General features: G+C 44.6%; 6 protein-coding genes and 3 pseudogenes across 20 annotated transcripts in view; all 9 read left to right on the top strand.

The window, feature by feature from the left end:
• The window catches only part of HPN (hepsin), a 29,460-nt gene extending 14,515 nt beyond the window's left edge, over window positions 1-14,945 (top strand). Inside the window, exons 7-13 of the mRNA XM_081920769.1 lie at window positions 1,574-1,614; window positions 3,982-4,147; window positions 5,734-5,924; window positions 6,764-6,859; window positions 7,866-8,008; window positions 10,265-10,429; window positions 11,785-14,945. Of these exons, the coding sequence (XP_081776895.1) occupies window positions 1,574-1,614; window positions 3,982-4,147; window positions 5,734-5,924; window positions 6,764-6,859; window positions 7,866-8,008; window positions 10,265-10,429; window positions 11,785-11,823 (841 nt within the window). The 3' untranslated portion in view covers window positions 11,824-14,945. The remainder of the gene's footprint in view (window positions 1-1,573; window positions 1,615-3,981; window positions 4,148-5,733; window positions 5,925-6,763; window positions 6,860-7,865; window positions 8,009-10,264; window positions 10,430-11,784) is intronic.
• Window positions 14,946-19,116: 4,171 nt separating this feature from the next.
• LOC309375249 (sulfotransferase 2B1-like) lies at window positions 19,117-28,266 on the top strand. Its single transcript, XM_081920857.1, has 6 exons — window positions 19,117-19,647; window positions 21,378-21,586; window positions 23,170-23,296; window positions 24,412-24,506; window positions 26,358-26,538; window positions 27,253-28,266. The coding sequence occupies exons 1-6, from the start codon at window positions 19,518-19,520 to the stop codon at window positions 27,387-27,389; spliced, it is 879 nt and encodes a 292-aa protein (XP_081776983.1). The 5' UTR covers window positions 19,117-19,517; the 3' UTR covers window positions 27,390-28,266.
• A 539-nt stretch (window positions 28,267-28,805) lies between these two features.
• On the top strand, window positions 28,806-40,422 carry LOC309375248 (sulfotransferase 2B1-like). Its single transcript, XM_081920856.1, has 6 exons — window positions 28,806-28,971; window positions 29,901-30,109; window positions 30,460-30,586; window positions 37,164-37,258; window positions 39,532-39,712; window positions 40,272-40,422. The coding sequence occupies exons 1-6, from the start codon at window positions 28,842-28,844 to the stop codon at window positions 40,406-40,408; spliced, it is 879 nt and encodes a 292-aa protein (XP_081776982.1). The 5' UTR covers window positions 28,806-28,841; the 3' UTR covers window positions 40,409-40,422.
• Window positions 40,423-42,331: 1,909 nt separating this feature from the next.
• LOC309375255 (sulfotransferase 2B1-like) lies at window positions 42,332-61,113 on the top strand. 8 transcript variants are annotated; one of them, XM_081920887.1, is made up of 8 exons: window positions 42,337-42,489; window positions 43,557-43,702; window positions 45,108-45,316; window positions 45,668-45,794; window positions 46,402-46,496; window positions 47,480-47,660; window positions 50,190-50,341; window positions 59,753-59,962. In XM_081920887.1, the coding sequence occupies exons 2-7, from the start codon at window positions 43,573-43,575 to the stop codon at window positions 50,297-50,299; spliced, it is 852 nt and encodes a 283-aa protein (XP_081777013.1). In that variant the 5' UTR covers window positions 42,337-42,489; window positions 43,557-43,572; the 3' UTR covers window positions 50,300-50,341; window positions 59,753-59,962. The 8 variants fall into 8 exon arrangements, with proteins under 8 accessions (XP_081777014.1, XP_081777013.1, XP_081777012.1 ...); XM_081920884.1 differs by lacking the exons at window positions 42,337-42,489; window positions 43,557-43,702; window positions 45,108-45,316; ... (2 more) ...; window positions 47,480-47,660; window positions 50,190-50,341 and adding exons at window positions 52,226-52,377; window positions 54,238-54,383; window positions 56,982-57,190; ... (2 more) ...; window positions 58,792-58,972; window positions 61,035-61,113 and having other exon boundaries at window positions 59,753-59,876; XM_081920888.1 differs by lacking the exon at window positions 50,190-50,341 and having other exon boundaries at window positions 42,332-42,489.
• Window positions 61,114-71,152: 10,039 nt separating this feature from the next.
• Window positions 71,153-91,136, top strand: LOC309375240 (sulfotransferase 2B1-like). Of its 3 annotated transcripts, none has more exons than XM_081920840.1 (7): window positions 71,153-71,411; window positions 73,622-73,759; window positions 76,105-76,313; window positions 77,723-77,849; window positions 78,479-78,573; window positions 90,245-90,425; window positions 90,924-91,136. In XM_081920840.1, the coding sequence occupies exons 1-7, from the start codon at window positions 71,315-71,317 to the stop codon at window positions 91,031-91,033; spliced, it is 957 nt and encodes a 318-aa protein (XP_081776966.1). In that variant the 5' UTR covers window positions 71,153-71,314; the 3' UTR covers window positions 91,034-91,136. The 3 variants fall into 3 exon arrangements, with proteins under 3 accessions (XP_081776966.1, XP_081776968.1, XP_081776967.1); XM_081920841.1 differs by having other exon boundaries at window positions 71,155-71,411; window positions 73,614-73,759; XM_081920842.1 differs by lacking the exon at window positions 73,622-73,759 and having other exon boundaries at window positions 71,154-71,411.
• A 2,302-nt stretch (window positions 91,137-93,438) lies between these two features.
• On the top strand, window positions 93,439-98,556 carry LOC309375269 (sulfotransferase 2B1-like; annotated as a pseudogene). The gene is made up of 5 exons (XR_014173510.1): window positions 93,439-93,665; window positions 94,017-94,143; window positions 94,767-94,861; window positions 96,212-96,380; window positions 98,346-98,556. The product of XR_014173510.1 is annotated as a sulfotransferase 2B1-like (transcript).
• Window positions 98,557-104,589: 6,033 nt separating this feature from the next.
• On the top strand, window positions 104,590-110,891 carry LOC309375259 (sulfotransferase 2B1-like; annotated as a pseudogene). Its single transcript, XR_014173509.1, has 7 exons — window positions 104,590-104,755; window positions 105,637-105,785; window positions 106,956-107,164; window positions 107,573-107,699; window positions 108,190-108,284; window positions 109,125-109,273; window positions 110,689-110,891. The product of XR_014173509.1 is annotated as a sulfotransferase 2B1-like (transcript).
• Window positions 110,892-112,156: 1,265 nt separating this feature from the next.
• On the top strand, window positions 112,157-120,910 carry LOC309375227 (sulfotransferase 2A1-like; annotated as a pseudogene). The gene is made up of 7 exons (XR_014173508.1): window positions 112,157-112,349; window positions 114,087-114,231; window positions 114,612-114,808; window positions 116,971-117,088; window positions 118,494-118,588; window positions 119,973-120,153; window positions 120,344-120,910. The product of XR_014173508.1 is annotated as a sulfotransferase 2A1-like (transcript).
• LOC309375210 (alpha-tectorin-like) lies at window positions 120,464-140,951 on the top strand (the record flags this gene model as incomplete). 3 transcript variants are annotated; one of them, XM_081920791.1, is made up of 8 exons in its annotated part: window positions 120,464-120,608; window positions 134,665-134,712; window positions 134,978-135,043; window positions 135,761-135,891; window positions 136,762-137,043; window positions 138,107-138,244; window positions 139,892-140,202; window positions 140,805-140,951. In XM_081920791.1, coding segments are annotated over 8 exons (1,122 nt in total). In that variant the 3' UTR covers window positions 140,806-140,951. The 3 variants fall into 3 exon arrangements, with proteins under 3 accessions (XP_081776917.1, XP_081776918.1, XP_081776919.1); XM_081920792.1 differs by lacking the exon at window positions 120,464-120,608 and adding an exon at window positions 131,098-131,674; XM_081920793.1 differs by lacking the exon at window positions 120,464-120,608 and adding an exon at window positions 131,727-131,749.
• Window positions 140,952-141,634: the final 683 nt, after the last annotated feature.

Genomic DNA, 141,634 nt, shown 5'->3' with positions numbered 1-141,634 from the left:
CAACAGTTCCCTCTGCCCTGACCTAGGCCTTGTAGGACGACCTAGACTTGGACCTGTTAGGGCAGGCATGGGGACACTCCCCAGGGCCATTCTTGACTCACCAAGGGTTCCATATTTGCCTGCAAGACCGTTTTTGTGGAGCCATGCCCTGCTGTCAACCAGGTGACATCACCTTGATGGGCAGGTTTGATGGACGCAGGGGATTGCAGCGGAAAGCAGGGTTGAAACCCTCCTGCTCCACCCATCAGCAGATGGGGAGTTCAATCCTGCTTGGTCACTGTCTCCCCTCGCTCACCAACTTTGACAGGTGGGCGGAACAACCCACATGCCAATAACCTGATGTTAGACAGATGGAGGTCCCCGCCCACTTGTCAAAACTGACCCATGTTGGTGGGGCCAATAAATGTTCCCCATCTGCTGTTCTAAGGCATTTGGCAGTCCCATATGGTGGATCTCACAGACTTAATCCCAACACTTGGTGACTGGATTATATTCTGTCCGCTTATGCTGCTCTCAGCTGCTAAATACTTGCCCTATTACCCTAACAGTTGGTACTGGGACAGACCCAGGTGTGGGTGACATTGATGGCAGATCACATGGCACATGGTTAAACTACAGTTCCCAGGATTCTTTAGGTGGAAGTTGTGCTTTAGATGTGTCTTGGATGAGCTGTAACTGTACTCAAGAGTGAGCACAGATATACTAGGAAAAGCACATCCAGCACCAGAATGCTCACTCTTTCTCTGAAGCTTCATCACCATATGCGTATACCAACAAACTGAATGTTGGCTCAGCCTTACCCCACCCTCTGCTGTTTGGGCAGCCTGCCTGTCTCTTTGTTCATTTTTAAAAGCATCTCATGAATGCTCATGGGTGCATACATTCATCTGTTGCCTACAGCTGGCTTCTGGTGCAAACTTGCAGAAGTGTGAGTTATTGGGGTTTTGCTTAGAGTTTGACCCTGGAGAGAAAGAGGTACCGTTGCAATAAACCCAATAAGGGCTTAAAGCAGGCTTCCTTAACCTCAGCCCTCCAGATGTTTTGAGACTACAATTCCCATCATCCCTGACCACTGGTCCTGCTAGCTAGGGATCATGGGAGTTGCAGGCCTAAAACATCTGCCTGGCTTAAAGTCACCGTAAGTGTGTGACATTGACATGGCCAAGGTCATTGAGTTCATAATGATACTGGTGGCTGTGTGTAAGCTAGGCTTTTGAAAACAACAGCTTCCCCACCCAGCTCTGCACTGGGAAAAGGCACACCCTGTGTGAATTAAAATAAGTGAAAATATCCTTAATGTGCCTATTTTACATCATTCCCCTGCTAGCCACAGGGAACACAAGGGACTTTTAGGGCCATTATAAACCCTACTCAATGTGAATTCCAGCTTTCAAGTTAGCGAGAAACTGCACCATTGGAAATCAAATGCAGGTGGAGATGTTCAGGAACATGAACTCCCCACCTGGCAGAAAGCTCAACTTGCAATGAACCTGGAATACACACGTTCCTGTTGAAGGTTCGCTCTCCTTCCTTTCTGCAGCTGAGCCCTCTCCTCTTTCTCTTTCTCTCACAGCGAATGCCCGACAGGCCGATTCCTGGCAACGCTATGCCAAGGTATGGATACCCCGAACCCTCCCAAGGGCACCGTCTTGATCCACCTGCCTACGTACAGGTCTCTCTCTTTCTCTCTCTCTCTCTGCCTGCTATCTTGAAGTTCCTCTAACTCTTTCCCAAGTCTCCTTCTGTTGTTCAAATGCCATTAACAGCTTTTCATTTTCTTCTTCTGACCTGCTCACACCTAAACACCCCTTGGGACAGTGGAGGCTGGTCTGTTAGGGCAAATACAGTACGCACTGCCAGCCTCAGCAAGCCCCCACCTGCCTGCCTTCTTATTTCCAACCAAACCGGGAAGTCCAGAAGGTGGCCCTGACTGCCAGCGGCCAGCATCCTCCTCCTCAGTCTCATTGCTGCCCTTGTAGAAATCATCAGGGAGGACAGGGGCAAAACCACAACTGACATTGGCTCTCTGGCTCCACCTACTGTTGGACTCCCTGCCTTCCACCCTACCAGCCCCAATTAGCACCAGCCATCACTGCCTTTTTAGTTTACTGGCCTTGGTGCTAATGCGAATGTGATCTCATGAAAGCAGACAGAAACTTGCCTCAGAACAAGGAAAGAAAGGCAAGGTCAGCTCTAGCTTTGAGGAAGCCATCCGCAGGGTGCCCTCTGGTGGGTTCCTCTGTTGCCAGCAGGTTTACCCATTAGGAGTGGGTCAATGCCTGGCAGCCGCCATTTAAATTTCCCACTATGCCCCTGACGGCTCTGATGACCTTGTGTGAAATGGAAATCGTGAGTGCCAGTCAGTGTGTGTGTGAAATTAAAGGGAGCTCAGGGAAGGTTGTGACACTCAGCCCAGCCAGGAACCCCAGTAACTGCCCCCCAAAAGCTGTGTGGTGAAGCTGGGACCGGACAAAGGTTGTAGAAATCTACGGACTCATTAGTTGCCAGTAAATGTTAGCAACCCACATTGCCTCTTACCGAGGAATGGCTAAGGAAATACTGTGTGAAGCTTAGGGATGGCAGTCAACACCCTGAGATGGCGGAGAAAACATGGCCTCTGTTTATTGGTCCACCCAATAAACGTGGCCATTTGGCATTTCGTTTTTAAGCTTGCTTGCCTTTTGTGTGGTAACTCTGCCAAGCAGTGCTACAGTTCCCAATGTTCCCTGAGAAGAGGGCTTGATGGTTAAACTATTCTGGGAGCTGTAGTTCTCTGAGGGGGAATGCAGGTCTCCTAATTACTCTTTGGCACCCTCAACAAACGACAGGGCCTAGAATTCTCTGTGGGAAACCATGACTTAGGACAGGGCGTGCCGTGGGGCTCAGCTGCCCTACAGCTGGGGGGGAGGCAGTGGGCGGACAGTGCGAAGCCTGCGGGTGCCTGAGATGTGAGGTCTGCCCGCCATTTTGCCACCTCCCTCAGGGTGACACCCAGGGTAGCCCGCACCCCCACACTCCCCTTCCTATGCCCCTGTGTGGCCCATGGCTCGCTCTTCATGCAGCAGAATGAGGTGGCAGGATTCTGAGGCAGGGGTTTGCATTGTACTATTTCAGGCAGGAGGAGGTGGATACCACTTAAGAATGCTCCCTTAAATAAAAACTTGAGATGGCAAGTTGAAAACAAAAACACAGGCCTATCCCATCAGGGAGAAAACTTCTAACCCAGCTGCTCCCTGTTGCACTAGTTTTCTATTTGTGGGGATGTTGTGGTTTTTTATGTGCTTAGCATTTAAAAAAAAAGCCCCCCCAAACCCCAACAACACCTGACATGGTACAGGCCATATCCAGATAACTCTGGTCTCTGCCACTAATATGTTGGCGTATACTGAGGTAAGGGCAAGGAGGAGCCTGGTCCAAACAGGGTCTGCTCCCTTGGCACATGTGGAGATGGCTGAAACAGTTGAATAATACCAAACCCCTGAACATCCACACCACTGAAACACTTGAATAATAAGGAAACGTCTCATTTGTGGGCAGCAGAGGCTGTGCCTGGGGCAGGTCTGTGAATTATTTTGATGGCATGCAAGGGTTGTGTGAACCTCCCCTCTGCATTATGTAGCATACAGGAGGTAGCGATGACCACCAACTAGGATTATTTTAAGAGAGGATTAGACGAAGTTGGGGATGTTTACAAGGCTTTCATTAGCTACTAGGCCATTGGAACCAAAGTTGGTGTGCATGTTCAAGACAGTATTCTGCAGGTCAGGTATGAAACTCAGCTCAAACCCATAGATCTGATTTTGTTCGTTACTCTGTAGCAATTGTGGGAATGGGTTAGACTATTTAAAAAAAATGTATCTCAAATCCTAGAGGGTAGCCAGGAAATGGCCCCCAGTTATAAGTGACGTTACCTGATCACCTGAGGTGTTTTTAGCCAGATCCTGCCCCTTGAAGAACTCATGCCTGTTGTGTTCTTTGCAGACTGTGGACGTAGAAAGTTGTCCGTGGACCGCATTGTGGGAGGACAGGACGCCAGCTTGGGCAAATGGCCATGGCAAGTCAGCCTGCGCTATGATGGGACGCACCTTTGCGGTGGCTCCATCATCTCCAATGAGTGGGTTATCACGGCTGCACACTGCTTCCCAGAGTAAGTCCCTGCCATATTTGTGTTTGCTATTGTGATGGCTCCCAACTTGGTAAGGTTGCTCCTCTCAGGGCTTGCCTTGATGTTTTAGAGTGTTTACTAGGATGTGTGAGCCCATCTGAAGGTAGCCCTGTTCAGGGAAGTTTCTAATGGTTGTTGTCTTACTGTGTTTTTAATATTTTGTTGGGAGCTGCCCAGAGTGCTTGGGGCAACCCAGTCAGATGGGTGATATATTATTAATATTAAAAACAACAGCAACATGAAAAATTGAACTGAATGGCCTCAGTTGGCTTCAGTTTTAATTTGTTCCAAAACAGATGTGATTAGAAATTAACGAATCATGGAATTGAAGAGTAGGAAGGGACTACAAGAGTCATCAAGTCCAACCCTCTGCAATGCAGGAATCTCAACTAGATCATACATTACAGATGGCCACCCAACATCTGCTTAAAAACCTCCAATGCCCAAGAGGCCACCACCTTCAGAGAGAGTCTATTCCATGGCTGAACAGCTCTTATTGTCAGAACGTTCTTCCCGGTGTTTAGTCAGAGTCTTCTTTCTTGTACAGTGGACGCTCGGGTTGCGAACATGATCCGTGCAGGAGGCAAGTTCGCAACCCGCAGTGCCGCGTCTGCGCATGCGCGGGTTGCGATTCAGTGCTTCTGCACATGTGCAAAGCACGATTTTACACTTCTGTGCATGTGAGACTGCTGAAACCCGGAAGTAACCCGTTCTGGTATTTCTGGGTTTTGGCACGTCCGTAACCCGAAAAAATGCAACCTGAAGTGTCTGTGACCTGAGGTATGACAGTAACTTGAATCCTAGCCTTCAGAGCAGGACAAAACAAGTTTGCTGCATCTACCATGTGGCAGCACTTGAGATATTTAGCTCTTTACCAGGCTAAACATACCCAACTCCCTCAACCGTTCCTCATAAGGCTTGGTTTCCAGACCCTTGATCATGTTGGTTGCCCTCCTCTGCACCTGTTCCAGCTTGCCATTATCCTTGAATTGTGGTACCCAGAACTGGATACAGCCTTCCAGATGTGGTCTGAGCAAGGTGGAAGAGAGTGGGACTATTATTTCCCCTGATTGGGATACCAGAATAGCATTGGCTTTTTTTTTGCTGCTGCTGCTGCTGCACCACGCTGTTGACTCACGTTAAGCTTGTGATCTACTAAGACCCCTAGATCCCTTTCACATGTACTACTGTCAATCCAGGTGTACAAATGTGTTCGTTCTGTTGGAGGTTTTCCCATCGGCATCTGGTAGGCCTCTGTGAGACAGGATGCTGGACTAGATGGGCCACTGGCCTGATCCAGCAACCTCTTCTCATTCACACCCACCCACAAGCCACCAACAACCCTGGCAATGTTGTATAGCTGTCCTCCTCCAATCTCTTTCTGATAGCTGATAGCTCAGTTGGTAGAGCATGAGACTCTTAATCTCAGGGCCATGGGTTCGAGGCCCCACGTTGGGCAAAATATTCCAGCATTGCAGGGGATTGGCCTAGATGGCCCTTGCATTCCCTTCCACCTCTATGATTAATTTCGATTTTGATTTCAACAAGTCTCCCCCATCTCTCTGCAGGAGGAATCGAGCACCAAGCAGGTGGCGGGTGTTTGTGGGAGCCGTTTCCCAGCGCTCTGCTAAGGGGCTGCAGGTGGGTGTGACAAGTGTCGTGTACCACGGTGGCTACCAGCCCTTCCTGGATCCCAACAGCGAGGAGAACAGCAACGACATCGCCCTGATGCACTTGGCAACGCCCCTTTCCTTTAACGGTGAGAATGTGGTGTCAGGAAGGTGGTTTGGGGAAAGAGTTATTAAGAGCCTGTGGGGCAGGGGTGGGGAATCTGTGAGCCCTGGTTGTTGGACTCCTCCTCCCCCTGGGCCTCCCCAAAATCCACCCAGGGAGGAGGGGAGAGGGAAGTTGGGCGGGAAGAAATGTGCTGATGGAGCGATCATAATAGCACAGTGTTGAGATCCATCCATACGATTCCCAAGCCATGCCAGTTATGAGGTTGCTAGCATGATTATATAGCATGTCACCTGCCTTGCAACCTTATGATGAAGGGCAAGGGAGAAATCGGAGGAAGGAAGGAATGTACGCTTGCATGTCCTATGGGGCTGCGATGTACCGCAATGCAGAACTTGCCTTTCAAATTAAGGTGAAGGTTGCGCCCAAGCTTCAACTTGGGGCAACCACAGCAGAAAAAAGGTAACTCTGCATTCAAACCAGTGCTGGGGTTCAACATCTAATGGGTGATGGGCCTGGGCACCTGCACACTGGCAGTGCCAAGCAGCCAACTGAGTTTTTTGGCTTTCAGGAGAGTAAATGGGTGACAGTGTGAGCAACCACAGCTGTCAGAAGAGGCAATAGCCACCATCACCTGCTCTCTCTTCTGCAGCATGTCTGTTTGTGGGAGACTGATTGTGCTTTCCCCAAACTCCCTTTCCCCCTCTGGAAAAAACGAGGAGTCAGCCCAGTGCATAATATTCATGTTTCTGAGTGTGTATGTGAGAGACAGAAAAGAAAAACCCATGGATGTGAGTGACCCAGAAGCTAGGAGGCAGGATGAAAAAATTCATTTGCCTTTCGACAATACTTTTCTCCCCACAGAATATATCCAGCCCATCTGCCTGCCAGCTTTGGGCCAGCCTTTGGTGGACGGCAAGATCTGTATCGTTACTGGCTGGGGCAACACCCAGTACTATGGTAAGTACCTCTTGCCACTGCTAAGATGGCAGCAGCTCTTGCAAGCTGTGTTGTGTATCCTTCCCACTTCTTATGCAAGTACAGAAATGGCTGTGGGCTGCATCATTCACCTGATAACCTCAGAATTCTGTCGGTTCATTTTTAAAAGCTGCGAGGCTTCAAGGCAGGTTTAATTGATGTGGGCCATTCCTTAAAAAAAATAACAACCCAGGAGCCAAAGGGAGAACTGATGTAAGGGCCAATAAAAGCAGAATACAAAGCAAGTAGATGTGGGCTTGCTTGCTTGCCCTCCAGTGTCTTTTAGGTTGCGGAACTTAGCCTGCCATGATACAGAATCCCTGTAATTTTGACTATTTCCCCTGCTTATATGCAGACGACATACAGCTCTGGTTACAGGGAGGTGAGATGAAAAGTGGTGTTTCAGTTGCAGCCCCTTGCATCACTCTGAGCTGCCCATTTTGGCAGCTGTTGCTGCTTCTACTGGGAGTTAATCCCATAGTGCTAACAATGCCCTGTATTCCAGTACAGAAACTGTTCTTAACCTGAGGTACCACTTTAGCTAATGGGGCCTCCTGCTGCCGCCACGCCGCCACCACGTGATTTCTGTTCTCATCCTGAAGCAAAGTTCTTAACCTGAGGTACTATTTCTGGGTTAGCAGAGTCTGTAACCTGAAGCATCTGTAACCTGAAGCACCACTGTATTGTGAGGAAGAGAGATAAACTCCTCTCGGCCTACGTTCTCCACATTGACCCCTTTGCTCATTGCACTTCCTTGTGGAAGCGAGCATCGCTCTGTGGTGGAGCACACTTTCCGGGTGCAGAAGGCCTCGGCTTCAAACCCTGGCATCTCCAAGGATCAAGGGAGCAGGCAATACGAAAGACCTCTGCCAGAAGTACCGGAGACCTGTTGCCAGCCAGAGCTGACTGCACTGGGTCAATGGACAGATAAGTCCAACCTGTTTACTAAGCCTGCTTTCCTATGGCACTCGGTTCTTCCACTTTGTAGGGCAACAGTCTGACGTGCTGCAAGAAGCCAGCGTGCCCATCATCAGCACCAGTGTCTGCAACAGCCCCGACTACTATGGAAGCCAGATCAGGCCCAGGATGTTCTGCGCTGGCTTTGCTGCCGGCGGAACAGATGCCTGCCAGGTAGGTTGTGCTGGGCAGTGGGCAAGGGCAGGGCTGGGGAGGCAAGGGAATATAAGTTATTGAAGGTGGGCGAGGTGTGGTGGACTGCATTTAGAAAGAGAGAGCAAGGTGTGGGTGTTTGGCAGAGGTGGAGAACATTTGGTCATCCAGATTTGGCTGGTCTGCATCATTCATCATCCGTGACCATAAACCATTCTGGCTGGAGCTGATGGGAATCCGGGGGGTTGGGGTGGTACAAATTCCCTCATCTTTAGTGTTTAGTAGACTATTTGCCAAACAGCAAAGCAGAGCAGGATGCATGGTGAATTTGTTCAGACACAAAGTGACCCAGGCAAAAAATATCATGGCCAACAACTCACATTTCTTCCCTACAAGGTTTATCCCTTAAATTATCTTAGATGCTTTTTCTAATGTGTGTGTGTGTTTTATGAGCAAGAGGTAAAGGACAACCAGCGTTGGTTCAGCCAGTTGGCTTCTCTGCCCGCTAGAATGGAGGGCAAAAGGCTTTTAAACCTCTTCTTCCTGTGAAGAGAGACAGAGGCTCAGTCAGAATTTCTCCCCTTGTGTGCCCTAGCTGTTGAACTTTGGCCTGCACGGGATAACATGTATGCTATGGGAATGTTTTTCTTCTGTTTGAAAAAAAACACACCAAAAACCATAATGGCAGCCACGAGGGTTTCAGATTAGGATCATGGGGTTGTGACAGGGCATTAAAATTAGAGATTAGGTTTAAAAAATGTAGCACATGTACAAGTTGATCAGACCTGCACACATAGGTAGTAGGAGATTATTAAATAGCTTTATTGGTTACAAATGCCTGATTGGAGCTGGAATGAGGCATATAACATCTCTGGGGAACATGAATGATGGGGGGAAAGGGGCTTACTCTTTCCCTGTGCCTTTCCCTGCTGAAAATTGTCCCTCCAGAACTTACCGTATTTTTCGCACCATAGGACGCACTTTTTCCCCTCAAAAAATGAAGGGGAAATGTGTGTGCGTCCTATGGTGCGAATGCAGGCTTTCGCTGAAGCCTGGAGAGTGAGAGGGGTCGGTGCGCACCGACCCCTCACGCTCTCCAGGCTTCGCGGACCTCTTCGCAAGGAGCGGGACCACTCCGGCTCCTTGCGGAGAGTTGCCAGCATGCCGAAGCCTGCGCGCGCTGAGCTCAGCGCGCCCAGGCTTCGCGGACCTCTCTGCAAGGAGCCGGAGCGCTCCGGCTCCTTGCGGCCAGTTGCCAGCATGGCGAAGCCTGCGCGCGCTGAGCTCAGCGCGCCCAGGCTTCGCGGACCTCTCCGCAAGGAGCCGGAGCGCTCCCACGGCTTGCAGAGAGCTGCCTGTTTGCGGGCTGGGGTCGGGGGAAGCTCGAGCTTCCCCCGCCCCAGCCCCGCGCCTGGGGGGGGAAAATAATTTTTTCCCCTTTATTCCCCCCCCCAAAATGGGTGCGCCCTATGGTCCGGTGCGCCCTATGGTGCGAAAAATACGGTAATTCTTGCCCTCAAAGGCACCACTGCAGTTCCAACCCACAGCTGTGGGCTTTGATTGGCCTGTGTTTCTGCTTCAGCACCCTGGCCTTACCTGGTCCACATTTCTAGTTAGAGTGCTATACTATAATTATAATAAGAGTAAGATTAAGAATAAAAAATTATTTATATCCCACCCATCTGGCTGGGTTTCCCCAGCCACTCTGGGCGGCTCACAACAGAATATTACGAATACGACAAAACATCAAACATTAATAACTTCCCAATACAAGGCTGCCTTCAGATGTCTTCTAAAAGTCAGATTGTTGTTTATTTCCTTGACATCTGATGGGAGGGTGTTCCACAGGGAGGGCACCACTACTGAGAAGGCCCTCTGCCTGGTTCCCTATAACCTCACTTCTCGCAGTGAGGGAACCACCAGGAGGCCCTCGGAGCCGGACGTCAGTGTCTGGGCTGGGATGATGGAGGTGGAGATGCTCCTTCAGGTATACTGAGCCGAGGCCATTTTGGGCTTTAAAGGTCAACACCAAGTCTTTTGACTTGTGCTTGGAAACGTACTGGGAGCCAATGTAGGTCTTTCAGGACCGGTGTTACATGGTCTTGGCAGCCACTCCCAGTCACCAGTCTTGCCGCTGCATTCTGGATTAGTTGCAGTTTCCGGGTCACCTTCAAAGGTAGCCCCACGTAGAGCGTGTTGCAGTAGTCTAAGCGGGAGATAACCAGAGCCTGGTGGAATGAGCAAGGGTTGTAACTCCTGCTTTCTTCTGCCTGGCAGGGTGACAGCGGCGGTCCCTTTGTGTGTGAGGATGGCATCTCCCGGACTTCCCGCTGGAGGCTCTGTGGCATTGTGAGCTGGGGCACCGGCTGCGCCCTGGCCAATAAACCAGGGGTCTACACAAAGGTCAACGACTTTCAAGGGTGGATCTATCGTGCCATGAAGGTAAAGGGCACCCGGGGCAGTTGGGTGAATCAGTTGCAGGAAAAGCAACAGGGAGAGGCTTGCGGCACCCTAAAAGTTAATGCAGCGGTTGGCAGCCTTTTGGGGATGGTGCTTGTGCGATGGGAACGGAGGCAATTGGCTGGCAGGCAGTGACTCCAAGCCTCCTTTCCGCAGGAATCAGTTGCACTAGTGAGTAGGAAGTCAGGTCATGCAGCCAGTTCAGCAAGATTGAAGGTGATGACTTTCGCGATGCCCTGCTTTAGGCAGGTGTCAGCTGTGATATCGAGTTTCTGATAGGTATCTCGGCAGCTTAGCCGACCCCAGAAGGCTGATCTCAATCAGCTGACTGCCTCCCTTGCCATTGCACAATTGGGGATGCGCTTTAAGGCTCCTGGTTGTGCCTGGGAAGACCTGTCTATCTGCCAAACAACCAACATCATCACCATCGTATATTTATATGCCACCTATTTGTCTGCGTTGCCCGCGCCACTCTGAGCAGAATTGAACAAATTATGAAACCATGGTAAAACATCAAACATTAAAAACTTCCCTATACAGGGCTGCCTTCAGATACTTTCTAAAAGTCAGATAATTGTTTATTTCTGATGGGAAGGGGTTCCACAGGGTGCCTGGTTCCCTGTAACTTCAGGGAAGAGCCAATGTGGTATAGTGGTTAAGAGCGGTAGACTCGTAATCTGGTGAACCGGGTTTGTGTCTCGTCTCCTCCACATGCAGCTGCTGGGTGACTTGGTCTAGTCGCACTTCTCTGAAGTCTCTCAGCCCCACTCACCTCTCAGAGTGTTTGTTGTGGGGGAGGAAGGGAAAGGAGAATGTTAGCTGCTTTGAGACTCCTTCGGGTAGCGATAAAGCAGGATATCAAACCCAAGCTCTTTTTCTTGCAATGCGGGAACTGCTAGAAGGCCCTTGGAGGTGGTTGTCAGTGTCTGGGCTGAACGATGGGGGTGGAGATGCTCCTTCAGGTATACAAGGCTGAAACCATTTAGGGCTTTAAAGGTCAGCACCAACACTTTGAACTGTGCTTGGAAACGTACTGGGATGTCACATAAAATGTCAAGCGTAGGGCAGGTTGGTGTGGTTTGAGGGGAAATGGCCTTGTGGGCCAAACTGAGACCCACACTGGGCCTGATTAGGCCAGTCGGAGGTTCCAAACCCCTGTGTTACAACATCCACTGGTTAACTGGTGTCCAATGTAAAAGATCTCAAGTGAGCACATAACCAGTGCATTGCTGTGGAAAGGCAAGGGAACACCTCTCCTGTCCTCCCAGCACATCTGTCTGTCTGAAGGCCCCAGAAAGATGCACAGCCTGCCTCTCCTTTTGTTTCCCCTCCTGCAGACTCACTCCCATGCCAGTGGAATGGTGATCCAGGACTGAAGCCCCGGAAGAGCAATGCTGAGCCGTCTCCGCCTCGCCAACCTCCCCCCTTCCAGTGTGAGACTGCTGCATTAAACAAAATGGGGTGGGGTGGGGCAAAAATGAGATTTTTCAGAGAACAAACATTGTCCCATCCAACTGTGTGCTCTGGCATAGCCTCATGGAATAGGGCAGGGGAGCCCTTCTACACTGTGAAGTCACCGCTCCTCGCTGGCCCTTTAAACATCTGCCAATATGATGCCTTTGCTTTGCCAGCCTATCAAAGGGGTGCTTCTGGTTCTTTAATGGCCCATCTAGGAATGAGGGTTGGCCTTGCTTCCCAGGACACCTGCGACTGGCTAATCTGTGGTTGCTTTGGTGTGGCTCATTACCCAGATCACACGAATGTGAGACCCTTAAAGTATTGAATTCTGGCAGGTCAAGAATTTCAAAAGCAAAGGCCCAATCCTTGGAAGTTTTTCCCAGCTATAAAGAAGGGCAGAAGCTGCATTTAAAGGGAACCCCCACAGCAACTTCTCACACTGCCCCAGGTTACACTCAGGATGGATGAAACCATCATGATTTCTGACTTGAAACTGGGGTTTCCTGATTGTCCTGATTTCAAGGCTTGGTCCCCCCCCAGTTCCGCCCCAGCAGCGGATCCTGCCTCCCTGCCCCTTGCAGCATGGCAGCCAACTACGAGCTTGGCAGTGCGGCTTGATGATGTCATTTCCCAGGATGCCGCTGGAAGCTGAGACACACACAGAGAGACAGAGAGGCGGAGCATGGGCTTAAAAGGGCTGTGGTGCAGATTGGAGCCAGCAGCGGTGGGGGAGAGTATTGAGCTGCTAGCAGGGTGGGGAAGAGGTCGGTGGGAAAAGGAATGGAGGGCTTGGTGCCCGGGGCTAGGGTCCCGCCCAGTCACCTGCAAGGTGGCAGCAGTGCCTCTGAGCATGTACAGAATGCACACATGCATATTTCTACTCCTCCTCCCACTCCCCCCCAGCCAGAAACGCCTTGCATTCCTCAGATGAAAATGCCCTGATTTCCATCTTAGGAATATCGAAGGGTATGCCCCAAGCCTTGTTCTGTGGACCTTTGGCTCTCAGGTGATTTTGTCAGGTGATTTCTCTAGGTCATTGGTCTCCAAATGGTAGGTTGCACCCTAAGATGAGATTGGTTGTACAAGTGATACCACCACCATTTTCGTATATTTTTTTAAAAAATTGTTCAGGGGTTTTAAAGAGCAAATGTCGTAAGACAGACTTGGAGAGCATATGTGTTGTGTTATAGCATGAATAACAGAACTTACCACAGGGGGCTCAGATCTAGAAGGGGAAACAGTTGAACTGACGACAGGAAGTCTTGAGGAGGAGATACTCCCTTACTACAGTTTGCTAAGGGCAAATTTGGAACACAATAGAAGCAGACCCATGCAGAGGGGGCCGGGCGTTGGGTTCCCTTGCCCTCAGAGGGCTAAGCCAGCCAGTACCACCCCTCTCTCCCTGCCAGGGACCGGCTGCTGTTTTGTTTGAGTTGATGACTTCCGCCCCAGGCCTCAGACATGGGCCTGAGTAAAAGAGTTTACTTCCACTTACCTGAAGTTTGCAAGCATTTTTAGGGAAACTGACAGGACCAATAGAAAGCGGGCCCACGTTTTATACGAGGGCAAAATATCAATATCTGACCCAAAGAGCCTCATTTGGAGTCCAGGGAGGATATTACTGAGGGTTGGATACCCTCCGCCAGTCTCCCGTTTCCCTTCTGGATGGGAAGATGTCAGGAAGGATTGACCAGCTGTTCTGTGCATTTTCCATCTGTCCTTTTAACAAGATTGAGTACATTTTGGGGAGGGCTTTATTAGGGTACTTTTAGCCCTCCAGTACAGACTTAAGAGCTATGTTTGTATATTCCATTGAGGATCTGTTGCTGCCCCCACTCTAGCATTTTCCACAGGTGAAAATAGCCGCCAATAATGTTGAATCTGTCGGTTTTCCTCCATCACACGCACATTGCAGACTTGGAAAAAAAGCCTAGCACAGATATTAATCTTCAGGTATTAATCTGTTATTGTCTGCATACAGAATGGGTGTACTCTATCTCTGCATCCCCATGATAAAAAGATCCGTTGTATGCACTGGGAAATTAAGAACCAGAAACTGCTTCAGTTTCGTATTAGAAATTCCATTAAGGATTATTTTGGGTCTGCACACAAGTGATACACCGGCCTTCCCAAACCTGATAACCTCCATAAGCTTTGGACTACATTTCCCACCATGCCTGAGCCCAATGCCCCTGGTGGCTGATGGGAGTTGTAGTCTAGTCCAATGCATCTGCAGAGCACCAGCATGAGGAAGGCTGTTGGAATCAAAGGGTAACTTCTCACTTTCTTGACATTCCGATGAATGTACAAGCACCCAGCTGTCCAAAAGCAACTGTAATCTTTAGCATAGCCATGCACACACTCACACTTATTGATTTGGTGGTAATTTGTAAGTTAGTGGCTGGGCTGATCAGATACATTTGATGCCGTGACCAAAAAAGAAGAAGCTGAAATAAAAACATGTGGTTCGCCTATCATAGAATCGTAGCAATGCAGAGTTGGAAGGGACCCTGAGTGTCACCTGATTCAACTCCCTGCAATGCAGGAATCCACAGCCAGCTCTGGGTGGGCTTGAACCACCAACCTTCTGGTTGACAGCCAGGTGCACTAACCCATTGTGCCACTGGAGCATATGAATAAGCCCTGCTGGCTCAGGTCAAGGGCCAATCTCATCCAGCCTTTCTCTCTCTCACGGTGGCCACACAGCTGCCTGTGGGAAGCCCATGTGCAAGGCCTGAGGGCAATGGTGCTCTCCACACTTGTGATTTTCAGTAGCTGTTATTCAGAGGCATGCTGCTGTCTTCAGCATTGGAGGCACACAGCCATTGTGGCCTTATCCACAGAGTTGCCTACATACAGTAATAACCCATCTGGGGCCAGGAAGTATCCCAGAACAGTCCTCTATTATGTCTTCTGATACTGTAAATAGATAACTATGTTGGGTCCCCTCTGTCCTTTGGGACCATGGATCAGTTCACTTAGCTTGTATATATTTGTGTAATTATGACAATTACAGTAAATAAAACCTGTTTTGATTATAGATGGCTCTTGGATTATCTCGCAGACATTTTAGGATCCCCCTCCAAGGCCTAAACAAGGAGCTTCCTGCCTTGCACATCAGTATTGTGTCCCTTGTTTTGGGGAGTGCAGAATGAGGGCCACAGTCCCCCCCCAGCAAAATACACCATTTTGAATACCTGCAAAATTCAATGTTGCTCTAGTATCCTGCAAGGAAGGATGGGCAGCAAGTGTTAATTCACAGTAGTGGGAGGGAAGCTTTTGCAGTTAATGGGGCCTTCCTCTGCCACCGCGCGATTTCTGTTCTCATCCTGAAGCAAAGTTCTTAACCCGAGGTACTATTTCTGCGTTAGCGGAGTCTGTAACCTGAAGCGTCTGTAACCACAGGTACCACTGTATAGAGGGAGAAAATCCCCCATTCTGCACCAGAAAACAAATCACAACTGAACACCATTGCATGGGATCAGGGCCCTAGCTAGGGGGTGGTGAGGTGGGCCCCTGCCAGGGGCGCACATGAGGGGGAGGGCACAAAATCTGCTTAAAATATGTCCATAAATATGTCTATAAATAAAAATATTGGTTATTGCCTCATAAGAAAAGGTTTTTAATAGAGGGTGAATTGAATGAGTGGGGGGTGGGTGGGTTGGAGGAGAGGCAGAAAGAAGAGCTAATCTGTCCATGGATAAGGGGCGCAATCTGGACGGTTCTGCCAGGGTTGCAAGATCACCTAGCTATGGCTCTGCATGGGATGCCAATAATTTGTTTGCCAATGGCAGGAGCTGGGCGGATAGATGATGGAGAAAGGTTTTGTGAGGCCCACAGATAGCTGTGAAGATGTACAGGCTAACACCAGGCCCCTGCCCCCTTGTAGAAGCAACTGTCTTTAAAAGACTGCTTTGGGAGGTACTTTCCTTACAGACTAGGCCCCACCAGGGCTATAGATCACCTGCTTTTCACTGGTGCTGGAGAAGGGAGGGTTAAAAGGCCAGTCTGCCTGCCTGGGATGGCACAAAGGGGATGGACTGGGTGGCTCTGTGCCAGCACAGCTGTGCTCACCAGTGGACTTTCTGAAGCACCATTCCAGGTCAGAGACTGTTTGTGTTTGTGAGTGTTAAGCCAGAGAGACAGAACAGAGATGTAGCTAGCAGGGCCAGTTCACCCATGAAGTGATGTCATGTGCCCCCCCCGGGATCCATGGGGGACAGCAAATGTGGCCCCCACGGCTGCTGTGTTTGTTGCAGCTGCAGCCACTGTATCTCCAGCTGTTGCTGCTTTCCCACACTGGTGAGTATTGAAGTGTATATCGAATGAGAGAGGCACTACATACATCAGCAGGACAGTTTATGCAGTGGCCTTTGCAAACTAGGATTGTCGGTGGCACAATTTTCTAATTTGTTTCAGGTGCCAAAATGTCTTGGGTGAGCCCTGGTTGCTAGTACTCTATCCATCCTGCTGTTCCCCAGAGGCTCTTGAAAGCGTCAGTGTAGAGATCCCACCAGAACAGAACAAAACAACCAACCAACCAACCAACAGAAAAACACCTATTCAAGTGGGCGGAGAAGAACATTCTGTCGATCAAATCCAAACACGTCGCCAGGATGGAAAACGAGGAGGCAAATTGGCTCAGCTAGCAAACCATCTCAGAGGTGGAATGCAAACTCCACCCCCGCCGACTTCCAACAGATAGTGGAAGACTTCGGAGAACCAGTCGTGGATCTGTTTGTCACCCCACTGAACACTCAGATGTACAGATTTGTGTCTCGCTTCCACTCACAAGAAGTGCAGGGAATGAACATGGGAACAACCGATTGGCTACCGGGGATGATATATGGTCCCCGCCCCACATTCAGCCTTCTGGCAAGGACAATACAAAATATAATATAAAATAAAATAAATTAAAATAAAATAAAATAAAACAAGCCAGGGATGACTCTTCCCTCTCACTGGTCTGCAATGTCACATGACAAAAAAGTCCTTGCTGGGCTTACCTGCAAAGAACAGGGCTGCAGTGGAGCAATTTCAGTAAAAAGGTGACTTTTTTAGTTAAGGAAGATGTGACAAGTCTCTTACTGCTGATGTGCTACCGTGCACAGCAACTACACTGTGGCAATTTAGTTTGTGCAACAAAGGGAGAAACTTTCCTCCTTAGCTTGGTTGGGGAAAGGTGAGGATTAAAGGGCTGTTTTGGAGGTTGTAAAAGGTTAAAGTTCCCCAAGAGCTCGATCCTCTAGGGTAGTGGCCTGATAAAATGGAGGGGGAAAGAAGAAAGGGACATCTAGAGTGGGAGTTTGGGAAACTGTCACCAAGAAGCACTCCAAGATAAAGAAAACATAGAAAAATAAGTTGCAGCCAAATCCAATTCAATCCAAAGTAAAAGCAAGGAAATCCAGAAAGGAAAAAAGTAAGAGAGCTTCAGCACACGAGGACCTTCCTTTCCAGCTGGTAGGCAGGCAGTCTTGGATGTGGTGAATCCTTTCATGGGGTAATGTTGTGGGACATCAATATCAGTGCCAAGGCTTCCTCAAATGGACCAGCTGGGGACTTCATGGCCTCCATGACAACCATGGTGTTGTCTAGGTACATCTGTGGTCTAATCAGAACTCCCCCTCATGCAAAAAGCTGGTTCTGGGTCATGATCAGGACCACAGCAGGTGTCTGGGAGGGATGAAACTCCTCTACCCACCCTCTCGGCCTGAAATTTGCAAAAGCAAAATATTGCGTAAAGCAGATTATTAAAGTAGCCTTCTGTTCGGTCCCGACAGATTTATCCAAAGTCTCCTTGATCAGCTACATCATGCACTGATAGCTCCCATTAGCAGCAGGCAGGGGTAAGAAATCAAATCCTTTCCTGATTTAAAGGTGAGCCTACAAAATTCGCACTTTTCGCAAACAGGCACTTTCCTGAATTTTGCAACGCAGTTCTGAATCCAAGTAATGTAGACAAAAATGCCTTCACTAGGGTAAAGAGTGCATCTTGTGAGTCTTGTAGAACCTGCCTAGCAGTCAGGCCTCTTCCCCCTCACCTAGGAGGGTGGGGCCCTGACTGACCAAAGCTAGAAAAGGTGGAGGCTGTTCAGCATCTTGAATACCATCTTGTCTGTGGGTCCTGACTGACTGACTGACTGTAGCTTTGGAAGCTGAGCTGGCTAAAAAGACCTTTGGGTTGGGGTATGCTGGTTTCGGTGTTGTTATCATGGCCCCAGCTATCTAAAGTTTTTAACTGCTTTAATTAATTTTAATTGTTTTAACTGGGTTTTAACTTGCATGCATTTAAGTACAGGTAGAATTCTATGGCATGCGGTGGCGGTGGATCTTTGGGGTCCTCCATAACGGTGGGAGATTGTGGATGCCCCAAAGAACCAAATGTGTGCCCTCTAGTGTACAAAGCCCCTTCTTATTTGGAGGTCCTGATGCAGATTCTAAGCCTGCTGTGTTGTATGTAGACAAAAAGTTAATGTATGTCTTTGCTGCATATTGCATATCGGCTAATAGTCTTCTAAAAAGGACCTTTTCAACACTGGCTCCAGCCTGGTGGAACGCTCTGCCTCATGAGACCAGGGCCCTGCAGGATCTGATTTCTTTCCACAGGGCCTGTAAGACAGAGTTGTTCTGCCTGGCCTTTGGCTTGGAGCCAATTTGATTCCCTCCCCCTCTTTCTTTTCCCTTTTCCCTTTCTCCTCCTGTGATGAGGCTGCATTTTAATGTTTCAATATTTTAATTGTTGTATTTTAATCTTGTTTTTAAGTTGTGTTCATTCAACTTGTTTTTATTATTGCTTGTTAGCCTCCCTGAGCCTGGCCTTGGCTGGGGAGAGCGGGGTATAGATAAAGATTATTATTATTATTATTATTATTATTATTATTATTATTATTATTATTAAATTCTTAATTCCAAAGCCACAGTGTGTGAGTAGGTTCACAAGCAGTTATGCATGTGTGTGGATGGGGTGTGTGTGTGCGCCTTGCTTTGGGCAGGTGTGACTATGGTGCTGCATTCTCTTCTTTGTTTAAAGCGATTTTCCTTCAGTTGATGCATAGTAATCTAAGGCAGGCACATCCAACTCCCAAGAGACTGCAATCTATAAAAAAAACTGGCAGTGATCTTCCCATTGAATTGACGAAAGTTGGAGGAAGACCCAAAGCTGTTGATGAGCTTTTTTGGGGGAGCAAAAGTTGTTGAGCCGAACTTGCTGAGCTTCTTTGGGGAAACCAAAAACTGATCGACCAGTAGATCGCAGTTGACCAGTTGGACAGCATGCCTGATTTAGAGGATGTGAATGGGGCCTATTTCCTAATGGAGGTGATGGAGATTTGAGTTAATTGTGCATCTAATTTGTGCCCATGAGCTTATTGAGATTTGAAAGGCTAATATGATATGTATTCAGAACTGAGTTCCTTGGATTTTCCCCCCACCCAGCCTGGTGGCACCACTTGAACATCCATTCTTGACCCATTGCCACCTCCTGAACTCATCCCTTCCTCCTGCTTCCCAGCTATCCCCAGAGTTGGGCTCTAAAACTGTCGCTACCTGAAAATTACTAAGGATGTAGCATTATAACCTTCTTTCTCTCATCTTCAGTTTTTCAGTGTCATTGATGGCTTTTTTCAAATACAAGGAAATCCTTTTTACTCCACTGGTCCACTCAGTGGAAACACTCAGCTATGTAGAAAACGAATTCCAACTGCTGGATGATGATACTGTGGTCGTAGCTTACCCCAAGTCAGGTCAGTTGTGCGATTAAGTAAATAGACTCTGGATTTAGTTGGCTTAGTGAGGTACCACTTTGGATGATAATATTTAATACATCACTAACTTTAAATATGAAGCTAACAAAGAATATCCCCTCCCCACACTCTTTTGATACTTTACAACTGTGATGCTCCATGAATGTCAGGACAAAGAAAAGTTATCTCAGAATAAGAAAAGAACAGGGGTGGGGATGGGGAATAAAAAAAATACAGAACTATACATGACACATTTGTGCCTGGAAATTTCACTGCAAAAGATAATTAAACTTGAGCTTCAAAGAGAGAAATTTTCTAGCCAGATTTATCACTGCAGTGAGATTCAGCCACACATTAAACTCAGAGAGATATGTAGGTAGATCCCTCTTCACTCTAAATTAAGGTTACCAGATTTGAATCCGGGGGCACTTTTAAAATTCAGTGGATTTTCTATGGGGACTGATTTGTAAATCCGGGGACTGTCCCCAGGAAACGGGGACGTCTGGTAACCTTACTCTAGGTGTCAAACTTTCAGTTCTGAGGGTTCCCCCCCACTGTGTAGGCATCTAAATGCCATGGAATGTAACTCTAAGCAACTAAACAAAACATGAAGGCGCATCTCCACCCCCATCATTCAGGCTGGACATTGAGGTCCAGCTCCAAGGGCCTTCTGACAGTTCCCGCACTGCAAGAAGCAAAGTTACAGGGAACTAGGCAGAGGGCCTTCTTGGCAGTAGCACCCACTCTGTGGAACACCCTCCCATCAGATGTCAAGGAGATAAATAACGACACAACTTTTAGAAGACATCTCAAGGTAGCCCTGTATCGGAAGGTTTTGAATGCTTGTTTTCATTAAATGTTTAGATAAAGCTGCCCAGAGTGGTTGGGGAAACTCAGCCAGATGGGTGGAGTATAAATAATAAAATGATGATGATGTGTGCACACTTGTACAAAAAGGACAGGTGTGTTGGAGCAGCTCATGCTTTGTACTCAAAAATCACAGTTTGTCTTTAAAACAGCCCTGATTCCTAGGTAGCTGCCTACGAAAATGGAGGTCACCATGACAAACTTGCATTCTTGGGATACCTTAACAATGAAGGTAGAAGAGACCTATGTCAAAGGGAACTGGAATGTTCAAACTTATTTAATAGAAATATACTTGTTTAAATTGTCCAAAATTATTTGTGGGTTTTTCAGAAAACATCACATAGTCCCACTGACAAAGGCCAATAGTCTGGAAACGGATCACAGTCTACCTTGTGCCCACCCCTCTTTCTCACAGTTATCTGGGCAACTTAAATCAGCACTTGCCTTCCAGAACATCGCCCACCTTCTCTTTGCACAGTTGTTCTTAGGACAAAATTGTTTGGACTCCTTGCTGGAAACCAAAGGAGAGGAGAAGGCTCTTGTGCTCATGTTTTGCTTCCTGGTTTCCCACTTGCATCTGGGAGAAACAGGATGCCAGACTCGATGGGCCATTGGTCTGATCCAGCAGGCTGCTCTTCTGTTCTCATTTGCACCACACTCAGCAAAATAATATCATCAACTTCAGCATGTTATACCATTCCTGATTTTGGGGAATCTTGTTGCACAGGAAGGTGCTAAGTAGCTAGCTGTGGACAAAGATCCATTCCATTTCTTGTGATCGTCTAATTGATTTCACAAGGGAGAGACATTAATGCACAAGTGGTTTTACAGAAGAAGACTGTGACTGGTGGATTTCCTCTTAGGTACTCATTGGATGGTGGAGATCTTGGGCTTAATCCAGAGTCAAGGGGACCCCTCATGGGTTCAGAAAGTACCACTGTGGGAAAGGGCACCCTGGATTGAGATGGATGATCATTTGCAGATTGCCTTGAAAAATCCTTCCCCCAGGATCCTGACTACTCACCTGCCATTCCAGCTTTTCCCCAAGTCCTTCCTCCACTCCAAGGCCAAGGTGAGAGAGGAACAGCAGACACATCAAGACTGTCTTTGACTCCTGTCTTTTTGAGACACAGATGTGGGCGATTCTGGAACACTTGGCACAACCTGTTTACAGGAGGATGCCATATTTTGTACTAGAGAATGGGGAGGAATATTGGAAAGCTCCTTAGCAGTTGCCCGATTGCGGGAGAACTTGAATTGGTCATGGTCCACATGCATGGTCAGCCCAGGTCCTCACTGCAGGCTTCTCCTGTTTCCATGTCAGGCTTTATTATGCGACACTTTATGGATTATATATCTCACAAATTAAAAGTATTTAAAGGGCGAAGCTTGAATGACCATTTTTAAAAAAATGGCATGATTTTATTTCTTTTTTAAAAAAACATTTTTATTAAAGATTTTCTTGGGTTACAAAAGTACATGCATTGTTTCTTTTTTCAGGTTCTATAGTCTTTCTTACAAATCAGTTACAGATATTAGTGTTGAGTACTGTATAAGGTTGGGGAAGAAGAGGGGGGAGAGGAGGGGTGGTGTGGTGAGGCTTATATTTTTTGTATAGTGTACGTGTACAGTTTGTGTCAGCATTAACTGGGAAGGTTCTCTTTCTATTCATTTATTGCACTTCCTTGGTAGTGAGAGGTATGGGGTTGGTTTTCTGTGGGTGGCTGCAGTGCGGTTTGTTTGATTTATGAGGGGAGGGGGAGTGCTTGTTGGGTTAGGTAAACCAGAGTGATTCTTATGCTGTTGGTGGATTGTTGTTGTTATCTTGTTGGGCTGTGTTTGTGATAAAGGGGAGCCACACTGGGGTGAAGGTATCCTCTTCTATTGATTCCCGTGTCAGTTTCAGTTTATTGGTTAACTTTTCTAGTAAGGCTGTTACAGTTTTTAGTGACACAGTGTATTCTAGTTTTGAGGGATTTTTTTCCTGTTTGCTAATAGTCTGGAGTCCTTCCCTCCATATTTGTAAAATGGTTGTTTTATCATTGATTTCTAGACAGTCAATTCCCCTTCTTTTTTGTTCCATGAATTTAAGATGGGGGGAGGGTTTGGCTCCTGTTAGTTTGTAGTGTGATGAGAGAGTCATAATGTCTTGTTCTAATTTACCAATTTATGCAGGCTCCTCTGGTGACCGCTTTCATTGTGTCCCAAAGGAAGGGGGTTGTTATTTTGCCCACCTCATTGTCCTTAAAGAAGTTTTGGAGAGTTTTCAAGAGACTAATCCCCCTTTTTGAGGAGGAAAGCACTGTTTTTTGGGCTAGAATGTTAAAATGTTGAGCTTTTTTTAGGGGAGCCAAAGTTCTTGAGCTTCTTTGGGGGTTGCCAGTGATCTAACGGTGATCTACCACAGACATCCAGTGATCTACCTGTTGCACGTGCCTGGAGTAGACCATTTGAAATTAATGGTCCTATGTTAGTTATGCCCATTATTTTCCGTGGCTCCGCTCTGAGTAGATGTCACACTGGATACATTCAGTAACAGTAAATTAAATAACAATTTGTTACCTTTTCATGGGGCAGTAGTCAGCTGCCACACTCTGCCTAATGTTAGGGCTGAGATGGCTGCTCTCCCTAAATGTGGTCCTGTATCTGTTACAGATAGTCTGTACACAGCGTAACCCCAGAGATGTGATGGTTTCAACCTACTACTTCAGGAAAGGCCATAAAGATTGCAATGATCGAGAAACTGTTGAAGAGTTCATGGAGAGTTTCCTGAGTGGGGAAGGTATGGAAGGAGGCAAATCAGCCAGTCTCCTTTGCTGTGATTCAGCACAATGTCCGCTACCAGAAAGGCTCTCTTCTTAGCTCATGGAACAGCCTTGACAGAGAAGTATAATTTGCAGTTGGATACATGGAGAAGAGAAGAAATGGGTGAAAGTCCTATTTTAGTCATATTTTTTAAAGCAAATCAATAAACGTCCTTAACAAATGAGTAAGACTGGCACCAACATGAGAATAGATTGGAACCTCACATTCAGTGTTGTGGATGATAACAGACATTCACTGGTGGCAGAGACAAAAACAAACAAACCTTAACAGAGAAAGCTGCATTCAAACCTTTACTTCTCCCCTGTGTGGATAATGTCACTACACAGATCAGTCACTAGGTGGCGCTGGACATACGCCACAGTCAATGTTTTCTGTTACTTATTTTGTTTTTGAGGGACAATGCAGTCATTCTAAGTCCCTGACAGGCCAACTTGAATAAACCCCACCTAGCTATTCTATGCTGCATCAACAGAGGTATAGTGCCCAGATCAAGAGAAGTCATAGTCCCACTGTCTTCTGCCTTGGTCAGACCACACCTGGAATACTGTGTCCAGTTCTGGGCACCACAATTTAAGAAGGATATTGACAAGCTGGGATGTGTGTAGAGGATCTTGACCAGCATGATCAAGGGTCTGGAAACCAAACCTTATGAGGAAGAGTTGAGGGAGTTGGGTATGTTTAGCCTTGAAAAGGGCCCCCAGCCCCCAGGAGCTGGCACCTATGCTGACTGGTGTTTTTTCTACGTCTACAATGGCATTCTCTCCCTTCCCAGTGAAAGCCAGTGTGGTGTAGTGGTTAAGAGCGGTAGTCTTGTAATCTGGTGAACTGGGTTCGCGTCTCCGCTCCTCCACATGCAGCTGCTGGGTGACCTTGGGCAAGTCACTCTTCTCTGAAGTCTCTCAGCCTCACTCACCTCACAGAGTGTTTGTTGTGGGGAAGGAAGGGAAAGGAGACTGTTAGCCGCTTTGAGACTCCTTAGGGTAGTGATAAAATGGGATATCAAATCCAAACTCTTCTTCTTCCCCGCACAACTCTTTACATTTCACCATTGCTTCCTCTTTGCTCTTCCAGTGTGTTATGGTTCCTGGTTTGACCATGTGAAAGGCTGGGTGGAGATGAAGGAGAGAGCCAACATCATCTTCATCACCTATGAAGAACTGCAGCAGGTACAGGTTCAAGCTTGCCTGTGTTCATGCACTACCAGGTTACGGGCCCAACTCTGACATTATTCATGCATGAAGTTGCCAATTTTTTGTTTGGAAAGATTCTGGTACTATTGGCCAGACGACTCTGAGGAAGTGCAAAATTCCTTGCTACCCCTACAAGAATTATGAAGAAAATAAGAATAGGAATAAGAATAATATTGTACCCATTCAAATGGGTAGCTTGCTTCAGCCACTCTGGCCAGCACATATAAAGACATAAGAAAACATTAGCATTAAAAAGCTTCCCTATACAGGGCTGCCTTCAGATGTCTTCTAAAGTTTACATAGTTACTCATCTCCTCAATATCCGATGGGAGGGTGTTCCACAGGGTGAGGCCACTACCAAGAATGTCCTCTGCCTGGTTCCCTGTAGTTTCACTTGCGTGCCAAGGCCCCGTGACTTGCAGTTCCCTAGTGGGTAATAAACACACGGACAAAAGTATTTAGGCTTATGAGTTCAAATAGGCCACAACTTTATTGGTTACAGATGTGAGCGGTTTGGCTTAGGCACAGGGTGACACTCAACTCCCACCCATCTGCAGGGAGTCCAGCTAAGGGCAAACCACCAATAGGGCAAGACGTATGACTTACATCAAATAGGGGCACCCCAACTGTTCCCCGTTGGGGTCGTGGCATGGCCCTAGCCCATGTCCGGGCATCGGATAGGATCCACCCCCCCCCGGATCCCTTTAACAGGATACCCTTAATGAGGAGGAGCAGACAGAGGCTACAACTTCCCCTCCATCCAAACAAAGGGTTACCCAATGCCTAACCTCACAAAGTTGTGACAATTGCTACAAGGTAGGCAAAAACCAAATGGCTGGTGCCAATTTGCCAAGTGAAAAAAAAACCCTACCCGACCCCAACAATATGGCAGCTGACATTTGTCCATAGCAAGGTCATGTCATAGCAAAGCATAAAAAAGAAGGCAGGTGGGTTGGGAGATCTGGCAAAGGACGAGAGAGGAGGACCACCTGGCTGTGCCACAGATTAAATTACCCATGGCCACACCCCCAACTGGCACTGATTGGACAGCGGGGCAACCCTGGGCATGGCCCCACCCAACGCCGGTGACGCAGCCAGGATGACACTAGGGGGTTGTCAATCTCTGCCCCCGCCAGATCACTGCAGTGGTCAGGATGCCTGGCTGCAAATGTGCCCACCGGAAAAGGTGAGTGGTCTTCTCACAGTGAGGGAACCTCCAGAAGGCCCTTGGTGTTAGATCTCAGTGTCTGGGCTGAACAATTGGGGTGAAGGTGCTCCTTCAGGATTTAAAGGCAAAGAGCCCCATATCATGCACAGTGCCCTTCCTTTCTTCTGCATTGGAGCAGGTATGTCAATAGTTTGTGTCATTTCAGGGATGTGAAAACTAATTTTTTGCAAATTTATTCAGTGAGGTGCCTTAAAAGCAGTTTTTTGGGTGTGAGGATTTCAAATCTATCATTTTTGTGATTGGACAACATTTAGTTTGATAAGACCACAGAGGAATGAGGAAAGTCATGTTACAACTTTTTAGCAGCCCTCTTTTTTAGGAAATGGAATGCTGAAGAATTCAACACCATTTAGTATGACAATAACCTGCTTTTCTGCCTTGAATGCAATGCCTCTTGCTGACTCTGATGCCTCCTGGGTGCTGTGATGGCTGAGGAGCAGCTGGAGACAGGATGGGTTCGGCACAGTGATAGCAGTGAATTCCATACCTCATGGCATCCATCTTGCCCAAATCACATACACCTCTGTGTGCCTCTTGATCAAGGGCAAGCTCTCTACATCACATGAGGATTCACAGCCATTTGCTTTTGCTTTCTGCAGGACCTTCGAGGCAGCGTGCAGAAGATCTGTCATTTTCTTGGCAAGGAGCTGAACAGCCAACAAATTGAGTCTGTGGTGGAAAACGCCTCCTTCCAGAAGATGAAGGAGAACAAGATGTCCAACTTTTCTTTAATACCAGAGAGAATTTTTGATCAAACAAAAGCAAAGTTCATGAGGAAAGGTAAAAACATTGGACGCCAAGGAATAAGGCCATAATGCTGCATGCCAGGGGTGAAGAACCTTTTTCTTTTTCTGTGGATGTCTATTGCTTCACAGAAAAAGCCAATCCCCAACTAGGCCAGAAAGTGGGGACAGTTTGCCTGATATCGTGTTCTCTCTGTGCAACATCTCACCTATGTCTAGCTTTGTTGCATGGATGCCCCAATCAAAACAAGAAATGTTCTGAGAACAAGGGTATGCCTGTAAGATTTTGAGGCCTGGATAATTCTGGGGGTGCCTGAAAGTAGGTTGCAGATTCTCCAGGCCATCAAGACACAGTAGTTGCCTCAGGGTTGTCAATGCAAGATTTGGCAGATTCTGTGCCTTTCACACCGATTTGGAAAGCAAGCAGAAATTCAGCAGGCAGAGCAACAGACACACAGTTCATGGAGATCTCTGAGGTGCAATAAGAAAGCATGGCTGGATGAGACACCCAGCTGGTCCAGGTACCCAACATGCATGCATTAGTGCTGCTGGAAAGCCAGATCAGGAGGGAGGGAATGGCTGGGGATGGGCTCAGAGCAAACGGCTAGGGAGCATGTGTTTACTTCCATAACATCAGCCATCTGAGGGAGCTGCCACATTTCTGAGCATGAGAAAGAAAAGTCATAATTTGAGCTGAAGTAATTTCATGCAAACTTCTTTGTGGTTTCCACTTGCTCTTGTGTTGTTCCAGGGATCTCCGGGGACTGGAAGAACCACCTGACAGTGGCGCAGAGTGAACGCTTTGATGATGCCTATCAGGAGAACATGCGTGGCGTGAATATGACCTTCCCATGGGACCAAAGAGTCCCAGATTGTTGCTCCTGCTAAGAACCTCTCCTCCTCCTAAGAACCACATTCTTATGTATCATATGGTTTGGCTATTTTCTGCTACCACTGCGCTAAATAAACATACCTGATTAGGAATGGAACAGTTGTTCTTTATTTTTTGACCAAATCACAAAGTGTCTTTAGAGCTTGGAGGTCTCACTGCAGCAGCTCCAGGAGAAATGCTGAGACCAAGACGCCCCTTGAACATCGCCTTCATAGACCTGATGAAGGCCTCCAACCTTGTCAGCCAAAAAGGACTCTTCACACTGCTCAAAATAGGATGTCCACAGAAGCTTCACGAGATGATTGTGTTCTTCCATGATAACATGCCCGGCACCTTCCAACATGACGGCACATCCTCAGATGCCTTCCCTGTTTGTGTTCTTTTCTTAAATTCACGAACTGCTCTTATAAAAGTTCCTCTTTGAATGTTAAAGAGCAGGGTAAAATGAATAAATTTACCCTTAATGGCCTGCACTGGCCTGGAACAAAAGAGAAGTTTTCAACAAGTGTTTAAAAGGTGGCAGAGATATCTCCTACTGAATCCCTGTTGTCAGGGTGTTCCACAGGGCAAGGCCAATGATACTGAAAACTTGGTTTCTTGTTGTCAAATGAGACACACCAACATGGGGGACAACTGAAGATATTCCTGCAGATGATTTCACTGATCGTGGTGGACCATAAGGGTTCAGGTGATACCTGGCAAATCTTGGACCAGGTTGTTCAGGGCTTTGTAAATCAATGCAAGAACCTTGAACCTGTCTCAGTAGCAGATGAGCAGCCAGTGCAGCTGTTTTAACAGTGGGGCCACATGTTCTTGACCAGAAGCTCCCGTTAGCAATATGGCTGCAGCATTCTGCAGCAGCTGGAGTTGCCTTTATCCTGCAGTGTGAGAAAGATGGTAAGCTTCCTTCACGTATGAACTGACAGAAACAACGGCTACATGTCACTAGACACATATATGTTATCCACTCCATAGTCTGGTACCCATTTCCTGAACCTCTAAGTTTCTTCAGTGAAAGTGCTGGGGAAGCAGATCTGAGCAGAGTCGAATTTTTGCATAATAGCTGGTGAGCAGCAGATTTGGTCTGGAGGGCTGCAAAATGCTCCTTCGCAAGTGACTCTCCTAGCAGGATTGAACCCCCTCCCCATCTATAAAAGTGGGACGTGTGTGTGTGTGTGTGGGGGGGAGAACATGCCAGTTGATGCATAGTGGCAGTGATCCAGAGGAGGTGAATGGGGCCTATTTCCACATGGAAGTGAAGGTGATTGGAGTTCATTGTGTGACTATTTTGTGTCCAAGATCTTACTGAGATTTGAAAGCCTGATATGATGTGCACTCAAAACCGAGTTCATTGGATGTGACATAATGTCTCTCTCTCTCTCTCTCTCTCTCTCTCTCTCTCTCTCTCTCTCTCTCTCTCTCTCATCTTCAGTTTTTCAGTGTCTTCAATGGCTTATTTCAAATACAAGGGGTTCCTATTTGCTCCCCTTTTTATGTCTGTGGAAACACTCAGCTACGTGGAAAATGAACTCCAACTGTTGGATGATGATATAGTGAATGTCACTTACCCCAAGTCAGGTCAGTAGTGCAATTAGGTAAACAGACTTTTGATTTAGAATTAAAGTATCCACTAAGCCTGCCAGGTATGTTTGTTTTTGACATAAGTCATAAACAGCCACCATGTAGCTGCATATTAAATAAATAAATATTTAAACCCCGCCCATCTGGCTGGGCTTCCCCAGCCACTCTGGGCGGGTTCCAACCACATATTAAAATACATCAAACATTAAAAGCTTCCCTAAACAAGGCTGCCTTCAGATGTCTTGTAAAAGTTTGGGAGTTGTTGTTCTCCTTGACATCTGGTGGGAGGGCATTCCCCAGGGTGGGTGCCACTACCGAGAAGGCCCTCTGCCTGGTTCCCTGTAATTTGGCTTCTCACAGTGAGGGAACCGCCAGAAGGCCCTTGGCGCTGGACCTCAGTGTCTGGGTAGAACAATGGGGGTGGAGACGCTCCTTCAGACACACTGGACCGAGGCCATTTAGGGCTTTAAAGGTCAGCACCAAAACTTTGAATTGTGCTCGGAAATGAACTGGGAGCCAATGTAGGTCTTTCAAGACCGATATTATGTGGTCTTTGCGGCCGCTCCCAGTCATCAGTCTAGCTGCTGGGGATCTCTAGGAACGGAATGAAAACAAAACTGCTGCTAACAGGATGCTGCTCTCTACCTTCCCGTAGGCCTCTGGGAGAAACAGGATGCCAGACTCAATGGGTCATTGGCGTCATCCAGAAGGCTATTCTTCTGTTCTCAGTTGTGCCACACTCAACAAAAAAATATAGTCAGTTTCTCCACAGGAAACCGTTCCAGAATTTTGGGGTCTTGCCCCATAGGAAGGTGCTGAATAGCTAGAAGAGGAAGAAGATTCATTGAAATTCTTATGTTCCTCTAATTGCTTTTGCAAGGGCCAAGGATTAACACACAATGACTGACTGGTGGATTTCCTCCTAGGTACTCATTGGATGTCAGAGATCTTGAGCTTAATCCAGAGTCAAGGGGACCCTTCATGGGTTCAGAAGGTACCACTGTGGGAAAGGGCACCCTGGATTGAGTTGGATGAACATTTGAAGATTGCCTTGAAAAATCCTTCCCCAAGGATCCTGAATACTCACCTGCCATTCCAGCTTTTCCCTAAGTCCTTCCTCCGCTCTAAGGCCAAGGTAAGAGAGGAACAATGGACACATCAAGACTGCCTCTGACTCCTGTCTTTTTGACACACAGATGTGGGGGATTTGGGAACACTTGACACAGCCTCTTTACAGGCGGATGACATTTTCTGTACTAGAGAATGTGGGGGAATATTGGGAATCTCCTTAGCAGTTTCCTGATTGTGGAAGAACTTGAATTAGACATGGTCCACATGCATAGTCAGTCCAGGTCCTCACTGGAGGCTTCCCTTGTTTCCATGTCAGGTTTTATTTATCATGCCTTCAGTTGCTCCCACACTCTGCCTAATGTTAGTGTTGGGTTGCCTGGGCCCTCCCTAAATGTGGCCCTGCCTTTGTTACAGGTCATCTATACTCTGCGTAACCCTAGAGATGTGATGGTTTCAAGCTACCACTTCATCAAAGGCTTTAAAGAATGGAAGGATGCTGGGACTTTGGAAGAGTTCATGGAGAGATTCCTGAGTGGGGAAGGTATGGAAGGTGGCAAATCAGCCACTCGTGTTTGGTGTGACCCAGCACCAGTGATACGGAATATCAGAATGTATATATTTTTAGCTAACGCAACAGTCCTATCAGAGAACTATAATTCCCAGTTGGATACATGGAGAAGGGGAGAAATGGGGAGGGGTCCTAAATTTGTTATTTGCTTTCAAAGAAAATCAACAAATGCCCGTTCAAATGGGCGAGAAAGGCACTAAAATGAGAATAGGGTGAAACTTAAGGAAAGTCCTTAACACCAACAAGACAATAGATCAGAATCGATGATAGCAGACATTCTCACTGGTGGCAGAAAGAAAAAGAAACCTTAATGGAGAAAGCCCATTGAAGTGTAAGATTGTTGACTTCCGGTTCGCGCCAGCGCTTAATGGCGGTCCTCCCTTCGAGCTCCGGAGGAGGACTGCTTCACGAGTTCGGGTCTGACCGCTACGGCGAAGCGGGGACCCTCAGAAATCACAAGCGCGGAAGCCTGTGAGCAAGGAGACTCGGTGGGCACCATTTGCGCCCCCCTTTACTGCAAAAGAGCCTTTTTAAAGGCTCCGGAGCGGCATCGGGTGTGCGCGCGGTGCTGAGAGTCGCTAGCCAGCCCGTGGAGTGAAGCCGCGTCGCCATGAGCGGAGAGCGCCAATTCCTTCCTGAAATTTGGAATTGAATTTGAACACCCGTAAGTAGGATTGAAAGGCTTACTGGGACTTTTAAAACTTTGTTTGAAAATTTGGCCGAAAATGGGAAAGGTAAAAATTAAGGAAGTCTGCCTTCCCCGGACTGCATGACAGCTAAAGCAACGAAACTACAAAGCTGCAATTGGATGAAAAATAATTTGAAAATTGTTTAACCTGGACATTGACTTTGAACCTCCCCCTAGCAAGCAGGAGCAAGGGGAAAGATAGGTGGATTTTGTTTAACCTGCATGGAAAAAGTAAAGGGAAAAAAGTTTTCTACCGTTTTAGACTCTTGGAACGGACTGCCTGAGTAGGGCACCGAGACGGTGAACTGTCATTTGAGATTTGCTACAAAGTTGGGACTTTATTTGTTACAAGTTTGAGACTTTACTGAAACTATTAACAGACAGTTTTGATACATTGGAAGTCTGTTGCTAAAAACTTTTTTGGGGGGACTTTCTGTTTCTTTGTTCTTTTGCCTAATGGATACTTTGAATTACCCCCTCTAGAGGGCTGAGGGGTAATAGTTGCAAAACAGACTGTGAAAAACAAGTCAGTGGATTTTTCCATTTAAAAGCTGCTCCTGTGGGAATGACCTTGGGACATGAGTGGCCCAGCAGAAGAGATAATAACAAGAGCTAAAAGCAAAGTTGGACAAAAGAAAAGAGGCTCAATATCTAGTGTACTGCCAGCAGGTGCAGCTGGGCAGGAAAAAGTGACAAATATATCTATGGATCCAGTGACACAAGCATTACTTAAAATAAATGAATCTTTAGAAGTCTTGACAAAGCAGAGTACAGAAAATACCAAACAGCTGACAGAACTTTCAACAAAACTAGATCTGAACACTAAAAGTATTACATCTAATACAGAAACTATAAATAAATTGATTGAAGAGAACTCCATAACTCGAAAAATTGCTGAAGAAGCTAAAACTACTGCTGAAACTACACAGGAAAAATTAGTACCAGTCTGCAAAAAGCTGGATGAACATGAGGCGGCCTTGTCTTTGTGGGAACTACAGAGGAAGGAGAGAAATCTGAGATTAAGATTAGTCCCTGAAAGTGAAAAAGATAACTTGGTGGACTTTCTCACAAAAGAGTTTTCGGAATTTTGGCAGGTAAACTTGGAGGAAGAAGAATTTAAGATAACAGCTGCCTTCAGACTGGGTAGGAGACAAAACAGAAAGAGTCCAAGGGACTGTCTGATAACCTTAAGATCCAAAGAGGAAAGAGATAAAATATTAAATTTACACTATCAAAAAACCTTAGAGATCGAAGACGCTTATGTGCAAATTTACAAGGACATCCCTAAATACATTTTGGAGGCGAGAAATCACTACAAGGACCTGGTTTACCTGCTGAAAAAGAACAATCTACTTTTCAGGTGGGAATTTCCACAAGGTTTGTCTTTCAAGTACAAAGGAAAGAAAGTAAAAATAAGAACAGTGCAAGACAAAGAACAATTCCTGGAAAGAAACGAGGAGGACCTTCAGAAGGGAGTGGTGGAACCAACTTCAGAAGCAGATATTTTGAATTTAACATTTGGACTTAAACCACCGACAGAGGAAGAACAGAGGCAGGTAGCAGCTGGAGGAGGAACTAATTAAAATAACAAGATGGCTCTGCAATTTCTAAGTTGGAATTGTAATGGATTGAACCTTCCCAGAAAAAGGCGTGAGGTTTTTCACATTTTGAAAAGAGAACAATTGGACTTGATTTGCTTACAAGAAACCCACGTGACTAGGGCACACAGAAAATTGCTTATAAATAAAAGATTAGGACAGGAATTTATTTCATCAGACAAAGTCAAGAAAAGAGGAGTGGTGATTTATGCAAAGGAAAAGTTGGCCCCAAAGCTGATTTTTAAAGATGAACAAGGAAGATTTCTGGCAATACAAGTCCAAGGAGAAAAATTTTTGACAGTTGGAATTTATGCACCAAATGAAGGGAAGGCAGAATTTTTTAAGAAGTTGCATGAGATTTTATTGGATTATCTGGATTACAATGTAATCATGATGGGAGATATGAATGGCGTGGTCTCCACAAACATGGACAAATCACAAAGACAGGTGGTCTCTAAGGACGGGAGATTACCAAAGACTTTCTTTGAAATGACTGAAAATATGGACTTGATTGATATTTGGAGAACAAGGAACCCTCTGGAGAGAGAGGGAACCTTTTTCTCTGAAGCAAAAATGACATGGACAAGAATTGACCAAATATGGGTTACTAGTGGGATGGCTCCAAAGATAAAAAAAGTAGAAATCTGCCCAAAGACTTGCTCCGACCATAACGCCGTAAAGATGGAGATGAAATTAACAACAGCTGGCTCCTTCAGATGGAGAATGAATGACACCCTATTTAGAGATGATGAAATCTACAAAAAGGCCCAAAAAACTTTGAAAGACTACTTTGAGATAAATCTGAGGACAGATGTCGAGAAAAGAGTAATTTGGGACGCAAGTAAAGCCGTGATGCGAGGTTTCCTAATACAACAGAATTCTCTAAAGAGGAAGAAACAAAATGAGAAGAAAGATAAGATCTTGGAAAAGATGAAAGAAGGAGAAAAGAAACTGAGGTCAAAACCAAAGTCTCATGAGATTTTGAGAGAAATTAAGTTTTACCAGATGCAGTATATGGAACTGATGAATCAAGAGATAGAATGGAAAATTAGGCAAATGAGACAAAGGACATTTGAATCAGCAGACAAATGTGGGAAACTTCTAGCATGGCAATTGAAGAAGAGACAAAAATTGAACACAGTTACAAGTTTGGAGGTGGAAGGAAAGAACATTTATAAACCAAATGAGATCAGTAATTGTTTTCAGAGTTATTTCAGAAGACTATATGCAAGAGGGCCGGAGAATGAAGGAGAAATAGATGATTTTCTTAAGAAATATGGATTACAAAAGATTTCACAACAAAGTACGATGGCTTTGAATGAGAAAATAACAGAACAAGAAATAGAGGGTGCCATTCAAAATATGCAATTAGGGAAATCTCCAGGACCAGATGGGTTGACCTCCAGATACTACAAAGCTTTGAAGGAATGGTTAGTACAACCGTTGAAGGAGGTCTGTAATGAAATTTTAGAGGGGGAAAAGGCACCCGAATCGTGGAAAGAAGCATTTATTACACTTATACCAAAAACTGAGACTGAAAAGAATCAGATAAAGAACTACCGCCCTATATCATTACTTAATGTGGACTACAAAATTTTTGCTGACATTTTGGCAAAAAGACTGAAGAAGGTGTTGGTGGAAGAGATTCACAAGGAACAGGCTGGCTTTCTCCCAGGGAGACATTTGTCAGACAACGTGAGAAATATAATTGACATTATGGAATTGTTAGAAGTCAACATCAACACGAAGGCTGTATTAATATTTGTGGATGCAGAGAAAGCTTTTGACAACATTTCTTGGAGTTTTATGAAGAAGAATTTCCATGGGATGGGGGTAGGTCAAAGGTTTGAAAATGGTATAGGTGCAATATACTCTGAACAAAAAGCAAAGTTAATTGTAAACAATGTGGTTACTGAAGAACTTCCTATAGAAAAAGGGACACGACAGGGGTGCCCAATATCCCCATTACTTTTTATATCTGTCTTGGAGGTTTTGTTAAATATGATCAGGGGGGACCAGCTGGTTAAAGGGATTCAGGTCGGAGCTAAACAATATAAACTGAGGGCTTTCGCAGATGACTTAGTATTAACTTTACAACAGCCAGACACTAGTACGAAAAGAGTTTTAGAACTAATTCCAGTTTTTGGTCAGGTAGCAGGATTTAAACTGAATAAGCAAAAAACTAAAGTCTTGGAGAAAAACTTAACAAATGCTGAAAAAGAGAGGTTTCAAAGTGAAACTGGATTAATGGTGGTAAAGAAAGTGAAATATTTGGGGATTAACATGACATCTAAGAACGCGAACCTATTTAAAGATAACTATGATAAATGTTGGACAGAGGTAAAGAAAGATCTAGAAATATGGTCAAATTTGAGACTTTCCTTGTTAGGCCGAATTGCTGTAATTAAGATGAATGTATTGCCTAGAATGTTATTTTTGTTCCAGACATTACAGATTGTGGATAGAATGGACTGTTTCAAGAAGTGGCAGAAAGATATATCTAAATTTGTCTGGCAGGGCAAAAAGCCCAGAATAAAATTTAAGATATTAACCGATGCAAAAGACAGAGGGGGGTTTGCCCTGCCGGACTTGAGACTGTACTATGAATTGGCAGCTTTCTGCTGGTTGAAAGACTGGCTACTTCTTGAGAATACAGACATTCTGGATTTGGAAGGGTTTGATAATAGATTCGGTTGGCATGCATATATATGGTATGACAAGGTAAAAACTCATAAAGGATTTAAAAACCATATTGTCGGGAAAGCACTTTATAATGTTTGGATTCGATATAAGGATTTGTTGGAAAATAAAACCCCTAGGTGGTTGTCACCAATGGAAGCTAAGGAGGTGAAAAAACTTAATATGGAATCCAAATGGCCAAAATATTGTGAAATTTTGGAGCAAGAGAGTGGAAAAATTAAATTACAGAATTATGAAAAAATGAAGTCTAAAGTCCGAGATTGGCTTCACTACCATCAAATAATGGAAGTGTTTAAACAAGACAGGAAAATTGGCTTCCAGGTGGAGAGATCAAAACTAGAAACAGATCTGTTAGAACCCAATACTAAGAATTTGTCAAGAATGTATAACCTGCTGTTGAAATGGAACACACTAGATGAGACAGTAAAATCAGCCATGATTAAGTGGGCACAAGACATTGGTCATGATATTATGTTTGCTGACTGGGAACAGTTATGGACCACCGGTATAAAATTTACGGCATGTAATGCCCTAAGAGAAAATATTATGAAAATGATTTACAGGTGGTACATGACCACAGTCAAGCTTGCAAAAATTTATCATTTGCCCAATAATAAATGTTGGAAATGTAATGAGACTGAAGGTACTTTCTACCACCTTTGGTGGACTTGCCCGAGGATTAAGGCCTTCTGGGAAATGATTTATAACAAAATTAAGAAGGTACTTAAATGTACGTTTCATAAGAAACCAGAGGCATTTCTCCTGGGCATGGTCGGCCAATTGGTGTCTAAGAAGGATAGGACGTTTTTTATGTATGCACCACAGCAGCAAGGATTCTTTTAGCAAAGTATTGGAAGACGCAAGAACTACCCACTCTGGAAGAATGGCAGACGAAGGTGATTGACTACATGGGACTTGCGGAGATGACCGGCAGAATACGTGACCAAGAAAAAGAGACGGTGGAAGAAGATTGGAAGAAATTCAAAGTATATCTTAAGAACTGTTGTAAAATTAATGAATGCTAAAATGTCAAGGGAACGGAAAATATAGAATTACAGCTGTAATTGATTAAGTATGAGAAGAAGCTAAAAAAGAAAATAAGTAATTAGTTAATTGGTGCGAGGGGTTGTTGAAGAAATTTTAAAACAGGGATGCAGAAAAGGGGAGGTAAGGGGAAGTCTGGGAAGCAAGGTTAATGAAAAAGAGGTTTTGAAATTATACATGTTTATATGTTTTGTTTGTTTATGTGTGTGTGTTGTTTTGTTTTTAAACTGTGTTGGAAAATCAATAAAAATTAATTTAAAAAAAATAAAGTGTAAGATTGTTGACTCATTCAAACATTTACTACTTCTGTACGTGGATTATGTCAGTAGATAGATCAGTCAGCAGGTGGCATTGGACTCAGGGTAGCATAGAAGTCTCCTGTTACTGATTTTGTTTTTAAGGGATAACGCAGTCATTTTCCAAGTTCCTGACTGGTGTTTCCTCTACATCTACAATAGCATCCTCTACTCCCTCCCACAACTCCTTACATTTCACCATTGTTTCCTCTTTGCTCTTCCAGTGGGTTATGGTTCCTGGTTTGACCATGTGAAAGGCTGGGTGGAGATGAAGGAGAGAGCCAACATCATCTTCATCACCTATGAAGAACTGCAGCAGGTACAGGTCCAAGCTTGCCTGTGTTCATGCACTACCAGGTTACGGGCCCAACTCTGACATTATTCATGCATGAAGTTGCCAATTTTTTGTTTGGAAAGATTCTGGTACTATTGGCCAGACGACTCTGAGGAAGTGCAAAATTTCTTGCTACCCCTACAAGAATTATGAAGAAAATAAGAATAGGAATAAGAATAATATTGTACCCATTCAAATGGGTAGCTTGCTTCAGCCACTCTGGCCAGCACATATAAAGACATAAGAAAACATTAGCATTAAAAAGCTTCCCTATACAGGGCTGCCTTCAGATGTCTTCTAAAGTTTACATAGTTACTCATCTCCTCAATATCTGATGGGAGGGTGTTCCACAGGGTGAGGCCACTACCAAGAATGTCCTCTGCCTGGTTCCCTGTAGTTTCACTTGCGTGCCAAGGCCCCGTGACTTGCAGTTCCCTAGTGGGTAATAAACACACGGACAAAAGTATTTAGGCTTATGAGTTCAAATAGGCCACAACTTTATTGGTTACAGATGTGAGCAGTTTGGCTTAGGCACAGGGTGACACTCAACTCCCACCCATCTGCAGGGAGTCCAGCTAAGGGCAAACCACCAATAGGGCAAGACGTATGACTTACATCAAATAGGGGCACCCCAACAGTTCCCCGTTGGGGTCGTGGCATGGCCCTAGCCCATGTCTGGGCATCGGATAGGATCCACACCCCCGGATCCCTTTAACAGGATACCCTTAATGAGGAGGAGCAGGCGGAGGCTACAACTTCCCCTCCATCCAAACAAAGGCTTACCCAATGCCTAACCTCACAAAGTTGTGATGATTGCTACAAGGTAGGCAAAAACCAAATGGCTGGTGCCAATTTGCCAAGTGAAAAAACCCCCCTACCCGACCCCAACAATATGGCAACTGACATTTGTCCATAGCAAGGTCATGTCATAGCAAAGCATAAAAAAGAAGGCAGGTGGGTTGGGAGATCTGGCAAAGATGAGAGAGGAGGGCCACCTGGCTGTGCCACAGATTAAATTACCCATGGCCACACCCCCAACTGGCACTGAGTGGACAGCGGGGCAACTCTGGGCATGGCCCCACCCAATGCCGGTGACGCAGCCAGGATGACACTAGGGGGTTGTCAATCTCTGCCCCCGCCAGATCACTTCAGTGGTCAGGATGCCTGGTTGCAAATCCGCCCACCGGAAAAGGTGAGTGGACTTCTCACAGTGAGGGAACCTCCAGAAGGCCCTTGGTGTTAGATCTCAGTGTCTGGGCTGAACAATTGGGGTGAAGGTGCTCCTTCAGGATTTAAAAGGATTTAAAGGCAAAGGATTTAAAGGCAAAGAGCCTCATATCATGCACAGAGTGCCCTTCCTTTCTTCTGGATTGGAGCAGGTATGTCAATAGGTTGTGTCATTTCAGGGATGTGAAAACTAATTTTTTGCAAATTTATTCAGTGAGGTGCCTTAAAAACAGGTTTTTGGGTGTGAGGATTTCAAATCTACTATTTTCATGATTGGACAACATTTAGTTTGGTAAGACCACATAGGAATGAGGAAACACATAAATTGCTTTCAGAATTTTATCTTCTGAAAATTTTAGGTAATACAGTGATACCTCTGGTTGCAAACCGGATCTGTTCTGGAGGTCCGGCCATATCCTGAAGTTTTTGCAACTGGAGAACTGCTTCTGCGCACTCGCGTGGCATGGTTTACAGCTTCTGCACATGCGCATGAGGCAAAAACCTGGAAATATACTTCCGGGTTTGCTGCTTACATATCCCAATGTTTACGTAACCAGAGGTACAACTGTACTTTATCATAATCATAATAAAAAAATATAATAGCAAGTAATTGGCAATCATTTTTAATGACTCATATGCAATTCTACACACATTTTGTTTACCAAGCAAAACAAAACTATATTAATTTAACCAATATATGTTTGCATTTTCAAGTCATGTTACAACTTTTTAGCAGCCCTCTTTTTTTGGGAAACGGAATGCTGAAAAATTCAACACCCCCTAGTAAGACAATAAGCTGCTTTTCTGCCCTGAATGCAATGTCTCTTGCTGACTCTGATGCCTCCTGGGTGCTGTGATGGCTGAGGAGCAGATGGAGACAGGAGGGGTTCTGCACAGTGATAGCAGTGAATTCCATATCCTCATGGCATCCATCTTGCCCAAATCACATACACCTCTGTGTGCCTCCTGATGAAGGGCAAGCTCTCTACATCACATGAGGATTCACAGCCATTTGCTTTTGCTTTCTGCAGGACCTTCGAGGCAGCGTGCAGAAGATCTGTCATTTTCTTGGCAAGGAGCTGAACAGCCAACAAATTGAGTCTGTGGTGGAAAACACCTCCTTCCAGAAGATGAAGGACAACAAGATGTCCAACTTTTCTTTAATACCAGAGAGCATTTTTGACCACACAAAAGCAAAGTTCATGAGGAAAGGTAAAAACATTGGAAGCCAAGAAATAAGGTCATAATGCTGCATGCCAGGGGTGAAGAACCTTTTTCTTTTTCTGTGGATGTCTATTGCCTCACAGAAAAAGCCAATCCCCAACTAGGCCAGAAAGTGGGGACAGTTTGCCTGATATCGTGTTCTCTCTGTGCAACATCTCACCTATGTCTAGCTTTGTTGCATGGATGCCCCAATCAAAACAAGAAATGTTCTGAGAACAAGGGTATGCCTGTAAGATTTTGAGGCCTGGATAATTCTGGGGGTGCCTGAAAGTAGGTTGCAGATTCTCCAGGCCATCAAGACACAGTAGTTGCCTCAGGGTTGTCAATGCAAGATTTGGCAGATTCTGTGCCTTTCACATCGATTTGGAAAGCAAGCAGAAATTCAGCAGGCAGAGCAACAGACACACAGTTCATGGAGATCTCTGAGGTGCAATAAGAAAGCATGGCTGCCACATGTCTGAGCATGAGAAAGAAAAGTGATAATTTGAGCTGAAGTAATTTCATGCAAACTTCTTTGTGGTTTCCACTTGTTCTTGTGTTGTTCCAGGGATCTCCGGGGACTGGAAGAACCAACTGACAGTGGCGCAGAGTGAACGCTTTGATGATGCCTATCAGGAGAACATGCGTGGCGTGAATATGACCTTCCCATGGGACCAAAGAGTCCCAGATTGTTGCTCTTGCTAGGAACCTCTCCTCCTCCTAAGAACCACATTCTTATATATCATATGGTTTGGCTATTTTCTGCTACCACTGCGCTAAATAAACATACCTAATCAGGAATGGAACAGTTGTTCTTTATTTTTTGACCAAATCACAAAGTGTCTTTAGAGCTTGGAGGTCTCACTGCAGCAGCTCCAGGAGAAATGCTGAGACCAAGACGCCCCTTGAACATCGCCTTCATAGACCTGATGAAGGCCTCCAACCTTGTCAGCCAAAAAGGACTCTTCACACTGCTCAAAATAGGATGTCCACAGAAGCTTCACGAGATGATTGTGTTCTTCCATGATAACATGCCCAGCACCTTCCAACATGACGGCACATCCTCCGATGCCTTCCCTGTTTGTGTTCTTTTCTTAAATTCACGAACTGCTCTTATAAAAGTTCCTCTTTGAATGTTAAAGAGCAGGGTAAAATGAATAAATTTACCCTTAATGGCCTGCACTGGCCTGGAATAAAAGAGAAGTTTTCAACAAGTGTTTAAAAGGTGGCAGAGATATCTCCTACTGAATCCCTGTTGTCAGGGTGTTCCACAGGGCAAGGCCAATGATACTGAAAACTTGGTTTCTTGTTGTCAAATGAGACACACCAACATGGGGGACAACTGAAGATATTCCTGCAGATGATTTCACTGATCGTGGTGGACCATAAGGGTTCAGGTGATACCTGGCAAATCTTGGACCAGGTTGTTCAGGGCTTTGTAAATCAATGCAAGAACCTTGAACCTGTCTCAGTAGCAGATGAGCAGCCAGTGCAGCTGTTTTAACAGTGGGGCCACATGTTCTTGACCAGAAGCTCCCGTTAGCAATATGGCTGCAGCATTCTGCAGCAGCTGGAGTTGCCTTTATCCTGCAGTGTGAGAAAGATGGTAAGCTTCCTTCACGTATGAACTGACAGAAACAACGGCTACATGTCACTAGACACATATATGTTATCCACTCCATAGTCTGGTACCCATTTCCTGAACCTCTAAGTTTCTTCAGTGAAAGTGCTGGGGAAGCAGATCTGAGCAGAGTTGAATTTTTGCATAATAGCTGGTGAGCAGCAGATTTGGTCTGGAGGGCTGCAAAATGCTCCTTCACAAGTGACTCTCCTAGCAGGATTGAACCCCCTCCCCATCTATGAATGTGGGAGGTGTGTGTGTGGGGGGGAAGAACATGCCTTCCCCCTTGACTGAATGTTTAAGTCTTGCTCTGTGAACCAGGAAAAGAAGGAAGCTCCATATTCGAACAGAAGTGAGCATGGCCTGTGTCTTTCAGAGGCATGTCTGGTCTGGAATACAAACTCCCCATGCCACAACAGCAGCAAGGATACTAGTCGCCAAGCACTGGAAAACCCAAGATTTACCCACACTGGAAGAATGGCAGATGCAACTGATAGACTATATGGAGTTAGCAGAAATGACCGGCAGAATCCGAGACCTGGGAGAAGAGGCCGTGGAGGAGGACTGGAAGAAATTTAAGGACTATCTACAAAAATATTGTAAATTGTATGAGTGTTAAGAAAGATGCAAGATTACAAATAATATGGCACCATTAAATTAGTCGAAAGGAATAGGAAGATAAGTGAAATATAAGAAAAGTTAAATTTTGGATAAATATCATGTTAAAATTAAGCTTTTAAGGTTTGGGTTAAATTATCTAAAATTAGAGATATAATATTTGAAAATTATAAAATAAGAATTGAAATAAGGCGATAAATTGCTGGATAAAGTTTGATTCATTTGGAACGCAGGAACGAGAGACGCGAGGAAGTCAAATGAAGTGAAGAAAGTATGATTATTGTATGTTACTTTGTTTGTTTTGTTTTATTGTATTAAGAAAATCTTCAATAAATATCTTTTTTTTAAAAAAAGGAATACAAACTCCCCTCTCTGGTTGGCAGTGGTTTCATCCAAAGTTCATTGGCACTTTCATCCTATCTATGTAGGAAGTACATGCTATGCTGAGTTGTTGATCTGCTGACAGAAAAATATACCTGCTGAGGTTTCCCTCATTCCTCCTGCTTCCTGATATTACTGCAGACTCTTTGCAAGGTTTCCTCACACAGTAAGTATCTTCCCCAGACCCACAGGATGCTCCAGTAGCTGCTGAATTATAAAGACTGCTCCTGTTTCCTTCCTGTATTCAAGGTTTGATTACGTTCTTTCAGATAATCTCAACCTCCTTCTTCTCCCCTTGATGAATTCTTTCCCTTTTCCAGATTCCCTCTTTCCTTTTCCAGATTGGAACATGCCTGGTTTTAAATTAACTGCCTTATTCTATAAATGTAGCAGTGGACGAAAGACAGGACAACAGGTCCACCCACTGGCTCTTCTGAGAGACCTGCTCCTCCTGGCTCCTCTCCTCCCTGAACTGTCTGCTCTTGGCAGTCCTCCACCTGTTGAGAGAGAAGGGAGAGCAATGCCTCTGCTGAGAGACCCACTTCATTTCACTTCTCTTCTTCCCAAACAGATTCCATGCAATTTGGTAATCAGTTTCAGATTTTTGAAGCTTTACTTTACTTTGAAAGTCCCCCCCCCATCTTTGGATTGTCTTTTGAGATTTTAAGGCACTGAATGGGGAGTGTTTGCTCTGCTCTTGGTTCACAACTGTTGCATAAAGCTGTTCTGGACATGTTTGCAGTACTGAAAAAGTGGAATGCGGTAAATAAATACATGAGTATCAAGGGTTCCGTAAACGGACAAAAGTTCACCTCACCTGGCCTCCTATTGGCAGAAGCAGGAAAGGGAAAGACTGTTTTGCACTTCAGATAAACAGTGTGAGAGTAGCCCCAGAAGCAGCTGTGCATGTGTGTGTACGGAGGCGTGTGTGTCCTTTTTTAGGCAGGTGTGGCTGTGATGTAGCACTCCTTTCTTGCGTAAACTGATTTTCCTCCAGTTGATGCATAGTGGCAGTGATCCAGAGGAGGTGAATGGGGCCTATTTCCTCATGGAAGTGAAGGTGATTGGAGTTCATTGTGTGACTATTTTGTGTCCAAGATCTTACTGAGATTTGAAAGCCTGATATGATGTGCACTCAAAACCGAGTTCATTGGATGTGACATAATGTCTCTCTCTCTCTCTCTCTCTCTCTCTCTCTCTCTCTCTCTCTCTCTCTCTCTCTCTCATCTTCAGTTTTTCAGTGTCTTCAATGGCTTATTTCAAATACAAGGGGTTCCTATTTGCTCCCCTTTTTATGTCTGTGGAAACACTCAGCTACGTGGAAAATGAACTCCAACTGTTGGATGATGATATAGTGAATGTCACTTACCCCAAGTCAGGTCAGTAGTGCAATTAGGTAAACAGACTTTTGATTTAGAATTAAAGTATCCACTAAGCCTGCCAGGTATGTTTGTTTTTGACATAAGTCATGAACAGCCACCATGTAGCTACATATTAAATAAATAAATATTTAAACCCCGCCCATCTGGCTGGGCTTCCCCAGCCACTCTGGGCGGGTTCCAACCACATATTAAAATACATCAAACATTAAAAGCTTCCCTAGACAAGGCTGCCTTCAGATGTCTTGTAAAAGTTTGGGAGTTGTTGTTCTCCTTGACATCTGGTGGGAGGGTGTTCCCCAGGGTGGGTGCCACTACCGAGAAGTCCCTCTGCCTGGTTCCCTGTAATTTGGCTTCTCACAGTGAGGGAACCGCCAGAAGGCCCTTGGCGCTGGACCTCAGTGTGGTCTTTGCGGCCGCTCCCAGTCATCAGTCTAGCTGCTGCATTCTGGATTAGTTGTAGTTTCTGGGTCACCTTCAAAGGTAGCCCCACGTAGAGCGCATTGCAGTAGTTCAAGTGGGAGATAATCAGAGCATTCATTACTCCGGCGAGGCAGTCCGTAACAGATGGAGCTGGTAAACAGCTGCCCTGGACACAGAATTCACCTGTGCCTCCATGGACAGCTGTGAGTCCAAAATGACTCCTAGGCTGCACACCTGGTCCTTCAGCGGCACAGTTACCCCATTCAGGACCAGGGAGTCCTTCACACCCACCCACCTCCTTTCCCCCCAAAACAGTACTTTTGTCTTGTCAGGATTCAACCTCAATCTGTTAGCCGCCATCCATCCTCCAACCACCTCCAGACACTCACACAAGACCTTCACTGCCTTCACTGGTTCTGATTTAAAAGAGAGGTAGAGCTGGGTATCATCTGCATATTGATGGACACCCAGCCCAAACCCCCTAACGATATCTCCCAGCAGCTGCATATAGATGCTGAAGAGCATGGGGGAGAGGACAGAACACTGAGACACCCCACAAGTGAGACCTTGGAGTCATCTTCAATAGTGCAAGGAAGATGTTGACGCAGTGTGCAGTGGTTGTGAGAAAAGCAGATTCCATGCTGGGGATCTCTAGGAACGGAATGAAAACAAAACTGCTGCTAACAGGATGCTGCTCTCTACTTTCCCGTAGGCCTCTGGGAGAAACAGGATGCCAGACTCAATGGGTCATTGGCGTCATCGAGAAGGCTATTCTTCTGTTCTCAGTTGTGCCACACTCAACAAAAAAATATAGTCAGTTTCTCCACAGGAAACAGTTCCAGAATTTTGGGGTCTTGCCCCATAGGAAGGTGCTGAATAGCTAGAAGAGGAAGAAGATTCATTGAAATTCTTATGTTCCTCTAATTGCTTTTCAAGGGCCAGGTATTAATGCACAATGATTGACTTGTGGATTTCCTCCTAGGTACCCATTGGATGGCAGAGGTCTTGAGCTTAATCCAGAGTCAAGGGGACCCTTCATGGGTTCAGAAGGTACCACTGTGGGAAAGGGCACCCTGGATTGAGTTGGATGAACATTTGAAGATTGCCTTGAAAAATCCTTCCCCCAGGATCCTGAATACTCACCTGCCATTCCAGCTTTTCCCCAAGTCCTTCCTCCGCTCTAAGGCCAAGGTAAGAGAGGAACAATGGACACATCAAGACAGCCTCTGACTCCTGTCTTTTTGACACACAGATGTGGGGGATTTGGGAACACTTGACACAGCCTCTTTACAGGAGGATGCTATTTTTTGTACTAGAGAATGGGGAGAAGTACTGGGAATCTCCTTAGAAGTTTCGTGATTGTGGAAGAATTTAAATTAGACATGGTCCACATGCATAGTCAGTCCAGGTCCTCACTGGAGGCTTCCCTTGTTTCCATGTCAGGTTTTATTTATAACGCCTTCAGTTTGCTGCCACAATCTGCCTAATGTTAGCGTTGGGCTGCCTGGGCCCTCCCTAAATGTGGCCCTGCCTTTGTTACAGGTCATCTATACTCTGCGTAACCCTAGAGATGTGATGGTTTCAAGCTACCACTTCATCAAAGGCTTTAAAGAATGGAAGGATGCTGGGACTTTGGAAGAGTTCATGGAAAGATTCCTGAGTGGGGAAAGTATGGAAGGTGGCAAATCAGCCACTCGTGTTTGGTGTGACCCAGCACCAGTGATACGGAATATCAGAATGTATATATTTTTAGCTAACGCAACAGTCCTATCAGAGAACTATAATTCCCAGTTGGATACATGGAGAAGGGGAGAAATGGGGAGGGGTCCTAAATTTGTTATTTGCTTTCAAAGAAAATCAATAAATGCCCATTCAAATGGGCGAGAAAGGCACTAAAATGAGAATAGGGTGAAACTTAAGGAAAGTCCTTAACACCAACAAGACAATAGATCAGAATCGATGATAGCAGACATTCTCACTGGTGGCAGAAACAAAAAGAAACCTTAATGGAGAAAGCCCATTAAAGTGTAAAATTGTTGACTCATTCAAACATTTACTTCTTCTGTACGTGGATAATGTCAGTAGATAGATCAGTCAGCAGGTGGTATCGGACTCAGGGTAGCGTTGAAGTCTCCTGTTACTGATTTTGTTCTTAAGGGATAATGCAGTTATTTCCCATGTTCCTGAGTGGTGTTTCCTCTACGTCTACAATAGCATCCTTTACTCCCTCCCACAACTCCTTACATTTCATCCTTGCTTCCCCTTTGCTCTTCCAGTGGGTTATGGTTCCTGGTTTGACCATGTGAAAGGCTGGGTGGAGATGAAGGAGAGAGCCAACATCTTCTTCATCACCTATGAAGAACTACGGCAGGTAAAGGTCCAATTTTAACTGTGTTGACCTGCACTCCCAATTCTGACATTATTCACACATGAAGCTGCCTTCTTTTTTGAAAGATTCTACTAATATTGGCTAGAAAGGGATTCTGAGCATGTGCAAAATTTGGTGCTACCTCTACATACACTGCATATCATGTGCAGAGTACATTTCCTTTCTTCTACATTAGAGCAGATGTGCCAATAACCTGCTTTTCTGCTGCAAAGGTAATGTCTCTTGCTAACTCAGGTGCCCCCTGTGTTCGGTACTGGCTGAGGAGAGGTGGAGACAGAGTGGCTTCTGCAAGGTGATAACAGCAAATTCCACATCCTGAAGACATTCATTTTGCCCAAAGCCAATTCCGATATAAGGAGGAGGTGGAGTTGCGGGCCCACGCCCCCAACAACTGTGCGTGGCTGGCTTTGGCCCTGCATGACCTGGGGAATCCTTGGGCCGCATCAGCCCCAGGTCCAGCGAATCGGCTGGCCCCGGGGGCGTGGCCTGGGTCATTTAATGCCGGTGCGGCCCCGGGATCTCCCCTTTTCATCCTCGCATTCTGGTAAAGATTTCTGGGTGGCCATTGCCTCGTCCGAAACCTATGGAGGCCAGGGCCTAAAGCATGCCCCCGAGCAGTGACCCCTCGGGGAGTTCCTAGTGATGTACACCTCAGGGCTCCCCCTACTGATGTTAACCCTTTACGGTTTTCATGCTAACCGGCTGAAGCAGGATAGTCTGATAGGACCAATGCCTAAAGCCAATACCGCTCTGATCTGTAACCAATAAAGTTGTGGCCATTTTTTGCCCATTAACCTAAACTAATGGTGTCCTGTGTCTTCATTTATTCCAACTGGTGGGAGGCGGGAATTGCCATGCAATGCACATTGCATAGTGGTACTCATGCTCTCTGTGTGCCTCCTGATGAAGGGCAAGCTCTCTACATCACATGAGGATTCACAGCCATTTCCTTTTGCTTTCTGCAGGACCTTCGAGGCAGCGTGCAGAAGATCTGTCATTTTCTTGGCAAGGAGCTGAACAGTCAACAAATTGAATCTGTGGTGGAAAACGCCTCCTTCCACAAGATGAAGGACAACAAGATGTCTAACTATTCAACAACACCAGAGAACATTTTTGACCACACAAAAGCAATGCTCATGAGGAAAGGTAATAACATTGGAGTGCCAAGGAATAAGGCCACAATGCTGCATGCCAGGGGTGAAGAACCTCTTCTTTTTCTGTGGATGTTTGAATGACTCACAGAAAAAGTCTACCAACAACCAGTCAATAGATCATAGAGTCAGAGCTGACTGTGAACACATTTTGCAGGTCCAGAAGGGGTACAGTTTGCAGGATTGCATACCTTCCTCTCTGTGCAACATCCCATCTAAATCTGTTTATTTCATGGGTGTCCAGATCTAAATAAGAAATTATTCTGAAAGAGGCAGTCTGGAGAACAAGGGTGTTTCTGCACGATTTTGAGTCCTGGATAATTCTGGAGACTCCCTGAATATAGGTTGCAGATTCTCCAGGCAATCAAGAAACAGTAGTTGCCTCAGAGTTGTTTATGCTCGAGTTGGCAGGTTCTGTGCCTTTCACATCCATTTGGAAAGCAAGCAGAAATTCAGCAGACAGAGCAAAAGGCACACAGTTCATGGAGCTCTCTGTGGTGCAACACCCAGTCTGGTCCAGGTACCCAACATGCATGCATTAGTGCTGCTGGATGAGACACCCAGCTGGTCCAGGTACCCAACATGCATGCATTAGTGCTGCTGGAATGCCAGATCAGAAGGGTGGTAATGGTTGGGGAGGGGCTCAGGGCGAACAGTCAGGGGGCATGTTCTTTCCCCCCTAATGTCAGCATATTCTGTGCCCTTCACATTTATTTGGAAAGCAAGCGGAAATTCAGCAGTTAAACCATTCCAAATCTCTGCATGTATACTTTCCTGAGTCCTATGCTATAGGGCTACAGAGTCTGAGTTCTCCATCTCTAAAGCTGCAAAGGGAACCCAACTGAATGGTTTTTCACCTCAAAGTGGTTAAAATGGATGTGAGAACAAAGTGCCCCACTGTGCCCTCATTGACTGGTGGCTGTTCATGAGAGAAAGCTTGGTATGGAGGTCCTTGAGGCAAGCTTTTATGTCATGTGCAATCTGAGGTGGTACCGTCCTCTAACAAGAATGGACCATACCAGAGACGGCATGTTTGCCTCATCATCAGAAGTGGTAAATGCGTAGAGAGCAAGCAGGACCCACTGCCAGATGTAGAAGGCTACAGTTCTTCATTCCACATACAGATGCTGACGGGATTTGCTGCTGCATCTAAACAGCGAAAGAACAGTGTCCTCCATTTTAGCTGAGGGCAATAGGCTTTTTTTTAAAATAATTTTTATTAACAGGCTAATCACATCACATTATCCAAATCACATTAGTTCCAAATTATACAGCCAAATTTTAAATTTTGTTGGGGGTACCCATACATCAAGCTCCACACAAGTCCAAAACTCCGAACGAGTCCAAACATCACTTATATTACTGCTTTACTTAGACAGTTCTATCCAGTTCAATCTAGATAGTCCTTTATTACTTTCTTTCTCTTCTTGTTGTTATCGTATATTCCTTTCTTTGCGATGTCTGATAATTTTCAAAAGCAGATTGAAAACAGGCACCCTCTGTGTGGGTTTTGTACTCTTCAAAGATCATATCGCTCAGGGACAGCCTCTGTTCAACGCTTCAATAATAATAAAAAAATCTTTGGTCTGTCCTTTACTTTTCTCAGGCTTGCCATATAAATCAAATGAATCAGGAAGCTCTGTCAGGTCAAGCTTGTGTTCCAACATTCCTTCTCTTTCGAACGATCCTGATTCTCCTCCCCCTGTCTTTCTTTCTGTTGCAAGCCTGTCTTGGCAATACGCCATTTTTTAACTGCGTCATAAAAATTTTCCTCTTTCTCACCGTTCACCAATCCTCTCTTCTGTTATAATCCATCCCACACAGATCTTGAATTCCTGCTTGTGATTAATAAAAACGCAACGATCCTATTTCTATCTGGGGTGAAGGGTTATTAATATCACATCGTGCAAAGAAAAAAAAAGTTTTGCCTCCACCCCCCCTTCATTCCAAACATACAGTCTCCTAGTGGTGATTCATCAGAAGATTTACTTATCCATCCGTCACTCCCGGTCACAGAGATCCATTAATCAGCAGTCTTATCTCTCGAACATTACTTGATGTATGTGCTTCAGTTTCATTCCAATCTTATGTTTCCAATTATAATTCCGAGCTGAAGCTAACCAGCACGCGCTAATTGGAATCGGCGTCAGGAAGATCTGACTTCACTGAGGGCTCGTGTCAAGTGTTCGGCACCCCCATCTCTCGGATCAGGGGGTGCATTGTGAACACCGCTGGCAAGGCAGCGCCCCCGTCTCCTGGGGGGGGGTAGGAAGACTGCCTACTTCCCATAGCAGCCCCTTAATTACCTCGTATGGGTCAGAGAGATGGTATTGTCGGCCATCTTCCAACGCGCCACCTGGGGGGCCCCCCGAGGGCAATAGGCTTTTAAGGGACAGACATTGTAGCTCTACAGCTCAGCACTGCTTACTAATGCCTGAGCATGAGGAAGAAAAGCTCTAATTTGAGCTGAAGTAATTTCAGGTGAACTTGTTTGTGGTTGGCATTTGCTCTTGTGTTGTTCCAGGGATCTCTGGAGACTGGAAGAACCACCTGACAGTGGCGCAGAGTGAACGCTTTGACCATGCTTATCGGGAGAACATGTGTGGTGTGAATATGACCTTCCCTTGGGACTGAAGAATGCCAGATTGTTGCTCCTGCTGTTCTCCACATTCTTATGTATCAGATGGATTGGGTATTTTCTGCTGAATAAACAGATACCTGATCAGGAATGGTACAGTTGCTGTTATTTGTTTTTTGTTTACTAAATCACAATGTGGCTTTAGAGCTCAGGGGTCTCACTGCGTCAGCCGAGACTGAGGCACCCCTTCTACATCGCCTTCATAGGCCAGATAATGGCCTTCAAACTCTTCACACTGCTCAAGATAGGATGTCCACCTAAGCTTCACAAGATGATTTTCTACTTCCATGAAAACATGCCCAGCTCCATCCAATATGAAGGCTCATCCTCAGATGCCTTCCCTGTTTGTGTTCTTTTTTAAAATGCATGTACTGCTGTTAAAACAGTTCCTCTTTGAATGCTAAAGAGCAGGGTAAACTGAATAAATTTATATAATGGGTTAGAGACTGGGTAAGTGAATATTTATCTGTTCATTCCTAAAAAAAATTATATCCCACTGTATCATAAAACCAAACAGTAAAATCACAAAAAGCTAAGAACAAGTTAAAAAACAAACAAAAATAAATTAAAAACAAACAGCAACAGACCATAGTGGGAGATGTACTCTTAATGGCCTGCACTGGCCTGGCATAACAGAGAATTTTCAAGCAGGCCTTTAAAAGGTGGCAGAAAAGGCTCCTACTGAATCTCTGTTGGCAAGGGGACCACATGACAAGGCTAATGACACCGAAAGCTCAGTTTCTTGTCAAATGAGACACACCAACTCAGGAAACAACTGAAGATATTCCTGCAGATGATCTCAGCGATTGTGCTGGATTATAAGGTTTCAGGTGATCCCGGACGTATCCTGGACCAGGTTGTTCAGGGCTTCAATCAATGCAAGAACCTTGAACCTGGCTCAGTAGCAGATGAGCAGCCAGTGCAGCTGTTTTAACAGTGGGGCCAATTGTTCTCAACCAGAAGCTCCCATTAGCAATATGGCTGCAGCATTCTGCAGCAGCTGGAGTTTCCGAACCAGACCCACACACAGGTCCACAAGGAACACATTACAGTAATCTAGCCTCAAGGCTACCAGTGCATGAACTACAGTGGACATGCTATAGACTGGGGCAAAAGCTATTCTCATGCTGCTTGAAGAAAACTGGGAAGAGCAAAGACCAGAAGAAAAAGAGAAGAGGCAGCCAGTGGTGGAAAGTTCTTCACAAGTTGAATTGCAGACTGATTCACACCTATTCCAGTGACGGGGGGGGGGGGGGGGCAGGGATCTGGGCTTAGGCTAAGTCAGGTTGAGGGAGCCCAGGATTTCAGAGTGATCCAGGCCTATTACAGGACGTGGCGTTGGGTGGGGAGCCTGAGGAGTCTGCTTTGCTAGGATGTTCCAAGATGGGAATCAGTGGTGTAACTAGGGTCCCTTGTGGCCCTTGGCAAGGAGCTTAATTATGCACCCTTCCTCAAATTGCCTTTATCATGCAGTGTGAGAAGGACGGTAAGCTTCTTTCACGTATGAACTGACAGAAAGAGCAGCTTCATGTCACCAGACACATATATGTCATCCACTCCATAGTCTGGTACTTGATTCTGGCTTCACTGACAGGGACCCATTTGCTGAACCTATGAGTTTCTTCAGGGAAAGCTCTGGGGAAGAAGATCAGAGCGGAGTTGAATCTTTGCATAACTGCTGGCGAGCAGCAGATTTGGCCTGGAGGGCTGCAAAATGCTCCTTCACCAGTGCCTCTCCCAGCAAGATTGAACCTCCTCCCCATCTATGAGTTGGGCCTACTGACTTTCAGTATTTAAGTCTTGCTCTGTGAGCCAGGAAGAGAAGGAAACTCCAGGCTCAACTGTAGTGAGCATGGCCTGTGTCCTTCAGAAGCATGGCTTGAATAGAAACTCCCCTCTCTGGTTGGCAGTGGTTTCATCCAAAGTTCATTCGCATTTTCATCTCATCTATGTAGGAAATGCATGCTGTGCTGAGTTGTTGATCTGCTGACAGAAAACTATACCTGCTGAAGTTTCCCTCATTCCTCCTGCTTCCCGATATTACTGCAGACTCTTTGCAAGGTTTCCTTACACAGTAAGTATCTTTCCCAGACCCACAGGATGCTCCAGTAGCTGCTGAATTATAAAGGCTGCTCCTGTTTCCTTCCTGTATTCAAGGATTGCTTACGTTCTTTCAGATCATCTCAACCTCCTTCTTCTCCCCTTGATGAATTCTTCCCCAGTTGCCTTCTCCCTTTTCCAGATTCCCTCTTTCCTTTTCCAGATTGGAACATGCATGGGTTTTAAACTAACTGCCTTATTCTATAAATGTAGCAGTGGAAGAAAGACAGGACAACAGGTCCATCCACTGGCTCTTCCCGTGCTCCTTTCCTCCCTGCTATTGGCAGTCCTCCACCTGTTGGCAGCTGTGAGAGAGAAGGGAGAGCAATGCCTCTGCTGAGAGACCTGCTTCATTTCACTTCTCTTCTTCCCAAACAGATTCCATGCAATTTGGTAATCAGTTTCAGATCTTTGAAGCTTTACATAGGGTTTTTCTTCCCCCTTCCCCTTTGGATTGTGTTTTGAGATTTTAAGGCTGTGAGTGGGGACACTTTGCTCTGCTCTTGGTTTACCGCTGTTACGTAAAGCTGTTCTGCAAATGTTTGCAGCTGTTGAGCAAGGTTGACTGCTGTAAATAAATAAATGAGTATCAAGGGTACCATATAGGGACAAAAGTTCGCCCTCCCTTGCCTCCTAGTCACAGAAGCAGGGAAGAGGAAAGACTATTTTGCACTTCACGTAAACAGTGTGAGAGTAGCCCCAGAAGCAATTGTGCATGTGTGTGTATGGAGGGGTGTGTGTCCTTTTTTAGGCAGGTGGGGCTGTGATGTAGAACTCCCTTCTTGAGTAAACTGATTTTCCTCCAGTTGATGCATAGTGGCAGTGACCCAGAGGAGGTGAAGGGGGCCTATTTCCTCATGGAACTGAAGGTGATTGGAGTTTGTGTGACTATTTTATTTTGTGTCCAAGATCTTACTGAGATTTGAAAGCCTGATATGATGTGCACTCAAAACCGAGTTCAATGGATTTTCCCACCACCATACCTGGAGGCACCACCCAGACACCTATTAATGGCCCAGCAATTCCTCCTGAACTCTCCCTATTCTCTGCTGAAGCAGAGAAGGGGGGGGGGGTGTCAAGAAGCTGCTGAAGAATCACGGGAATAGGCCTCTCTGGCTGCAAGAAGCTCCTCCCATATCCCGGTCTCAAAGAACACGCAGAGAAGAGACAAGAGATATGCAGAGACTGTCGGAGACTGCTTGGGCAACATCCTGGAGAGGAGGAGCCTTAGAAAGTGTGGAAGAAAGGGACATTCAGTCCCGACAACAGCTCTACAGTGGTACCTCGGGTTAAGTACTTACTTCGTTCCGGAGGTCCATTCTTAACCTGAAACTGTTCTTAACCTGAAGCACCACTTTAGCTAATGGGGCCTCCTCCCTGCTACTGTACCGCTGGAGCATAATTTCTGTTCTCATCCTGAAGCAAAGTTCTTAACCCAAGGTATTATTTCTGAGTTAGTGGAGTCTGTAACCTGAAGCATATGTAACCACTGTATAGGGGAAAGACATACCAGGAAGTATTGCTGAGTTGTTTAACGTTTCCTTGAATAAAGCATTAATTTCACTGACAACGGACTCTGCCACTTCGTGCTGAACAGTATCTGACTCAGCCCTGATACAAATGACATCTACTCAAAAGTGAGTTTCTTGGGGTTTTTTTCCAGCACACCTGGTGGCACCACTTGAGCATCTACTGATGGCCCATCACCACGTCCTGAACTCTCCCCTTCCTCCTGCTCCCCAGCTATTCCCAGAGTTTTTCTAGAACAGTAGCTGCACGAATGTCCCTAAGGATGTGGCATAATTTTTCTCTCTCTCTCTCCCCTCATCTTCAGTTTTTCAGTATCACCAATGCCTTATTTCAAATACAAGGGGACCCCATTTTCTTCAGAATTTTTTTCAGAGGAAACACTCAGCTATGTGGAAAACGACTTCCAACTGTTGGGTGATGATATAGTGAATGCCACTTACCCCAAGTCAGGTCAGTGTTGCAATTAGGAAAATAGATTTTGGATTTAGTGGACAAAGTGCTAAACCTGCCAGCCATAAGTTTGCTTTTGACATAAGTCATGAACAACCACCATGTAGCTGCATAGAGGTAGAATTGTATTGCAATATATAGGACCATCTTAAACCAGTTCCATTCCTGGATAAAGATTTGTCAAGGAGCAGCAAGCAAATAAATTATAAGACATTTACAAATGAAGGAAGATAGACAGCAAATAAGTTGAATATCTGCATAGAACTGTCTACCTCATGTGAAAGTTACATGTTTTTCACTTTCTGAACTACACAAAGTGAAACACAGGCAATCCCTGATTTTTGCAATGAGCTTCTTCAGCTAAGTAATGTGTACAAAAATGCATATAAGTGTACATAAAATGCATACTTTAGTGGGAAAAAACATAGAAATGCATTATATTGGGAGGGGGAAATGTTTGTAAAAATGTGCAAGAAATTTCACAAACTGACGTGGAAATATGGAGAACTGATTTTAAGATTGCAAGAATCAGAATTCAAAATAGAAATATTATACAATCCCTAGCCACTGTTGATATTCACAGAAGGAAGCAAAAGAATCCTTGAAATTCCTGGGGAAGTCAAGAAACCTTGAAAAAAAGAGAGATTTCCAAATCTCCAAATATCTTAACCCAGATATTTACAGCGCTCATGAGCTGAATTGAGAATATTCCCAGGAGAATTTTATATATTATGGCATGCTTCTGTCATGTCACTAGGAAGACTTTTGGTGCTGGATATGGGTGGTGTCGGTGGTTCCCTTGCAAAGGGTCCCATGTCGAGGGGGTTTTATAATCATAATCACAATCAAAGCTATACTTATATGGTTGCCAACTGAGAATTATTTAAAAAGCAACTGTACCTCAAGATATTATTGTGAAAATATTTTGCGGCGGTGAGGGGAAAATTTTGTCTTTGCTCAGGACACCATATTACCAAAGTCTATCTCTGATGCTGTGTCAGGATAACCATCTCTACAGGTTGATTGTATATAGACGAATAAGCCACCTTTCTGGTATAGTCATTTTTCAAAAATCCTCATAATTAACACCCAGTTTATTTAATAATTGAATTAAAACAATATGGATGGACAAGGGCACAGCAAGGTGACTGTCCACCAGGATAAAGATTCTGTGAATACCCACAACACAGGAGCTAAATCCTAGGGCTAGGAAGTCCATAGTAAAGCTACTTAGCAGTATAATTCAAGGAACCACAGGAAACTAGATTGGAACCCAACAAGTACATCACAAATCTAGCAAGCAGGAAAGTCAATGGGTAACTAAGTTAAAAGAAGCAAATTATCAAGGCCAGCACGGGTGTGGGGTTTTTGCATTGTTTTGCACCCTCTGCCATTTGTATGAATATCTCCCCATGTGTATGTCAGAAGTGCCATGAGTTTCAGGCTCTCAGGGAACAAGTTCCTTCCCTCGAAGCCAAGGTTGCAGAACTAGAAAGTGTAGGAGGCAGAGAAAGTGGCCAAGGAGACCTTCAGGGATGTGGTAGCTGGGTGGCCCTCCCACAATGACAGTTCTCCTGCCGTCAAGAAGAACGAAGGTCCTGAGAAAGGAGAACATCACTTTGAAGAACAGGGAGGCATTCTCTTAGAAAGGATCCGTTTCTTGGAAGATGGTATAGGGACCTGTGCTTTTGTAACTTGTTCATAAGTGATCAAGTAGTGAGGTGGCCAGGTTTGCTGACACTAAAAATAGATGGTCAGTAAAATGGTGAATGAATTTAATGTAAACAAGTGTGAAGTGATGCATGTTGGAGCAAAACATCTCAATTTCCCATACAAGCTCATGGGGTGTGAAATGGAGGTGATGGAGCAAGAGTGAGATCTTGGAGTCATCTCAAGGAAGATGTTGACCCAGTGTGCAGTGGTCGTGAGAAAAGCAGATTCCATGCTGGGGGTCACTAGGAATGGAATGAAAACAAAACTGCTGGTAACATAATGCTTCTCTCCAGCTTCCCAAAGGCTTCTGGGAGAAACAGGATGCCAGACTCAATGGGTCATTGGCGTCATTCAGAAGGCTATTCTTCTGTTCTCACTTGTGCCACACTCAATTAACGTTTGTAGGTTTTCAAGAAGCTCTGTGACAATAATGGAAAGAAATATTGTTTTATAATAATTGTTAAGATTAATTTGGTTAAAAAAACAAAACAATATAGATGTAAGAAATGTGAATAATTGTGAAAACATGAAAATTTCCAGATAGACTGAAGGAAGTCTGAAAGTGGAAAGATTAGATTTGGATGTATAATTGAAATGGAATGTTTTTTTTAATTATTTATTGTTAAATTTGAAAATTTTATAAATAAAATTTATATATATATATATACATACATACATATATATATATATATATATATATATATATATATATAGAGTCAGTTTCACCACGGTAAACCGTTCCAGAATCTGGGTGTCTTGCCCCATAGGAGGGTGCTGAATAGATAGAAGAGGAAGAAGATTCATTGAAATTCTTATGTTTCTTTAATTGCTTTTGCAAGGGCCAGGTGTTAATGCACAATGACTGACTGGTGAATTTCCTCCTAGGTACTCACTGGATGTCAGAGATCTTGAGCTTAATCCAGAGCCAAGGGGACCCCTCATGGGTTCAGAATGTACCACTGAGGGAAAGGGCACCCTGGATTGAGTTGGATGAAGATTTGAAGATTGCCTTGAAAAATCCTCCCCCCAGACTCCTGACAACTCATCTGCCATTCCAGCTTTTCCCCAAGTCCTTCCTCCACTCCAAGGCCAAGGTAAAAGAGGAACAATGGACACATCAAGACTGCCTTTGACTCTTGTCTTTTTGGCACACAGATGTGGGGGAATCTGGAACACTTGACACAGCCTCTTTACAGGAAGATGCCATTTTCTGTACTAGAGAATGGGGAGAAGTACTGGGAATCTCCTTAGCAGTTTCCTCATTGTGGAAGAACTTTAAGTGTACATGGTCCACATTCATGGTCAGCCCAGGTCCTCACTGGAGGCGTCGCCTGTTCCCATGTCAGGTTTTATTTATCATGCCTTCAATTACTGCCACACTCTGCCTATTGATAGTGTTGGGCTGCCTGGGCCCTCCTTCAATATAGCTCTTCCTCTGTTACAGGTAGTCTATACTCTGCGTAACCCCAGAGATGCTATGGTTTCAAGGTACCACTTCATCAAAGGCTTTAAAGCGTTGAAGGACCCTGGAACTGTGGAAGAGTTCATGGAGAGATTCCTGAGTGGGGAAGGTATGGAAGGTGGCAAATCAGCCACTCTTGTTTGCTGTGACCCAGCACCAGTCATGTCCACCACCAAAAAACATTTATTTTTAGCTAACTCTACATAATCAGTTCTATCAGAAAACTATAATTCCTAGTTGGATACATGGAGAAGGGCAGAAATGTGGCAAAGTCCTACATTTGCCATTTGCTTTCAAAGAAAATCAATAAATGTCCTTTCAGATGGGCGAGTTTGGCACTAAAATGAGAAGAGGGTGAAACTTAAGGAAAGTCCTTAACAGCTGGGTGAGATTGGCACCAACAAGAGAATAGATCAAAATCGATGATAGCAGACATTCTCACTGCTGGCAGAAAGAAAAAGAAACCTTAATGGAGAAAGCCCATTAAGGCGTAAGATGATTGACTCATTCAAAGCTTTACTTCCTTTGTACGTGGATAGTGTCAGTACACAGAGAAGTCAGTAGGAATTGGACATAGGATAGCGTTGAAGTCTCCTGTTACTGATTTTGTTTTAAAGTTCTGGACTGGTGTTTCCTCTACATCTACAATAGCATTCTCTATTTCCTCCCATAACTCCTTGCATTTCACCATTGCTTCCTCTTTGCTCTTTCAGTTGATTATGGTTCCTGGTTTGACCATGTGAAAGGCTGGGTGGAGATGAAGGAGAGAGCCAACATCTTCTTCAACACCTATGAAGAACTACGGCAGGTAAAGGTCCAATTTTAACTGTGTTGAGCTGCAGCCCCAATTCTGACATTATTCACACATGAAGCTGTCTTCTTTTTTGAAAGATTCTAGTAATATTGGCTAGAAAGGGATTCTGAGCATGTGGAAAATTCGGTGCTACCTCTACATACACTGCATATCATGTGCAGAGTACATTTCCTTTCTTCTACATTAGAGCAGATGTGCCAATAACCTGCTTTTCTGCCTCAAAAGCAATGTCTATAATGCCCCTGGGAGACACAGTGGCTTCTGCATGGTGATAACAGCAAATTCCACATCTTCAAGGCATCCATCTTAACCAGTGCACATTGCATACTGGTACTCATGCTCTCTGTGTGCCTCCTGATGAAGGGCAAGCCCTCTACATCACATGAGGATTCACAGCCATTTCCTTTTGCTTTCTGCAGGACCTTCGAGGCAGCGTGCAGAAGATCTGTCATTTTCTTGGCAAGGAGCTGAACAGCCAACAAATTGAATCTGTGGTGAAAAACGCCTCTTTCCACAAGAGGAAGGACAACAAGATGTCTAACCTCTCTACAATGCCAGAGAATGTTTTTGATCATACAAAAGCAACGCTCATGAGGAAAGGTAATAACATTGGAGTGCCAAGGAATAAGGCCACAATGCTGCATGCCAGGGGTGAAGAACCTCTTCTTTTTCTGTGGATGTTTGAATGTCTCACAGGAAAAGTATATCAACAACCAGTCAATAGATTGTAGAGTCAGAGCTGACTGTGAACACAGTTTGCAGGTCCAGAAGGGGGTACAGTTTGCAGGATTGTATACTTCCTTTCTGTGCAACATCCCATCTAAGTCTATCTATTTCATGGGTGTCCAGATCAAAATAAGAAATTATTCTGAAAGAGGCAGTCTAGAGAACAAGGGTGTTTCTGCATGATTTTGAGACCTGGATAATGCTGGGGACTCCCTAAAAACAGGTTGCAGATTCTACAGGCCATTAAGACACAGTAGTTGCCTCAGAGATGTTTATGCTCGAGTTGTCAGGTTCTGTGTCTTTCACGTTGATTTGGAAAGCAAGCAGAAATTCAGCAGACAGAGCAACAGACACACAGTTCATGGAGATCTCTGTGGTGCAATAAGAAAACATGTCTGGATGAGACACCCAGCTGGTCCAGGTACCCAACATGCATGCATTAGTGCTGCTGGAAAGCCAAATCAGGAGGGTGGGAATGGTTGGGGAGGGGCTCAGGGCAAACAGTCAGGGGGCATGTTCTTTCCCCCCCTAACATCAGCTATCTGAGGGGTTGCCTGCCTCACAGCTGAGCACGAGGAAAAACGTCCCAATTTAAGTTTACGTAATTTCAGGTGAACATCTTTGTGGTTGCCACTTGCTCTTGTCTTGTTCTAGGGATCTGCGGGGACTGGAAGAACCTCCTGACAGTGGCACAGAGTGAACGCTTTGACCGTGTTTACTGGGAGAACATGCGTGGTGTGAATATGACCTTCTCTTGGGAATGAAGAATCACAGATTGGTGTTCTTCACATTCTTATGTGTCATATGGTTTGGCTGTTTTCTGCTACCACTGTGCTAAATAAACATACCTGATCAGGAATGGAACAGTTGTTCTTTCTTTTTTTACCAAATCACAAAGTGTCTTTAGAGCTTGAAGGTCTCATTGCAGCAGCTACAGGAGAAATGCTGAGACCGAGACTCCCCTTGAACATCGCCTTCATAGACCTGATGAAGGCCTTCAACCTCGTCAGCCAAAAGGGACTCCTCACACTGCTCAAGATAGGATGCCCACCGTAGCTTCACGAAATGATTGTGTTCTTCCATGATAACATGCCTGGCAACTTCCAATATGAGGGTGCATCCTCAGATGCTTTCCCTGTTCGTGTTCTTTTCTCAAATGCATGAATTACTCTTATGAAGGTCCCTCTTTGAATGCTAAAGAGCAGGGTAAAATGAATCAATTTACTCTTAATCGCCTTCAGGAAAGCTTTTATATCATGTGCAATCTGAGGTGGTACCATCCTCTAACAAGAATGGACCATGCCAGAGATGGCATGTTTGCCTCATCATCAGAAGTGGTAAGTGTGTAGAGAACAAGCAGGCCCCATTGCATTTTCCTGCCAGATGTAGAAGGCTACAGTTCTTCATTCCACATACAGATGCTGACGGGATTTGCTCCTGCATCTAAACAGCGAAAGAACAGTGTCCTCCATTTCACCTGAGGGCAACAGGCTTTTAAGGGGCAGACATTGTAGCTTTACAGCTCAGCACTGCTTACTAACGGCTCTTTTTGGACGCTCTCTGTGATGCAATTGGAAAAGGTGGCTGGAAGAGACACCTAGCTGGGCCAAGTCACCAACACGCAAGCATTAGTGCTCCTGGAGTGCCAAGTCAGGAGGGTGAGCAAGCAGTCAGGGGACATGTGCTTTTCCCTCTAACGTCAGACACCTGAAGGAGCTGTCGCATGCCTGAGCATGAGGAGGAAAAGTTCTAATTTGAGATAAAATCATTTCAGTCAAACTTCTTTGGGGCTGGCATTTGCTCTTGTGTTATTCCAGGGATCTCCAGAGACAGGAAGAACCCCTGACAGTGGCGTAGAGTGAACGCTTTGACCATGCTTATCGGAAGAACATGTGTGGTGTGAATATGACCTTCAAATGGGACTGAAGAATCCCAGATTGTTGCTGTTCTCCACATTCTTATGTATCAGATGGATTGGGTATTTTCTGCTGAATAAACAGATACCTGATCAGAAATGGTACAGTTGCCTTTATCCTGCAGTGTGTACGGTAAGCTTCTTTTGTGTATGAACTGACTGAAACATTGGCTTCATGTCACTAGACACATATATGTCATCTACTCTGTTACGGAAGGGGGGGGCATGTCTTCTCAGACTACCATTGTCTTCTCATCACCAGTACTCAGGATGTGCTTATCTGCGCATATCTCCAGCTCTGCATATTCCCCCCTCCCTCCTCCATATGTTAATCCAGTGTAGCTCTGCATATTCCCCCCTCCCTCCTCCATATGTTAATCCGGTGTAGCTCTGCATATTCCCCCCTCCCTCCTCCTTATGTTAATCTGGTGTAGCTCTGCATATTCCCCCCTCCCTCCTCCTTATGTTAATCCGGTGTAGCTCTGCATATTCCCCCCTCCCTCCTCCTTATGTTAATCCGGTGTAACCCAACCTCTCCTTAATGTATTCATGATATAATCTGTGTAACCCAACCTTTCCTTAATGTATTCATGATGTAACTGGGATGTATTTTGCACTGTATTCTGGGACATGGAGGGAGTTTCAAAAGTTCATGTCACCCCTTTCTCGCTGTTCAATCTCGCCTTGAACCTGTTGCGCAATAAACTTGGATCTTCTGCAGTTTGCTCCTGTCTACGGCTGAGCTCATTTTCCTCCGCAGGGACCCACGGACTTAGTCCGATGAGCTGGGTGGCAGAGCAGCCTCGCACCCAGATTTTAGCCATAACAACTCCATAGTCTGGTACTTGATTTTTGCACCACTGGCAGTGACCCATTTCCTGAACCCTAAGTTTCTTCAGTGAAAGCACTGGGGAAGCAGATCTGAGCAGAGTTGAATCCTTGCATAACAGCTGGTGAGCAGCAGATTTGGTCTGGAGGGCTGGAAAATGCCCCTTCTCAAGTGCCTCTCCCAGCAAGATTGAACCTCCTCCCCATCTATGAATTGGGGAGGTGGGGGGAGCGAAGAACACACATTCCCCCCTAACTGAATGTTTAAGTCTTGCTCTGTGAGCCAGGGAAAGAAGGAAGCTCCAGACTCAACTGTAGTGAGCATGGCCTGTGTCTTTCAGAGGCATGCCTGGAATACAAACTCCCCTCTCTGATTGGCAGTGGTTTCATCCAAAGTTTCATCCAAAGTTCATTGGCACTTTCATCCTATCTATGTAGGAAGTTGATCTTCTACTGACAGAAAATTATACCTGCTGAAGTTTCCCTCATTCCTCCTGCTTCCTGATATTACTGCAGACTCTTTGCAAGGTTTCCTCACACAGTAAGTATCTTTCCCAGACCCACAGGATGCTCCAGTAGCTGCTGGTAATAAAGACTGCTCCTGTTTCCTTCCTATATTCAAGGATTGCTTACGTTCTTTCAGATCATCTCAACCTCCTTTTTCTCTCCTTTATGAATTCTTCCCCAGTTGCCTCTCCCTTTTCCAGATTCCGTCTTTCCTTTTCCAGATTGGAACATGAATGGGTTTTAAACTAATTGCTATATTCTATAAATGTAGCAGTGGAAGAGAGACAGGGCAACAGGTCCACCCACTGGCTCTTCTGAGAGACCTGCTCCTCCTGGCTCCTCTCCTCCCTGAACTGTCTGCTATTGGCAGTCCTCCACCTGTTGAGAGAGAAGGGAGAGCAATGCCTCTGCTGAGAGACCCGCTTCATTTCACTTCTCTTCTTCCCAAAGATTGACTGAAATTTTCCCAGAGGTGGAGAAGATTCAGGGCACCTTCGAGCCCTGCTTCCCCTTCCCTAGGCTCACTGTAGGCTTGGGAGTTGGGGGGGGGGCGTTGCCCCAAACCCACCGCCCTAGGAGGAGGCAGGCAGGGGAGACAGGTGTCATCCCTGTCTCCAGTTGAGCACACCTCTGCACAGAAGTAAGATCCTCTGGTTTCAATAGAGCTCACTCCCAGCAGGGAACTGCACTTGGTTCACTTTACTAGCCGGCACAGTAAAGGTTTCACAACCAATTAGAATAGCTGGCGATTTGCTTGACCATATGGTTTTTGGGTTATCCAATCCCCCTCTCCCTCCCCCTGTCGCTTAACTGCACTTCTGTGCTGTTTCCCTTGCCCCCTCCAGCTAATCTCTGCCCTGCTTGCCTCCTTTCTTTTGTGTTGCTGCTGCTGATTATTTATGGGTGCAACTTTGTCTCCTATCTGAGGGCATTAACTTGGAAGGAAGTCTCTTTGCACTTCGTGGGGTGTGCTGCTGAGTTGGAGTGCCTGAGACTAAGGAACACAGGCTGGAATATCCTTTATTTACTTGTAGGATCGCTGATCGGAGAATGCATTTGCCTTACCCACTTTTCTTCTGGGCAGGAATCTCTGAGCAGCGAGGCCACATAAGGGTTAAGGGGAGCGAGAGAGCTGGGCTCCCTAGAGCAGCCCAGAAAAGGCCCCTCTCTTCTTCTCGTCTCATCTCCATGCTTTTCTCGGGAGGCCTGGGGGGGGGGTGAGTGCTTTGGGCAAAGGGGAGGCTGTGGGATGATGGGGTGTGTGTGTGCAGAGGAGGCTGTTGCAGGGCTGAGAGATGAATGGGAGGATCCCCTGGGTGGGTGGGGGGAAGGGAAGCTATAGGACCCAGGGCCTCTGAGGTCCCAGCACTCCCCAGCTACCCACGACCCCCCCGGGGGGTGAGAGAGCTCTTTGGGGGCTCAGAAGTTGGCACCCCTTGAGAAGGGGGGGACTCCAAGTGGGGAAAGATGCTTTCCTTGCGACCCTTGCATTATGGAGGGTGGACTAGATGACTCTTGGGGTCCCTTCCAGCTCCGCAGTTCTCTGGTTCTGTGGGGTGGAGCATAGGAGCCAATTCCTTGAGGCTGTGAGGGCTTTAGCCTCCAACATGTGTGCACTCGCCCTGGCTGAACGGTTCATTTATCCAGTCTGTATAACGTTTATTACACATGTAACTTGTTAAGATACAGTTGTACATTTATCCACTCCATGTTTACACTATTTCCAGGCTTTGTTTTGCACATGGCACCTTAGTATGTTTGTTGCTTGAATGGTTACAAGTCTATTTCTATTCTAGCTATTATTCTAGTAAATTTGGTTTTATACTTATAAGCCAGTTTGTGGTGGTGTTGCTTTGTTGCATTATTATTACTGACACCACATTTTATACTTTGTGAATATACCGGTACTTTGTCCTTGCCTGGGGCCTTGTTTGGTCCTTACAACACTGCTGGGCCAGTCCTGCTAGGTAGTTTCTTAGAAAACCTCCTTTCTCTCCACCATACTGTCCCTCTCCTAGGTGACTGCATAAGTCGTGCAGAAGCTTCCTGGGCTTTGGGAAGGAGGTGACAGGGGAACATTTAGGGGGCTAGTCTAGTCCCCCCAGTCCACTGGGCCAGGGCAAGTACCTTTAGGTGGTGGGGAAGCTTACACTTTGATAACTGCATGGTGGTCTTTCTGCTTACACCCCCATGTCCCTTTTAAACTTTAAACCAAGGCAAGCTACTCACTTTAGAAATCTCTTCAGAAAGGTCCTGGGAAATACTCTAGGTGGTGATTTTGAGGTGCCCAGTGACACTGACCGCGGGGGAAAGATTTTAACTGGAATTTTTGTTAAGCAGGAAAATGTTCCTTGAAATAAAACACCACATTTCTGCATTTGTTATGGGGGCCCCTGATTTTGAAAGTGGGGCGGCTTAAGCAGGGTTGATTTCCAGCCAGAACTCCCCTTCTGGCACCTCTTAGGTGGGTGCCATTGCCATCTAGAAAAATAGCACTGGGCTCAAGTATTTAAAGGCACACCTCATTTCTTGCTTTGAGGGAAAGATTTATGACCTCCCTTTTCATGTGTTTCAAGGAATTGAGGTGTCTTGGGATACAAATGTACCACACCTTATTCTTTTCTTGCTTTAACCACTTGGAGACACTCCCCCATTTAAGGAGAGAGGCTACCAAATAGCCAGGCTGTGGGACACCCCCTCCCCCTTGAGGTGTGTCTGACCCCCATCATTGTGTACATTTTGCTGGTTAGCCTCTGGGAAGATCGATCGATCTGCCGTGACACCTGATTACTTTATGATCGTCAATCAGCAGTTTGTAACGGGTCCGGCACACTTCTTCACAGCTGCGCCACTGTTGCTCCCTTCTGGTCACGGCTTAGCAGAGTTGAACACAGCGGTGTAAAGCAGTCTTGCTTCTTGTAAGCACACACAGACAGGTTCGTCTATTTACAGCTCTTTATTAAAACATTTTACCAACAAAGACCGGGGCTTCTTTCAGCCATATCCAAAGGCACGTCTTTCTCTCACAGATACACAGAGAGAAGTGAAAGTACAGGGAAAAACTCCTCCTTCTTAGCTTCTAAAGCTTCTGTCTCCGCCCAGCTGTAAGCTGACGTCAGCAGGTGACACACACCAGGGAATTTAACCAGTTAAGTTCTGAACTATCACACCCCCCCTTGTGTCCCTGCGTGATACCTGTGCAACATCTTCAGTAACACCTTGTGAGATCGATCCCTTCCCCAATGCCTTGTGCCCTCCCTTGGCAAACCTGTTTGGCATTTGTGGAACCACCTCACAACTCTCAGAATCGCACTGTGCGAAACTTACCCACGCACCTGTGGCCTGATACCTCTCTGGTGGGATACCTTTTGTTGTGCGACTGGACCTCCTAGGCACAAACTCAGGTGTTTCCTCTGACTCACTTTGATCAGCAGGTGTGTCCTCTGCATCATGGAATTCACCCTCTGACTTAAAGCGTCTTCGAATCCTCTCCATCATACTCACAGGAGAACTAGGCGCACTCTTGGGCTGTCTCTTAACAACTTGTGGAGATGCCCTATCCTGCTCCTGACCCTGGTCAGTGACCTGGTCGTCATCAGCAACCTCAGCCTCTTCTTCCGCCTCATCAGAACTGTCTTCTGGATCAGAGAGACAATCTGAGAGAACATCACGCCTGACAGGAGTCTTTGACTTTACACCCTCCTCTAAGAACTCAGCGTGTTTACTGATCAGCACCTTACTCTGATCACCTGACGGGTAAGCAAATCGCCATGCACGGGCTTCTGGCTCATACCCACAGAAGATCATTTTCTGGACTTTGGCTCCATCTGGCCCTTGCAAAGCCTTAGGCACAGAGACAAGCGCAGGAGTCCCAAAAGTCCGCAGAAAGTGAACCTGGGGTTTTCGGCCATTTAACAAAGAGAACGGTGTGTCGCCTACCAGTGAGTTGTAGACACGATTCCAGGTGAATGACACAGCCCTAGTAGCCTCCAACCAAAACTCAGGAGGTAACCTGGCTTCTTTCAGCATCACCTGTGCAGCCTTAACCAGAGCTCCACTCCTCAGCTCTGCCACCCCCCCCTTGCTGGGGTGAAATAACTGTGTGTCGTATCCCTCTCTTCTGAAAGAACTTCTGCAACGCAGAACCAGTGTACTTAGCATTTCTGTCACTGATGATCGCTTGAACCCTGGTGGAGAACCTCTGTTCCACCCCCTCAATCCAGCTCTTGATCAGCTGTGCTGCATCCTCCCTGGATTTGAGACCGTGAGTCCAGGAATTCTGCGAGTAATCATCAAGAAAAGTTAGCAGAAACCTGGCCCCCCCTAGACTCTGTTCCTTGACAGGACCGGACAAATCTATGTGTACCAGCTCAAAAGGTTTAGTGGCCACACGTTCCACCTTTGGGTAACTGCACCCTCTCACCTTTGCTTGCTTGCAAGTGTCACAATTAATGGCACTTTGACAATTTCTAATTTTACAACCTGTAACAACCTCAGGTAACACCTGCAAATCCTCTAAAGGATTGTGAATCGTTCTCTGATGCCATACGCATGCACATGTAACATTATGAGCGGGAATTGTAGCACGCTGGTTGGGAACTGTAGCACGCGACGCTTGTGCTTTCTCAACCTTCCCCTCACCTCCAAGAAACGTTTTAAGAATGAAAAGATCATTCTGTCCCTTCCGCACTTTGGCCAGTAACCTCCCCCCTTTGGAGATTGTGCAGACATCATTTTCAAAACAAACTTTGAACCCCTTACTTAACAAATAAGGCACAGATAACAAACAATGATGAATCTCTGGAACAACACAAAAATCCACCGTCTCCTGTAAAACAGAAAGAAAGGCATTAGTACATTTGAGAACTCTAGTTTTCTGTCCATTCGCGAACTTAATAGTCTGTCCCTTCGGAACTGCCGTGCAATTCCACCTCTCGACTGCAGGGGTCTCTGGAACCATGTTGCGGTTAGCTGCAGAGTCTATTACAAAGGCCATCTCGGAATTTTCCACTCGGCCGTCTTCAAACACTGCCATACTCGCAGAAACCTGATAAGACTCTTCTCCCTGCTGTTTTGCACGAACACCTGCACGCCTGCCTGTCTTCCCAGGCCTGTTGCCATGGAAACCCGCCTGATTCCCATGGGAAGTGTCCTTGCCAACATCCTGCATCGGCTCTCTGCTCCGGTGGGGGCAACTGCCACGCCGACGTTGAACTCCAGTGGAAAAACACTGCCCGGGGCTCCTCCCAGCTGGCCTGGCCTTCCTCCTTCTGGAACGGCGCCTTCCACCAGTCTGGCCCCCCCTGAAGCTCCTCTCTGCTTCAGCACAAAGGGAAAGTTGTTTAAACTCGCCTTTGGAACTCTTCGCCCCCCCGATCTGCTCACTAGCGCTCCTAGAGGCTAAGATATCGGGAACAGGGCCTGCCAGTCCAGCTTCTCCAGGACTCAGTCCATCACACAGACGTGTAGAAGCATTGCAACAGCTCCCCAACACTGTCCCAGCCCCCATTGGGCTTTCTGGGCATCCTTCAGCCTCTCCTGGGCTCTGGCCTTTCGCTGACGCCTCACACAAGCCCTTCAGCAAATTCCAGGCAGCCCACGCTGTCGTTACGCCCTCCAAATGAGGCCTCAGTGATGCATCAACGCATGCTTTGAGCATCTCTAGCTCTTGATGCAGCCTCTGGCTATCTTCAGCCAACACAGCCCCACAGCTTGCTTCACCTGCTCCAGCTGCTGGCCGGCTAAGGGGTGATTTTGGCTCCCATTGGCTTGCTTCCCAGAGCCCTTCGACCAAGAACCATCCCCTTATTTGTCTGGACCACGTTGCCCAACTCTTTAGAGTGAGCTTTTCCAGCGGTATATTCTGGCTTTCAGCCATCTTCTCCCGTTCTCCCAAGGGGCCCCAAGCTGTACTTACTCCGTACCAGCTGCTTGGCTCTCCCTTCCGTGGAGAAACGTTATCAGCTGCGTCTCAGCTCCCAGCTTTTAGCTGCTTTTTAGCTCCAGCTCTCTGTATCAGAAGCTCTCACTGTCTCTCGGAAGCAGGCAATTAATCATCCTCGCTCTCCGGCACCCACGCTGACTTCAAAGCGTTCCTGGGGCTCACACCGACTGCTTTACGAGCGTTGGCTGACCTCCATAACCTCTGGGAAGATCGATCGATCTGCCGTGACACCTGATTACTTTATGATCGTCAATCAGCAGTTTGTAACGGGTCCGGCACACTTCTTCACAGCTGCGCCACTGTTGCTCCCTTCTGGTCACGGCTTAGCAGAGTTGAACATAGCGGTGTAAAGCAGTCTTGCTTCTTGTAAGCACACACAGACAGGTTCATCTATTTACAGCTCTTTATTAAAACATTTTACCAACAAAGACCGGGGCTTCTTTCAGCCATATCCAAAGGCACGTCTTTCTCTCACAGATACACAGAGAGAAGTGAAAGTACAGGGAAAAACTCCTCCTTCTTAGCTTCTAAAGCTTCTGTCTCCGCCCAGCTGTAAGCTGACGTCAGCAGGTGACACACACCAGGGAATTTAACCAGTTAAGTTCTGAACTATCACATAGCCAAGGCACATCTTTTTGCACATGCCTTGGGGTGAAATGTGAGTCCAATGTTCCACTCCCTCTGCAGAGTTGCCTGCTGGTTTTGCCTGCTGTTTGACACAGTTTAATGCATAGTTTGGTGTTGCTACTGTCATAAGAGAATCAGGGTCAGAGAGGGGAATAAAGGAAAAATGATCCTAACGATATCATCCTACCAAAAAGCCCCACAACAACAATAAACTGTGCCTTGAAGAAGAAGAAGAAGAAGAGTTTGGATTTGATATCCCGCCTTTCACTCCCTTTAAGGAGTCTCAAAGCGGCTAACATTCCCCTTTCCCTTCCTCCCCCACAACAAACACTCTGTGGGGTGAGTGGGGCTGAGAGACTTCAGAGAAGTGTGACTAGCCCAAGGTCACCCAGCAGCTGCAGGTGGAGGAGCGGAGACGCAAACCCGGTTCCCCAGATTACGAGACTACCGCTCTTAACCACTACACCACACATCATTGGGAATATGTCTTCTTGCTGTGTCTTTTCACGTATCATTGAATGTAAAATAATGTGTGCCTTTTCCATTTTAATGCATCATCTTAATGTAACGTGCCTGCTGCTATTCCTGTCTCACTGAAATGAGTCTGAATGCCCTTACTGGTGCCCTTACTGAAATGAATCTTTTCTCTACAAAGTGTACCTCTTTCTCCATGTAGCTATCCTTTTAAAATGTATTTGTGAATGTATCTTTTCTGAAATGCCTAGTATGCTGTACTTTTCTGAATGTATCCAAATTGTAGTTCTAAAGAATGTAACAATCTAAGTATTTCAAAATGTATATACTTGACTCGATATTGTATCCAAAAGGCTGCCAAGACTCTCCACCACACTGCCACCTACTGGGTCTACAAAGGATACCATGAATACACACAGATAAGAGCTCAAAATAAAGTAGTTTTATTTTCAAAAAAGTATGCAAACATCAGGCTATCACACTCGAATTGATAGCAATGCAGAATAGGATGTCACATTAACATTTAAGCCATTTCCTGAACATCTTCCTGAACATCCAGCCTCACGATCTGCATACTGATTATCCTGTAGATAAAGGAAAAGCCATTTAAGCAGATCCAAAAATTAAATAACACGAGAAGATTGACACATATCACCTGAGCCTTCAGCGAATTGACACCTCTGGAAAGTCTTTCAACATCCTATTTACCTTATGTTAATCCACTCTTCGCACCTCTCGTGTCACTTCCCGCCACCTCCTCTGCTATTGATCTGGATGAAAATCAAAAGGTATAAGAATCAAGGCAGTCCTTTTGTTCGGGCTCTCTCCGTGTCATTGCATGAGCGGGGACCCTGTTGCAACAGTTTTTTGTGTCGTTTCCCCCCCTGTTCTTTTAATAAAGATCAGACTTTGCTTTTTCCAAATCCTGGTGTGGTCTCTCTCTTTTCCTGACTGGTACAGAGCCTTCAATTGCGCTCCTTCCGAGGTCCTGGTCCTCCTTCTGAGGCAGGGACCCCTTGGGGAGGCAATTAAATATTTATTTCACTACACACTGGGATCCCTTGTGCCCTTGGGAAGGAGCTTTATCGTGCACCCCCCCCCAAATTGCCTTTATCCTGCAGCGTGAGGACGGTTAAGCTTCTTTCACATATGAACTGACAGAAACAGTGGCTTCATGTCACTAGACACATTCCGTGTATAACATGGCCCCATGTATAAGACACCCCCTATTTTGGGGGACTCAAACTTAAGAAAATGGGGGGAGATTGCCCAGAGTTGTGGAGCTTTTCCCTATCAGCTCTTGCCTCACCGCCAGAAGTCGTATTGACAGCAAATCCACACCAGCACTTGTTGCAGCCACCAATAACACAGCCCCCATCTCAGCCTAGCGGAAGCAACATTTATAAACGTTAGTTTTGAGGACAAAAACTTTGTCTATTACATAGACAAATACGGTATACCGGTATGTCATCCACTCCATAGTCTGGTACATGATTTTTGCACCACTAGCAGGGACCTGTTTCACCGACCCCTAAGCCTCTGTAGGGAATGCGCTGGGGAAGCAGATCTGAGCAGAGTTGAGTCTTTGAAAAACAGGTGGTGAGCAGCAGATTTGGTCTGGAGGGCTGCAAAATGCTCCTTCACAAGTGCCCTTCCCAGCAAGATTGAAACTCCTCCCCATCTATGAACTGGGGAGGTGGGGGGGGGGGAGAAAGAAAACACATCCCCTGCGGACTCAGTGTTTAACTCTTGCTCTGTGAGCCAGGAATAGAAGGAAGCTCCAGACTCAACTGTAGTGGGCATGGCCTGTGTCTTTAAGAGGCATGCTTGGTCTGGAATAGAAACTCCCCTCTCTGGTTGGGAGTGGTTTCATCCAAAGTTCATTGGCACTTTCATTTTATCGATGTAGGAAGTTCATGCTATGCTGGGTCGTTGTACTCCAAATATACCTGATGAAGTTTCCGACACTTCTTACTTCCTGATATTACTGCAGACTCTTTGCAAGGTTTCCTCACACAGTAAGTATCTTTCCCAGACCCACAGGATGCTCCAGTAGCTGCTGAATTATAAAGACTGCTCCTGTTTCCTTCCTGTATTCAAGGTTTGCTTACGTTCTTTCTGATCCTCTCAATCTCATTCTCCTCCCCTTGATGAACTCTTCCCTAATTTCCTTCTCCCTCCTTCTGATTCCCTCTTTCCTTTTCCAGATTGGAACATGCATGGGTTTTAAATTGACTGCTATATTCTATAAATGTAGCAGTGAAAGAAAGACAGGACATCCACTGGCTCTTCTGAGAGACCTGCTCCCCCTGTTCTTCTCCTCCCCGAACTGTCTGCTCTTGGCAGTCCTCCACCTGTTTGCAGCTGTGAGAGAGAAGGGAGAGCAGTGGCTCTACTGAGAGACCCGCTTCATTTCACTTCTCTTCTTCCCAAAAAGATTCTTTGCAGTCTCGTCATCAGTGTCAGATGTTTGAAGTTTTACAAATGGGGTTTCCCCCCCTTCCCTTTTGGATTGTCTTTTGAGATTTTAAGGCTGCAAGTGGGGACTGTTTGCTCTGCCCTTGGTTTACCGCTGTTACGTAAAGCTGTTCTGGAAATGTTTTCAGCTACATGAGTATCAAGGGTTCCTAATATAAAAAATACAAAGTGAGACATTAAGGATATCCAAAGGGGGAAATATGAAGAACAGAGGTTCTGACGAACGGATTATTAAAAACGCATGAGGCAAACAGTGGAAGTCTTAGTTCTTTTCTTTTCCTTAAAAAAAATTATTTAAGGTAGATAAGGACAAGATGAAATTATACAATTGAATATAAATATAGATGGGAAACGGCTATGTATTGTGAGTACTTATCTACTTTTAAAAAATTTCACTTATGATCTTTTTACTTTAATTCTTTATTCTTTCTTTGTTCTTTTTTTATTTTTTCCTGATATCTTATCTTTCATTTCACTGCTGTATTGTGAATAGCATTTTATAGAGGTATAAAGAACTGTAAATATGAAAAGAGATAAAATATTCTCTAATTCTTTTTCCTTGGTTAGTTATATTTTCTTTTGTATTTTCTTTTGTTGTCAATGTGTATGTTTTCTAAGTTGTATTTAATAAAACTATTTAAAAAATAAAAAATAAATTAAAAAAAAGAGTATCAAGTGTTCCATATACAGGCAAAAGTTCGCCTCACCTGGCCTATTGGCAGAAGCAGGGAAGAGGAAAGACATTTTTGCACTTCAGGTAAACAATGTGAGAGTAGCCCCAGAAGCAGTTGTGCATGTGTGTGTGTGTACAGAGGGGTTTGTGCCTTGCTTTGGGTAGGTGTGAACGTGGTGTAAACCGATTTTCCTGTAGTTGATACATAGTTGCAGTCATTCTAGAGGATGTCTTTGGACCTACAGGTATTTCCTAATGGAAGTGATTTGAGTTAACGGTATGAAAACATGTGCCCATGATCAAATTGAGATTTGAAAGTCTGCTGTTGTCAGGATCTGGCTGGGTGCAGTGTGGTGAGAGGCACCAGTTGAAGGCTCAGAGTCAGGAGTTTTGTGGTGGGACACTGAGGAGAGGTCAGAAGGAGAGGATTGGGAGAAGGATGCTGAGAAGGTTTACTGAGCAGGGAAAAGTGATGACAGCGAGCAGTTCAGACTGAAGCAGATAAGGGGGTCGGGTCAAGGAGCTGCTGAAGAATCATGGGAATGGCCCTTTCTGGCTGCAAGAAGCTCCTCCCGTATCCCGCTCTCAAAGAACATGCAAGATCATGAGGAGGGCAGAGAAGAGTCAAGAGATATGCAGAGACAGTTGGAGACTGCTTGGGTAACATCCGGGAGAGGAGGAGCCTTAGAAAGTGTGGAAAAAAGGGACATCCAGTCCTGACAACAGCTCCATAAAAGAAAGACTGACTAGGAAGTATTGCTAAGTTGTATGCCATTTCCTTGAATAAAGCACTGATTTCACTGACAACGGACTCTTCCTCTTTGCGCTGACCAGTATCTGACCCAGCCTTAATAGATATGACATGTACTCAGAAGTGAGTTCCTTGGATTTCCCCCCACCACACCTGGTGGTACCACTCAGCCATCTATTGATGGCCCATCACCAACTCCTGAACTCTCCCCTTCCTCCTGCTCCCCAGCTATCCACAGAGCTTGGCTCTAGAACAGTAGCTACCTGAATGTCCCTAAGGATGTGACATAATCTCTCTCCCTCTCTCTCTCATCTTCAGTTTTTCAGAGTCATCAATGGCTACTTTCAAATACAAGGGGATCATTTTTACTCAACAGTTTAACTCAGTGGAAAAACTCAGCTATTTGGAAAATGACTTTCAACTGTTAGATGATGATATAGTGAACGTGACTTACCCCAAGTCAGGTCAGTGTTGCAATTAGGTAAATAGACTTTGGATTTAGACTTAAAGTATCCACTAAACCTGCCAGGTATAAGTTTGCTTTTGACATAAGTCATGAACAACCACCAAGTAGCTGCATAGTCCTAAATTTTGGCTTAATCCCTGGAAACCCATGAAAAATGAATGTGTTTAGTTTTTCAGATGTTGCGATATATAAGACCTTCTTCAACCAGGTATAAAGGGGAAAAGTCAGGTTAGTTCTCCATCAATGGGTAACGATTAGTCAAGGAGCAATAAACAAATAAATTATAAGAAATTTACAAATAAGGAAGGTGGACAGCAAACAAGTTGAATATCTGAATAGACCTGTCCACCACATGTGAAAGTTACATGTTTTTCACTTTTTGAAGTACACAAAGTGAAACACAGACATTCTCTGAATTTAGCAATGCACTTCTTCAGCTAAGTAATGTGTACAAAAATGCATATACTAGAATAGTGTGCATAAAATACATACTTTAGTGGGGGTGGGGGAGAATAAAAATTTATTATAGTAAGGGAAAATGCTTTGTAGAAATGTGCAAGAAAATTCACAAACTGACATGGAAATATGGAGAATTAAATGTAAGATTGCAAAAAGGAGAAATCAAAATAGACGTATTACACCATCCCTAGCCACTGTTGATGTTCACGGAAAGAAGTGAAAGAACATTTGAAATTCATGGGGATGTCCGGAAACCTTGCAAAAAAATAAGAGAGATTTTCAAATCTTTCTTTCTTTCTGGGATATTTGAACCCAGATATTTACAGCTCTCGTGAGCTGAACTGAGAATATTCCCAGGAGAATCTTATGTGTTATGGCATGCTTCTGTCATGTCACTAGGAATGCTTTTGGTGCTGGATATGGACAGTGTGGGTGATTTCCTTGCATGGGGTGCCAAGCCAAGGGGGTGCATAATCACAATAATAATGAAACCTATATTTTTTTGGTTACCTACTGAGAAGATTTATTAAAAAAGCAACTGTACCTAAATGTATTATTTTTTGGGGGAGGGGAATTTTTTGTCCTTGCTCAGGGCACCATATTACAAAAGTTGTCTCATGCTGTGTCAGCATAACCATATCTAAATGTTGATTGTATATAGACAAATATGCCATCTGTCTGTTATAGTCCTCGTAATTAACACACACTTCACTTGATGATTGAATTAAAGCAACTTGGATTGACAAGGGTACAGTAAGGTGACATTCCACCAGGATAAAAATCCTGTGAAAACCCACAACACAGGAGCTGAATCCTAGGGCTAGGAAGTCTATAGAAAAGCTACCTATCAGGACAATTCAGGGAACCACAGTAAACTAGACTAAGAACCGCACAAGAAAACAGAAATCTAGCAAGCAGGAAAGTCAATGGGTAACTAAATTAAAAGAAGCAAATTATCAAAACCAGCAGGGGTGTGGGGGTTTTGCATTGTTTTGCACCCTCTGCCAATTATATGAATATCTCCCCATGGCACAGAGGTCATGTGTATGTCAGAGGTGCCATGAGATTCTGGTTCTCTGGGAACAAGTTCCTTTCCTTGAGGCCAAGGTGGCAGAACTAGAAAGAGTAGGAGGCAGAGAAAGTGGTGGATGAGGCCTTCAGGGATGTGGTAGCTGGGTGACCTTCCCACAAGGACAGCTCTCCTGCCGTCAGGAAGAAGCGAGGTCCTGAGAAAGGAGAACATCACTTTGAAGAAGAGGGAGGCATTCCCTTAGAAAGGACCCATTTCTTGGGAGTTGGTACTGGGACCTGTGCTTTTTAATTTGTTCATAAATGATTAAGTAGTGAGGTGGCCAGGTTTGCTGACACTAAAAATACATGGTCAGCAAAATGGCAAAGGCAAGTCAATGTAAACAAGTGTAAAGTGATGCATGATGGAGCAAATAAGAGGAGGAGACAGATTCATGGAGCAGGCTATTAGTGGCTACTAGCCATGATGGCTGTGCTCTGTCTCCACAGTTGAGGTAGTAATGCTACCAAATACTACTGTCTGGTAACCACAGGAGGGGAGAATGCTCTTGAGCTCATGTTCTGCTCTCTGGTTTCCCACAGGCTTTTGGGAGAAACAGGGAGCTGGACAGGATAGGCCATCAAGCAGATTTGAGTCTGTTGTCATCTGTGCAACAACCAGCTAAATAATATAGTCAACTTCACAACAGTATACCATCCCTGATGTGGGGAATCTTGCCGCATAGGAGGATGCTGAATAGGTAGTAGGGGACAAAGATCCATTGTTTAAGTTTCTCCATTTGATTTAGCAAGGGCCAGACATTAATGTACAAGTGGTTTATAGAAGAAGCCTCTGACTGGTGGACTTTCTCCTAGGTACTCATTGGATGTCGGAGATCTTGAGCTTAATCCGGAGTCAAGGGGACGCCACATGGGTTCAGAATGTACCACTGACGGAAAGGGCACCCTGCATTGAGTATGCCGATCATTTGCAGATTGCCTTGAAAAATCCTTCCCCCAGGATCCTGACTACTCACCTGCCATTCCAGCTTTTCCCCAAGTCCTTCCTCCACTCCAAGGCCAAGGTGAGAGAGGAACGACGGACACATCAAGCCTGTCTTTGGCTTCTGTGTTTCTGACAAACAGATGTGTGGGATATTGGAGCACAAACACTTGGCACAGCTCATTTTTAGGAGGATACCATATTTTGTACTAGAGGGTAGGGAGGAATATCAGAAATCTCCTTAGCAGTTTCATGATTAGCAGAACGTTCTCAGAGGGTTAGAGTAGGGTCACATATGTCCACAGCCCTTAGCCTTAACACCGGCTCACCACAGGGTTGTGTGTTGAGTCCCCTGCTCTATACTCTCTACACGTATGACTGTACAGCCATCTATTCCAGCAACAAAATCATCAAGTTTGCTGATGACACTACGGTGGTGGGGCTCATTTCAGGAGGGGATGAGTCCGCCTATCGGGACGAGGTGGAGCGGCTTTGTGTTTGGTGTGGAGAGAACAATCTGGCTCTTAATACGGCTAAGACCAAGGAATTGGTGGTGGATTACAGGAAAAAAAAGGCGGACATTCAGCCCTTGTATATCAACGGGGAACGGGTGGAGAGGGTGGCGGAATTCAGGTTTTTGGGAGTGACTATCGATCAGGGCATGACTTGGAGCGCAAATACCACTGCTCTGGTGAAGAAGGCCCAGCAGAGAATTTATTTCCTCAGACTTTTAAAGAAGAACAATCTGAGTGAGAGACTGCTGGTGTCCTTCTACCGAGGCTCCATAGAGAGCATTCTCACATACTGTATCTGTGCTTGGTTCTCCAGTTGTACAGCTAGGGAGAGGAAGGTGCTCCAGAAGGTCATAACCACAGCCCAAAGGATTATTGGTCATCCTCTCCCATCTTTGGAAGAACTGTACGGTTCCCGTTGTCTTAGGAAAGCAAATAACATCCTGCAGGATTCATCTCACCCGGGATACAGTCTGTTTGCACTACTGCCTTCTGGCAGGAGATATAGAAACATCAAGTCAAGGACAAATAGACTGAAAAATAGTTTCTACCCAAGAGCTGTGGCCTTTTTGAATGCTGTAACTCGATAGTGTGACCTGGGAGTTTGATGGGTGTGGGTGTGGGTGCGGCTGGAATGTGGTTTGTTTGGTTGTTGTTGTTGTTTTGTTTTTGTTGTTTTTAAGGGATGGCATCCAATTTCGTTGCACTTGTGCAATGTTGCACTTGTGTAATGACAATAAAGAATCTATCTATCTATCTATCTATCTATCTATCTATCTATCTATCTATCTATGATTGCTTGAGAAATTGAACTGGCCATGGTCCACATGCATGCTCAGCCCAGGTCCTCACTGCAGGCTTCTCCTGTTTCCAAGTCAGGCTTTATTTATTGTGCTTTCAGTTTGCTGCCACACTCTGCCTAATGTAAAGGGTAGGGCTGCCTGGGCTCTCCCTAAATGTGGCCCTGTCTTTGTAACAGGTAGTTTATACTCTGCGTGACCCCAGAGATGCCATGGTTTCAGTCTACCACTTCATCAAAGGCTTTAAAGAATTGAAGGACCTTGGAACTATGGAAGAGTTTATGGAGAGTTTCCTGAGTGGGGAAGGTATGGAAGGAGGCAAATTAGCCACTCTTGTTTGCTGTGACCCAGCACCAGTGATGTCTACCACCAGAAAGTATTTATTTTTACGTAACTCTAAAGTCCTATCAGAGAACTATATCCATGTATCCCAGTTGGATACATGGAGAAGGGGAGAAATGGGGGGGGGGAGTCCTACATTTGTTATTTGCTTTCAAAGAAAATCAATAAACGTCCTTTCAGATGGGCGAGAATGGCACTAAAATGAGAAGAGGGTGAAACTTAAGGAAAGTCCTTAACAGCTGGGTGAGATTGGCACCAACAAGAGAATAGATCAAAATCGATGATAGCAGACATTCTCACTGGTGGCAGAAAGAAAAAGAAACCCTAATGGAGAAAGCCCATTAAAGCATAAGATTATCTACTCATTCAAAGCTTTGCTACTCTTGTATGTGGAAAATGTCAGTACATAGAGCAGTCAGTAGGTTGCATTGGACCCAGGGTAGCGTTGAAGTCTCGTGTTACTGATTTTGTTTTTAAGGGATAATGCAGTTATTTTCTAGGTTCCTGACTGGTGTTTATGTCTACAACAGCATTCTCTACTTCCCCACCATAACTCCTTACATTTCACCCTTGCTTCCTCTATGCTCTTCCAGTGGCTTATGGTTCCTGGTTTGACCATGTGAAAGGCTGGGTTGAGATGAAGGACAGAGCCAACATCTTCTTCAACACCTATGAAGAACTACGGCAGGTAAAGGTCCAATTTTAACTGTGTTGACCTGCAGCCCCAATTCTGATATTATTCACACATGAAGCTGCCTTCTTTTTTGAAATATTCTACTAATATTGGCTAGAAAGGGATTCTGAGTATGTGCAAAATTCAGTGCTACCTCTACATACACTGCATATCATGTGCAGAGTACATTTCCTTTCTTCTACATTAGAGTAGATGTGCCAGATGTTGGTTTCTGCTTTCTTCTCTGTGCAGCGAAAGGGCTTGTCACAAGACAGGTGTTTACATTCCATAGTCAATTGCTGTTGGAGTTTCTCACGGGAAAGGGAGACTGGATGTGACGTACACTGGTTTCCTGTTTTTCACTGTTCTTTGCAGTTTCAGTTTGTGTTTCTCTCCGTGCTTTAGAGGAGAGAGGATGCATTTTCTGCTCCGGCAGAGGCAAGATGTTTTTCTGTAACATACCAGCTTTGAACTGTAAATAAAGCAATATAGAGTATGTAGTACGTACTCCTCATCCTTCCGCTGTGCACGGGATGCTGCTTTTCATCAACACATGGTCATGGGCTCCAGAAGTCGAATCGGAGTGCCGGCAAAGGATCGGAATGCAGAGGGACAGATCGGATCGGAATCTGCTCTGCGCGTAAAGATGATTGATGAGGTATGTGCTACTGCTCCGGGCAGCCTGCCAGCTTCTAATTAATGGCTTTATGGCTGGACTTTGAACTTTTAAAGCCGTTTTGCCGGGCACAGGCAAAAGGCTCACAGGCATAAACTACTACGCTGGGGAAATCAAAAGTAACTTTTAAAAGCGCTTTTGGAATAAAGCAGCTGCAGATAAGCAGAGCTACACAGAAGCAGCTTGTATAAAGCAGCCTGATTTAAAGCAGCAGAGATGACGCAGAAGGCTAATGCCAGAGTCATGATGGCCCTTCAGGATGCTTGTGGGATTCCTAAGCTCAATAAGAAAAACTATGCGGACTGGGTTCAGTATGCAGAGGCTATTCTGCGGAAAGAGGGTCTGTTTGAAGTTATTACAGACACCCCCCCAGCTCCAGTTACAGATGCATGGGAAGCTAAGGATTCCAAAGCAAGGGGAACTCTTACATTGATAGTGTCCCCAGAAGAGCTCTGTCTATTGCGTGATAAGACCTCAGCCAGAGAAATTTGGGACGCTTTGAGAGAGGCTCACTTGAGGACAGAAGCTGGATCCACTATGTTTTACTTTAACAAGCTGCATAATATGGCTCTTGCTGAAGGTGGAGATGTGCGTATACATCTGATGGAGATGCTGAATCTGAGACATGAGCTGCAACAGAGAGGACTCAACTTTCCTGAGGCTGTGTATTCCTTCATGATACTACAATCTTTGGGTTCAGGTTGGGAGTCTGTTGCAACTCAGATTGCTGTACACCCAACTGCTCAGCTGACAGTGGACTATGTTACTGCCGTGATTTTGAATGAAGCAGATCGCCGGGGTGCTGGCTGCATGAGCAAGTGGGAGACTTCACAGACGTCATCCCATAGTGCAGTGGAACCACCAGATGGCGCCAAAGCTTTGAAGGCAGTGAAATGCTACTCAAATCAAATCAAATCAAAACTTTATTAGCAAAGCCAACAGGCCACAGCTATACAAGAGTTAAAAGTGAAAATAGGGATAAAAGGAAGAAAAGAACAAGCAAAAGGAGGTCCGTCAGATGAACAAGTCTGTCACTCAGATGGTGGCCCTCAATTTCGCAGCTCTCTCGATGTACCTCGCGACCTTCTCTGTTATCTGACTATCCGTATCAGATAATAGAAAATACAGTGTAATGTCTGGTGAACGGCCGGGGTTGGAGAGAATGAGTGGAGTAATAATCTCATTCCTTAGGTCTTTGTAAAGGGGGCAAGATAGAAGGACGTGGGACACTGTTTCCGTGTTACCATCTCCACATGGGCAAAGTCGTTTTTCAAATGGAGTCTTTTGGTAACGACCTTCGAGTACAGCAGAGGGAAGAACATCCCATCTAGCCAATGTGAAGGCACGTCTGTATTTTGGGATGGTTAGTTTAAACAAATATGAAGCTGGAGAGTCAAAATGAGAAGGGGGAAAGTAGGTATACCATGGGCACAGTTTCTTTAAGATAATCAGGTTGTTTTGTCGTTCAATGTCTTTCAGGCGCTGGCCTATTAGACTCTTTGCTTTAATGAGGCCCATTGATAGTAGGGACTGTGAATGCAGACCGCATGTAAGGAGTTTTTGATGCACAGTTTTGAACCACTTGCTTTTGTGAGGGTCTTGCATTACTAGAGGCAGTAGACCAGGTGGATTCAGATTAAGACGAAGCCAATAGTTGAATGTTCTCTGCCAGGTCTGAGTTTCCACAGATGGAAGGCAGGCCTCGAGTCGTAATGCTGCGTTTGGAACACAGGAGGGGACGCCGAATATCTGCCTTAGAAATTTAGACTGAACAGTTTCAAGACTGGAGCAGTGGTTCCCCGTCCAGATTTGTGCCCCGTCCAGTAACTGCGCCAGAGGTTTTGCTTGAAAGACTTCAAGGGCTGCTGGGATGTATCTGCCCCCCTTCGTGTAAAAGAAGCGGGACAGCATCTTGATACTTTGAGCTGCTTTTTCTTTGGCACATTTTTGATGGACATCCCAGGACCCGGTCGACTGGAAAACGATACCCAGATATTTGAAGGCTTTAACCTGTTCAATTGTCTGGTTATCCATCCTCCAGCTGTACTGTCTGTGTTTCCTTGCAAAAACCATAATTTTGGTTTTCTGATAGTTTATTGCAAGTTGCTCTCTCCTACAGTATGCTGAAAATTCACCTATGAGCCTATTTAAGCCTATTCTTGTTCGAGATAGGAGTATCGCATCATCAGCATACAAAAGCACTGATATTGATTTGTCAGCCAGTTTGGGGGCGTGGAAGTCCGGAGATGACAAACAGTTAACCATATCATTGATGTAGATGTTGAATAGAACTGGGGCCAGGATGCAACCTTGCTTGACCCCCTTACTGACAGGAACTGGTCCTATAAGATGGCCATTTAACGAAGTTCTTACATGCAGCACCGTGTCTTTATATAAACAGCTGATCAGAAATAATAGTCTTTTGTCTATACTTGATGTGCTCAATTTATCCCAGAGTCTTACACGTGGAATTGAATCGAAAGCAGCCTTTAGATCGATAAAGGCTGCATATAACACCCCACGGGATTTTTTGGCATATTTGTCAATTAAATAGGCTAGGGTGAAGCAATGGTCTATGGTGGATCTGCCTTGCCTGAAACCCGCTTGCTCTTCCGCTAGAATAGCTTCAGTTTCCAGCCAGCTAGTTAGCTTGATATAAAGATGTTTGACATATAGTTTGCTGGGTATAGGCAGAAGGCTGATTGGTCTATAACTCGCCGGGTCTGTCATGGGTCCTTTTTTATAGATTGGGATAATTATTGCCTCAGTCCAACCATCTGGGAGTAAACCCGTTGAGTCGATCCAAGAAAATAAAGACGCCAGCAGGGGGGCCCACCAGCCAATGTTGGACTTCAGAAGTTCGGCAGGGATGTAATCATTCCCTGGGGCCTTGTTGTTCTTTAATTGTGCGATTAAATTCTCAACTTCCTTTGCAGTTACTGGTGGCCAATGAGGTAGGTCCTCCAATTGAATGCATAGTTTGTAATGTTGGGCTTCCTGGTCATAGAACAAAGATTGAAAATGGCGCAACCACTCCATTGGTTCCACTGTACAGATGGAATTAGTACGCTCCTGGTCCAGTAGACCAGATATGGTTCGCCAAAAGCAAGTAGTATCTTTCTCGTGCGATGCCTTAACCAAACTGTGCCATGCGGCTCTTTCAGCTTCCAGTTTCTTTCTCCTTAGTAATTGTTTGTAAGACCGTCTCAGATGAATATAAGCATTAAGTAGGAGGGCAGTCCCTGATTTCCTGTATCTCTGGTAGGCTGTTCTCGTTTGTCTCCTTGTTTGCCTGCACTCCAGGTCAAACCAGCTAGCTCCGTCCTTTGCCCTCTTTGTAGCGGAGCTATGTATCACTGTTGTTAAATGGGGTTTCAATCTTTCCAAAAGTAATTTAAAGCGTTCCATAATCGCATCTACTGAATTGCCTGATACAATAGCGGAGCGAATAAGCTTTAACTCCACTGACTGAAGAAGGAGGGTTAGATTTTCATTCAGTATTGGGGACCATTTGAGTCTTTTGGGGGCAGGTATATCCAAATTTACAGAAGGTATATATTGTGGCTCGGCAATAGAATAGTCAAAAGGCCGACCTGCAAGCTCTAAAATTAGGGGTAGGTGATCACTCAGAGTATTGTGGCCCACTTGGAACTTCCTTACAAAGCTGTGAGCAAATCTTGAGATTAAGATATAATCTATAACGCTTCCCCCAGCCTTGGAGAAATGGGTATATTCCCCGGGGCGGTCCCCCTCTATATTGCCGTTTAATATCAGCAGTTCCCTCCGTCTGGCAGCCTGCACTAAGCAGAGACCTGGGAAATTACTTCTACTATCTTTGGACAGTCGTGTCGCACCAATATCCGTCTGTTCTTCAGGGTCCATAAATTGGTTGAAATGAGTGTATAGACTGTTGTCATCTGTTCCTATACGAGCGTTGAAGTCTCCACACACAATAGTCAGGGCAGACGGGTAAGTAGATTCGAGAGGCTCTAAAAACGCCTCTAGCTCAGCCCATGTAGCCTTGACAACGGGGTTTTTTTGGCCTGGGGGAATATAGACATTGACCAGCAAGAGAGTAGTTCTCTTGAAGCTAAGTAGAGCGGCTGTTGCTAAAGAATTGCAGCTGGGTAGGGCTGTTAGAGAATGCGCCAGCTCCGTGGAAATGAAGCAAGCTAGGCCACCACTAGATCTGCCGCCCCTTAGAGATGGAGAGGCAGGCAGGTAGTGGCAGTTATACCCATTAAGAAATATAGGGTCATTCTGCCATGTCTCCTGAAAGAAGATGATGTCAAATTGCTTAAGGTAGCACAAAAATTGTTGATTATTTTTCTTGGCGTGCCAACCCGCGATATTCCAAGACAGCACTTTTAGGCCCCGGGCCCTTCGGGGAGCTGGATCTATGTCACCACCACGTCCAGCAATTCTTTGGTGTCTAAAAAAACACACCCGTTGGCTCTTTTCAAGGATGACTGCTTGGAGAGAGTGTAGTGATCCTCTTTTCTTGGTGATTTGGGGCTAGATTTTGGAGTTGGGGGGGAAGCTAATTCATTCGGAGACAATTTAAGATAGCTGTGCCAAGAGCTTTGAGGTTTCACACCTTGATTTGGTCTTACTTTATTGTACATCACAGGGGGCTCAGATTGTAATTCCACGTCTACACATTTAAAGGTGCCTCCCACTGTCTTCTTATCCACCAGACATTTGGGAGATATGGGCTGCACATAAGGGTCCTTCATTGTCTCACCTTGATCATCCTTTTTTTCTAGTCTGCTTCGAAGTAAATCAAGTCTTTTCAGGATCTCAGTTTGAGCTGGAGAATGCAGTGACCAGAATCGCTTTATCAGCGAGAGTTCTTCCTCCAAAGCGGAGTCCTCACTATCACACGTGAGAGGCCAGACGCCAGTTGGATGTGGGGCTTCCTTTTTTTCATTTGGTACTGTTTGATGGAGATGATCCTGCTGGAACTTATGCTTTCTATTTCGGTGGTTTTGGTGGTTGGTTTTTTCCCTTTTGTGAACTTCCATTCCTATGCTCTTGGGCCCCATCAGAGAGGTTGCAGGTGCTCTATTTTCAAATATTCTTAATAGGACTATTCTTTCTTTTTTGAATAGGTTTTTAGCTCTAAAAATGAAACTGGCCAGATTATGATCTAAAAAAGTAATCAATGCTCGTACCGAGCAATCATCTTGATGTAGATACTCTATAGCGGCTATGTCAGTTGCTTTTACTACCCCCGGTAAAATGCCACTTATAATGGACAAAAAGTGGTCTATACGGTCCAACCCTGCATAAAATCTAGGCGGTTTAGGGTAATTAGCAAAGACAAGCTTTTGTGGGATTAGGACTAAACTCCATTCTCTTTTGGGACACAACATCTGTCGAGCTTGGGAGGAGTGGTTCCCCTCAATAGTTTGGGTCACTTGCTCACCTCTGTCTACAGATTCTGTGCTGGCCATAAGAGGACTCTGGGGCGGTATAACTGTAGATGGATTAGTTCCTTTGTCCCAGCTCGGTGTTGATTCTTCAAAACTTGATTTAGATTCTTTTATGGGTGTATCTACTTTACGTGTCTCTTTGATGGCACTCGAGTTGGATTTGTTTGTTCCACTTGTAGAAAGGGATGGAAGAAGGTTAAAGAGCTTCTGCCAATATTTTTTACAGGTACGGTGAGTTGTCTTAAGCCGCCTTAGGTTTTTCATATTTTTGCTTTTCTTCATCTTAGGCTCAGCTTTTTTCCTCCGGGGTTTGCTGGGGAGTGGTGGATCCGGGCTGGCTAGGGGATTTGTATTCTGGTCTGAAGCGCTCACATGTTGCTTGAAATTATCCACTAGGGTCAGGAGCAGCCCGTTTGTTATCGCTAAAAATTTTTTAACGTTAAGGAGATCCTTAGAAATCTGGTATATCTGCTCCTGAAGATAATCACCCCACATTTCTGTTCCGCAGTCATTGGCTTTCAACCAATGGGTTGAAAGATTACCTCCAAGTTCCAGCGGTGACAAATGAGGATTGGCATCAGGTGTGTTGGCTGTATTAGCCTTTGTAGCATTCTCTGCTATGGCAAGTTCTTGGGCCAAATTTGTTGGATGGTTTGTCCTCTTGTTGTTTGTTTGCAAGTCCTTTAGCTGTGTTGACCAATCCAACACTGTGAGTGGCAAAGGCATAGCTACATCTAGGATACTCTCATTCTGAGTTCTCTTGCTCGAGTCTTTTTGAGGAAAGTAGCTGGTAATTTTACTTTGTCTCCTTCGGCGCTCCATCGGGCTCTGTGGTGAATTAGGCAAAATTCCTTGGTCCTTGTATTTTTTCCTGGTGAGGACCATAGTGGGTATATGGGTATATATGGATATATGGTAGGGGGTGCTTGCTTAACGGCGGCTTATCTTTTGTTCTAAGCTGGAGTAAACAATAGCAGAAATGCCGATTTGTGGAAGTTGCCTCCTAAACCTCTCCAACCTCTCCAACTTGTTAGTTTCTCCAGCAATTTACATCGGGGCTTGTGAGGTATCAGTCATTTAAAATGTTAGAAAATATTACTGGTCTTAAGCTTTCATACTGTGCCTTGTTTCGTTTAAAATTCAACTAGGTCTTTCTCCCTCATTCAACAGCCTCACGACGTAACCAGTAAAGTAGCTAGGCAGTATAACAAAGCAGAAAAAAAAAGTCCCTTGGAATAATTATCGGGTTGAACTTGCCTTGTGTTTCTTGGGGTTATAGCTGCTTCAATTCCTTCCTTTTTTTTTATAGATAAAAAGCTCGGCGTCCTTCCAAAGGAGTAGCTGGCCTCCCCGTCTGCTAATTACCAGCTTCGTGAAGATAGGGCGGCTTGCTGAGCCTCTTTTGGATAAAAATAGGCCTTTGGCAGTTAATAAAAAAAGAGTGATAGTTTAAAACTGCTAAGCTCGGTTAAAAAAAAAGGAAAAAGGAAAAAAAAAGCTTTAAAAGTGCTGATAAATACTGATAAATCTATATTATCAACGCGGAGCACAAAATAGAGCTACCACTAACGACGCCATCTTAATCCAAATGCTACTCATGTGGACGTCTAGGCCATATGAAGAGGGAATGCAGATATCCCAGAGCCAAGACAGAGCAGCGCAGCGGAAGCTCATCGCGTGGAAAAGGCCAAAGCAAAGGCAAAGGTCCGGTGTCCAGGACAACGCAACATAAGGCAATGGTCTCACGCTTCACTCCAAAGGTTGCAGAGGTCCAGAAGACGTCTAGATCTTTCTTCGTTGTTGATTCAGCGGCGACCCATCACATGTGCAACGATAAGCGACTGTTCGTGTCTTTTACACCGCAGGAAGGTGCGATTCACCAGGCGGATGGCCACACGATCCCCAGTCAAGGCTATGGAACTGTTGTTCTTCACAGTTTGGACTTAACGATACAGAATGTGCTTTATGTGCCAGATGCCAAACATAATCTGCTCAGCGTTGGACAGCTGAATGAGCGGAAAATTGACGTTTCTTTTAAGAACAAAAGGTGCATCATCACAAAGAAAAATGATTATGTATTGTATGCTGAATATGTTGATCGTTTGTTTGTTTTGTATTATGATGATGTTGTGCAGGATGACACTTGTTGCATTGCAGGTTCTAACAAAAGTTTGCATGCAGAATGTATTCACGATTTTCATAGAAAATTTGGTCATTTGCATTTTGAGGCCGTATCTAAAATGCCTGCCTTGGTTGAAGGTATGACTATTAAACCCTGCAGGTACCACATGAAGTGCAAGGCATGCGCAGCAAACAAGGTGAAAATGGCTGCGAAAGGTAAGGTGTCTAGTAGGCAAGCTACAGAACCATACCAGGTTGTTCATGCTGATTTGGTTGGACCACTAGCACCCTCTTTGGGTGGAAATAGGTACTTCATGGTTCTCATTGATGCATTTTCCAGGTATATTTATGTGTACAATCTCAAGCAGAAATCAGAGGCTTTTCCTAGGTTCAAGGAATTCTGTGCTTGGTTGGAAAATGTGCATGGTAAGAAGATAAAGACTCTTTTCAGTGATCGCGGGGGAGAATTCACTTCTCAGCAGTTTGAAGCTTTTCTGACTGAGAAAGGAATTCAACACGATTTGTCTAGTCCTCGCTCGCCATGGCAGAATGGACTTGCGGAACGGGCAAATCAGACATTGCTCCAAGGGTTAAAAACCTTGCTGCATGATGCAAATCTTCCAGAGAGTTATTGGGCTAAATCTCTCTCATGTTTTGTTTACAGTTACAATCGCAGATTATCTTCAGCGATTGGTTGTACCCCCTATGAGAAGATGTTTGGCAAGAAACCATACATCAAACACATGAAAATTTTTGGTTCTGACATGTGGGTTCACTCACCACAAAACTCAAAGTTAGACAAGCGTGGATTGCATGGTATCTTTCTAGGTTATCAGAAAGGGTCTTACAGAATAATGATGACTGACTCTAAGACAATTAAGCTCACAAGAAGTGTTGAGTACAATGCCAAGTGAGGGGGGGAATGTGGGAATTTTCCAATGTTATCCTGATGACAGTGATGAGACTGAGGATAGTCAAAAGCAACCGCAACAACCCACACCCACTGATGAAGGTTCTGATTCTGAGTCTGAAACTGAATCGGGTGATTCAGAGGATTTCAAGAGTGCGAAAGCCTCTATGCGACCCTCTGAAAGCTCTGATCAAGAATTGGAAGAACCATTGTTCACAATAGGTCGTTTTTCTCCTAAGAAGGAAGAGGAGAGTGTTGAGGACTTAAGGCTAATTCGTAGGTCACAGAGAGCAACAAAAGGCAGACCTCCAAAGAGATTTGCTGATGAGTTTGCTAAGATAGCAATAACAGCTGTTAAAAGCTCCAAGAAGGTATTTGAACCTTCAAGTTTCCAAGAAATCCAGGATTTGGATTCAAAGGAAGCTGAGCCATGGTTAAATGCCATGAAGGCTGAGCTTGATTCCTTAGAAAGGAACGAAACATGGGAGCTTGTTCCAGTAGTTCCAGGAATGAAACTGCTTGGAAGCAAATGGGTCTTCAAAGCGAAGACTGATCAAAATGGCAAGATAGTCAGACACAAAGCCAGATTGGTAGCCAGAGGTTTTGCACAGGTACCAGGTGAAGACTATCACGAGACCTACTCACCCACAGTGAGGTATGAGAGCATTAGGCTTATGCTCAAGCTAGCTGCAGAGGAGAATCTACACATTAGTCACCATGATGTGAATACAGCTTTTCTGTACGGATCTCTAGATGAATCACTTTATATGCTTCCACCTGATGGCGTACAGGTAAAACAGGGATTTGTTTGTGCTCTGAAAAAGTCCCTTTATGGTCTCAAACAAAGTGCACGGTGTTGGCACACAAAACTCACTGAAGTATTGTTTTCTCTAGGTTTTCAGCAAGGGAAAGCTGATCCATGTGTATTTGTCAAAGAGGAGGGGCAAAAGAAACTGTACTGTTTGTTTTATGTTGATGATCTTTTATTCTTTTGGAAAGATGTCACAATGTACAATAACGCCCTAGCTCAACTGAAAGAGCACTTTGACATGAAAGATCTTGGTGAGGTAAACAACTACCTATCTCTGGAAATAGAGAAAGATCAAGATGGTAACATTCTAGTACACCAGTCACGGAAAATTGCTGATGTGTTAAGCAAACTAAACCTGATAGATGCTAACCCTGTAGACACACCGATGACAACAGGTTATCAGGTAGAAGACACTGAAGAAGCATTTTCTGACACTACACTGTACAGAAGTGTGCTAGGCAAGCTAAACTTCATTGCCAGATGTTCAAGACCAGACATTGCTGTTAGCTGTAATTTGCTAAGCAGACAAGTCAACAATCCTACTGTTAAGGATTGGAAAGCTCTGAAACGCATAGCGCGGTATTTGAAAGGCACTATGCATTACAGACTGAGATTTAACAATCAGAAGTCTGGTGGTCTTGAGATATTTGCAGATGCAAGTTTTGGAAGTGACACTACAGACAGGAAAAGTACGTCTGGAGTTTGCTACATGTACAATCAGGGTCTATTTGATTGGTCATGCAAGAAGCAAACAACAGTTAGCTTAAGTACTTGTGAAGCTGAACTGAATGCACTGTCTTATTCACTTAAAAATTGTGAATGGTTGTTACAATTGTGCAAAGATATGAAAATTCCTGTCAAATGTCCAATCCAGGTTTACCAAGACAACAAAGCATGTTTGGCTTTGCTGAATTCTGAAAGTTGTAAGCAAAGCACGAAGCACTTGCAATTGAAGTTACAACATGCTAGGGAACGTATTCAGAAGGGACTAGTAACGGTGTCCTATATGCCAGGTAATGAAATTCCTGCTGATGTATTGTCCAAGATTGTATCAAGGGATCAACACTGTACCTATGTGCAGAAGTTGGGTTTGTACTGATATTGTACGAACACGCTGCCCAGTGATGTTCACAGAAAGGGGGAGGATGTTGGTTTCTGCTTTCTTCTCTGTGCAGCGAAAGGGCTTGTCACAAGACAGGTGTTTACATTCCATAGTCAATTGCTGTTGGAGTTTCTCACGGGAAAGGGAGACTGGATGTGACGTACACTGGTTTCCTGTTTTTCACTGTTCTTTGCAGTTTCACTTTGGTATTCTCTCCGTGCTTTAGAGGAGAGAGGATGCATTTTCTGCTCCGGCAGAGGCAAGATGTTTTTCTGTAACATACCAGCTTTGAACTGTAAATAAAGCAATATAGAGTATGTAGTACGTACTCCTCATCCTTCCGCTGTGCACGGGATGCTGCTTTTCATCAACACCAATAACCTGCTTTTCTGCCTCAAAGGTAATGTCTCTTGCGAACTCAGGTGCCCCCTGGGTGTGGTGCTGGCTGAGGGGAGGTGGAGACAGAGTGGCTTCTGCAAGGTGACAACAGCAAATTCCACATCCTGAAGACATTCATTTTGCCCAATGCACATTGCATACTGGTACTCATGCTCTCTGTGTGCCTCCTGATGAAGGGCAAGCTCTCTACATCACATGAGGATTCACAGCCATTTGCTTTTGCTTTCTGCAGGACCTTCGAGGCAGCGTGCAGAAGATCTGTCATTTTCTTGGCAAGGAGCTGAACAGCCAACAAATTGAGTCTGTGGTGGAAAACGCCTCTTTCCACAAGATGAAGGACAACAAGATGTCCAACTTTTCCTTGACACCAGACAACATTTTTGACCATACAAAAGCAACACTCTTGAGGAAAGGTAAAAACATTGGTTGCCAAGGAATAAAGCCATAATGCTCATGCTAGGGGTGAAGAACCTCTTCTTTTTCTGTGGATGTTTGAATGTCTCACAGAAAAAGTCTATCAGCAACCAGTCAATAGAGCGTAGAGTCAGAGTTGACTGTCAACACAGTTTGCAGGTCCAGAAGGGGGTACAGTTTGCAGGATTGCATACCTTCCTCTCTGTGGACATCCCATCTACGTCTATCTATTTCATGGGTATCCAGATCAAAATAAGAAATTATTCTGAAAGAGGCAGTCTGGAGAACAAGGATGTATCTGCACAATTTTGGGACCTGGATAATGCTGGGGGCTCCCTGAAAACAGGTTGCAGATTCTCCAGGCCATTAAGACACATCAGCTACCTGAGGGGTTGCCTGCCTCACAGCTGAGGACGAAGAAGAAATGTCCCAATTTAAGTTTACGTAATTTCAGGTGAACATTTTGGTGGTTGCCACTTGCTCTTGTCTCGTTCTAGGGATCTGCGGGGACTGGAAGAACCACCTGACAGTGGCACAGAGTGAACGCTTTGACCATGTTTACTGGGAGAACATGCGTGGTGTGAATATGACTTTCCCTTGGGAATGAAGTATCACATATTGTTGATCCTGATTTTCTCCACATTATTATGTAACATATGGTTTGGCTAGTTTCTGCTACCACTGTGCTAATAAACATACTTGATCAGGAATGGTACAGTTGTTCTTTATTTTTTTTACCAAATCACAAAGTGTCTTTAGAGCTTGGAGGTCTCACTGCAGCAGCTCCAGGAGAAATGCTGAGACCGAGATACCCCTTGAACATCGCCTTCATAGACTTGATGAAGGCCTTCAACCTCGTCAGCCAAAAAGGACTCTTCACACTGCTCAAGATAGGATGCCTACGGAAGCATCACAAGATGATTGTGTTCTTCCATCCTCAGATAACTTCTCTGTTTGTGTTCTTTTTTTAAATGCATGTACTGCTCTTAGAAAACGTCCTCTTTGGATGCTAAGCAGCAGGGTAAAATGAATAAATTTATATAACAGTTTAGAGACTGGGTAAATGAATATGTATCTGTTCATTCATAAAAATATTTACATACCACTGTATCATAAAACTAAACAGTAAAATCACAAAAAGCTAAGAACAAGTTAAAAAACAAACAAAAATTAATTAAAAAGAAACAGCAACAGACCTTGCGGGAGATGTACTCTTAATGGCCTGCACTGGGCTGGCAAAACAGAGAATTTTCAAGCAGATGTTTAAAAGGTGGTACAGAAGGCTCCCACTGAATCTCTGTTGGCAAGGTGTTCCACATGGCAAGGCCAATGGCACTGAAAGCTCGGTTTCTTGTTTTCTAATGAGGCACATCAACATGGGGCACAACTGAAGATGCTCCTTTGTAAATCAATGCAAGAACCCTGAACCTGGCTCAGTAGCAGATGAGCAGGCAGTGCAGCTGTTTTAACAGTGGTGTCACATGTTCTCGACCAGAAGCTCCCGTTAGCAATATGGCTGCAGCATCCTGCAGCAGCTGGAGTTTCTGAACCAGACCCACAGGCAGGCCCACAAGGAACACATTACAGAAATTTAGCCTCAAGGGTGCCAGTGCATGAACTACAGTGGACATGCTATAGATTGGGGCAAAAGCTATTCTCAGCTGGCATGTTGCTTGAAGAAAAGTGGGAAGAGCAAAGACTAGAAGAAAAATAAGAGAAGAGGCAGCCAGTGGTGGAAAGTTCTTCACAAGTTGAATTACAGGCTGATTCAGGCCTATTCCAGTGACGGGGGGGGGGGGCAGGGATCTGGGCTTAGGCTAAGTCAGGTTGAGGCAGCCCAGGATTTTAGAGAGATCCAGGCCTGTTACAGGACGTGGCGTTGGGTGGGGAGCCTGAGGGGTCTGCTTTGCTAGGATGTTCCAAGATGGGAATCAGTGGCGTAACTAGGGTCCCTTGTGGCCCTTGGCAAGGAGCTTAATTATGCACCCCTCCCCCCCAAATTGCCTTTATCCTGCAGGTGAGAAGTACACACAGTGATTTTTGCAGGAACCAGTTTCATCAGCTCCTAAGTTTCTGCTGGGAATGCCCTGGGGAAGCAGATCTTAATGATGAGCTGCTGAAGAATCACGGAAATGGCCCTCTCTGGCTGCAAGAAGCTCCTCCTGTATCCCGATCTCAAAGAACATGCAAGATCATGAGGAGGGGAAGAGAAGAGACCAGAAATGAACATAGACAGTTGAGGACTGCTTGGGCAACATCTGGGGGAGGAGGTGCCTTAGAAAGTGTGCAAGAAAGGGACATTCAGTCCAGACAACAGCTCTATATGGGAAAGACTGACCTGGAAAAATTGTTGAGTTGCCATTTTCTTGAATAAAGCATTAATTTCACTGACAACGGACTCTGCCTCTTCGTGCTGACCAGTATCTGACCCAGCGCTACCAGATATGACATGTATTCAGAATTGAGTTTCTTGAATTTTTTTCTACCACACCTGGTGGTACCACTTGAGCATCTACTGATGGCCCACCACTACCTCCTGAACTCTCCCCTGCCCCCAGTTATCCCCAGAATTTGGCTCTAGAACAGTAGCTACCTGAATGTCCCTAAGGATGTGGCATAATATCTCTCTCTCTCTCTCTCTCTCTCTCTCTCTCTCTCTCTCTCTCTCTCTCTCTCTCTCTCTCTCTCTCTCTCATAGCTTTAGTTTTTCAGTATCACCAATGCCTTATTTCAAATACAAGGGGATCCCATTTTCTCCAGAAATGTACTCAGAGGAAACACTCAGCTATGTGGAAAACGACTTCAAAGTGTTGGATGATGATATAGTGAATGTCACTTACCCCAAGTCAGGTCAGTATTGCAATTAGGTAAATAGATTTTGGATTTAGTGGACATAGTGTCCACAAAAGCATACAGCTTCTGAGTCAGCTGTGCGCCGGCTCCCTTGGCCAATAAAGCGAGATGAGCGCCGCAACCCCAGAGTCGGTCACGACTGGACCTAATGGTCAGGGGTCCCTTTACCTTTACCTTACCGATTGGATGGCAGAGGTCTTGAGCTTAATCTTGAGACATGGGGAGGCCTCATGGGTTCAGAATGTATCACTATGGGAAAGGGCACCCTGGATTGAGCTGGATGAAAATTTGAAGATTGCCTTGAAAAATCCTCCCCCCCCAGACTCCTGACAACTCATCTGCCATTCCAGCTGTTCCCCAAGTCCTTCCTCCACTCCAAGGCCAAGGTAAGTGAGGGACAATGGACACATCAAGCCTGTCTTTGGCTCCTGTCTTTTTGAGACACAGATGTGGGGGATTTTGGAACACTTGACACAGCCTCTTTACAGGAGGATGCTATATTTTGCACTAGAGAATGGGGAGGAATATTGGGAATCTCCTTAGCAGTTTCCTGATTGTGGATGAACTTTAAGTGTACATGGTCCACATTCATGGTCAGCCCAGGTCCTCAATGGAGGCTTTCCCTGTTCCCATGTCAGGTTTTGTTTATCATGCCTTCAGTTTGCTGCCACACTCTGCCTATTGATAGTGTTGGGCTGCCTGGGCCCTCCTTCAATATAGCTCTTCCTCTGTTACAGGTAGTCTATACTCTGCGTAACCCCAGAGATGCTATGGTTTCAAGCTACCACTTCACCAAAGGCTTTAAAGTGTTGAAGGACCCTGGAACTGTGGAAGAGTTCATGGAGAGATTCCTGAGAGGGGAAGGTATGGAAGGAGGCAAATCAGCCACTTTTGTTTGCTGTGACCCAGCACCAGTGATGTCCAGCACCAGAAAGTATTAATTTTTATGTAACTCTACAGTCCTATCAGAGTACTATAATTCCCAGTTGGATACATGGAGAAGGGCAGAAATGCAGGGAAGTCCTACATTTGTCATTTGCTTTTAAAGAAAATCAATAAATGTCCTTTGGCAAGATTGGCATTAAATGAGAACAGGGTGAAATTTAAGGAAAGCCCTTAACCTCAGGGTCAGATTGGCACCAACAAGACAATAGATCAGAATCGATGATAGCAGACATTCTCACTGGTGGCAGAAACAAAAAAACAAAAACACCTTAATGGAGAAAGCCCATTAAAGCGTAATATTGTTGACTCATTCAAAGCTTTACTTCTCTCGTACATGAATAATGTCAGTACATATATCAGTCAGCAGGTGGTATTGGACACAGGGTAACGTTGAAGTCTCCTGTTACTGATTTTGTTTTTAAGGGATATTGCAGTTATTTTCCAAGTTCCTGGCTGGTGTTTCCTCTACATCTACAATAGCATCCTCTACTCCATCCCACAACTCCTTACATTTCATCCTTGCTTCCCCTTTGCTCTTCCAGTGGGTTATGGTTCCTGGTTTGACCATGTGAAAGGCTGGGTGGAGATGAAGGAGAGAGCCAACATCTTCTTCATCACTTATGAAGAACTACAGCAGGTAAAGGTCCAATTTTAACTGTGCTGACCTGCTGCCCCAGTTCTGACATGAATAAAACTTTCTTACGGTCACAGACCGGCATAAGAGGAACATATGAATAAAGTAGCTGTTAGGATTTAGACAGGTGATTGCTAAGGTATATAAGAACAAAGAAACAAGCATAGAATAGAACACTTGAATAGAGTATGAGATTAAACACAAATAATTGATGAGGAAGAACTGATAATTAAAACTGATAAGGACCAAAAGGCACGCAATTAGAACAACTATAAGGGGTGGAGTTTATGGGAATAAAGGTCTTGCAATATGAGCCTTCAGTTTAGGACTGGTTTATAGCACAAATGGGTGAATATCCTTTGGTGACTATCCATAATGGCAGCACAAAATCTAGCAACTGAATATGTAACATCTGGGTTTTCATCCTGGAGTAGTAGGGAGATGTTAAGTTGTTCTGTGCATCCTTGGAAGTTAAGCAGGATAGGCAGGATAAACCTGGCTTGTATGTCTACATAGTACTGGCAATGGAAAAAGACATGTTTTGTTGTTTCCTGCTGCCCAGAACCACATGGGCATTTCCTCTCCTCATATGGTGTCTTCCTACAACAGCCTTCCTGAATGGCTGAGGGGAGGGCCTAACAACGGGCCAGATTGAAGGCCTTTGATGTTTGAGATTTCAAGGTTGGTTATATATGCCATTTGGGAAGTGAGGTATCTTCTGGTTTTGCTGATTAGAAATTTTGGGGACCTGGCTAGGTCTGCTTGGTGTTCTGTGTCTTCCACACACTGTTTAATGTTTTAGTTAGCTTGTTCATGCCCCGTGTTGAAGCCTAGATTAGTAATATTTTTCACTGCTCGTTTCCATGTAAATTGGAAATTGCCCTTAATTGTTAGGGGAGCAAGGATGCTCAAGAAGAAAGATGCAATTCTGACATTATTCACACATGAAGCTGCCTTTGTTGTTGTTGTTGAAAGATTCTGGTAATATTGGATGGAAGGGGATTCTGAGTATGTGCAAAATTCATTGCTACCTGTACATACACAGCATATCATGTGCAGAGTACATTTCCTTTGTTCTGCATTAGAACAGATGTGCCAATAACCTGCTTTTCTGCCACAAAGGCAATGTCTCTTGCTGACTCAGATGCCCCATGGGTGCTGTGCTGGCTGAGGGGAGGTGGAGACACAGTGGCTTCTGCATGGTGATAACAGCAAATTCCACATCTTCAAGGCATCCATCTTACCCAGTGCACATTGCATACTGGTACTCATGCTCTCTGTGTACCTCCTGATGAAGGGCAAGCTCTCTCCATCACATGAGGATTCACAGCCATTTGCTTTTGCTTTCTACAGGACCTTCGAGGCAGCGTGCAGAAGATCTGTCATTTTCTTGGCAAGGAGCTAAACAGCCAACAAATTGATTCTGTGGTGGAAAACGCCTCCTTCCACAAGATGAAGGACAACAAGATGTCCAACTTTTCTTTAATACCCGAGAGCACAAAATCAAAGTTCATGAGGAAAGGTCAAAACATTGGTTGCCACGGAGTGCCAAGGATTAAGGCCACAATGCTGCATACCAGGGGTGAATAACCTCTTCTATTTTTGTTTTTCTGTTTGATGCCACACAGAAAAAGTCAATCAGAAACCAGTCAATAGAGTGTGGAGTCAGAGATGACTGTGAACACAGTTTGAAGGTCCAGAAAATGGGCACAGTTTGCAGGATTGTATACCTTTCTCACTGTGCAACATCCCACCTAAGTCTATCTATTTCATGATAGTCCAGATCAAAATAAGAAATTATTCTGAAAGAGGCAATCTGGAGAACAAGGGTGTTTCTGCACGATTTTGAGACCTCAATAATTCTGGCGACTCCCTGAAAATAAGTTCCTGATTCTCCAGGCAATCAAGACACAGTAGTTGCCTAAGGATTGTTTATGCTAGGGGGCCACCAGGTGGCCCGTTGGAAGATGGCCTACAATAACATCTCTCCGACCCACACGAGGTAATTAAGAGGCTGCTATGGGAAGTATGCAGTCTTCCCGACCCCCCAAGGAGATGGGGGGGGGGGACTGCCTTGCCAGCGGTGTCCATAATGCACCCCCGGATTCGAAAGAAGGGGGTGCCGGTCACTTGGCACCAGCCCTCGGTGAAGTCAGCTCTTCCTGACGCTGTCTCCAATCTGCGTGTGCTGGTTCGCTTTAGCTCGAAAATATAATTGGAAATGTATAATTGGAAAGAAGCTAAAGCACATACATCAAGCAAAGTTCGGGAGATAAGACTGCTGATTAATGGATCTCTGGGATCGGAGCGGCGGTGCGGGACAAATAAATCAAGTGATGAAATGCCATTAAGAGACTGGTATGTCTGGAGTGAAGAAAGGGGGTGGAGGAAAAAACTTTTCTTTTATTTGCCTTATGTGAGTATTAATAACCCTCCACCCCAAAGAAAGAAGAATCGCCGTATTTTATTTATCACAAGCAGGAATTTAAAAACTGTGTGTGTGTGTGTGTGGGGGGGGGGAATTAAAGATCAAAGAGAGGATTGGTAAATATCGGAGAATGGAAAAATTCTATGACGCAGTTTTAAATGGTGTCTCGCAAGACAGGCTTGTCTAAGAAAGACGGGGGGGAGGAGGACCAGGATTATTGGAATGTGAATGATTATTGGAATGCGATCTTATCCTGGCAGAGCCCTCTTTGAGATATCTGACAAGCCTGGGAAAATTAAAGGGCAGACCGAAGATTTTGAAGGAGGAGGGGAATGGCGGCTGTCCCTATGAGATATGACTTGTGGAGTGTGTAAAACCCACACAGACGATGTTTGCTTCCAACCTGCTTTTGAAGATTATAAGAGATCGCAAAGAAAGGAATATATGACAACAAGAAGAAGATGAAGAAAGTAATAAAGAGACTATCTGGACAGAACTGGATAGAACTGTTTAATTAAAGCAGTAATAGAAGTGATGTTTGGATCCTCGTTCGGAGCTTGATGTATGGGTACCCCCAACAAAATTTAAAAATTTGGCTGTATAATTTGGAATTAATGTGATTTGAAACAATGTGATTTGATTGGCCTGTTAATAAAAATTATGTTAAAAAAAGGATTGTTTATGCTAGATTTGGCAGGTCCTGTGCCTTTCACATCTACAGTATTTGGAATGCAAGCAGAAATTCAGCAGGCAGAGCAACAGACACACAGTTAATGTAGATCTCTGTGATGCAATAAGAAAACATGTCTGGATGAGACACCCAGCTGGTCCAGGTACCCAACATGCATGCATTAGTGCTGCTGGAAAGCCAAATCAGGAGGGTGGGAATGGCTGGGGAGGGGTTCAGAGCAAAAGCCTAGGGGGCATGTGTTTTTTCCCCTAATATCAGCTACCTGAGCTGCCACATGCCTGACTACGAGGAAGAAAAGTTCTAATATAAGTTGAAGCAATTTCAGGTGAAATTCTTTGTGGTTGCCACTTGCTCTTGTCTTGTTCTAGGGATCTCTGGGGACTGGAAGAACCTCCTGATAGTGGTGCAGAGCGAATACTTCGACCATGTTTACTGGGAGAACATGCATGGTGTGAATATGACCTTCCCTTGGGAATGAAGAATCACAGAACATTGTTCCTGCTGTTCTCCACCTTCACATTCTTCTGTTTGATATGGTTTGGGTACCTTCTGCTAAATAAATAGATACTTGATCTGGAATAGTGCTGTTGTTCTAAATTTTAAAAAATTACATGTGTGTTTTCATACCTGCCAACTGTCCTCCTTTGAGCAAGAGATCTCAGCTTAACAGAAGGTGCCCCGGCTCCTCCTCTGCTGCAGAAAGGCAAGGCCTCGACTGCAAGTCCTCCATTGAGGCCTGCTGTGGCCTCAGACGTACTTCTAGAAGCTGGGCTGCACTTCAAATTGCACTTCCAGAAGTGTGGCGCTGGCTTCTGGAAGTACATCAGTGGCTGTGGTGGGCCTCAACTGAGGTCTTGTGGTGGCAGCAGCCTTGGCATCGTCATGGCAGCATCAATGGAGGAGAGACAGTGAAAGTAAGGCACTGGGCCCAAGGCAGCAGGCTGGGCCAAGGAGACCTGAATGTGTGTGTCCTGGATTTGGGTTGGGAAATGTTGGATATTATGGTGTTTTCATTTAACACATGCTGGAATGCAACAAAATGTCCCTCTTTGCTCCCTGTAGTTTATCAGCAGAGACAAATCAGTCTCCACCACAGTGGCAAAGCTGAAAGCAGGTTTTGCCCAAACCCAGGGAGATTGTGCCTGGCCACGTTTCTTTTTGCAACTCACAGCATGCATCAATTTGCCAGAGAATGGGGTACCATAATGACTCACTCTATCCCAGCCTACTCTTGGTCTGGGCAGCAGCAATCTGGTCACAGCATTCTGCACTAGCTGGAGCTTCCTAACCAGACTCAAGGGCAGCCCCACAAAGAGCTCATTACAGTATTCTTGCTTCAAAGTTACATGGACTACATTGGTCAGGGTACCCCTGCCAGGGACGGCCATGGTTGGTGAGCCAGACGGAGCTGATAAGATGCATATAACAGACTATAGACTGGGGGGAAAGCTATTCTCAGCTGGCATACAAGTTGAATTCCAGTCTGATTCTGGAATTTCCCAGCAACGGTGGGGGAAGAGATCCAGGCTTAGGCCAAATCAGGTTGTGACTCAGACTGGGCAATGTATTGGTACACTGTCCAAAAATGTTTCGTGATAGTGATTTCATAATATTTGACCTGGAAATATATCATAAATCACGACGTGTGTGTGTGTGTGTGTGTGTGTGTGTGTGTGTGTGATCACTTCTACATTTATTGGGGGGCAGTACCATGGTTTCCAGAAGGTTTCAAATTAACTTCAATATTCTATAAATGACTGCAGCAGAGGGAGATAAAAGTGACAGTAGGTCCATTCACCAGCTCTGCTGCACCTCCTGACTCCTCTCTTCCCTGAACTGTCTGCTCTTGGCAGTCCTCCACCTGTTGGCAGCAGTGAGAGAGAAGGGAGAGTAGTGTCTCTGTCGAGAGACCCGCTTCATTTCACTTCTCTTCTTCCCAAAAAGATCCCATGCAATCTGGTTATCAGTTTCAGATCTTTGAAATTTTTACGAACAGGTTTTCTTCCTGCTCCCTCTCGACCCTTCCCCTTCCCCTTTCAGATTGTATTTCAAGATTTTAAGGCTGTGGGTGGCGACTGTTTGCTTTGCTTTACTGCTGTCATGTATAGCTGTTCGGGAAATGTTTTCAACTGCTGAGCGTGTGAAATGCTTTAAATCAATAAATGAGTATCAAAGGTTCCAAATTGAGGGGAAAGTTCACCTCACCTGGCCTCCTATTGGCAGAAGTAGGGAAGATCAAAGATTATTTTGCACTTCAGGTAAATAGTCCCAACTCATCCTATGAGAGTAGGCCCAGAAGCAGTTATGCATGTGTGTGGATGGGGTGTGTGTGCGCCTTGCTTTGGGCAGGTGTGACTATGGTGCTGCATTCTCTTCTTTGTTTAAAGCGATTTTCCTTCAGTTGATGCATAGTGGCAGTGAGCGAGAGGATGCAATTTGGGCCTATTTCCTAATGGGAAGTGGAGGTGATTTGAGTTAATTGTGCTACAACTTGTGCCCATGATCTGATTGAGAGATGAAAGCCTGATATGATGTGCACTCATAACTGAGTTCCTTGGCTAGGTGTCACCACCCGGACTGGTGACACCACTTGAGCATCTATTGATGGCCCATCGCCACCTCCTGAACTCTCCCCTTCCTCCTGCTCCCCAGCTATCCCCAGAGTTTGGCTCTAAAATGGTAGCTACCTGGACGGGGGAGCAGAGTGGTTGAGGTTTTTTAAGGGGAAATTGTTAACGAAAATTGCTGAACCGCCGGACCAATGCTGCCAGCTGCATGTGTCTAACAAGCCGCCTATCAGCTGTTCCCTTGCTGGCAGAATCAGCAAATCACCTGCACAAATACAGCAACACCAAATCAAACCAGCCCTTCCACAGCCAAAAATAACATGACCAATAGCCACCGACAATCTCCAGCTACTGCCAGCAACCAATCCCATGTCCCCCCTCTGCACTACCTATGTATAAGATGACCCCAGATTTTGAACTATGTTTTACGGTAAAAAAAACAACTCATCTAATACACGGAAAAATATGGTATCTGTGTCTGCTCCTCTAGCTGAGGTGCAATGAGAGACTGCCAGAACTACACCTTTCATCACTTTACCTCTCCACAGCTCCTGGCCTTGCTTTCCTTCTCCCACACCATTCCCCCAACACCCCGCTCTGCTTCTCTTTCCCAGCACAGAAAGGGTTGAAGGCGAAGGAACTTCAGGTATAGCCATGCTGAGGAGTCACAATGCCTCTGCAGCTAGGTGGGAGTGAGATTCCTGCCATCTAGTCCTGATAGGTGGCAAGACATTTTGCATAGTAGGCTCTGGCAACTGCATGGCGGGTGTGGGTGGCACCACAGTTCCATTAACTGCAAACTGAAAGCAATACAGTCATACCTCGGGTTACGAACACTGTGGGTTGCACGTTTTCGGATTGCAGACTGCACCGAACCTGGAAGTACCGGAACGGGCACCTTCCGGGTTTTGGTGCGCGCGCATGCGCAGAAGTGCAAAATGACATCATGTGCATGCGCAGAAGTGCCATATCCCGTCATGTGCATGTGCAGACGTGGCGCTTCAGGCTACGAACGCTGCAGGTTGCGAATGTGCCTCCCTCACGGATCACGTTCGCAACCCAAGGTATGACTGTAATGATTTGGGGTTTACTTATAAAGTTCCCACCTGCTCTTTCATGTTTTACAGCTGTTTCTACATTCTGGATATTTTACAGCAAAACCTAAACAGAAAAACACCAAAACATTGCTAACTCTGAAATAAACACCAAAACACTTTAAAATAAAAATAAAATAAAATAAAATAACACTTTTCAAAATTAAGAAAATCCACATTTTTTAAATTTTTATTAAAAAAAGAGGAATCCCCTCAGCATGCGCAGGTTCATATTTTAGACTCACTTAAAGCATAGCACCAACTTGACTACAGTAATTAAACAGAATTTGCTTCCGCTGTCCTGATGCTAAACACATTTGATTGGAATAAGAACATTTTTGTGTGTGTAGTAGAAAAATGAAGTAAAAACAGTAACATGCTCCTCTGTAGCCACACAGATTAATACGCAGCCGGCCTCCCCCAGCTATAAAATGTTTAATAAGAACAACAACCGAGGAAAGCTTTCTGCTACAACCATTTCCAATCAGCGTTCACTAAATTCATTGGGCTGTTTTCTTTTTTTTGAGGGGTGGGTAGGGAGTTACAGTGGACACATTAACATCTCTTAGTTAGATGCTATCTATGGTTGTAGCACCCTGCTTGTGGTTAACGCTTAGCTGGAATGAAATATTCAACGCAGCAATAGAGAAATTAAAATAATAATTTATTTGTCAGACAAATAAATGATAGGCACACTGGTATATGGTTACCAATGCTCTACCCCCTCCAGCCCTGATGGTCAGCACTTATATTTCCTCAGCCCAGCCCCCTTGCTCCTCCTTTGGCTGCCTCTGTCCAATCAGCCTGGTTGAAATTCCTATTGGCTGTTTGCTAGAACCAATCTTAAAAGATACACCCATTTCCTATTACCTTTTATGGGAGACAAAGAGCTATATTTCCTTCTATCCATAAATGGCAGACAAGTAGCCATATATCTTACATTTGCCTCAACAAGGCACCTTAATTACCAGATCACCTTTTGCCCCTGTTGCCACTGCATTCCAAAACAAATGGCTAAAACAAATGGCTCATGGTATTAAATTCTATCTAAACAGAGATCTTGGGTTCACATTCTCACACACCATCAATGAAATAAGAATCTAACATAAGAATCTAACATTTCTTACTTTCTAAATCCTTTGCATAATTACATTAAGCCAACAAATCTCACACATAACAATAGATAGCTTTTTAGAAGAAAAGGCCTTTGCAAAGTAAAAAAGGAACTCAGTAAAAACAGCTTCAAAAGAAGCCTCTTCAGTTTACAGCCCCCTTTCCCAGCCAGCTGCTTTTCCCATTAGCTCTTCCCAAAAGAGCTGCTTCCTCCTCCATCACTGCCTGAGGTGACTGGAGGCAGCCTGAGGATGCCCTGGCATGCTGAAGGCAGTGGCTGGGTGGGATAAAGGAGGCCAGAGAGGAGCAGGTGTACAGGGGAGCAGTGTCAAATACAGTGATTTTACCTGACTGAAATTGGAAATGCTTAAATGCATTGCTACGTGTTTAATTCTGGAATGTTTCCCAGTAACTCTCATGCGTTCGGTTAACTCTGGTCACATGGGAGGTATCTTAATGCATTCTCCATTTTGTTTTATGCACGAATGGCTTGACTGTAATGGCTGCAGTTCCTCGAACACTGGAGAAGAGACAGCATTAGATAACTTTCTTTCTCTCTAGAGATCCTGTCATCTTCCCTTCTGTGGGACTCACGACCAAGCCAGTGTAGACATTGCTGAGAGAGAAAGTGCAAATACAATGGGAATGTGGGCTTGGGAGAGCACATCTTTGTTTGGAATTCTGTCCTGCCATTTGGTACTCAAAATCCTCCTGATCTTCATCTTGGTATTGGAGGTTAGCCCCACATTCTCTCTCCCAAACCCTTTTGGAGAGGTGAGCCGTTGCCAGAGCTGCCGTTAGGCTTGTCTGGCTCAGTAACAATGGAGATATTTCTGGTTATGGGGAAACCTAGGTGGACAAAATGGTCTACCGCCTCAAGCGTGTAGCCACCAATGCAGATGCATGGAGTGCTGGTGACATCCCGACCCAAGGTGTTGGTCTCCATCAGGCTGATGACAAGGCTTGGACAAAATGGTTGATGAGTTTCTGTGGAGCTTCCCTGAATGTGCTGCCAAGGCTGCTTTGTCCGCAAACAACCTCTCAGATTACGTGTCATGATGCAATGTATGAAAACCACCTTTAGGTGGCGGCGGGGGTGTTCTTTGTAATTGTCAGTCCTAGTTTGTTCTTCTGGGCTTTCTGTAGAGGTTTCCTGTGTGAGATGGCAAAGTCCTCAAGAAAACTCCCTGTATACCTAGGAAGACAATTCCTGTTTCCTTCTGTTAGGCTCCCTTTTCTTTCCTTAAAGAACGATTGCCTGATTCCCCTCTGTCTGATTTCCAGATTGGAACATGCACGGATTTAAAATTAAATGCTAAATCAAATAAATTCTATAATTGGCTGCGGCAGAGGGAGAGATGGGACACTCCAGTGCCTCATTTTGCTCTTGAACTGGCACTTGAGTTTTGTTTCTTCCTCCTCCCTGTCCATTCCCTTTTCCTTTGGAGTTGTGTCTTTTAGATAGGGTCTGTCGGCTTTGTTCCAACCTAAGCTTCCTCTGGGATGTTTTCAGCCACAGAGAAGAATAAAATGCTGTAAATCATTAACTGAGCATCAAAGGGCATTGTGAACGTTCTTCGCCTCACCTTGCCATACTGCTGGCAGAACAAGGGAAAGGAAAAGACCAGAAGAAGGAAAGATCAGAAGCAGCCAGTAGGTGTAAGTTTGGTACAGGCTGAATTCTAAGCTGGGTTGGAGGATCCTTTAGGGCTATAAACACATCATAAAGCAAAAACAAACCAATACCTCCCCTGCTACAAACACATTTAAAAGGCCATATAATGTTCAATCGGCCAAAGGCCTGGTCCCCCCCCCCCATGTTTGCTTTGCTACTACGTAAGCTTATCTGGGAATGTTTCACAGAGCAGAATGAAAAGTTGTGAATCAGGAACTGAGTATCAAACAGCATCCTGAGCAGCAAGTTCATCTCGCATGGCATACTGCTGGCAGAGCAAGGGAAAGGAAGAACCCAGAAGAAGGAAAGATCAGAAGCAGCCAGTGGTTGTAAGTATGGTACAGGCTGAATTCTAAGGTGGGAACATAAAAGGAGGGGGGTTGTTTCAAAGGTTTGTTTATTGTTACTCAGAACCTCCAAGTCCCATAGAACCAAATGTATACCTCTTTGGTTCATAAAAGCCCTCTTATTCTTTGGGGGGGAGAATATACACTTATTCTTTGGGGGGAGTCCTGATGCAAATTCTCAGGCTCTTGGAATGTAACAGGACCATAAGTTAATGCATATTTTTGCTGTGTTTGTGGCTTTGGGGAAATAGCCATTTAAACTCTGATTCCCTGGCCATAGTGTGAGAGTTAGTCCACAAGCAGTTACATGTGTATTTACAAGCAATTGCAAGTGGAAATATTCCTACCCGGTCCCAACAATAAGGTGGCTGACATTTGTCCATAGCAAGGTCATGCATACCAAAGTTTGAAAAGAGGGTGGGTGGGTTGGGAGACCTGGCGAGGAGGCGAGAGAAGGAAGCCCCCGGCCGCGAAGCAGTTTAAAACACCTGTGGTCACCTCCCCCACCGGCATAGACTGGCCGAGCAGGTGTGATGCACCTGGGGCAGGTGCAGAAGGGGGTCTCAATCCTATGCCCACGAGCCGGGTCATTGCAAGGTCCCAGATGCCCAGCCACAACGCTGCCCAATGCGAAAGGTGAGGGGGTCCTACCTGAAGGTCCCAAAGGATGTGGCATCAAAATTCACTCTCTCATATATCTTGATAAATATGTTCTAATGAATAATAATAATGTGTTTGTGAGAGGGGGTTACTGCTTTGTTTTTGCTTTATTGTGTATTTTGTATTTTTGTGTGGCGAACCACACTGTTATCTTTGGCTGTATACAAATTTAATTAATGATGGTGATGATAACATCTTTACAGTTTTTCAGTGTCATCAATGACTTCTTTCACATACAAGGGAATCAGTTTGCCTGTAGTGGACTACTATTCAGAGGAAACGCTCCGCTATGTTGAAAATGAATTCCAAATGTTGGATGATGATTTAGTGAGTGTCACTTACCCCAAGTCAGGTTAGTGGTGTACTTAGGTAATTTTAAACTTGGAGTAAACGGTGTTTCAAAGATGATGATGTCCTATTTCAGAAACATTAAACAATAAAATAGCTAATCTCTCCCTGCATCCATTTTTGATGCTTCATATCTCCTACAGTCTTTGTATGTTAAGACACACCTTTTTCTTTTTCTTTTTTGACAAGTCGGATCAAGAAATTAAAGTTTCATTTAAAACCAATTATTATGGTTCTGTCATGTCTAAAGTGTGTAACATTCCACTCTACCAGGAGCGCCATGCAACTGACAAATGCATCTTAAACTAGTGATTCAAAACACTGGACAGCTAAGCGGGTGGCTTGCATCACAGATTTTTGTTTTTCTAGATACACAGCCCCTGGAAATGGGGACTCTATTACGGTATAGCTGACCTATAAAAAGATCAGGAAGATACACTCTTGCTTAAGAGAAAGATGCTTAAGGAAAACAGGTCCAAGAATTTCAGATAGTCCATCCAAAACTTCTACAGCTAACTTTAATCAATAATTTCATTTCCCATTTTCTCTCCCCTCATCCCTCCCCGCCCCCCTCAGTATAAAGCTGTTTTGGATTCCTGATTAAGCAGACAATGTTCTTATCGCTGAATGCAGCAAAATCAGGTGGTATTCTCCTTTAAATTGAGGGCCACCTAAAGAATCTGAGGCTTAATTATGCCCTCTTGCGGAATATCTGTTCTTCAATACTGGAATAGCTGGATCACATGTTTGGCCAAGTATAAAGCTGTTCTGCTATATTTTAACAGGAAGATTCTAGAGATGTGCCTCCTGCAGGTGTGAGCAACAAGTCATCCATGAATGCTGACTGTATATAGAAAGCTAAGTAGTATGTCTGCTATAGATTAGTCACACTGCTAATATCCTCACTGGCTACACCCTCATCAAAATAGTTCATTCAGTTTGGTTCACCATGTTAAACTAGACATGAATTTTTGGAATCTTGCCTGCGTAGGAGGGTGCTGAGTAACTTGCTGTTCACAAAAAATCATTCCAATTTTTTCTGATCCTTTCAATTGATTATGCATGGGGCATACTGGTTCTATAGAGCCATGGAAGGGGAGAGGGAACAAGATAAAGGAAATGTGTTTATTGCAGAATCAAGAGGGGTTGAGAAGACTACCTAATATTCCTCTAGGTACCCATTGGATGCAGGAGATCCTGGGCTTAATCTGGCATGATGGGGACCCCTCCTGGGTTCAGAGTTTACCAGCGTGGGAACGGATAGCTTGGATTGACAGTATTCCGGGCCTACAGCTTGCCTTGAAATATCCTGCACCCAGGCTCCTGACATCTCACCTGCCATTCCACATTTTCCCCAAGTCCTTCCTGCACTCCAAGGCCAAGGTAAGAGAGTAGAAATTGACACATCAAACCTTCTTTTGGCTCTGTTAGGCAGAATGACTTGCTCAGTGTTTCAAACACTCCACCTATGGCCCTAGTCAAGACAAGTATCTGACCCAAAAAGGGTGGGGAGATAACCCATGCCCAAATCATGGATGGAGGAAGACAATTTGCTGCCTGAGGTGTGGCAGAAAACACACATCACCAAACACTAATTCCTACTAGCTTCTGGGGGCATAAGGATGTTTTACAAATTTAGTAAACAAAGAAAGAAACAAATAAAACAATAGTAAATTAAACTACAAAGACTTTGCTTCATTTTCACGAGACCCAACTAAGCTGCCTCAGTCTGTCTCTAGTTAGGGCTGCTTCTCTTGCCTTCCCTAAACATGTCCCCTCCCTCTCTTCCAGGTTATCTATACCGTGCGTAATCCCAAAGATGTGATGATCTCATACTATCATTTCAGCAAGGGCTTAAAAATAGTGGAGGACCCTGGAACTTTGGAAGAGTACATGGAGGAGTTCCTGAGTGGGAGTGGTAGGGAAAGAGGGAAATCAGCCTGTCTCATTTGTTCTACCTCACTGTTCACTATGTTATCAAGGCTCTTTCCTGCCCTTTCCTCTCATTTCCTTTCGTTGTATCAGAGAAGTACAATTCCTAGTGAGATAGGTGGGGAGGGGGTAGGATGTACTCGCAGTACTCACCTCGTTTTCTTTTAAAAAGTAATGAATGTCATTAAAAGGGGAATTGGAATGGCTGCAAAATGTAGGGAGAGGATATTGTGAATCCCCAACTCCAGTGTTGTAGATGATATTACATATCTTGCCAGTGTAAATAGAATCATCAAACAGCTCAGCCACTAACTGGTATTGGGACTTGTTGTATCTGGGTGGCATTGGAAGTTCCCTGCTACTGTTCTTGTTGATCAGGTGAAGAATAAAGGTCTTTTCTAGGTTCCTGGCTGGTGCATCCTCTATGTCTTTCCTTTCCCCTTCAAAACTCTTTACATTCCACCTTGCTCTTCAAGTGTCTTTTGGTTCCTGGTTTGAGCATGTGAAAAACTGGATGGAGATGAAGGACAGATCCAACTTCTTCTTCATCACCTACGAAGAACTACAGCAGGTATATTTATGCCCCCAGGTTATGTCTCCAACTTTGTGTCATGTGACATATCATTTTGACATTTTTTTTGTTCTTAAAAAAGTATTGTACAATTGGTAAGGTGACTCTGATTTAGAGAAGTACAAGTGTGGGGTTAGGATTGCAGCCATTCTTGTTACCTTGATTTCACAGTTCAGTATAAAGTTGCCATCCTATCTCGTTTCACGTCAGGGAGGGACAGGTTAGTTATAAGTGCAGAAGTAAAGGAATTTTAAATTTCATTTCATTAATAAGACAAACATTTAAAGTGGTAAGAATGGGCAGTCAGGTCCAGAAGGCTCTCCCCTCTTTGACAAAAAGACCAGGATTTTAACTGTGGAGCAGTGCTAAAACTGACAAGTATCTGGAGAGATCACTTCTTCCCCTACAATATGCTATTCTGTATTTAATTCAATGTCTTCTAATTCAGCGCTGACTCCTGTGCTGACTTTGAGGTACCCGTTGACAAACATTTGCATGATTTTTGCCAAGTGCTCCCCGCAAACGGACACAATTGCCTTTGTTTTCTTCCTAATAATAATAATAATAATAATAATAATAATAATAATAATAAATTTTATTTATACCCCACCCTCCCCGGCCAGAGCCTGGTTAACAACAGTAAAATCACAGTAAAAACATAATGGGGGGGGACAATTTAAAATACAGGTTAAAATGCAATTTAAAATGCAGCCTCATCAAAACCATAAGGGGAGGGAAACATAATGGTCAGACTGAGTCCAAACCAAAGGCCAGGTGGAATAGATCTCCCTGTGGCAGTGTCAATGTGAGGATTCACTCATTTGCTTTTTCCTTCGGCAGGACCTACGAGGAAGTGTGAAGAGGATTTGTCATCGACTCTGTGGTGGAAAATGCCTCCTTCCACAAGATGAAGGACAACAAGATGTCCAATAATACTCAATTTTCAGATACCTATTTTGATCACACAAAAGCAAAGCTCATGAGGAAAGGTAACAATTTACATGACAGACCAAGGCCATGGCCATGCAAGCTATGAAGAACCTTTGTGTGTGCATGTGAGTGTGAGAGAGGGAGGGAGGGAGGTGGGGAGGAAAGAAAAAAAGAGGTGTCAGGGTGGGGGGGGGAATTTGACTCAGTTCACCTTAAGTGAACCTACTTAACTGAAACAAAAAAAAATCCTTCAAGTAGCACCTTAAAGACCAACTAAGTTAGTTCTTGGTATGAGCTTTCGTGTGCATGCACACTTCTTCAGATACCATGCATGCACACGAAAGCTCATACCAAGAACTAACTTAATTGGTCTTTAAGGTGCTACTTGAAGGAATTTTTTTTGTTTTGACTATGGCAGACCAACACGGCTAAAGGTAAAGGTAAAGGTAAAGGTACCCCTGCCCGTACGGGCCAGTCTTGACAGACTCTGGGGTTGTGCGCCCATCTCACTTAAGAGGCCAGGGGCCAGCGCTGTCCGGAGACACTTCCAGGTCACATGGCCAGTGTGACAAAGCTGCATCTGGCGAGCCAGAGCTACACACGGAAACGCCGTTTACCTTCCCGCTGGTAAGCGGTCCCTATTTATCTACTTGCACCCGGAGGTGCTTTCGAACTGCTAGGTTGGCAGGCGCTGGGACCGAGCAGCGGGAGCGCACCCCGCAGCAGGGATTCGAACCGCTGACCTTTCGATCGGCAAGTCCTAGGCACTGAGGCTTTAACCCACAGCGCCACCTGTGTCCCTAACACGGCTACCTATCTGTAACTACTTAACTGACACTTTCTTGTACTGAAACACAACCATTCTTTGAAATTCACACTACTCCAGATTTTTCAGTGCTGTATTCCAGACAAGTAATCGGTACAAAATGTCACTGCTAGCATAATGTAGGCATATAAATGCATATACTGACAATAACATACATATTTGCAACAAAAGCAACAACAACCTGTTTCTTGCATGAAAAATGTGTAATTAGGATAAATTTGCATTAAAATGCTGGTGGATTTATGAAGGATTTTTTTTTTTTTAAATTACAAACGGATTTTATAATGTGGACAACTGAATTTAAGCTTGGGGGGGGGGAGGAGAAAAGGAGAGAAACCAAAATTGACAGATTTGCCCATTCTTACTTGTGAAGCTTTAGGAAAATGCAGCTAAGTAAGTCTAGGCCATCGACATGGAAGCATGACTACTCCTGGGGTACCAGTTGAGGGAGGGCCTAGGATGAACAGCCAGGGAGGAGGTATTCCTGCTATTCCTAAAAAAAGCCACCTGAGGCAGCTGCCTTGCTTCATCCAGTGGAAGGACAAGTCCTGAGCAAGAGGAAATGGGGTCCTGATTTTAGTTGAAGTAATTTTAGTGGATCTTTTTTGTGGTTACCAAGTGGTTTCACACCCTCTTGTGTTGTTCCAGGTATCTGTGGGGACTGGAAGAACCACCTGACTGTGGCACAGAACGAACACTTTGACCGTGTTTATCGTGAGAACATGCAGGGTCTGCACATTACATTTCCATGGGATTGAAGAATGTCAGATTATTCCTCCTGCTATTTTTGATCCTCATGCCTCTCATGGTTGAAGTGTGTCCTGCTAAATAAACAGATTTCTGAATAGAAATTATATGGTTTTGTTGTGTGACTCCTTTTAAGGGTGTGGGTTTTTTTAAGCTTCTCGGCTCTCAGCACCTACTGGAATTTATTAAAATGTCCCTTTTGGCTCCCTGTAGTTCATCTGCTCAGCTGTGTTTGCTTGAGTTACCATGGGAACAAGATGTTTTTCATGGGTGTTCCAGTAAGATCGGGCAAACTACAGAAAGTCACAGGAGTAATTTTAATTTGTTTAAGTTGTTTACTTCACTACTGCCACACCTTTTCACTCTACCAGACAGGTTTATGAGCCCTCCATCCCACACAAATGGGATGGAGGGCACATTTGCCCCCACCCTCATTCTTCAGGCTGCAGCAGCTGTACTTCTCATTCTTCCATCATTGCCTGCCTTTCCTTCTTGCATCAAGGAAGAGGTGTCACCATTTGTTGCCTACCTCCTCTCCTTGGAGTCAACATGTCTTCTTGCTAGTGGTTTCTAGTTAGAACCCTTTGCTCACTTCTAACTGGTCACTACTGGTAGAAGCTGTTCTGATTTCTGGCCTTAAAGAGGGCCTTAAGATACAATCTGGCCCAGAGGAGATGCATGCCTCATGGGTTTCTCTGGGTGCCTTGGGACTTGTGAACAGGCTCCAACTCTGCAAAGAAGCCCTGTGACACAACTGAATTTATTTTGATCTAACAAAGAGAAGCTCACAACTCAGCCTGAAACAGCTTACTACCATCAACAACAGACAGCATGACAGAGAGGCAAACATAGGAATTAGAACCTGCAACACACCCGGATGCCAGCTCAGGCCACATTCATGCCATACATTTAAAACATGACGCTAGCACTTTAAACAGCCATGGCTTCCCCCAAAGAATCCTGGGACCTGTAGTTTATTAAGTGTGCTGAGAGTTCTTAGAAGACCCCCATTCCCTTGCCAGATCTACAATTCTCAGAGTTTCTAGGGAAGAACAATAGATTATTAAACCACACTGAAAATTGTTTACTGATCACCATTGCATGGTTAATTGATAAACTGCAACTGGTTCACTGAGGCATGGAATTGGGGGAAAGAAGATATCTGGAAAGCCCAAACCCACCTTGTCCATTATCCGTATGTCTTTAATAGATAATATACAAGGTTTGATTGGTTTTTTTAAAATAAAATATATATTCTGTCCCTCTTTTGTTTTTAATTGTTTGTATTTTACATGTAAGCCACCCTGAGTCCCTATCAGGGAAAAAGGTGGGGTAGAATTACACTGTTGTTGATGATGATGATGGTGTTGAGGTGCAGCAAAACATGGTGGGCAGCACAGGCAGTTTCCTGGCCACCTCACTTGGAATGTCTCACTTTGAGGAAGGACCCAATTGGCTCCTCCTCCTCAGAATGAGACAGGTAGAAGAAGGAGCAGCAGAGAAGCCTCCAACTAGTCACCTGCCTCATCACGTGGACAGCTCACTTGCCTGGTCTTCTGTTGGTAGGTGCCATAGGCTGCCCATTAAAATCTATCTATCTATCTATCTATCTATCTATCTATCTATCTATCTATCTATCTAATCTATCATCTATCTATCTATCTATCTATCTATCATCTGTCTATCTATCTATCTATCATCTATCTATCTATCTATCTATCTATCTATCTATCTATCTATCATCTATCTATCATCTATCTATCATCTCTATCTATCATCTATCTATCATCTATCTATCTATCTATCTATCTATCTATCTATCTATCTATCTATCTATCTATCTATCTGTAAAGCACCATTCTAAGGGATTTCAGAAGTAATCTACCCAGCTTCTACTCCTATTGATCCGGCGCCAAACTCCAACTTATAGTTAGCAGAGTAAAAAACTTAAAAAACGTTGCAGGATTCCCAATAAATAGACCATACACCATTAATATTTCACCCAGCAGAGCTTTACTGCTACTGAAGGCAAATGTGCATAATGGTCACAAATCCAATACATCCAGGATTGGTACTGTCCATAAGAAATCGAGTTGCAGCAGACTTAAACTTACAATAACTTTTAATAAGACAAAACCTTAACACTATATACAGAACACCACACCAGAAGAGAGATAGAAAGAGAAAGTGAAACCCAGGCTCCTTCTGGCCTTACTTTTATAGCATGACCTTGACAGAAGAGATAACACAACCAGTTTAAGCCAGCTGTACTCAGCTTCTCTGAAGGAATAAGCCAAACATCATGAACCTTCTGCTTGTTTCTTTCACACAGAGAAGCTTCCATAACCCTCTTGAATTAATTAGAATAGGAAAGATCTCTGCATATCAGATCAATGCTTTCTGCACTAAGAAATGCAAACTGACACTTAAGGCATGATAACATATCTATCTCTAAATTGCTATAAGTGTATCAATATATATTTAAGTGTGTGTATAAGAGAGAGAGAGATTTTGAGGGGGGGGGAGACATACAGTATGTAAGACTATGTAGCTAAATGTTTAGACTTCTACCTTCCTCAGGGATACAGTTGGGATTTCAAATGAACACCATTAGCCTGGATGACAGTTTTAAGAACACTCAGGATGGAATAATTCTAAGGAGTGTGTCATACACAATACCTTGTTGTTGTTTTTAATTTAAGAAAAGGAAAAGGCTACATGTGAAACAAGCATTGTATTCTAGATTAAAACCATTGTTGATTATTTGTGCCTTAAGATGACTGATTCAGAAATCCTCTTTCTTATAATGGTGGATTTGATGGTTGCCCCATAGAAAAAAATATGTATTTTATATCTGCATTTATTACATTTCTTCAGGGAGCTCAAGGTGGCATACATAGATCTCCTCTTTTATCCTCACAACAACCTTGTGAGGTAGGTTAGGCTGAGAGTGAGTGACTGGCCCAAAGTCACCCAGTGGCTGGGTGGGGATTTGAAACCTGGCATCCTAGGTTCCAGTATGACACTAACCACTACACCATGCTAGCCCTTTAGCAAGATTCCCATTCATGGCTCGGAATAAAGGGCTGAATGTTTAATTAAACATTGCAACTTGCCTTATACCATATCAGACCATTGATCCATCTACCAACTTTCCCGTTCCTCATCTTTATGCAGAAATGTTTCTACGATACCTCCAGTCCAGAAAGGTTGAGGGCCATCAGAATTAAAATGCTTTGTAACAGGTTTCACAACTTTTTGGGTCCAGGTTACTGATCTATTTATTTTTATGTCTATAGCGTTTTTCAATGTCATCACCATTTTTCGTCTACAAGGGGATCTTATTCCCCACAGCGCTGTCCTCAGCAGAATCGCTCACCTATCTGGAAAAAGAATTTCGCTTCTTGGATGACGATCTACTGAGTGTCTCTTACCCCAAGTCAGGTAGGAAAGTCAGACAGTGTGTGGAATGAGAGCTGCAGAACATAAACAGGGAATGGTCATTTGAATTGGCATTGGCAAATCATTTATCTTGTTTATTTATTAAATGTCCATCCTGCTCTTCCTCCCATAGGAGCCCAGGGCAGCAAACACTAAAATGTTAAAGCAATAATATTAAAATAATAAGATTTTTTTTTAATAATGCACATGAAAACACCAGACAATTCAAAAACATTTAAAACAGTCACATCCTCTCACCACTAATAATTTCATTTTGCCAGGAGGTTTGCTTTGGTTGTCAAAGTAGTTGTAAGGTGTGCATTGCAGAACCAAAAGGGCTGTGGGAGAAGAGGTAGCCCTATGATTGCTATACTCCCTCCTAGGTGGCCATTGGATGGCAGAGATCTTGTCAGCAATCCAGCAAGAATGGGACCCCTCGTGGGTTTGCAGTGAGAAAATAACCTGGATCGAGACTTTTGATGGCATGAAGACTGCCTTGAAATATCCTCCACCCAGAATCTTGGCTTCTCACCTTCCAATAAACCTTTTCCCTAAGACCTTTCTCGAGTCGAAGGCCAAGGTAAGAGAGGAACAATTCACACACAAAAGCCTGATCATGTCTGTGCAGTAAAGATACTGGGAATTCCGTACTGTCAATACAGTATTTGGCACAGCCCATTTCCAGAAAGGTTCCGCAAGGGTTGTTTGTAGTAGTAGCAGTAATACTACAAGCTTAGAGATCACTATAGGAAAGACTCTTTAACCACCATCTTAATTCTAGAATGGCGCTGTGGGTTAAACCACAGAGCCTAGAACTTGCCGATCAGAAGGTCGGTGGTTCGAACCCCCACGATGGAGTGAGCTCCCATTGCTCGGTCATTGCTGCTGCCAACCTAGCAGTTCGAAAGCACCTCAAAGTGCAAGTAGATAAATAGGTACCGCTCCGGCGGGAAGGTAAACGGCATTTCCGTGTGCTGCTCTGGTTCACCAGAAGCGGCTTAGTCATGCTGGCCACATGACCTGGAACTTGTACGCCGGCTCCCTCAGCCAATAAAGCGAGATGAGCACCGCAACCCCAGAGTCGGTCATGACTAGACCTAATGGTCAGGGGTCCCTTTACCTTTACCTATGAATAGGCAATGTTCAGTCCATGACCTCAGCAGAGGACTGCTGCGGCCCCAGTTTGCTAGGCTGCCCCCAAAGTTCTCTCTGAAGCTGGAAGTCGCAATGAAACGTCTCACTTTCAAAATCAGGCAAAATGTCAGAGTTCAAACTGTGTTTTCAGCTTTCGCTTCTGAGGGCCAGACTAGCTGATGTGATGATTTGGCAAGTAGGAAGCCATGCAGGTATGAAGCCATATCTGTATGGTGAGGCAGGGACTGACTTTTTCAATCCATTCCACTGGCAATGTTCATGTCTCTTTCCTTAATGGTGGGGATCTTCACAGGGAAATGAATTCAAGAAAATGATTTTTTTAAAAAAACCCCACACCAGTCCCATTTCCTCTGTCCCATAAGGGAGCACCAGACACCTGCTCTTGAATAAACCTCAAAGAGACAAGATATCACAGGTTTCTACTATTTACAGCTACTTAAGGTTCAGGAAAACTTTTTAAGGACCTGTAAAAGTTAGCCCTTTTTGAAATTCAATTCTTTTTTAATTTTTCCCACCCGCACCCCCAAAAGGTCCCTAAAATTGAAGGGGCAATGTGAAAGGCAAAGTGTGAATTATGAGACTATAAATTCAGGGAAGTTTGCAAAGAAAATTTAAGCAGGAAAATTCCCCTTCATTTTGCTTCCAGCTTTTCTCAGGGTCAAACTTCCTATTATAGTAATTGCATAGCTAATAGCTTGTTGTTGCTGTTTGGGGGAGGGGGTGTTTTTCATTGGAACCATAGTATACAGAAAGGCAATGTTTAACCTTTCCCTTCCTGGCTGTGATCCTGATGAAAACTGCCCCTCCTCTAAGGACTCAAGGCAAATCACCCAACACCTGCTGTTATTTTTTTAAACCCCAGACATAGTTGCTAAGTTCAGGATTAAAGCAATTTTCAGAGCTACCTACATCTCAAAATCCTAAATCCTCAGAGATACAAAACTCTAAAATATATGTGCTCTGGGGGAAAATCAGATATGATCTGGGATTAGGGGTGGGAGAGAAATTTGATTCAGTGTGCATTGAAAGGCAAATCTACTGACAGTGATCCTTCTAAATTTGTACCTCCCAGTTATTCTCAATGCAGTTCTCCCACCAGGTAATTTGTACAAAGATGAACATAAGAATGCATATTATTATGGGCCACCCCAGTCTCTGCCAAGTGGTGCACAGGATTTCAGGGGTCTTGGCACTTCACCAGGGTTGTGTTTTCTTTGGAAATGAGGCACAACGGAGGCTGTGCTCCATTTCCATATTTCTTAAAGACACTCGTCTCTGCTGTGCCTCGATTTCCCAATTGAAGCAACCCTACTAGAGAACCTGGAACCCTCTGGGATCTTGCTACTGCTCAGCAGACTGGGGTGGCATGCAACCTTTGTAACAATACGACTATTTGATTTGATTTATTTCCATGTCGCTTTTCATTCAAATGAATCTCAAAGCGGCTTACAAACAATAAGTATCACATAATAAAACTATAATAAATAGTTAATTTCCTGACTCCCAACTTGGCTGCCACATTCTACCCAACGTTAGAGCTTGTCCTGCTGCTCCTCCCTTAAAATGTGCCCGCTGCCTTTCTTCCAGGTTATTTACACCCTACGTAACCCCAAGGATGTGCTGGTATTGTTCCACTACTGCTATAAAAAATGGAAGGATCCTGGAAGTCTGGATGAGTTCTTGGAGGAGTTCTTAGATGGGAACGGTATGGAAAGAGCCAAATCAGCTTACCCAGGGCCGTCTTTAGCATATGCGTGGCTGGGGTGCAAAGATCCGCCCAGCACCCCCAAATTTAGTTAATTTCGCATGCATGGCACCATTGAGAATGGCAAGCGCCCTCGTTGAGTAAATGAGCGCACAAAGTCAAAAGTCCTTTAGTGAAACAGCAGGTATACATTGCGGTAATACCTAGGTATATATGTATTTTGTTTTTCTAGCTTGATCAAAATTATTTATTATTTCATAACAGGTAGATAGTTAAGAACTTAGGCTGCTTCAGCAGCGGGCGCCTGGCACCCCCCAGAATTTGGCGCCTGGGTGCCTCACACCTCTTGCACCCCTGCGTAAAGACGGCCCTCCATGGCACCACGAAGGCTCTCTGTTTAACCACTGCTAGAGCCCTATCATAGAACTGTAATTCCAGCAGGGATAAATTAGAAGGAAGGTGGGAGGTGTCATGGTAGTTAAACTCATTTCCTTTTAGCATTAATAACGTCCTTAAGTAGTGAATGGCCTGAATGTGTGGGGCGGGGATATAGTTGGGTGTCAAATTTCATGTTTTGGGGCAATATTATAAGGAATATGTGACCCTGGAGTTGTTACTGGACTACAAATGCCATCATCCCTGACCACAGGCTATACTCGCTGGGTGTCAGGGACTGGGCAGAGGAGGAATGGTGGAGACCGCCTCTGCATCCTGACCCTTCCAGGGAGGAGGAAGAGGAAGACAGTCTAGATTTACAACAGGGGTTTGAGGGAGGTAGCTGCTCAGAGGAAGATGAGGGGTAAAACTTGAAAATCATGGGATAGCCGGGACAACACCCGGCTGACACGTTGCCATTAGAAAGCACCCCAGACCCACCATCTCCCAGAACCCGGCGAGCCTTGAAAGTAGGAGAGCAAAGAGCTCAAAGACAGAGGGCGCTTAGCAGGACCCATAGAAGTGATGAATGAGAAAGTGGGAGGGATGGAGGGGGTGGAGATTCACTTGGGACAATGCCATTATCCAAGAGGCTGGGTTCTATAGCCTCTCTCTGTAAAGACTGAAATGAAAAAGGTCAGTAAGAAACTTTCCCTTGTCTCTATACTTTCCTGGGCAACCAGCTGGAAGCCACTGACAGCATCCTGACCCTGGGGCTGATGGGAGGTGTGGTCCAAGAGAAGTGGTAAAGTTGCTGTCTCACCCCAAACTCCGTGTCATTATGTAGTCTAGTAACTAACTGGCAGAATCTGGATAGGATTCAGGAGTTCCCTGTTGCTATCCTGCTTTTGTTTGAGAAAAGCATTAGATGTTCCTTGCTACCTTCTTGGTTAGTCTGTTCTCCCCAAGTCTTCCTTGACACACCTCCCTACTGTTGATGCTTACTGGTGCCTCCGTTTTCCTCTTCCAGTGTCCCATGGCTCCTGGTTTGACCACGTGAAAGGCTGGCTGCAGATGAAGAAAAGGGGAAACTTCCTTTTCATCACGGTTGAAGAGTTGAAACAGGTGTGGTCCAACCTTAGCGCTCGTCCTGGAGTTGTCCACACTTCAGCATCTCCTGTAGCTAGGAAGCATGGGTCCAGCCAGTTTTCTGCTTGTAACTCAAACTTTCTAGGCATGAGTCCAAGCTGTTTTGTATTTGCCCCATTGCTTTCCTCTGGAAAACCTGCTCTTTAGCAGCACCAAGTCTGAGCAAACGTCCATCTGGAGAAAAACCTGACTGATGTTTGCTCCAATTCAGCTATAAACAGCGGGTTTTCCTGGGGGAAAGTGGCAGAAAAGCAGAAGTGTAGATAAGCCCATTGTTATATTCACACATCCATAGTTACCTCACCTTGTTTATTGCTTATCTATTTCATAAAATCTATATAGCACTTGATTTAAAGAAAACCCCTCAAAGAAGTTTAGAAAAGGCTATCACCATTTTCGTTTTTGTAAATTCTGGTACTGTTTGCTAGATACATTTAAACATGTGCAGTATTCCTTTCTGCCTCTCTACATGATTAATAATAATAATAATAATAATAATAATAATAATAATAATAATAATAATTTATTTATACCCCACCCTCCCCAGCCAAGACCGGGCTCAGGGTGGTAAATAAACCTAATAGGAAAGTCACTTAATGGAAAAGAGCTTTATATCATGTGCAGAGTGCCCTTCCTTTGTCCCACATCAGACCAGGAATGCCATCAGATTAGCTATTTTGTATTTATTTCAATATCTCCTTTTACTTGTATTTTCTTCAACTTCTTACTTCAAAAAAAGACTTTTTCTTTTAGGTGTCTGTGCACAGGGAAACAAATACTTGCATCAATGCCCACAACATTTGGAACCTCACACAAATTTATTATTTTGTGCAAATCTGATAGTTTAAAAAACTTGTATCCCCCCCCCCGATTTTTTTTTTAAGTGTGTACACAAATAAACAAATAGCCTATAATGGACCTCAGTTTTCCAGAACTTGTGAAGGACAAGGATATACTAATTGAGAAGGAGTGTGGAGACACACAGCATGAAAACATTCCATCAAGCATCACCCACTAATATAGACAGGAAGCAACAGGACGGATTTTGGAGGCATAAAATCAAAACTGGATGAAGGCAAACAAATTTGCACATGGACTCAGTGACCTAATGTGGACACAACCAAGGTCTGCTGCTGTCTCAGATGCTCCTTCGGTGCTGAGCAGGCCAAGAGGCAGTCTGAGACAAAAAGAAAGGCAATTTTTTGAGAACAGCATTCTACTCTGGCTTCCTCACCATGGTGGCTGAGAGGTCAATACACCCATGGCATCAGTATTGTTAAATGCACCCTACAAACTAGCAGTAATGCCCTCTGTGTGCCTCTTCATCAGTTTCACAGTCATTTGCTTTCCCCTTCTGCAGGACCTTCGAGGGACTGTGGAGAAGATCTGCCAGTTCCTTGGCAAGGAGCTGAACAGCCAGCAAATTGACTCTGTGGCGGAAAACCCCTCCTTCCAGAAAGTGAAGAATGAGACTATGCCCATCTCATCTCGGAAGAGAGGAAGTGTTTCGATGCACATTAAACATCCGCTTGTGCTGACAGGTAACAATATAGCTTATGGTGGAGTCCATAGATAAAGGCCATTAGGCAAAGGGGGCTGGGCGGGTGGAGAGTCTTTAACCTGTGAAGTGCCATTGACCAATGGATAAAGTTAATCAGGAACTGAAGCCAGTGCTGAAATAATTCTGGCTGAACATCTTTGTGGTTACGAGTCCCTCTTGTGGTCTTTCAGGGCTACCCGGGGATTGGAAGAACCACGTCACAGTGGCACAGAATGAACGCTTTGACCGTTTTTATCCATCTCACATTAAGGGTGTGGGTGTGAGTTTCCCCTGGGACTGAAGAAGAACAAATGGTTGCTCTTGCTTGCTTTTTTTGCATCCCCACACCCTTTTATCTCTCATATGATGCATGTCCCTCCTACCAAACCACCAGGCTGTATCGCTACCGAATTATTATTTCTTCAGATGTGATCAGAAGAGGCTGGTCAGTAAATGGTATGGTTGTATTGTATTTTGTATTTTCAAATGCAAGAGGTATGCAAGAGGTAGGCAACCTGTGGCCATCCAGATGTTGTTGAACTGCAAGCCCATCACCCTCGACCACTGGCAATGATGGCTGGGGCTGATTCCCATCTATTACCATCTGGAGGGCTACAGGTTCCCCATCCCTGATGTATGCTATTTGTTTTTATTCTGTAATAAAATTGTATTGTATCTTATTGTATCCATAATTGTACTGATGCACGGCTAAATGCGTTCAATTACCCATACCAACACAACAGATGGTAATGCTGTCAGCATGATGTTATGGATTTCAAAGTTATTTCCCAAACTGGCAGTCTCTCTCTCTCTCTCTCTCTCTCTCTCTCTCTCTCTCTCTCTCTCTCTCTCTCCCCCTCTCTCCCTCCCCCTCCCCCCCTCTCTCTCTCTCTCTCCCTCCCTCCCTCCCTCCCTCCCCCCCCCATTGCCAAAGAAACTCCTCCAGGGGGTGGGAGTTTCCTGGCAGTGAGTGATTCAATCATTAGGGTTTGGAATGGGTTTGTGGACTTCGTGGTGAGTTGCCTGCCAGGCGCAAAAGTTGAGAATGTGACACATCATCTAGATAGCTTGGTTGTTAATGATGGGGAAGTGTCAGTGGTTCAATAACCTGTGGAAGTGTAGACGCACAGTTCTGGAAGCAACATTTCAGGTGTTAGGTAGGGGCTTGAAAACCAGAATCTTCAAAGTCGTTTTCTCAGAACTGCTATCAGGTCCACATGCAAGGCCAATAAGACACGAAACGTTGAAGACTCTCAATGCATCAATGAGATGATGGGTGTCAGTAGGAGGAGTTTAATTTGTTAGGCATGGGGGAATTTGGGCGGTGGGGGGGGGAACAAACTGGTCCTCTACAAAAGTGTCAGGCTCCACTTCAACCAAATGTTGGTGTTTAAAATCAGAACACACTGAGAGGGATGCAGAGGAGATCAGGGAAACTGCTGGCCAGTTAGCTTAACATCTGTTCTGGAAAAACTGGTGGAGAACATTATTAAAGATGAAATTATGAAGCATCTAGGAAAGAAGACAAGCTGAAGCATGGCTTCTGTGAAAGTAATTCCTGTCTAATCAACATTTAGAGTTCAGAGAGAGGGTCCATAACTATATGGGGTGATCTAGTACAGAGTGTGTATTTAGACTTTCAAAAAGCCTTTGGTACAGTCCCACACACAAAAAAACACCAGAGTAAGCTTAGCAGTTATTAGATAAGAGACATATTATTTCATGGATCTGTAACTGGTTAAGAACAGGAAACAGTTCTCACAATGGATGGATGTGAGAAGGGGTGTCTCCAAGGATCTGTATTGGTGCCAGTGTTTTTAACTTGTTCATAATAGAGTTGGGAGTGACAGTGAAGTGGTCAAGCGATGAAACTAAAATATTCAGTGTGACAAAAGAAAGAAGGGATTGTGAAGAGGTCCAAAAGAATTGTTCCAAACTGGGTAAATGGGTCTTAAAATGGAAAATATTGTTCTATGTAAGTGTATGTACATTGAAGCAAGAAATCCTAACTTTATATAGTGGATCACTCAATGAAGACATTGACCCATTGTACAGAAGCTGTGAAAAAAGGTGAAATTCATGCTAGGAAAGAGATTGAAAATAAAACTGCCAATAGTCTGATGCTAGTCTATGGTGTGATCACATACTTTGAATACTGTGTTTTGGTATTGTTGCTGCACCTCGAAAAGGATATTGTGTAGATCTGGAAAAGGTGCAGAAAAATGCAAACAAAATGATCAAGGGGCTGGAGCAGCTCCTTTGAGAGGAAAGGTTGCTACAGTGGGGACTTTTCAGGTTAGGAAAAAAGCAAGTAAGGGGAGACATGATAGGGAACAATAAAATTATGCACAGGGTAGAGAAAGTGGTGAAAGAAAAATGTTTCTCCCTCGTGCATAAACCTAAGAACCTGCAGTCTTCCAAGGAAGCTAAGGGCTCATTCAGATATCTGCTTCTTATATTCTTTTGCTGTGGCTGATGGAGAGTAAGTAAGTAAACATTCCTACTAGAGTTCCTTGCAATGTGTAGGTGACTGCATATGAGACAAATTTCCTACACGGTAGAAACTTATGGGTAAGTTGGCCACTTAACTCATCGCCAAAAAAGTTGAAATGCACCAGCTGCTCATTCCATGTGCTCACAGTTGATAGGCAACATCAAGACCCCTACTCTTGATTTTTCAGTTATTGACCTTTAAAACAGACTTGGATAGTCCTTCAAAGAGAGGATTCCTTGAATAGAACTGACTTTTGTAAAGAAACAACCCCTGCTTCTATATAGGATATGCTGCATGTGTCTTGGGTTTCATCACACCTGCACAGTGTTGTAACTCAAAGAGTATGTAGATAACAACCATACTATCACAGGAACATTAGTGGTTGCTTTCTTCTGATATTTTTTGGACCCATACCGAGCCAGACCAGGAGATAAAATAGAAATTGAAAGAAATATAAGAGAAAATAAGTTGCCAGAAATTCCATATGAAAAGTTGAATATTTTAAATGCACCAATTAATATAGCAGAAATGCCATTAAACAAGCAAAAACAGGAAAAGCACCAGGCCCAGATGGACTAACAGCAAAATACTACCCAAAAATTTAGAAAATTACTTAATTCACCCACTACAAAATGTAATGAACGAAATATTAAAGATAGGGGAAATACCAAAGACTTGGAAAGAGGTGTTTATTACTCTAATTCCACAAGACAAAAGATAATAAGTGCTGGAAGTGTAAAGAAGTAGAAGGTACGTTTTACCATATGTGGTGGCAATGTAAGGTTATAAAAAGTTTTTGGGAAATGATTTATAATGAATTGGGGAAAAAAAGTTTAAAATAACATTTGTTAAAAATCCAGAAGCTTTCTTAATAGGTATAACTGGAATGGATATACCAAAAGAATACAAAATTTGTTTATGTATGCAACAACAGCCACCTGGATATTGATAGCTCAACATTGGAAAGAAGTCCCAAATAACGATGACTGGCAACTTAAATAAATGGAATATGCTGAAATGGCTAAATTACCTGGAAGACTAAGAAATCAAGAAGACAACAAATATAAAAAAAAAATGGAAAATATTTATTGCATATTTACAAAAGCGTTGTAAGGACGTTAATACAATAGTAGCTCTTTAAAAACATTTAAAATTGGAAATAGTTAAAGATAAAGAAATCATAGACATGTATAATATAAGATATTATAAAAGAACCAGGGCAGGAAATGGAGATCTGAATAAAGGGATCTGAATAATCCGAAAATATGGATTTAATATAGTGTGAAAATGTGAAATTTCTATTTTAATTGTTTTTGTTTGTTATGGTTTATATGATGATAATGTTTAAATGTGAAAATTAATTAATTTTTTAAAAATAAAATAACAACAACAACAATGGTCCATCAGCCTCTCCAGGGTTTCAGACAGGAATCTTTCACTGCCCTCCCTGCAGATTGAAACAGGGACCTTGGGCATGTAAGGCATGTAAGGCACTGAGTCCTTCCCAATGGAAAAGCCCATGAATTCACAAGGATTGCTTCTACAACGTTATACTTCCATGAAAATGCAAAACAGCCTAACAGGCTGCGCTGAAAACATAAAACAAAAGACACATTGAGAAAAACACTACTACGTGTCAATCGACATGAACACACTTTTCTTCTGGAGGTTTTAGATACCAGGCTGGGTTTGGGGTGAGACATTTTGATAAAATTAAATACTTAGTAATGCTGTCCAATCTATTGCCCTTGTAGCACTGAAACGTCTGGTGAGGACCGGATGAGCTGTTGTGATGGCTGCCAATAATTCAGTAGGCATCTATTGCAATCTTCAAATTAATACATTTGACAGCTCCCTAAGGAACATCATGTACCCGGCAGAAGCATCATCTTGCTCTCTTAGCAAAAATTCCATGTTGCTTAAGGATCGCAGAGCCAGCTATCTTCCCAAAGTGTCAGCAAGATCTTCCAGCACAGAATCACTACATAGCCCCCCAAACCCCTCCTTTCACATGAATTTGGTGACAACAAAGCGCCTTTCTGTTGCGTCGGTGCAAACCTGCAGGCATAAAAATCCACTCCTGCTTTTTGGTCACAGCTCCTTTCTAGATACAGCAGTGTTCTCCTCACACCCTTGAACCCAGAAGAGGTAATTTCTGACCCCTGTTATTTCTTACAGTAGTCAAGGTGCTTTATTATTTTTATTATTAATTATTAATTATTAATTATTAATTATTAATTATTAATTATTAATTATTAATTATTAATTATTAATTATTAATTATTAATTATTAATTATTAATTATTAATTATTAATTATTATCTCTTTGGCATTATGAATGGGTTATTAATAATGCTGCCACATATCCCAATTTTGTGCCTTCATTTTTATTTTTGTTTTTTTAATCCTAACCCAAAAGAAAGCTTTTATTTGGGTCGGCATTCTTTGAATATACCAGCAGGTTCAAATTATAACCCCAAGGACGTCAGCTGAAGGACTTGGTATCTATATGAGCTGTTCAAGCTCAGGAAGTGGTGGGTGATTTTTCACCTGAGATTCTTAAGTAGCTACTGAATGGCCACCTCTATTCTAGGCTATAGTAGTGCTGTAAAAGGGGGTTACCTTTGTCGTCCCCTTCTGCTCTGCGGTTCTGTTATTTTAACCCCCTGCTCTACTCAAGATCTGTGGTACATGTGCAACTCCAATATCCCTGGAATGATGGCCACCCAGCTTCTGCATAAATGTCTGCAACACAGGACAACCTGCCATCTCCTGAGACAGCCTGTTCCACGGTTGGACAGCTCATGCCATTAGCAAGTTTCTCTTAATGGTTAAAGGGAATCTCCCTTCCTGCAATTTCCACCCATTGGATATACCTGTTAGGAGTCCAGGTTCCCGGCTTGATAACACAGTAAATGTATGTAATTAAAAAGGAGAACTTATTGTAAAAACAAGCAATTAGCTCCGGACTGCTCTAGCCAAGAATCCGGATGTTAGGATATCCCGTTCCACCTTAAGTACAGGCATGACTATTGTGTGTCACATGCCTGTTTACACTCCAGCACAGCTTGCTGAGAATTTCCGTTTGTGTATAGCTTTCACTTTTAGCGTCTTGCTTGGGACACAAAGGAGATTGGACATGTTTTTCTTTTGTCCTGCTGTACGCTGAATAAACTGCTTGTAAATATGCTCACACAGCCGTCTCCTGCCACTTCTGTTGCGTAGCGTTTACTCTGCTGAGTAGCGTGCTCTAGCTTCTGAAGCTTGAGTCACTGATGCTGCACTAAAGACTGGAGATTGCCTGGCACACCGGCCGGTGGGCTGGAGCCAGCTGCCAATTGCCCCCGATTCCTTGGCTGCATCCCAACACCGGCATCATCCCTAAGTTGACCCTTCTGATGAGTTCTTCCTGCGTTGAGAGAAGATACTGAACCTGTTACCCTTACGTCTCTTGTTTTGTTTCCTGTCTGGCAGCCGTCCTATTCATCTACGTCTCAGGCTCCTTGGGTCATCTGCAGCCCCTTCCTGTGACAAAAGACTGTCTCTCTCACTTTTCGTTCCTGTCTGTGCTCCCTGAGAGCTTTGGCTGTGTTTCAGCCTGCTCTCAGCTACTGCCTTATCAGTCTGCTGCTCAAGTCCAGGAGCATGCGATGCCTGCAGCTGCTGACTCTCCTCTGCCTTAGTAAAATCCAAGCCTCTCCGTTCTTGGGTGCTTTTTGCAGCCAGCTGCAAAACCTTCACTTGGAGCTGGCATATTTATGACATTACCCCTGCAACAGGGGTCCAGCCTGCTTCTAATCTTCTGAAAGGCAGATCTTTAGCATTTCAAAAAATGCAATTTAAACCAATCAATGTCTAATATAAGGGCTTCCAGTCCCTTCTGCACACCTGTATCCCCACATTCTTCTGTGTCTCATGTAGTCATTGTTACTGCTGCTGAAGAACCACATCCTATTACCAGGCAATTTATTGTATTTTTTTTAATGTATTATGTTTCCTTTTACTTTTGAGCTCCCTAGAAAATGTTGCTGATGTGTGACTTTTAATTGCAATAACATAGCTCAGGAGAGGTAAGGTTTTCAGAGTGGTGCTGTGGATTATAAACATTTCTTTCCAAGACTGTCTTCATTACTCTTGCGAAGTCCCTACTCTCACTGTTTCTTGCTATTTAGTGCCTACAGAGAGTAAGTAAGCATTCCTACTAGAGTGCCTTGCAAGCTATTCCACACATTTCCTTCATGAAAGCCAGCTTGAATGGGGTGCACTGCAGACCCTCCAAGTGTCCCTATTTTCCTGGGACAGCCCCGGATTTACAGAAGCTGCCCCAGTTTCTTATTTGATCCCAGAATGTCCCACTTTCCCTTAGTATGTCCTTATTTCCATCGGAGAAATGTTGGAGGGTATGGAGTTATCTGACCTCCGAGTTATCTGAAGGTAGCCGTGTACGGGGAAGGGTTTTTTTTAAATGTTTAATGCTTTATTATGGTTTTTTATATGTTGGAAGCCATCCAGAGTGGCTGGGACAACCCAGTCAGATGGATGGGGTATAATAATAATAATAATAATAATAATAATAATAATAATAATACATTTCTATTTTCATCAGAGAAATGTTAGTGGATGTGGGTTCTGCCCAGTACTGACCCAAGAGAGGTTGGGACCAAATAAACCTTTTAAAGGGTGAACCAGGGCAAGTGTCCATGCTGGGCCTTGCCAAGGCACCTGCCCTCCCCCCCGAAAGTTATTTGATGATGTGCCGACTCAGGTCCTAATCCAAAAACAACAACTACTCCTACTTTTCCCACTTGAGGCCTGGCAGCCTTCCAAGGTGGTATCTGGAATGATAAATGCCACTGAGCAGACCTGGGGAATGGATCTCAAAAAACAGAAATTGTCATTTCAGACAATTGCAGCCACTTGGAGCTTGCAGTACTGTGCAACAATATGGGGCTCTACCCTCTTCTTACAACTGAATCCAGGCAGGTGCCAACAGATGGCTCTCCAAGGGCTTAGGGCTGTCCTGCCCCACCCAAGTCCTATTCTCTGCTAATAGTTACACAGGGATCAGTGCACCAGCAAATGAATCAGCTCCTAGCAGATTCACTGAGCCGTAGATATGCACATGGGATGGGCAAACAACTTTAAAATGTGAGTGCATTGCAAGACCTGAACAGCAGGACCTTTGGAAGTCAGGAAGGAGATCAGCGTTTTGACCAGACTCTGCCTCTCATCTTCTGAGAAACACTGGCGAAAAAGCAGAATATGAATGGAAGGACACAGATGAGTCCTTACCGTGTCAGTGACCTCTAGGTCAAAATCTGATTTGAGGGGTTCTTATTTCATCCGAAAGTGGGATTCACAGAAGCAAGGCAACCCCTTGATAACCAACTTTCAGTTTCCCAAACACTCTCTCACACCCTCTGGCATTTCTCTGGTGAAAATAGGGATGTCCTATTCCACCCCCTCTGTAATATTTCTCAGGTGAGGGAGCCTGTTGTTGGGGGGCATGGTTGTGCCTACTCAAAAAAATGCACTCAGGGCCACGCCCCCCAGCCCCCTTGCAACGCCACTGTACCAGAGAGAGGTTGACAAGAGAAGCAGCAAGAGGGAGACTCTTTAACATTATGTTAAATGAGGAATGCGGTGTCAAAAATCTGTCAGTTTGATTTCTCCCAGTTTTGCATTTTGTTAATCTTAAAATTCAGTTCACTTCATAAATGTATATATTTAGGGCATTTTTTTTAAAGGTATCATGATCCATACATTTCCATGAGACAGATGGATGCCAAAGCGTGTTCTCCTTAACAGAGAGCATGTGTTGCGGTTGGGGGAACAGGCCACCGGGTCATGACTAGGCAAATTTGGAACCCAAACAGGTAAAGGGTTAATTGGGTTGCTGGGGATTTTTGGATGTTGCCAATTCGAAGGAGGGGCCAAAGTCTATAAATATTAGGAGTAGACGATGAGACGATCTCTTGGCCGTTTTGCATCGGATCACCCGCCCCCCTCCCTTTATAGGGTGGTTCTGTGGTTTATTTGACCTTGCTATTGCCTGTCATGGGGTCGTCCGCCTTGGTGCGGGGGCCTAGTAGGAATTTTGCCATCTGGCTGATTGGCAGGTGCCATTTGGTTTTTGCCTACTACGTAGCAAATCGTCACAACTTGTAAGGTTGGCGGTTAGGCATTGGTTAAATTGGTTCTTGGAGGGGTAAGGTGCCTATCCCTCCAAATGATGCGGAAAGGGAATTCCGTTAAAGGAATCCAGGGGCTTGCCATTCTTTCGTCCTTTTCTGTGGAGCCGGGCTTGGGCTGTGCAAGCCCCACAGGAACATGAGGGTGAGAAGTGTTGGACTGTTTCCCATCCTCACTTCTCCCCAATACTTGTTTCCCACGCTGGCTTCCGGTGGTGCCCGGAAGTGCCAGCTCTGTCCTCGGGGGGCAAGGACAGATAGTCAAACCAATGCCTAAGCAACCACTCACATTTTTTGTATTTGAATAAAGTTGTGGCCAAAAATTTATGCCAAAAACCTTAAACAAAAATTGAAGTGTGAATTTTTGGGGGGTGGCACTGTGGGACTCAACACGCAAACAACTTCCCAGTGTGCACATTTTCCCATGCAATTTCACCTAGTGCATATAGTCTTGCCAGCAAATTCCCCATAATAGAATGCATTTTTTGCACATGCACTTTTCACTAAGGTCTTATCCACACACCCTCTTGCCTTGCCGCTTTCCCTCAGGGAAAACCGTTCTTTAGTGCTCCATCTGAGCAAATGGCAATCACGTTTTCCGTGGACTGCCATTCGTTCTGATTTAAAGCTAAAGAGAAAAGGAGTGGGTCAATTGGAAAACTGCTTGGATCTGTGCATTCTAGGCATGGGGCAAGCCAATGTATGGATGAGCCCTAATGCAAACCTCTTCGTATGCATTATTTGGTTATGCTGCAAAAGAGAAGCGCAAATTTTGCACTGAAATGCGAACTAAATTAATTTCTTCTTAATTCCCAAAAAAAGGGACCTCATTTTCCATCTCATATTGAGTTACCAGTTATTCTATCCATGGTTTCCTGTTCCTCTATGTTTCTTAGCCAGATATTTGGTGTGTGGTCCCTTTAAGACAGAGCTGTGTGTCCTGACACATTAGTGTGAAGGTGTGTCATGCAAACGATCCCCATGCTCCTCCTGGGTCTGGAAAGGGGTTAGTTTAACCTCCTGTCTGCTACATGAAAAGTTTGAAAAGTTCTGCTTTAAGAGATACAGCTGCTTCCTGGTGAAGTGATATAGATAGGATTTACAGGGCTGGGCAACTGAGAGTTAGTGCATTTGCCCTGTTACTTGTTCTGTGTTGTTGTGGATGCTCACTGCTGAGACGGAGGACAATACACCAATTCCCAGGGGTGTGGCAAGATCCTGTTCCCCAATCCAGATCTCCTTTTGCAAACATTTGGGAGTTCAAGCCTAGTGGGAAAATCATGGCGCAGAGTCCACACTTTGTATGTTCACCTAATCCTTGTTGATCTTCTCTCAGTAAAGGAGCAAACAAGAGGATCAAGGCCTAATCCACATCCGCCTTGCCCTCTCAGCAATGAATTGTTTTCTGCTTTCTTAATTGGGACTGCTAGATTGGGACCCTTAGATCTCCTTGTCAGAAGAACACAGGGTGGAGGACAGCTAATACTGATTTTCATAAAGTTGGGATAAAGCACCCTGAAGTGAGGTCTTGAGGAAGGAGCTTCTTTCAAACCACACAGTCAGGCTGGATGTTTTAGGACAGAGCTGTCAATTGGTCGACTCCAACTCCCATCAATCTCAGCTAGCATGGCCAGTGGCTGGAGATGATGGGAGTTGCAGCTCAGCAACATCTGGAGGGCCACAGGTTCCCCTAAATCTGCATTAGAAGACACAGCAGCCTGTGAAACATGGTCACCTTAGTCTATAGTACAGCTTTGCTTGTGCCCTGACATCATGGCAACTGTGTTTCTTGGCCCCCACCAGTACCGAAGTTAGGGGTGTGGGGGCAGATTCCCCCCCCCAGGGTGCTGAGCCGAGGAGGTGCAAACTTGAGAATATCTACAATTGAGAAGATACATTTGGGGGCTCTGTGTTTTCCTATACACCACAATGTTTCAATAGCTTTGAAAGATGAGGCTATTCAAAATTTTGCTTGCAGATAACTGAAGAGGTGGTTTATGGTTAAAGCACACCTCTGGGTATATTTTTTTAATAGTTACAAACTTGATTTAAGGTATTTTGTTGTTGTTTTAAATCCGATATTGCCATTTTTTAAGAAAAGCAAATATACCTCACATTACTTCACAGGCCGTGTTCTAGACAGGAAGCATGTGCAGAATGGCCAGTGTGAAGGTTCAAAAATTGGGGGGGAAAATATGAAGACAAAAATGCACATACTTGGCTACCTCTTAATTATATTTAAGGCAAGAAAGAGCAAGTAACCCCCATGGTGGCCCTTGTTTGGACTTATGGAGGAAAGTGAATCTCTTTTATTTATAAAAAGCTTCCGAACCCATTCCACTGCAATTTGGCAAGCTTAATCCGCTCTGAAGGGACTCATAAATGTCACTCACTTTGTCAAAAGGGGAGAAGAGTTACAGCTGTTTTTAGATTTCCCATTATAGTGAAAGGGGAACCACAGAACTTCATTTGGTACAACTCAGAACCCAAATTAAAGATCGAAGCGGGAAAAGTAGAGTGTCTGAAAACAGATCAGTAATTTTAAAATGCACAGACTCAGCTACAAGACAAATCTTGGGGCCTGCGCACACCCCTAAAACATACACAATGGATTAAGAGTGGATTTAAGGCTTCCATCTTGCCATTGAGTTAGGAATCCCTCTAGGGCATCAGGCCAGGTCAGAGGGAAGGGAAGAGCAGTCGGGAGGCAGGTCAATTTTACGGGGGAACTTGGGTGTGGAAATATTGCAGGGCTGTATATATAAAACCAGAAGAGACTCCTTAGGGATGTCTGAGCCTGGGCAACAACAGACGTGGAGGAAGAAAGGAGCAGAAAGGTAAGTGAGGTAAGGGGCTAAAGGCAAGTGGAAATGTCCGCATCCTCAAGATATCAGGAGCATGAAGACAGACAGGTATTTTTACATATGCACACACAGAACACGGCCATGCTTGACATGAAATTGAATGCAATTAACTTGCATGCTTTTGTTACATGAAGAGCAGCGTGGGAGAGCCTTAGCAACAACTGGGACTGCAATGGATGGAGACGGAGGGATGGGGGGAGAGGGGGCGCACAAAAGGCTTTACTCCTTTCCTACCTCTGCCATGATACCAACAAAAAGCACCCTTTCCTCATTGCTGTTTGCATTGAGACAGAAACCTTCCTGGGCCATTTCCAGGTTATCAGCACATCTGAAATAGCTTAGTGAATGGCATGTCCCAAAACCAGGATGCGTGTCACACAAAAGTCACATGACCCGCTTGAGATCACAGTGCTCAGAATGGCCGCCATGCTCTTGTGCAAAAAAACCCAGGATGTTCTGTTTTCCCCCTGGGACACTTGCAGGGTATAGCATGTGGATATTGGATTGCGGAGATTTGGGTTCAAATGCTGGGGTTTAAGTGGAAGGGGCAAGTTGTAATTATGAGGACAGACAATAGTGAGTACAGTGCATTAGCTGGCTTACCCCCCCCCCACAAAAAAACCTGCCACTGTCAACATACATGCTGGCCCCATAACCCAACATTTACATGTGAGGTAGCCATGTGTAGCGTCTATACATGCAAAGCTGTGAACATGCCTAGGGATTCTCAGCATGAGGGAGAGACCCAACTTTTCCCGTTCACATGCAAGTGAGGCAGCCACACTTTGGAACTCTCCGTCTGTTGTCGTTAGGCAGGTGCCTTCACTGTACTCTTTTCGGTGTCTGCTAAAGCATTTTTGTCCTGGATTTTAATTATTTTTGGGTGGTTTAAATATGTGGTTTCACTTTCTTTTCAGTGGGTTTTTTTTTTTTTTTAGTAAATCACTTTGAGGTTTTCTTACAATCAAGGTGTATATAAATGTTGTGAAATAAATTGTCCAGCTCGCATCAATCCGAACATGCACAAAAACTGCCCGGTTATGCCATCGAAGCAGGACTTGGGGGGCAGAGGTCTATTCCCCACCCAGCAATCAGAATGAGCAGGTAGATCTCCAAGCACAGCAGAGCTGGCTTACTACATTTTGAAGGCAGTGAAATGATAAACGCTGTCATCTTAAGAGGGCGATGGCTGTAAGACCATAAAGTCCAGAGTCTAAAATGACCAAATCACCACAGAGGCTCCTAAATGTGGTCGATGGGGAGAGGGGTAGGTGTTATGGGTAGTGAGCACATCTTTGGTGGGGTGGCACAACACTATGACCCCCTTATGTGTGCTTCCAATGGAACACCCACCCACCTTCCATTATAGTGGTACCTCGGTTTACGAACTTAATCCGTTCCTGAAGTCCGTTTCTTAAACTAAAACCATTCTTAAACTGAGGCATGCTTTCCCTAATGAGGTGTTCTGCTGCCGGTGCCCTTCCACCATTCGGTTTCCGTTTATAGACCGAGTAAAGTTCGCAAACCAGAACACTACTCCGGTTTTGCGGAGTTCATAAACCGAATCATTCATAAACAGGACTGTTCTTAAACCGAGGTACCACTGTATATTGGGCTACCTCATTTCACAGAATGAGTCCACATCTTGTGCACTTTTGATAGTTGTTGGGAATTTTGCAATGCAAGAGTTAAGTGCCGCTCAGGACCTCCTGATGATACCTTCCATTTTCCTAAGGTGGAAATGCTTGGAAATGCACCAAACTTCCCAATTCTATCGCTTTGATTTCTGGAAAAGCTCCCCCCCCACCCTCCTGCCACATCCTTTGCTTCAGAATTCAAACTCTTTGGTAAATTGTTGGGATATGCAAAGTGCTTAGAGCTATCAGACACAGGCAAATATCAGATTCTGAAATCAAACCTCGTTAGTCGAACATCAAATGCTGAAACAAAATACCGCAGGGTGTGAAATCCAGATGTCCACATCAAGTAACTTTGGGAAATATATAAAACACTTAGGCTGTAATCCTGTCCACCTTTTGTATTTTTTGCTCTATAGGACTCACCTGACCATAGGACATACCTTGTTTTAGAGGGGGAGAACAAGAAAAAAATAATTCTCCCCCTTTCTGCGCAGCGCCCCTTCAGTGAAGCAGCAGGAGAAACGGAGCCCCTTCCATTTCTCCTCCCGCTTAGCTGAAGGGGCGCTGCCCCTTAGCTGAAGGGGCACCTACCCTTCAGCGACAGGAACCCGAAGCCTCCGGAGTGCAGTGGGAGCTCCCGCTGTGCTCCAGAGGCTTCGGGCGGCTATCTTTGAAGCCTGGAGAAGCCTCCGGAGCACGGCGGGAGCGCTCCCACTGCGCTTCAGAGGCTTCGCCTTGCTATCGCTGAAGCCAAGGAGCCTGCATTCGCTCCATAAGATGCACACACATTTCCCCTTTTGGAGGGGAAATTGTGCGTCTTATGGAGCGAAAAATACAGTACCTAGTGCTTACACCCAAGTAAAAATGCCTAGAGTTGCATGGTCAGAGATTTCAAGTGACGAAAATTCAGAGGAGCACTAGATTTTTCCTGTTCCAACCATTGGCCAGTTTCACAATAGCAATGGGGAAGAGTGGAACTGACAGGCAGGTCTCAGACCCCCAAAGTGTGATCCATTGTGTTCTTAATGCAGGAAGGGGGAACCTGTGACGGTCCAGCTGTTTGCAGACTACAACTCCCCTTATCCCTGATCATTGGCCATACCGCTTGGAGCTGATGGGAATTGGAGTCCAAAAACACTTGGAGGATCACAGGCCCCCCACCTCTGCTTTAATGGGATGTGGGTGAGTGGGGGTGGTGGGACATACACACAACTGGTAAAAGCATCTTTCCCTCCTGCATTCATGTCTTAATTCAATTTTATATGCCCTCTCCTTTCTCCTCAATTCCTGGGATGTTGCTTGTCATATGCTGTTCTTGGGAAGGAGACGCCAATATGAAGACTTCCTTTGCCTTCCTGATACTTCTGCTAGGTAAGTTGAACCAAGGCAGCAATCTGAGTCTCACTGGAAGCTGGTATATGGAGAAAGAGGCATAAACAAGACGAAGAACAAGTGAAAAGCGCAGAGAAGTGGAGAAGGCCCATTACAAATTGGGGAGCTGCTGCAAAGCCTTGCTAAATTGATGGATAGATGTGGTGAGATCCCCCAGGGGAATCCACAGACCCAGAAAGCTTCTCAGAAGAGACAGCACTCTTCCCCTGAAGACTCACCATTGTCTTTCCTTTCTCTCTTATAGGTTCAGCTTCGACTTTTTGGCTGCATGAAACAAAAGTAACAATAAAAGAAACAAAAGAAACCAATGGTAAAGTCTGACCCTCATGGGGTGTCGGTGTAGCTTTCTCCAAAGAAATAGCATTTCTAGAAACCTGAGTTATTTAACACTGATTTAGATAATGATGGGCTGATTGAAGTCTTCTACATATCCTCCAATATTTCTCTGATGAAAATAGGGACATTCTATTCAACAACAACCATCATCTACCCTGCTCATCCAACTGGGTTTCCCCAGCCACTCTGAGCAGCTTCCAACATATGTAAAAAATATAATAAAACATTAAAAAAAACATTCCCTATATGCCTTCAGATGTCTTCTAAAGGTGGTATAGTCACCTTTCTCCTTGCCTAAGGGCATACCTCCATACCCTTTAACATTTCTCTGATGAAAATAGTGACGTCCTAAGGAAAAGTGGGACATTCTGGGATCAAATCAGAAACTGGGACGGCTTCTGTAAATCTGGGACTGTCTGTGGAAAATAGGGACACTTGGAGGGTCTGCATAAAACAACTACTGAGACCAAGATGGAGGTTCACCTAGGAAAACTTTTAAGCAGAGTATTTAGGGGGTCACTATTGTGCAAATCTTCCTTCCTTCCAGAATCTGGTAGCTGTGAGAACATAGAGAACAGTTTCCTTCCTTTTGAGGATGCTCTGTTATGCCACACAACAGCATCCCTCCCCAATTTTCATAGGTTTGTGTCAGGTTTGAGGCATCAAAGTGTTTTCTCTCCTTTCTGTCCAGAGCACCTCCTGTATCCCTATGGGGAAGCTGCAGGAGATATGAAGAACCCCATAGCAGATGACGGGACGTCCCCTAAGATTCCTATTTTGGTACCTTTCACCTTCTACGACAAGACTTACCACAGCGTTTATGTACGTATAATCCCTTTTGGCACAAAGCAAGAATGAATCACAGGAAAGGGGAACGTGACCACTCTCCCACTTCAACCTCGAATGTTCTGCCCATTACCCTACAAACTTCCATCTTCTTGTAGCCAGAAGAACAGATAGCCAATACTGTGATTAGAGGCCTATTATCTTTTGCCCCGCACTTTCCAGGCAGAAACCAATGCTTTGAAGTTCTGTGTCAGAGCACTTAAAGGGTGGGTTTTCACAGGGAAAGCTCTGGAGCAAAAATAAGGTCCCAGGTCTTTGGCTAATTGATCTATGGCCTTTTAATAATAATAATAATAATAATAATAATAATAATAATAATAATAATTGTCATTACCCCCTCTCGGGGACAACAAAATTACTTGGCTGCTCCATCCACCCAGGTAGATGTACGTGGGGGTTATTGCTTTGGTTTGTTACTATGGCATGCATTTTTGTGTTTTTATATTGTAAACTGCTATGTGATCCTCAGATGAAGGATGATGATGACAATAATAATAATAATAATAATAATAATAATAATAATAATAATGCATGAACCAGCTGCTGAATAGGGACTCTCGTTCAGATATGTGCATTCAGAATGTCCTCAGCAGTGCAGCTAGCCTGAGCACATGACCCAAGTGGTAGAACCAGCAGCACAGTCTCACTTCCCAGTCATGGTATCGACCCCTTTTGTCTGTTACACTGTGCTGCTCCCAGAGTCTAGGAGCCGATACCCGGAGGATTCAGATCAGAAACTGAAAATTCTTAGCAGTGAGAAGGAAATAGCTCTTGGGATGGTTTGCTTGGGGGCACTTTAGCCTTTTGCTGTTTCTGCTTACGTTGCTGCTCTCTGCCCCTTCACAGGTCAACAACAATGGGGTGGTTTCCTTTTCCGTGCCCGTCCCAGAGTACACCCCCAAAGCCATCCCCATGGTAGACGGAAAGGCCTTTGTTGCCCCTTACTGGGCAGATGCCAACATTATTCTAGGTGGCCATGTCTATTACCGGCAGACGCAGAAACCAGAACTGCTGAGAAATGTCACCCGGGACATTAATAACTACTTCCCTGAAATCAGTTTCACGGCTATCTGGCTCTTCATTGCCACCTGGGATCGTGTAGCCTATTTCGGATCTTTGTCCAGTAAGGTAAGTCATTCCGCATATAAATAAGATCCTAATTTGCTCGGGCATCTTCCTTCCAGTTGGACCTTGTCTGCTCTGATACAGGCATTGGAGGTCTCCGTACTAGATTACCACATAGCAGTGTTTCCCAAATTTGGGTCTCTAGCTGAGTCAGACCATTGGTCCATCTACAGTAGCTGAGTGTTATTATAGATTGGGGAGGGGGAACCGCCTAAACCATAGGAATTAATAAATGGTAGGATTTTGATTAATTGGGATGTGGATGAAAGAACAAGATGCAGAGCTGTGTCAGGGATCCCTGGGCTTGCTTATGCTAACCAGTTTGGCTGGCCTAGTGAAGAGCAAATCTGTTAACACAACAAAAGGTGCTGATGGACCATCCAAGAGGAATCCTTTGGACTGGGGCGGCAGATGGTGCCAGGGTAAGTGGGTGTGAGGTGACAGGTAAAGGGAGTCTTTTAGCAAGGCGTTCTGGAAAGAAGAAGAGGGGAGAAGAAAGACTGGGATCCATCAGCTGAAGGATGGCTGGAAGAGATGCCTTGGACTCCAGGGCTGCACTACCCTCAAACATAACCACCAATTTTTGCTTGCATGCTCACTTTTCAGAGTCACTGGAAATCAGAGTCACTAAAAGTATAGCACACAAAATACATACAGCTATCCATCGGTCTTCCCCAACATGATGCCCTCTGGATGTCGTGACCTACCATTCCCAATCATAACCCATTATGGTTGGGGATGAAAGAATTAAGAGTTGAGTAGGCCTTTTAGGGTTAACATATACCAGAAATAGGAACTGTTTCCCCAGGAAGCTACCCTTGAAATTAAGGTGCAAAGCAACCCTAATTTCTATAGATATTTTGCCCATCATAAGCAACTCCCAACTTTGTCAAAACATGCATCCCTTTCTTAAATGCAGCTGTAGCACCAGGAAGCCAAATGCACATGGAAGAGCATAGCCAGCCAGCAGCTACAGCAAAGAGGAAAAGACATAGGCCAAGCAAATTGCCATGAAATTCATTGTGTGTCTTCTCAACCTCACTCTTTCTGCTTGTTTTTGTTCCAGGTAAACACCTTCCAGGCTATCTTATGTACTGATGGCCATGTTTCCTTTATGATGCTCAACTATGCAGTCATCCAATGGACTACAGGGGCAGCAAGTCAGGGAAATCCCAGAACGGGTTTAGGAGGAATCCCAGCACAGGTAGGCCCACGCTGTGAGCCGAGAATTTGGTTCCAGGAGGTTCTCTCAGAAGAGCTGCTCAGAGTCCCTTATGTTGCCAGAGTGAATGAAATGCCTTTCCATTCAAATCCGGGAACACAGCTAGCTGACTTATTTCGTTGGTCTGGTCTACAGTGGTCTCCTTTAACAGGCAGTGGCTGACACTGAGTCAGGCTATTAGCCCATTGAACCCACTGTCGTCTGCTCTGACTAGCAGTGGTCCTCCAGGGTTTCAGCCTTACCTGAAGATGCTGGGGATTGAACCTGGGACTATCTGTTTGCAAAGCTCTACCACTGAGTTGCAGCCCTGCCCAGGCTTTCAGGGACAGATCTTCCACACTGACAGCAGTGCCCTGTGTGACGCTAAAATTGTGCTGTATTCTAAATCATTGCTACAGTGTCCCCTGTGGCACCCCAAGTCTCTGCTCCCACCGTTGCCACACTCCCCCAAATCCACCTCTGCTGCTACCTGTCCTTTCCAACTTGGGATGCCAAGGATCTTCTGCTAGTTGAGCCATGGGGGTCTCCCAGTAAAAATATTTTACAGTTCTCATCGCAGAAACCAAGCCAAAGCCACCTGGGTGCAAATCAGCAATCCTAACATTTTGCTAAAGAATATTTCTTTTTCTGAAAAAAAAAATTGATTTTCAAGAATATAAACATACAACAAAATCTATTCTGAATCCAAATATCGAGATTACTCCGAATCTCCTGACTAACCCCCATCCCTTCCAAGGCTCCTGTTGATTATATTTCCTGCTGCATATCAATACTTCTTCACTTTTTTATCTTTCTAAATTATCCATGCATTTCGTTACATTACAAGTGTGTGTAAAATCCTGCCAATGTTTTAGCCTGCTTACAATGATCTCGTATATAAATTATAAACTTTCCCCATTCTTTTTTAAAGTTCTTGTCTTCTTGGTTCCTGAACTTCCCAGTTAATTTTGCCATTTTAGCATAGTCCATCAACTTGGTTTGCCATTCTTTTCTGGTCGGGGTTGTCTCTTCCTTCCATCTTGCTAAGGGATATTTCTGACCAGGTGTGGCAAAGCAGCAAATGATCACCCTGGACATCTCACTATGTGGATGGAAACAGTGCTGGGCCAAATATCTGACAAGCAAGAAACTTGGATATTGCAGGATTGGTGAATCTTTGGCCCTTCAGATGTTGCAGAACTACAATCCCCACCATCCACAGCCAGCTTGGTCCAAGTTCCCCACACCTACTGGAACCAAAGAAAAGTTTAAGTCAGGGATAGGCAACCTGTGGCTGCCCAGATATTGTTGGACTACAAAGCCCATCATGCTGCCGCGGGTGAGAGTTGGAGCCCAACAACAGCTGGAGGGCCAAGGTTCCTCATCCCTGATTTAAGTAGTTCTGCAGCAAAAAGCCACTTTCCTTGAGGGAGCCCACCTTAGTGGAAGTCTCTAGCAGAGCAAACAGTTTGTTGATAGCTCCTGCAGTAGTTCAGGAACCCTGTCCATCCTGCAAGTGCTTGGACTCCATCCCTGAGAGGGAGAGACCCTGGGAAGATTCCCTGGAAGTCCAAAGTGTTGTTGCTTCTTGCCACAAAGCAGCATTTGACTGCTATGCATGTATCAAGGCTGGTATTGTGGTTATTTCAGGCCGGCTTCAACAGCGGCGATGACAAGAACTACTACAACATCCCTAGCTCCCGCACTCCTCAAGTCATCAACATTACAAAAACTAGCAACGTGGATGTGCCAGGACGCTGGGTGTTCCAGGTGGACAATTTCAAACCGGCTGGAGGCCCTAAAGAGCTTACGCCTAAGAAAGAAGAACCAGAAGTCCCCCAGAAAGAAGAGGACCTCCCTGAGCAAGAAACAGGACACCACAACCATGAGGACAACCAGGAGGTTCCTGAAGAACAGTCACATGTGGACAGTGATGAGGAGGAGAGTGATCACTGTGAATGGTAAGTATGTCAAGCCAAGGCTTGAAGGGTGGGAACTAGCTGGCTTTTCCTGGAAGTCAACAGGAAAAAGCTTCACAAGGCATTGTATGAAAGCTTCTTACCAATATTATAGGGAAGTCATTTCCATATGTTATTTTGCAGAGACACTGGGTGAGATCCAGCTAAATCATACACAAAGCAGATGTTCGCAGAGTAGACTGTATTGTTTTCAGCGACTGCTAAAAGCATTTTTCTTCCAGCAAGCCTGCCCATTTTAGCATGCAATTTTAACACATGCTGTTAGTATGTATAATTGTTTTAGAATGACTGGTTTCATTCCAGGTTTTGCAATTTTGTTTTTAATTGATATTTTTGATTAATACTCCACAAATGCAAACACTTTCAGTAGATAACCTTGAAAGAAAGACTTTGTTGCAAGTCCGAAGCAATATCCCCCTGCACAGTGCACACTGTGTGTCCTGAGCTTGCAATTTCTTGCAGTATGAATGGACAATGTAGATAAGTAGGGGACAAACTCAAGCTGGGATTCTGGGGCAGGCCTTAAAATGACTTAATTTTCTTTTCAGTAAAAACAAACATCTTGCCTCTTTCCCCCACTCCAGATAAGCCACTTTCCTCAGAAGACCTTTGCTGTTGCCTTCAGAAGAGAAAGACAGCCAGGATGTAGAACTATCCCTCTGTTGCCCTCTAGAGGCCATCTGCAACTGCAGATTAATTGTAGAGTAGCAATAAAATATTAAGCTCTTCTAGCATTGTAGTTGTGCTATGTATCTCAAGAGTGGGGGGAAATCTGAAAATGTTATTTGGGGGAAAATCTGTGTGTAATGACACACACACACACACACACACACAGAGGGGGGGAGGGAGGGAGTGATTGCATATATAAAGGTGTGGGGGGATTAATTTCTAAATTAGTAACATAGGAAGCTGGATTATACATCAAACCTTGGGTCCACCTAGTTCAGCATCACTTGCACTGCCTGGCAGGAGTTTCTGACAAGGGTCTCTCCCAGTCCTCTGTGGAACTGCTGCGAACTGAACCTGCTCTGCCACTGAGCAATATGAACCATTCCCTATTAACAGGTGCCACCTCTTAAAACATTTTTCAGAAGTCACACTGTCTTGAAAAAACAGTGGGTGGACAACATAAACTATGAGATTAACCCCACCCAATGGACCAGAATGCGGTCTAAACCTCCCTTTGAATCCATATCAGCAAAAAGAAAAGTACTCACTCTGAAACTCACTTAGAGGTGGTACCTAACACCACGGACACTAACGCTAATACGCCCAGGATCTTTACCAAAATTCTGGAGAGGATGCACCTCCACAGGCACATACCTCCCCATGTGGTAGGAATGTCCCAAAATCCAACTCTTCTGGACATCAATCACACAAGAAATACGCAAAATAACTAAGTGAGTATTAGAAG

Source organism: Podarcis melisellensis, assembly GCF_964234715.1.
Source record: "Podarcis melisellensis genome assembly, chromosome: 8".
NCBI classification, from domain to species: domain Eukaryota; kingdom Metazoa; phylum Chordata; class Lepidosauria; order Squamata; family Lacertidae; genus Podarcis; species Podarcis melisellensis.
The sequence above is the reverse complement of the archived record's forward strand: the minus strand, read 5'-3'. Positions and strand labels throughout refer to the sequence as shown.

Coding starts and splice junctions, on each gene's coding strand:
- LOC309375249 (XM_081920857.1), top strand. CDS start 19,518: ATGGCTTTTTTCAAATACAAGGAAATCCTTTTTACTCCACTGGTCCAC. Junction 19,648..21,377: donor CGTAGCTTACCCCAAGTCAG/GTCAGTTGTGCG, acceptor ATTTCCTCTTAG/GTACTCATTGGATGGTGGAG. Junction 23,297..24,411: donor GAGTTTCCTGAGTGGGGAAG/GTATGGAAGGAG, acceptor TTGCTCTTCCAG/TGTGTTATGGTTCCTGGTTT.
- LOC309375248 (XM_081920856.1), top strand. CDS start 28,842: ATGGCTTATTTCAAATACAAGGGGTTCCTATTTGCTCCCCTTTTTATG. Junction 28,972..29,900: donor TGTCACTTACCCCAAGTCAG/GTCAGTAGTGCA, acceptor ATTTCCTCCTAG/GTACTCATTGGATGTCAGAG. Junction 39,713..40,271: donor AGCAAAGTTCATGAGGAAAG/GTAAAAACATTG, acceptor GTGTTGTTCCAG/GGATCTCCGGGGACTGGAAG.
- LOC309375255 (XM_081920884.1), top strand. CDS start 54,254: ATGCCTTATTTCAAATACAAGGGGACCCCATTTTCTTCAGAATTTTTT. Junction 57,191..57,540: donor TCCTCCACTCCAAGGCCAAG/GTAAAAGAGGAA, acceptor CCTCTGTTACAG/GTAGTCTATACTCTGCGTAA. Junction 57,668..58,271: donor GAGATTCCTGAGTGGGGAAG/GTATGGAAGGTG, acceptor TTGCTCTTTCAG/TTGATTATGGTTCCTGGTTT.
- LOC309375240 (XM_081920840.1), top strand. CDS start 71,315: ATGCTGGGTCGTTGTACTCCAAATATACCTGATGAAGTTTCCGACACT. Junction 78,574..90,244: donor CCTATGAAGAACTACGGCAG/GTAAAGGTCCAA, acceptor TGCTTTCTGCAG/GACCTTCGAGGCAGCGTGCA. Junction 90,426..90,923: donor AGCAACACTCTTGAGGAAAG/GTAAAAACATTG, acceptor GTCTCGTTCTAG/GGATCTGCGGGGACTGGAAG.